General features: G+C 44.7%; 4 protein-coding genes across 17 annotated transcripts in view; 3 read left to right on the plus strand and 1 right to left on the minus strand.

Annotated features, from left to right (window-relative positions):
• The first annotated feature begins 3,242 nt into the window (after positions 1-3,242).
• On the plus strand, positions 3,243-46,489 carry PDE9A (phosphodiesterase 9A). Of its 9 annotated transcripts, XM_035315881.1 has the most exons (19): positions 3,427-3,499; positions 6,473-6,553; positions 14,393-14,463; positions 15,932-16,009; positions 17,551-17,594; positions 23,350-23,404; positions 24,196-24,266; positions 27,944-28,028; positions 31,355-31,436; positions 33,624-33,698; positions 36,368-36,454; positions 39,038-39,142; positions 39,740-39,822; positions 40,688-40,844; positions 42,027-42,140; positions 42,677-42,781; positions 43,693-43,821; positions 44,008-44,103; positions 45,650-46,489. In XM_035315881.1, exons 3-19 carry the CDS (start codon positions 14,429-14,431, stop codon positions 45,698-45,700), a joined length of 1,452 nt encoding a protein of 483 aa, XP_035171772.1. In that variant the 5' UTR covers positions 3,427-3,499; positions 6,473-6,553; positions 14,393-14,428; the 3' UTR covers positions 45,701-46,489. The 9 variants fall into 9 exon arrangements, with proteins under 9 accessions (XP_035171769.1, XP_035171778.1, XP_035171772.1 ...); XM_035315878.1 differs by lacking the exon at positions 6,473-6,553 and having other exon boundaries at positions 3,243-3,499; XM_035315887.1 differs by lacking the exons at positions 6,473-6,553; positions 14,393-14,463; positions 15,932-16,009; positions 23,350-23,404 and having other exon boundaries at positions 3,252-3,499.
• Positions 46,490-61,141: 14,652 nt separating this feature from the next.
• On the minus strand, positions 61,142-83,206 carry WDR4 (WD repeat domain 4). Its single transcript, XM_035315890.1, has 11 exons — positions 83,052-83,206; positions 82,104-82,166; positions 79,518-79,664; positions 77,473-77,629; positions 76,632-76,744; positions 74,193-74,253; positions 72,763-72,861; positions 66,786-66,850; positions 65,207-65,390; positions 64,250-64,319; positions 61,142-62,252 (listed from the first exon to the last, which is right to left on the minus strand). The coding sequence occupies exons 1-11, from the start codon at positions 83,189-83,191 to the stop codon at positions 62,074-62,076; spliced, it is 1,278 nt and encodes a 425-aa protein (XP_035171781.1). The 5' UTR covers positions 83,192-83,206; the 3' UTR covers positions 61,142-62,073.
• Positions 83,155-91,197, plus strand: NDUFV3 (NADH:ubiquinone oxidoreductase subunit V3). 2 transcript variants are annotated; one of them, XM_035315888.1, is made up of 4 exons: positions 83,155-83,306; positions 83,427-83,520; positions 86,621-87,583; positions 90,927-91,197. In XM_035315888.1, the coding sequence occupies exons 1-4, from the start codon at positions 83,190-83,192 to the stop codon at positions 91,091-91,093; spliced, it is 1,341 nt and encodes a 446-aa protein (XP_035171779.1). In that variant the 5' UTR covers positions 83,155-83,189; the 3' UTR covers positions 91,094-91,197. The 2 variants fall into 2 exon arrangements, with proteins under 2 accessions (XP_035171779.1, XP_035171780.1); XM_035315889.1 differs by lacking the exon at positions 86,621-87,583 and having other exon boundaries at positions 83,156-83,306.
• A 16,971-nt stretch (positions 91,198-108,168) lies between these two features.
• The window catches only part of PKNOX1 (PBX/knotted 1 homeobox 1), a 40,398-nt gene continuing 6,082 nt past the window's right edge, over positions 108,169-142,484 (plus strand). The window contains exons 1-8 of one of the 5 annotated variants that reach the window (XM_035315903.1): positions 108,169-108,315; positions 117,381-117,468; positions 121,967-122,068; positions 125,229-125,356; positions 126,514-126,685; positions 138,673-138,843; positions 140,336-140,435; positions 140,910-141,007. In XM_035315903.1, coding sequence (XP_035171794.1) covers positions 122,018-122,068; positions 125,229-125,356; positions 126,514-126,685; positions 138,673-138,843; positions 140,336-140,435; positions 140,910-141,007 — 720 coding nt within the window. In that variant the 5' untranslated portion in view covers positions 108,169-108,315; positions 117,381-117,468; positions 121,967-122,017. Of the gene's footprint in view, positions 108,316-117,380; positions 117,469-121,966; positions 122,069-124,337; positions 124,480-125,228; positions 125,357-126,513; positions 126,686-137,682; positions 137,861-138,672; positions 138,844-140,335; positions 140,436-140,909; positions 141,008-142,484 lie in introns of those variants that run through there. The other 4 variants (XM_035315906.1, XM_035315907.1, XM_035315909.1 and 1 more) reach the window with 4 other exon arrangements.

Genomic DNA, 142,484 nt, shown 5'->3' on the forward strand with positions numbered 1-142,484 from the left:
TAAGCCACTCTTCATAAGACTTGTTCTCCAGACCCCTCACCAGCTTCGTAGCCCTTCTCTGGACTCGCTCGAGCACCTCGATGTCCTTCTTGTAACGAGGGGCCCAAAACTGAACACAGTACTCGAGGTGCGGCCTCACCAGAGCCGAGTACAGGGGGACAATCACTTCCCTGGACGTGCTGGCCACGCTGTTTCTTATGCAAGCCAGGATGCTGCTGGCCTTCTTGGCCGCCTGAGCACACTGCTGGCTCATATTCAGCCAACTGTCAACCACTACTCCCAGGTCCTTCTCTGCCAGGCAGCTCTCCAACCACTCATCTCCCAGCCTGTAGCACTGTTTGGGGTTGTTGTGCCCCAGGTGCAGGACCCAGCACTTGGCCTTGTTGAACTTCATACCGTTGGCCTCGGCCCATCAGTCCAGCCTCTCCAGATCCTCCTGCAGAGCCTTCCTACCCTCGAGCAGATCGACACACGCACCTAACTTGGTGTCGTCTGCAAACTTACTGAGGGTGCACTCGATTCCCTCATCCAGGTTATTGATAAAGATATTAAAGAGAACTGGCCCCGGTACTGAGCCCTGGGGGACTCCACCAGTGACTGGCCTCCAACTGGATTTGACTCCACTCACCATGACTCTTTGGGCCTGGCTACCTAGCCAGTTTCTAACCCAATGAAGCGTGCGCCAGTCCAAGCCAAGAGCAGCCAGTTTCTTGAGGAGAATGCTGTGGGACACAGTGTCAAAAACCTTACCGAAGTCAAGGTAGACCACATCCACAGCCTTTCCCTCGTCCACCAAGCACATCACTTTGTCATAGAAGGAGAACAGATTCATCAAACAGGACCTGCCTTTCATAAAGCCATGCTGACTGGGCCTGATCGCCTGGTTGCCGTTCAAGTGCCGCGTGATGACTCTCAAGGTAATCTGCTCCATGAGCTTCCCTGGCACTGAGGTCAAACTAACAGGCCTATAGTTTCCCAGGTCAACCTTCTGGCTCTTCTTGTAGATGGGCATCACATTTGCTAGCCGCCAGTTGACTGGGAGTCCCCCTGGCCCAGCCATGCCAGGAGATGCTGCAGATCCCCTTTAGCCCATGTTCAAGTGGTCTTGCCATGAAAACTGGGACACCTGTGTGATTATGGCTGTACAACTTGGTTTGGGGATGGGCTGAGGTGACTGAGAAATAAGGCTGGAGCCAAGAGCAAGGTGGGGAGCTAAGCTGCTGCAAGGTGAAGGCTCGAATACAGGTGTTTGAGGCCCAGATAGCTAGATCATAGAAAGTTCCTAGTATTAGCCATCAGTCATTATCTGATTAGCATTAAATATGATCATTTCCAGGCCAGGTCCTGTGGAAACCTGGTAGTGTATAAAAAAAATGTGCAAAGAAGCAAGCGAAAATTTCCATATACAGAAAGTCCTGTGCTTTCCATAGACGTATGAAAAGGAGTTAAAGCTGGAGTGCAAAAGTCAGACGTGTTTTGCCATGGACGTGATGGAGGAGCTTACGCTGGCATAACCATCAGTTTAGCCATTAGCAGCCTAACTGCCACGAAAAACTAATTCCTATATTGACTTGACCCTGACTCATATTTGTGGTGGAGAAAAGCCCGTCAGGAGTGGCAAAACTCCTTTCAGTAGGTTTGAGGGGAGAAAGGTGGAGAGACCAAGCAGTAAGACAAGGCTCTGTGGAGTGTGGAGCAAGGCAGACACATGCAAGAGACCTGCGGGTGAAGGACAGCACCAGCAAGAAAAGGTTATTGAGCCAAAAAGGCAGCTGAGATGCTTAGGTACTGATTAGGTAAAGGATATATATATATATATATATAATTTTCATCCTCTGCTTCTTTTTCTTAGTTCAAAATACATGACCTTCCTGAAAAGAGTTGAGTCATGCTCCAGCCACCCATCACCACCATGATGTCAAGCCACACATTCTCCATCCCAGTGGTTCAGGAAGCATTTCCAAACACAACTTTACGCCCCCATCACTCCCCTCCAAGGGCATCTGTGCTTTGTGCAAAACCCAAGGTTTTTCCTCCTTGTCCTTGCCCAAAGGCACTTCTCGCAACCATTCATGCAGGGCAGGATCTGGCCCAACTGATGAGTAGGGTTTGATATGGTAGGATAGTTCTTCTAAGGTACTTTCACCCACATGGCAATGTGTAATAAAATAGGGACACCTGCGGGGGCTGGACCTGTTAAAGGCAGGCAGTGATCTCCTAGAGCTGCACAGCCACCTTGACAAATGTCATCTTTTGTCGCCTTTCAGGCTGGGCCTTATATTTTTCGCAGGCTCTTACCATAATTTCTGAGAGCTCACCTTCTCTGGATTCACCTCTACATGAAATGTTCTTGAAAAGTGCAATGGTTAAACAAGGGACACCCGGACATCTTGCAGCTCTTCCATCGGCAGCCTCAGAAAACACCAGCAACAGTGCCAGAACGAGCTGGTCCCGGCTGCTCTGTATGCTCCCAGCCAGGCACACAGCCTGTGCCGTGCGAGGGCGGAGGAGCGGCTGTCTCCAAACCCTCTCCCCTCCATGACCCAGCCTCACCCGCCGCTGCTCTTTCAGCTCCTGGCAGGCGCGGGCACTGCAGAGCAGTGCAATCACGCAGCAGATGGCACCTGGCATCCGCTCAGAGAGTCAGCCATCGGGTGCTTTCCTCCCTCCTCGTTTTTTAGCTACACCTTCAAACGGGGGACACGCTTGCCAGGATGCTTCACTTTCCCTTCAGCAGCACATGCCTTCGCTCCCGGGGTGGCACGGGGTGAGAGCGTGGGCTTTGCGTGTCCTTTGTGCTTCTGGCGCTCGTGGCTTTACGGCTGCTGCTTTTTCTTCCCAGCTTACGATAAGAGGAGGGATGTGGAAATCAAGCTGCTGGGTTTGGGCAGAAACAGCCCCAGCCCCTGGCTGCAGTGGGTGTCTAAGGGCATCTCCAGCGCACGGCACGGCTGGGAGCCTGCTGGCAGCCTGCGGGAAGCTCACCAAAAGGGTCGGCACCAATTTAGCAATCCCGCTCCCGTTTCAGTGTAAAAACGATGGAGGAGGTTTCCCCCCCATCAGTGAGTGCTGCTCGGCTTTCTGTGTGTGCCTGCGAGCCCGCAGCTCCCAGCCCGAGAGCAGAAGGGGGCTGTTGCCATGGGAATGGAGAGGGCACTTACGGAGAGCATCTGGAGCCGCATCCCTGCCTGCCCAAGGCAGCTGGATTCGGAGGGGAGCACAACTAAAAGGAGGTGGCAGAGAGACAGAGACACAGCAAAATGCGTGCACGTTAGAGGAGGGACCTCCCCAGAATGAGAGTGCAGTGGGACACAGAGGAGCAGGGACACCAAACTGCCAGGCAGCGGTGGCTCGGCTTGGTGGGATAAGCCTTGTTCTCCGCTCTTTTTGACGCTGGGAAAAGGCCCAGCAAAAGCCCGGCTGTAGCAAGATGGGATCTGCCTCCTCCACTTACCGGCCCAAGTGTATTTATTTGGATATTGATGGAAGAATTCAAAAGGTACTTGTGCTGTTTTTTCGCAAAGTGGCGTCTCCGGCCGCAGCGGCGGCTGCAGGCTGTGCTTGCTGGGTGTCCTCTGTAAGGCGAGTGAGACGCGTGCCTGCATTCAGCACCGCTGCGGGCTTCAAGCCCCTTTTGAAAGGGAGGGGGGTCTCCAGCAGCTTCTGCTTTTGTACACAGACTTTAATTTAAAGGGGAAGGGGCTGCTGGCAGCCTGCGAGCGCCCGGTGCCGCCGGCGCTCGCTGCCTGCGCGGGAGTTTCTCAGCGTTGCAGGACTTGCAGGACCCCTCTCCGAGAGCAGCCTCCTGACGTGTTTGCAAAGTTTTGCCGGCGGAGAGGTGTTCCCCGGGCTTTCAGCCCGGCCACCGCAGCTGGAGAGCACGGAGCTGTTTCGGGATTGCCTACCAGAGGGCTTGTAGGACGGGTGCTTTCCTAGCGGGACGTTACAGGGCGGGCAGGTGCCGGGTGCTGCTGTGCGGCTGCGGTGCCGCGGGGCCCCGCCGCCCTTGTGGAGCCGGTTGTAAATGTCGATGGACGTTAATCAAATCTCGAACTCCTGTTAGTCTGCCTTGTTTGCTTAGCCACGGCTCACAGCACAGGGGAAACTGCAGGGGAAAATGTGTTCTGGCTGAAGGGGAGAGCTCACGCCGTAGAGCAGAGAGCCCACTGCTTTTAAACAGAGAAACGCCTCCGTGTTTTTGTAAGTCAGTCCTCTTTTTCTTCTTTCTGACGGCAGTTCCTTGGCCACAGACCGAGTGCCTTTTATGAAACAGAGCGAAAGCCACCGAGAGGCTCACAAGTAAGCTCTGACTTGCAAAATTCAAATATCCGTCCTTGGTGCTCCAGCTCTAAGTTGTCGTTTCACCCAGCCGCGCCTTGTCTTTCTCCTTTAAAAAGAAACCAGTGGAGATGCCCTTCCCCTTCCCTTATCTCCCATGTATGAATGACCACAGGAACAGGGCAAAGGCAGAGCTCAGCCGTGCCCTGCCCCGCGTGCCTCCACTGCCCACGGTCCCCTCTGTCACTGCCCGGCAGACCCCCTGCCACCAGCAGCCTTGCCGCGCACCACCGTGGAGCCAGCTGTCAGAAACAGGACCCTGGGGAGTTCTGTTCTTCTGAGAGCGTACGGAGCATTTCTGTAGGTGTTAGTAAATCACATCATTTGTCATGTCCACTGGGTTTTGGCTGTTTTTTTTTTGTTTGTCTGTTTTTTTTCTTTATTGTTTTTTAAAAGAGCATTTTCACAAAGCCAGTCCCTGGAGAGTACTTTTGTCACTGAAAGCACAGGAGAGGCACAGTCGCATGAGCAAGCAAATGCAAACTCGGGCGGCACTAAGCATTTTTTTGCTCGATAAATGTTATCTGTTTCTTTTGTCAGATGTGAAATTCCATCTGTGCAATGTTTGGAAGGATTCCTGCTATAAAAATACTGAGTAAATGGGGTTCACCCAGGGGTAAGCAGGGCATATCTCAGATCCTCATGCCTCCTCAGTAACAACATCCCTTGGAGAGAAAAAAAGCAGCCCTTAATCTTCTGAGGAATGCAATATTTGAGGCTTCTAAAGGGAACTCATTAAATCAATGCTGAGCCGGTAATGAGGTATGAGCTTCGTTACAGCAGATCTTGCTGAGTTTGAAAGGGCTCAGCTCCAACTTGCAACTGCTTGCTGGACATGGCAGGGCTGTGTGATGGCCAGGACCGGCCACGCCACAAGGACGTTTAGTCACGGTGGCAATTACTAATAGTCAGCTCTGTGTTTCCACTGCACCTTAAACCAGTGTGACCTCGGGGTGTGCTGCTGATTTTGGAAGATGCGATTTCCCCTCTGCGCTGGAGTGAATGAAGGGACAACCCGGGCCCAGCGGGCTGCATGCCACCACTCCTGGGAGCCCGAGCGTTGCAGACGAGCACTTGAAAATGCTCTGCAGCAAGAGCTGAACTAAGCTAAGTAGGTTTGTGTGTCATCGCGTCCAGAGAGGCACAAGTGGGGAGGGCAAAGGGATGCGGCTCACTGTTTTACAGCAATGGTTGGAGTTGGAGGAGAGTTTGCTGGTCTTGAATGGACACATGGAAGGGAATGACTCCAGCAGGAACGTCGCTGTGGGTGCTCACAACCAAAAGTCTGGCTTCTGTGTCCACCAGGAGAAGGCTTTGGCCTGCTGATAGCTGTGTCCTGGCCAAGGAACGGAGGACCAGGGTACCTGTAGGGTGGCCACCTGCTGACCTGGTGGAGGCAGAGCCACAACTGAAGCATGAGGTGGAGGGGAGAGCCCTGCCGAGGCTGCTGGAGAGGGAAGATCAAAGGCTTCGCAGCACTACAGCTGCGTGCTGAACCAGTGCCCTGCGCAGACCCGCTTCAAAGAGGCCATTTGTTCTTGGGGCCGATTGAAAAATGGGGTTTTGGCATAACGCCCCTCCTAATCAGTGCCCACATGATGTGGATGCACATCTGGGGAAATCAGCACCGCTGGATTTACTTATTTCTAAAGGATGCTCTTGCCCAGAGACGTTCAGAAGGTCATAAGCCACTTGCCTGGTCACCCAACTGCCTCTGCACTTTGCATGCATGTCCACAGCTTCACACACCTGAGAAACACGTCTGTGTCCCACTTACACACAGCCAGGATTGCTGCCAGCTGAAGGAGAAGATGGTGGATTGGGGAACGGTGCCCTCATTTCACAGAAGATAAGGAGACCTCACAGCACCACAGCGGGCAGGGATTTCTCCTCAGTCCTGGAGTGCCACTAGATGGGGTCAAGGACCCAAGCCCCCCAGCCTGCCAGTGGAGAAGTGAGGTTTGACTTGAAAAACTTGAGCAAGCCACCAACAGCATCTCTGCGGTATTATTTTCCTTCATAATGTCATTAACCCTTTGGCTGCTTTTTTAAGAAAAAATCCTCTTGAGTCTGTTTTGAATTAAAAGTCCACCAGCACAGAGCTCACACTCGTTTTTATTTTTTTTCCACACAGAAACTACTGGGGAACATTTGGTTTTGACCTTTGAGATTAAAGTGGTGAGAAAGCAGAACCAGCCAGTGGCCACATTCCCAGGTGGGTGGCTTCATGGCTCTTGTTTTCAAATGTCACAGGGTGGTGGCTTTGTTCACACAGTTGTAAGGAGTTCTTCTGAGAAAATGCTTGTCTTGAGAGGATTTCTGTTTCCAGTGTCTTAATCAACATCATATTTATAACAAGGATGGAAAGTCAGAAGCCTACAGAGCCTGAATGAACTAGAAAAATGAGGACTGCTGCTTTTGTCAGAGATTCAAGGAGATCACTCCGGGTGATATTTCTTCCCCTTCAGAAAGCAAATCAAGAATTTTTGGAGTCATTTTGCTGCTTTACTGAGTCATTCTGGATGCTGAGCAGAGAAATTCGCTTTCTTTTCCTCTGAGAAACATATTGACTCCAACCTTTCTCAGCGTCTACTGTGCTGGCCCATCAAGCAGGACAACAAGATTCCCACAGCTCTTGCTCCCCTTGGCCTGAGGTCCACGAAGAGCAGAACAAAGCGAAGATTGGGTTTTGGTGCTGCGGTTATTGCACTGAAATGTTAGGGCATAGGAATAGTTTCTGTCATGTGAGCTTTTCTTTTTAATTAGAGCAACAGCCACTGTGGTATAAATGCCTAGACTCCAGCAAACCCAACAGATTTTTCCAAAGCTCGCCGTGCTATTTTTAACACGCCGAACTGGATTCAGATTAAAAACAAAACACAGCAGAAAAATAGTGGTATGATGATCAGTTCAAGGCCATTAAAAGTCTTCGTACCCCTAATTGCTGCAAGACAGTCCCCGTGACTCTCTTGGCACAGGGGACAAACATGCTCTGCACTGCCCACGTCTTCGTCCTGTGTCTGTTTAGATGAAGGATTTAGCACAATACACGTTGGTTTTTAGGGTGATACACCAGGGTGTGCAGAGGAGGAGGTCATGGGCAGTTGGGACATGGACACCTCTTGGGGCTGCTCTGCCTGGCCGCTGTTCGCAGGTTCCTCCAATGCCCAAATCCTCTTTAGCCTCCTTAGTGAGGCATAAATATGTTTTTTGTGGGACCAAGGCCATTTTCTTGTTACTGGCAGCTGTCTGTGGGTGATGCAGGGTGCAAGGTAGCGCAGCTGGAGTCTGGCCAACCCCAGCTCTGCGACTGTAGTTAGCCACGGTGAGCTCAAGGTGGCTGCTGGATGTCCTCATTGTAAACCAGCAAAAAATAAAGAGTGGGTTCTGTCAGACTCCATCATGTCACAGCACCTAAAGAGTATGTAAACATCTGAGAGAGTAATAACGGCTTCAAAACAGAGAAAAACTGAGAGAAAATGTTGGACTTGAGGCCTCTCTCTCCCCTTTCCTGCCATCTTTCCTCCCCAGCGAGCATCCGTTGAGCACATAGGAGGCCAAACCACAATCCCAGCACAGCTCCGTAATTCCAGCACAGCTCCATCATCCTTCTACGCCCATCCACCAGGAAGTCTTCTTTACCCGTGCGGATCTTTCTGTGGCCACATGTAGTCTACTGTACCTGTTGCAGTCCATGCTCACTTTAGCCAAGACAAAGTGTAAGTTTAACACCTTCCTGCTGGTGTTACCGAAGGATTTGGACAAGCAAACTGTTGAAGCTTATGTTATTTATATGGGACTCTTTTGGTATAGTACAAACAAGACAAAGCCATTTTGTTTCTAGCACCTTTCTGGTTAACTTCTACAGCTGCAAACTGGCCTTTCACTTCTCGTTGCTTTTCCTTACTCTGTTGACTAACATCATGCTTCTACCACCCCTACATTATCAAGCATGTTGGAACATCAGGCATCATTATTTTTGTTAGTATTTTTGAAACAAGCAGCCTAGCTTAGCTCACATTTAGTGAGGACATTTGGTCCTAAAGCATCTTTACCACTCAGTTTATGAAACATTTCAAGCCTAATGCATTAATGTGCTACAGGGTTAATTGCATTTAGTACTCCATTAGAAGCAATTCTGTGCCCTTTCTGTGTTAATAGAAGCTAGAATATAAACATTTTAGTTAATTGTCAAAGGTTGAAATATTTCTGTATCTGCTGTAGAAGCTAAGAAACTTTCAGCTCAGCATCACAAAATCTGCCTTGCTGGTTCCTGGTTGTATTCTGCCACTAGTCATAATTGCTGAAAGACTGGATACTGTCAATGTGTCCCTTAGTGTAGCGAGTAGGGTGCACATGGTTCTCTTAAATGTAACCTCTTTCCTCCACAACCCCAACAGCTCTATAAAGTGATGAGATCCTTCTTTATAGTGTCAGAGACCACCTCTGCCGTACTGTCCCTCTCAATGGATGTCCAAGATTGCCCTAGGGGAGTCACACATATCATTGCATCACGGACATTTTCCTAAGAAGAGAAAAATCTCCTTTCTTATAGCTTTCTGTTCAGGAAAGTTATAAAGGATGGGAGTTGCAGCTTGCCATATAGCCACACGCCTCAGGATCCTGATGCATCATCTCTGTCTGGCTCCTGTTTCTCTTTTCAGGGTAATGTATATAATTAGGGAACTAGCGGGATTCACCCCACTTAAACATAAACCACAGTCATCTAAAAGTCAGCGGTGACTGCTCCAAGCTAGTCATGTAGGTTCCCCCACAGGCACTGGGGAGGCAGGCGGTATCTCCAAAGGATGATTCATCCCATCCTAGCCTGGATTTTGGAGACGCGTGGGCTGATTTTCCCTTTGGAAGTGGTCCTCTTCCAGCAATAGCAGGTGCCTAGCTGAGCAATGTGGATGAGACATCTAGCATGTAGACGTTTTGAGCTGTGTCAGACGAATCCCACTGGTATGTTTCATGTAGGTGCTGTGTTGAAACGAGTGTTGCCCAGCCGCACCAGGGCTTGAAGGTAGGTGTGAACCAGCAGGGCTGCAGCGCTCTGGCCATTGAAAGTAAAAAATCTGCCCTGTTCCTCACTGCCTAACACAGGCAGGGTCTGGAGAGCTCAGGCAGTTTTAATTTCTGTTAGGATTGTTCAGCGAGGTCTCTTGTTTTTTCTTTCCCACGCAGGCCTGTGCACACACACACATTTATTTTCCTTTCCCCTCTTAGCGAAGCTCCTACTGCATCAAACAGATGGCAAAGCTGGCAAACTATTTTTAATACCGTTTTACATTTGAAGCTCAGAAAACTGGTGTGGTTTTCCAAATATCTGCTGTTAAATAGTGCGAGAAATAAAGAAAGGACAGTTTGGATATAGCTGGGCTCATGCTATAATACTTGTATCTGAATTCAATGAATGAGAAGCCTGGGAGATGTTTAGATGTGGGGTGTTAGGTAAAGCTTCTGTTGAATATCAGGAGCCACGCCTGATAAGGAAGGTACTCGTCACTGTTATTTGAGGAAGATCTATTTGCTTACTTGCCTAGAAAAAATGAGTTCCTTCCAGTGATTTCTACAGAGAGTTATCTAAGAGCTCTGGATCCTGCTTCATTTTGACATGGACAACAGAGACTGCTGTAGAGAAAGGGAAAATCACAATGAAAAATTCACATCAGCCATCTGCCTCATTCAGAAATCCTCCATGTGAAAACTACTATTACAAAAGCAGTAACAGCTTCCCTGGTCCATGAGAGATACATAACTGAGTTTTACCAGATTCTTTTCTGACACACTATCCTTCAGTCTTGTTAGTCAAAGATTATCATTTTAGATTGCTTTACCTCCACACTTTAAGGCCTGACTCCGAGCATTGCTCACTGAGCTGAATGCAAAACGCCAGCAAGTGTTAAAAGTCTTGAATACAGCAGGCAAAAGGAAGTAGGACTGCAAACTGAGCATAGGCTGGCTTTGAAAATATTCCTGCATTATTCATCTATGAGTTTCACTAGGGTTAAAAAAAAAAAATGCTAGTTAAATACTTGGAAGGGAACCCAATTACCAACAATAGATCAGGAGAGGATAACATTATGGACAGGGATTGCAGCGTACAGAGAAGATTAGTTGTTCTGAGGATCAAATATAGAACATAAATTGGATTTGTAGGCTGTGTTTTTACCCATCCTATCTCAAAGCAAAATATAATGTAATTAATTGTAAACTGGTAGGTCACAGAGTATGCGCACTGTGGTCCCTTGGTAACATCTCCATCATGGTCCTTAATGCTAAACTGCTCCTCTAAGTGAGAACGCCAGCCAGGCACCAGGACTCTCAATCCCTGCTCTTTCTGAGAAGGGCTTTAAAATCCTTGTCCCATACCAGAAGTGGATTAAGGAAGAATGACCCTTTATTTCAGAGGAAGACCAAATATATATATATATATATATATATATATATATTCCAAAAAATGCAGAAAGGACTGCAGGAGAGAAAGCAGCCCGCAGTTTCAGCCCCACAGAAGTGAGCTCTGGGCCAGGAACCAGGCATCCGACTTGAGTCACGCTGTCCTACTTCACAGTCACTGCATGCTTCATCAACATCTTATTTCCACTCCAAAAAGCCTCAGTTATTATTCATTCTGCTTTCCCCCCTTTTGCTTTGCATTACTCTCCAAAGCAGGAAGACAGAGTTCCCTGCTTAAATCAAATGACTACTTCTTGATCTTGATGGAGTGTTATTAAAATGACCCGACTAAGCATTCGGGGAAGACTAGTTTTCCAGTAATTTTTCTGCACACGGTAGAAGTTATTCTAACAGGAAAAAAAAAAAAAAAGGGCAGAAATCTGAAATAATATTAACTCTCTAACAGGAGAAACTAATTGTTCGCAGATGTTGCATCATTGTGGAGGAACACGTTCTTTCCCTCCTGGCACAAATCCAAGGGAGATGCGATTAACAGGGTTTACACGGGGCTGATTTTCTCAGTAGCATTTAAGTCATCAATCTGCAAGCTGAAGCAGAGGCCTCATTTTTCCTTCCCCATGCAGTGTATCACTTCAGTGAGACTACTTGCATGATTTTAGCTCTGCCTTTTCTTCAGAAGGGACTCTGAAGGGACAACTGAGTGTCTCTTGCTGTGCATGCAAGACCTCAGCCTGCTACCACAGCTCTAGAAACTGCTGCAGTCTCCTGCCTTTGGCCTCTGTTTGCTCCATAGCAAGGTCTCATTCCTGTCCAAAGTAGTGCTACCAGCACCAGGTGTTAGTGCACGGAGTGAGGTGCTGGGACACGTCGTGTCAGTGTTTGGCTTGCCACCCAAGATAAGAACAGGGATCAAGCAAGACGATGACTGGGTCATAGACCACTGAGACATTTGAGGTTTGAAGGGCAGTGAAATCCCTTGGTGCTGATGTGGGTCTGGATCAGACCTACAAGCAGTGCTGGAAAAGTATCATCATGGAGACCTGAGCCAAACACTGATGGGTTCAGGACATCTGCCCAGCCAACAGCATCTTCACAGGAGCGTGGAAGGTGCTCATTTCTCCGCACAGTGACAACAGGGCTGGCTATCGTCCAAGCTGCAGGTCAGCCACCTGCCCTGGTCATGGGAGAAGCCATATGTCCCATGGCCCACTGGCTGAAGTATGGCCACAAGCCAAACGTCACTGTATCAGCTTGATGGTGCTAATGTCCCTGCAATGAACATGGACTTGAGGCAAATAGGATTCCTTTACTGGGCTGGAGCCATCGGTAGTACACAGCCCTGTCCTCCTGTCTCTCCAAAATGCATTCCAGTTGTATTCCATCAGCACAACTGACATTGGCTTTATTGGGAACATAAACCTGCAGGCAATAACAGGAACAATTACATAGTCCTGGGAAACGTTGGAGGCTGTCTGCTTTGTTTTAAAAGAGAAGGAAGTTGGTTAGAAAAGCTCAGCAGGTTGCAAAAGCCAAGAACTTTAGTAGCATATGCTCTTTGATTAAGAAAAAAAAAAAAAAAAAGAGAGAGAGAAAAAAAAAAAAAAACACAAGAGCTGGGAACAACCATTTACATCCTGAGATGAGTATCAAAGTACAGTGGGTGATTCACAAATCCACTTTTAGTAAACCTAAATAAAAATGCCAAGTATGGAAAGATAAATAACATGTATGGAGATAGATCATAAGCTAGAAAATAATACCTACAGTCTTTGTTTTTCTTCCCACTCTTTCACTACTGCGTGGAGTGATGGAATTATTAACATTCATCCTCAATGAACTGAAAGCTCCTGCTGCTTTCAGTGAGTCAGGCAGCTTTCTTACCTTTAATGTTTTTTAAATATATATCTTTTTAGTCTTTTCTTCTCTTATCTGTCCCAGTCAATAATAATTGATTTCCAGAAAAAGAAGTCTCAATACCTGAAATAGCACTCCCAGAACAACACAAGCCTTTACCCTGCGCTCAGCTGCAATTAACATCATCTGCTCAGCTGCGGCATATACGAGTTGTTGGTACAGGAGCAGCTTCCCAGTACTCTGTCAGCCAATTTTAGTAGCTATCACTCCAACAGGATGCTGTGTTCTGCTTAGAGCAGGGTTTCCATGCTATCTGAACCTAATTAGCTATGTTTTATTGCTTTGATTGCTACTGTATTTTAATAAACAAGGGTCAATCACCGAGGAAGTTAGCAAAACAGCCTTTTAGAACACACCTGGGCATTAGTCCCACCCATTTCCTCAGTAACACGTGTTAACTACCCCAGCAATTAATTGCCTTGAGTTTTGGTAACGTAAATATATTACCTAGTATAAGTCCACCTGGGCTGGAAAACAGGGAAGGTGAGTGTATATTTATGTATCAGTCACAGGCATCTCTTGAGGACGCTGATGTCATTCAACTAATGATGCTTAGCTGAAAAACAAGGGTGCTTTTAACCACCCATGCAAAGTGAGACCTGAAGCATTGCTCCAGCATCAGGTTTTGGTGTATAGTATTGCATGCACAACAAGACTGAGTCATGGTGGCCAGACCTTTTGTTTTTGTCCTGATTCCTCCATTATTTCAGGAGGAAGGACAGTGAGATAGGTTTCTTTAAATCACCAGCTCTAAAAAATCATGTTTATATCAATCTTAGCCTAGACCCCAGCAGAGCTAGGTGGGCACAGAGATGGAGCCTGAGGGCAGGCTGGCCATGCCGGTACAAGAGAGTAAGGAGAATTGAGGGGTGGATGAGAAAAGAGGCCAGAAAAAGACAGTAGTGTGGAGTTGGGCATGGGCAGGGGGAAGTGCCAGAGGCAGTGTTCACTGTAGCACAGCCTCTCCAGGGCTTGGCACTGCCTCCAGAACTCCCAGGGCTTGCATCATTAGCAGATGCCTGCCATCCTTGCTGACAGAGCATCCCACAGCTTCATCAGCATGGGCAGCAGAGGTCTGGGTTGGGCATCGTGCAATGTCCCCATGCTACCAGGAATATGGGATTGTGTTATTGAGGGCTGTATGGCAACGGTGTCAAACAAATGCTGCATTCCCAACACCGCTGCTAGCCCTTCAAGGTCCAAGCCCTGATCTAGCAGCAGGAACAACTGCAGCCTAGTAGGCTGCGGGGAATTGCACACAACTGGAGGAGAAAAATGCTCTCTTTGGCTTACAGTGCGCTTAAATTGGAGTAATCCAAATAGCAGTGCATTTTTATTACCACACAAGGAGCTCCCTAAATCTGGGTTTTCCTTCCTAAATCCAGGCTGTTGCTTCATTAGATTTGCGGTTGTTGCCATCCTGCAACCCTACTGCCTTGTGTGATACCTTCTGCTGTCAGTTCTCATACATTACTGCTCTACTTCTGAATAGTGCAATTAGGTCTCTGGAGATTTCTTTTTTTATTGAAAAATAGCAAATGTATTAAAGCGGGAGCATATAATATCCCAGCTCACAAGTCAAATCAGATAATTGGAATGGTAGGCTGAGCCTTAAAATTGGCCCAGTTCAAGCCTGAATAGAGTTCATCTCCCACTGGGAGCTAACTGTCCTTTCTCTCTTCTGTCTTCATTTTCTCCCTGCTGCTGTTTGGTTTGGAAGGTGATCTTCAGTAAATACTGCAACTCCAGAGATATTATGGACCTCTTCTGCATCGCAACAGGGTTACCAAGGTAGGCCTCTCATTTACAACATTCGTTTCTCTTTTGCTCCATTAGTTCTAGCGACATTTTAAAGCCAGGGCCCAAACGATCTGGTTACCTGCTCTCCGGGCTTCTCTCTCGTTCCAGTCTTCTGGAAGAAGAAACTGGGGCAACACAGACAGCCCCAGCTGGAAAAGTGCACGAAGCCCTGGCGGGTGTTTAGCCGTCTTGAACAGAACAGAGCTACTCTACAAAAATAACACCAAGTGCAGAATCCCTGCCCAGAATACATATGGGCTCTGCGTGCCTCACTATTACACCATTTTATTCCCCATATTGAGTGAAAGGAAACAGTATTTTTAAAACCTGCATTTTAATGGAAAAACTTGGAGAAGCATTGCCACTAGGTGCTAAACTTTATATTTAGATGCACTACAGGCTAATCCCAGTTATGGGACAGTCAAAAGAAGTAACTCAAGAGAACCATTTTATAGAATAAAGGGAGGGCAGCCCCTCAGCCGTTCCACAAACCCACCCCTACCAGAGGGTATCTGCTGTCTGCAGGTGGGCCTCCACCAGCACCAGGCAGCAGATGCACAGCAGCATGCAATAAGCCATGGTGCTTACCTGTGTATGTACAGGTATGTACAGGAAAAATAAGTCAGTCCTTTAATCAATATTTTGTTGTATGACTCCAGATCTAGGGACTGAAAGATGAAATAGTCTATATTGACACAGAATTTGCATAGGTTGGTACATAGAATGAATGGCCTTTGCTGCTTATCCATGTTGTTCCCTCCCATTTGACATTAAAGACATGAATAACTCTCATTTGCCTGTGATGGTGTGCTTCCACCCCATCAAGCAGGAAACTTGGTTTAGCACTCAGTCATTCATGAGTAGGGCGTTTATGGCATATTTGTCTTTTTATTTTTAGCAAAGGACTTCTGCAGTTCTATTCATTCTAATCAGGCTCCTGGAGCCAGTGCAGACCTTCAAGGCCTACATTTGAACCTATGATATCACACCTAGCACAGGATGAAAATAAAGGCTCCGTATTCAGCAAGGCATTTGTTTTGTTTGTTTTGGTAAGGGAGTTAGTAGATAATTTAAAGACTGGTAGTCATTTGTATATTGTGAGTCAGTATATAGCAGCCTAGTCAATGTATCACAAAACATAGCTTTTCAACAGAAATTATTAGTTAGTGAGTCAACAGTATACAAGAGTTACCAAGGAGCAAAGTTCGCTCTGAGATCAAAGATGATCACGCTTAACGTTTTCCCAGTAACATCTCTGGAAACTGAAATGGGAAAAACACCAGGCCTACCCTGCCCTGTGCTTTGACCCTTTCTGCACCAAGTTAAAATGGGTCTGGGGCAGCATCAGCCACACCAGGAGGGCTGCACAAGGGAAAACGGCCGCACACTGTGCGTGGCAGCACAGGATCTCGGCCAGCACTTCTCACTCAAATAAACCTCTCTGGAACATACTTTTCAGAAACACAACCATCTCCCTCTTGACAGCAGACAATTGCATGGTATCCATTGACCCGACGATGCCAGCAAACTCGGAGAGGTAAGCCTTGCTGCAACATGCTCCTCAAGAAGGGGGTCGTGCCCGAGGGAGAGTGGGTGTTGGGCTGCAATGCCTCTTGCAGGCAACATGAGGTGAGCTGCTTGCCAGGGGCAGGGAGGGGACAGCACGAACTGCCTGCTGGCTTATAACACTGATGCCGGCTGGTTTTGAAGATTTTTTTGCTTGTTATTAAAGTAGAAGTGATTGTCTGAGGAAAAAATACTGCTTTTAAGTATTTAATGTAGAACAGCTGTTCCCATCCCACTCTGTTTGCTGTCAAGGCTCCCAGCTCCTTTTTTCCCTGGCTCCTTTACTGCTCTGTTAGGACCAAACCGTGACATCAGCCGCAAGCAAAGTCAAAGTCTTTGATGAGGTTAAGCCTCTTCCACGCTGGCGTTGGCCCTTCCTGTCTCCACATCCCTTTCTCTTTTTCTCCTTGGCTCCCTGTTGCTTGTTCAGCCTTGCACTTTTATTTTTACTGTGACTGCTCACAGTTGCTACTTCTGCTGTTACTTATTCCATTGCAAATTTCATCATGACTTGTCACTGGTGCTACCTACACTGGTGCCACGTGTCAGAGCCCCAGCAGCCATGATGCTACAATGCTACAACCTCTTGCTCTGGGTGCCATGAGCATGGTCCCCACCACAGGAGCTTCCTTCCAGCCTAGCAGAGCTCCTCACCATCTCAGTCTGCAAGCTGTTGAGACTTGCCAAAGAGGAGGCATATTTACCACGTCTGTTTCACAAGAAAGATCTCCTTGTATCTTGTTCAGCAGTAAAATGAGGGTTAGTTTTACATAAAAAGTGTCCCCTCTATATTTAAAATGACAGATTTTGAGCGGGCTTAGAATATGTTGAGATATTCTGTGATTGTAACAAGTGATTGTCCTGCTCTGCTCTGCACTGGTGCAGCCTGTCTCAAGTGCTGTGTGCGGTTTAAGGCACCACAGTATAAGGACATAAATTATTAAAGAGTGTCCAAAGGTGGGCTACGAAGAGGGTGAAGGGTCTGGAGGGCAAGATGTATGAGGAGCGGCTGAGGTCCCTGGGTTTGTCCAGCCCCGAGCAGAGCAGGCTGAGGGGAGGCCTCATGGCGGCCTGCAGCTCCCTCACGAGGGGAGCGGAGGGGCAGGCGCTGAGCTCTGCTCTTTGGGGACAGCGACAGGACCCGAGGGAACGGCATGGAGCTGGGACAGGGGAGGGTCAGGCTGGGGGTTAGGGAAAGATTCTGCACCCAGAGGGTGGTCGGGCACTAGGACAGACTCCCCAGGGCAGTGGTCACGGCCCCAAGCCTGTTCCAAGTGGCCATGGCTCCAAGCCTTGAGTTCAAGAAGCGTTTGGACAATGCTCTCAGACATAGGGGCTGATTTTTGGGTGGTCCTGTGTGGAGCCAGTAGTGGGACCTGATGATCCTTGTTGTCCCTTCCAATTCGGGATATTCTGTGATTCTGTGATACTTTTCCTCCTCAGGGAATGCAGATGTGAAATACAAGCTGCTTTCTCAGCACTGCTAACATCAACCCTCTCCGACTCTTCCAGGTCTCCCTACAAAGTGATACCTGTTGCCACTGGGCAGCTTTCAGGTAAAACAACCCTTTTGAACTGAATTTGCTAAAACTGAGGTTGCAGTAATTTCCATTCAGAAATTATGTGGCTGTGATGAAAGAAAGAAAGATGATTCTGTTGTGGTTGAAGCTATGGCAGAATGAAAAGTATTCTGGAAGAAAGTCTTTGGGGAAGATTTTTTTTTTTTTTTTTTTAAAAAAAATGTCCCCAAATTTCAAAGTCTTTGAAGATGAGGTGGAATGGCTGGGGTCCAGGGGACTTCCGAAGTGCTCAGCCTGGGCCTGACTCAGCGCAGGGCAGCGGTTCTGCGAAGGCATTGCTGACCACGTTTGAAAGCCTGTCCTGCAGTGCTTTGTTCATCCCTCAGCAAACCTCTGCTGAAAGCCATGCACTGCGTTTGAACCCTGTGTTATTTCCAAATGGCTGAGGAGGGAGCATAATTTCTGTTGTGGCCATAGTAGCTCAGAGTGTAATAAATATTTAAATACACCTGACAAGATTAAAGGAGGCCTGGATGAAAGACGACATCTGGAATACGTTCCCCAGCGCACAGCAGTGTTGTCCTCCACAGGCAGGACTGAAGTGGCATTTTTACTGTTTTTCTTTGCGTGCCAGTGTTGGGCTCAGGCCAGCAGCTCTTGGGCACTGGAGCAGAGCATTTGCTTGGGGCAATTCCCGTAGATCGTATGACTCGCAGCAGCCCTCATCCGTGAAACTGCAGTATCTCCTGCCACTTGCTCCCAGGCAGCCTGAGCAGGACCCTGGGTTGTACCTGGTGGAACTGCCCTGTGGAGGGAAGGGAACATCACCTGGGGACACAGTCTGGAGGAGTAAAATGGGAAGATATCAGAGACAGGGGCAAGAGGTTAAGATCATCTTGGGAATGGAGAACACATGGGAAGAACAGGAGGAAGCCAGGAAGTCTATGTTGGAACAAAAATGGTTTACAGAGATGGGTGAGCCTCCTGGGACAGGGGCAAGGCAGTTTGGCTGTTTTCCTCCTAGTTGCTTTTTCTTTCTTAGGCTCCTGTGTTATGCGAGAAAACACAGTGTCTCACAGCATTGTCTTTTATAGATGGGGAGGTGCAGGGAACTGAAGCCACTCTCTGAGGTGCCCAGGGTCCCCTAAGCAGAGATGCTTACAGGAAAGGGCACAGCTAAGCAATGAAGGAGGATGCCCGGGTTGATATGGAGAGGCAACAGCTGGGCCCTTGTGCAGTCAGAGAGCAAAGGAGAGAGGAGAGCAGACAGCTAACAGGGAAGAACTTTATCACAGAGAAATTTGTTGCAAGCCATAAACTGGCCCTGTGTCACCAGCCAAAGCCAGGGGACACACGTGACCACTAAGGGGAAGGAAGCTGTTTGTTAAACTATTTCCTTATTGTAACAAACTCAGCAGGGGCAGCATCACGCTGCTAGTCCAGGAGTACATGCATGCATTATCAGGTCAGACAAGGTGGGGTCTTGGCTGGAGCGCCTTTATCTGCATATACCACCCTGTATGTGTAACCAATATCCACATACCCTGAGATAGAGAAAGGTGAGTGCTGGTGGGGCTGTGCCTGGGAATGCCACCATTGTATACCAACCAGCAGAGAAGCCAGTTGAAGGGCTTTCTAAAAAAAATGCCTTTTTTTTTTTTTTTCTCCACATGAAGCTAGCCGTATATTTCTATAAGACCATATATGACTTCTCACACTTTCCCAGGGCCCTCATTTTTCAGCCCAGCTGACAGCACATGGCTCTGCTTTGTGCTGAATGAAGCTCACTGTGTCAGCAAGGTCTCTGCTCCCTCCCTGCGTTTTATAAAACAAAGATTTCCAAAGATCTGAGCTGAAAAGGGCAAGAAAAATTCTGGTGGTAGGTTGCCAAAGCATAAGACAGAATCTGCTGTGGAAAGAGGCAGAAAGTTGAACTGTGTGTGATGGAATGAGCGTTCCTTGGTGTCTGTTTCTCTTTCACATGGGTTGTCATTAATCATAAGCATTCCTGACATTTTGCTGAGAGTAGGAAGAATGAGCAGAGTGGGAAATTGTTCTTCTTCATTAAAGAAAAAAAAATATAGAAAAGCTCTGTTCTAGCCGCCACTTCTGAAACAACTCTGCCTGCGTGATTCTGCCTCCCAAAGCAACTTCTTCAAAAGAGTGCCAAAAGAGGGTCACCCCGATTTCCACAGTGCTGGGAGCTGATGCACCCCTTTCCAGCAGTCTCCCGAGCAGCTGGAAGAGAGTGGTGCATGCTTCAGCAGAACAAAGGCTGTAAAAGGTGGGACTGGAAAATACAATCCTTCAGGAGGAAAATACAAGCAGTGGCTTCCATCCAGCGGAGGAGATATCCACCAGAGTCCTGCTAAGAAACTGTTCTTCATTTCCTGGCTGTAGCCAGGGGAGGGGGTTGGGATTACAGAGGTTATCACCCAGTGGCTGTTGAAGGCAGCGGTGGTCACTGCATCACTGTGGGGCCAGTTGTCTGCAGGACCAAGCCTGTGGGGCCGCTGCATTGCCTGCTGTCTTTTCTGCTTGTCACTTCTTCAGAGTGGTTAAACTCCCAGGCAGACACCATGCTCAGCTGGCCTGCAAAACCCCCCTGAGATGGCATCTTGTCCTTCTTGATGCCAGAGAGGCTCTGGTCTGCGTTCTCGAGTTGGAACAGGCTCAAAGCTCACAAACCGATGGCTGTTCTTGGAGTTCAGGCACTCTGCAAAACTGCTGAAAATGCCAATTAAGGGAACAAGTCCTGCTGGCAGCACACTCTTGAGAAATACAACTAAAGTTTACTTTTCTTCTGAGAGCATGGAGGAAGGCGTTATTGTGGTGCTCAATGGGCTTGACCCACAGTGGTCAGACCTAGGGGAAGCATGGGCTGAGGCTTTCCTACTGCTACAAGGTTGAGTGGGTCTGTGAAGACCTCACGAGGGACAAAACCCAAAAGTACATGCGATGTGCTGAGCTTGGTCACCACTCTCCCCACACCACTGTCAACTGCTCTTTCTGGTGGGGCCTCCAATGTGAGCAGCCCCTGGAAGGCAGGTGAGAAGGTCCAGAGGGAGCAGCTCCCTCACTGCTGTCCTGAGGGGCATGGAGGCACCACGCAGGGAGGGAAGCCCTCCTTTTGTCCCCAGGGGTATTGCTTGACGTGGGAGAGCTGTCTTGACAGGTGCGGGTGTCTGCTACAAGACCCATGCCTGGGGCAAGGCCAGCCCACCGGCCAGCTGGGCAGCTTCAGCAAGGAAGGACTTGGGTTTCCTGGATGATTCGATGCACAGGCTCTTGTGCAGGTACCTATTTGTTGCAGGTAAAGCAACAGAAGCTCATTACTGTGTCTAAATCTTCGTATTCTGGGATCTCTTCCTTTTGGAGGCGCGTTCACACCCACGGCTCAGGCATGAGAGAAGAGGCAGAGGCAGAAGTCCCCCCCGCTGCCCCCATCGCTGCCTGCCGTGCAGCCCGGACGCTTGCGTGGGGCGCGGGGCAGCTGCGTTGGGATTACTCACCTAGCGAGGGCTGGCACGCGGCAGCCCAAACTAACCCGAGCTGCCAAGCGAATTTGGCACTCGGTGTGATGCGGCTCACGGACGTGGGCTCCCAACACGCGCCTTCCCGGGGCGCGTGTCCACCTGCCTGTTTGCTTGCTAAATTCCTCTGACTGCCCAGATCCACACAAACCACAGGAAGGGAAACACAGGCAGGTGCCCGAGCCAAAGGCGCAGGCACACGTGAGAACAGGACGGTGCGGCAGGAGAAGGGCAGACGCCTACAGCCTCGCAGCATCTCTTGGCTGTGGCAGAAAAGACAGGGGAACCAAAAAAGACGTGGGCAGGGTGGATGTCCCCCATCTGCACGCACACCCCCAGCCTCCCCGGTGTGCTGGCCCTGCATGTCAGCTAAAAACCCCTCTGACTTGCTGGGCACCCACATTTGCAAGCACTGCTGCCAGTATTTGGGCTGCTGCAGGGGGCGGCTGCAACCCGGGGCAGGGTGCAGAGAGCGCGGCTGCCCCCCTGCATGCAGGGGCATTTCCTTTTTCTGGGGAAAACTGTGGTGAAGCAATAAAGCAGCTGAGGTAAAAGGGAGCTGGGGAGACCTGGGATGTCAGCCCTGCTGGGATGTGTGAGCAAAGCAGTCAGACACTAACAAAGAGAGTAAAAGGACACCTGGCTTCCCTGTTTGCAGAGGAGGGGACGAGCAAGACTAAGTGACATTGGTGGGCTTGTTCATTTTCTTCTTAAGAGGGGGCTACCCCTCTGAATGGAGCAGGGCAAAGAAAAGGCTCGTTGTCCCTTTAAGATGAGACGAGCTGCCACTCTTAGTCATATATCTGTACTGCACCCTAGGGTTATAAAAACATACATCTTCGTTTTGAAAGTCTTTTATTACATCCATAAACATCAGATTGCAGCTGACTGTTCCTGGGATGAGAATGTCCTAGTACTCCAAGTGAGTTTTGACAGGGGGAGGGAGTGAAAGTAAGATTGGTTGTTTTTTTACCCGGCCGGTGTTTATAGGGGACTTGTCAGCTTCCCGCACGCTCCAGCCGCTGTCAGCGCGGAGCAGCAGTGCAGGGAGAGGGCACGGGTGGCTCTGCTAATCCCCGCCGCCGGACTCGCCTGTCGTCCCAGGTGCTGCCTACGGTAAGCTGCCCTCCCGTCTTATCTAGGACGCGGTGCTTGCTCGGTTGGGTTTTCAGTGGCAGGCTTGTTTTTGTGCGTGCGTGAGAGCGAGGAAACTGGAAAATGGGTCTGTGAGATAGGAACTGATCTCGTTTGCGCTGCCGGCCGCTCCGCTGGGAGTCGGGTCGCAGCAGAAACGAGGGGGTTAGATGGGAGCCCTCCCGCTCACAGAGCGCTTGCTCCGGTTCGGAGAGCCGGGGGTAGCAGCCAAACTGCTTTGTGCCGAAAGCTGAACGCTCTCGACAAGTATTTCTGGCGTCTCCGATGTCTGAGTGAGTGCAAATCCTTTCAACAGGTACGGGAGCTGTTATTTAGGAGCCTGGTGCGAGTGCTGGGCTGCATTTCTCTTTGATGCACTCTTGTGCAGGTGATTGCACTCGTGAGGGGCGCTGTGAAAAGCACAAGAAAGAGCTCCCGAAATGCCCCCGGGGTGCTTCTGTGCATGGGATAAGCAGGCGCTTGGTGATCTGTGTAAGAAAAGCATGCAAACATTTCCGCTCCTGGAGCACGAGACACCGGAGGGACGCGCACACCACAGGCAGCACGGCGTGGGTTACACCAGCGGGGCTTCCCCAGGCTGGCTCTCCTGGCCCCATGGCCCTGCTCAGCCACCCCGGCAGCCGTGGGGTCCCCAGCACAGCCCCTTCCCCAGGGCACTGCCCCACAGCTCTGCGGGGAAGTGGGGCTGGAAGCTGGTGCCATACGAGGGCACCCTACAGTCCGGGATGGGCACAACTCAGCCTGCACGGGTGCAACAACATCCCGTGGCCACCTGGGGTGTGCAGGTAGCCGAGGGAGTCCTCGGGAGCTGGTGGACCCACACGTCCCACCCAGGAGATGCCAAAGGGGTCTCCTTCAAACAAGATGCCTCTCAGAGGTCCAGCACCCCCAGAAAACTTCTGGGAGGGCTTGCCTGTGCTCTGCAAGGCAGAGGATGGCAGGCGAAAGGTGGACTCAGCTGCGTGCCTAAAGGCTGACACCGTTCAGGGGACCAAGAATGACTTTTTGGCCGAGTGCCTGATCGTCAAAGCCCTCCTTGCAGGGATGCTGAGTGTGTATCCTCTCTGTTCATTTTGTCTTTTGTCTCCCTTGTGTTGTTTTAGATAAAGAAGAATTGTTCCAGAATTTATTGGGACAGATTGCTGAGCAGTTCTCAAGGTAGGCTGCTGAACATCATTATTTATTTAAAGTTTTGTTTCTTTTGTCAGCCAGAAGTGAAATTTTCACAGGAGGTAGAGAGGCATTTAAAATCTCTTTCAAATCCCTCTCTTCCTGCCAAATTTAGGCCAGGTACACACACACCTCCTGCTGAGAGCAATGCGGTGGCTTATACCACGAGCAATTCTAGCTTATATTTGATCTAAAATTAAATGTTCTTACCGTGCTTCTGCCCTCATAGGAAGCAAAATGAAATGCTCCTTTGTAGAACACAAAACCCAACTGATTTGTTCCACTTTTCCCTTTATCACATGCATACGTCTCTCCTCAATGAGGATTTCTGAGCATCAGTAGGGGCTGCTAATTTCCTCCCAGCTAGTTTTGGCAGGACAGATCAACTCCACCACGGCTCAGCACATCACCAGGTTAATTCGGAGACCTGCAGCGTGTGCCAGCACTGTCAGGCAGAGCATTATCAGCTTCACATTACTTCCCAAGGGCGGGGGGCACAGCAAACACCAAGTCACTGCGGAGAGGGGGGTGCCAGAGCGTTGCAGAGCCGCAGCAGATTCACAGAGCCACAACAAAATCCTTTGGCTTTAATTTATTATTATTTTTTTTTTCTGAAAATGAAGCGTGTGGATTTTCTGCCCCAAAGTTTGACATTGCCATGGAAAATCTTTTCCTTACGGCAGCCCTGATCGATCCTCTGAGAAGTTTCTGGCGGTCTGTAGCTAGGGTCGACACGGCGCTAACTGTATGACATTAATACATGAGGGTTTTCTTTCCAGGGTTTTTAAAATCAATGAACTGAAAACGGAAGTAGCTAATCACTTGGCAATGCTGGAGAAAAAGGTTGAATGTGAGTGTCCCTGTGCTCGCGTCGCAGAAACCCTTGCTCTCCCACCCCGGAGCACCCCTTCCCCTCCCGCTTCCCCTGCCCTCCCCGGCCCCGGCCCCACATCACCCCCCTGCACCCAGCAGCCCCACGCACCTCTGCGGGGGTCTCCCCCCCCAGCATCGCTCTGCTAACACACCTGCAGCCCGAGCTCTCCCTGCTACGCCCTTAGCTATCTGCAGGAAGGTATCGCAGCTGCCTTCTGCTTTGGGTCAGCGCGCTGGGTGTTGGCACGGGTCGTACATTTTGCCTCTGGGTGAGCCTCTCGCCTTGGGGGAGCACTGCCTATTAATCAGGCTGTCGTCAGGCTTGTTCTTGCTGACGACAAAAGCCTGGCGTTGGCGCTAAGACCTGAATATATTTCTGCTAACTGTATGTCGCACACCTCCCTCTGCTTCTTTCCCGCTGGGAACGGGCCTGAAATGGGGTTAGGCTTTTCCCTGCAGCACGATCACATCAGCAAGCCTGCACGCCGCGCGCGAGGCACAAACGAAGTGTGACCTCGGAAGTGTCAGTGAATGCCCAGCAGAGCACACTCTGAAACCCACCTGGGGGGTACTTCTCGTTGTCCTGTGATTTCTGAGCCATGAGCACAGGGGGCTGCACCTCCTCGGCCCTGGCCATCCTCTGGCATGTACAAGGCGGCAGCAGCATCGTTTCGAGCTCGCCTTGCTTGTTTAGTGTGTTGACGGTGACACAGTTTTTTTAGTTACTGTGCAACAGCAAAGTCAAGTTCAGCTGGTCGAAGAGCCCCTTTTCTGCCTTTTTTTTTTTTTTCCAGGCAGCATCCAACTTGTTGTTTTTCAGAATATTGTGCATAGAACAGACCCGGGAAAGGCAGGGTAGGGGGATGAATAAGGCGCCGTCACACGGCGCAGTTTTGACACCAAAGGCCACATCCTCATTGATATGCAGCATTTAAACTTCCCCGGCGCTACAGCTGCAGAAAGCACTTTTCTCACTGGGGCTGCCTGGGAAAAAAAAAAATAAAAATAGTTTCTGGTTCATGGAAAAAGTTGTTTTCCTGCAATTCCGGCCCCCCCCCCCCCCAACCAGAAGGTACCTTGACCCTGCAGCTGCTCAGCGAAAGTGATGCCTTTGTCAGCAGGAAAGGGGAAAAAAAAAAAAAAGAAAGCAGTCCCGTTCAAGGAGCAGCTGCAGGGGAGCCCTCCCAGGGCCCCCCCTTGCGAGGAGCCCGGCCAGCCACCACGGGCTGGCCAAGGCAAATGCAAGACACAGCGACCTGCTGCTGTCCTGCTAAATGCTGCTCCCCATGGCACCTCCGGCAGCCCCCGCCTGGGGGAAGGAGCTCCCTGGGTTGCCTCTCGGCGAGGGCACCCAGCTGCTCGAGGTGGGACCTCCCGAGTTCACCACGGAGCCACATCTGCAGCTCCCAGGCTTGCACGTTTGCAAAGCAAAGCGGAGGGGGAGGGAGAGCCCAGCCTCCTCTCTCAAGCAGGGATCCCAGAGGTTGCTCTAAGAGCCCTGTTCCAGGGCTGGATGCAGCCCAAGGATTTCTTTAGACAGCACAGGGTCTTTTCAGGAGGTATTTCTTGCTGCAGAATAATATAATGGGCCCTTCATCAGCGCACATGACAAGGCCATTTATCATTTGCAAGCAGAATGGGAAAAGAATTGTGCTTTTGTTTTGCCTGCTCTCCCGCCTCCTTCGGAGATCCCTTTCCCACCACTCTCACGTGCGATCTCCAGGACTTCTTCCCGTCATGTGTGCAGGGATAAGTGCCCACAGCAGCACTACATCTGTACCTCACATGGCACGTTTGCAGCTTCCTTCCCATTGCTGTCCAGAGATGTGTTTCAAGGAGCCAAAACTTTTCAAGTGATTTTTGAGATCCAGCCTAAAGCTCGCAACTTCCTCAGACAAGGCCTCCACACAGAGAAGGCGCTGGGAATGCTTTGTGCAGCAGCCTACACGTGGGTGAGGGAGCTGGCAAAACCCTTTACAATTTGTAAGCGTCTCACATCTACCTTAAGAAAATAATTATGTAAATTCCCTGCTCCCCTGGAGAGGGTTTGGAAGCAAGCTGAAGAGACGCAACAGGAAAAAATGCTCAGGGCTGCCATTTTGCTCCGTATCTCCTCTCCCCTCCGCGGCTGCCTGCCCTAACACCCTGTGGGTCTGGTGACCCTGCTCTGCTCCCGCTGCTTCGCACGGGCACCAGCCACCACTTCAGCAGCCCCCAAGCTTCCCCCAGATGGATACCCTTGAATATACAGCAGCGCAGGAACTGGGAATCCAAAAAAGCACAAGGTGATCCCCAGAATGCAGATATTGGCTAAGCAGGACAGCATCTTGCTTCTATTTTCACTTTGTGATCACTCAGAGAAATTGCTTTCAACGGTGCTAGACAAAAAGACGTGTTCATCTGGAAGTGGGGTTTTTAAGTGGAGGGCATCCCTATGATCAAGCATAAACCAAACTCCTTTTCCTTCCCTCTCCTGGTGGATGACATTTTTGGCTTCGTTCAAAATCATCTTTTTTTTTTTTTTTTTTTTTTTCCCTTTCCTGGTTCTTCATCCAAAAGCAATCTTTGTTGTTACCAGCACAAAGAAATGAGGTCTCTGCCTATCTGCAGAGCTGTGCCCTTCCAAGACAGTGTTTCATCACATTCATGTTCCCCTCCAGATCAGTACGATTTCGAGGCTCATCTTCTAAGAAAGTGACTGAACGCTGATCGGCCCATTGCACCTCCCCGCCAGCTCCTTGAACCACAGCTTGGCCGTGCAAGCAGTGAGTTCAGCAAACAAATGAGCTGTGAAATGACTACATGTGGATGACACGTTCCTAATAAGCGGTGCCACGCTACGTCCTTGAGCGTGCGGGTAGTCCACAAGAGGGGAAGGGAAAATATTCCCGCACTCGCCCTGCGCGGGGCTGTCCCAGCCACGTGGACCGAAATGCATTGCAGCACGAACAGGCGATCAAACTTTCTGCCTTGTGGCTCTCCTAATTACACAGAGAGGGGGGATATAGGATTTTCTGTGCCGCATGCAGAAATAACCTTTGATTGCACAATTGATTGGCAAAAGCATGTGACAGATCTTCAATACCTGTAAGGATGAAATCCGTGGTTGCGGTCAGAATTTTTCAGTGTTCCTCTCTCGCTCCCGCAGTCTCACTTTGGCTTCTCTGCACCCAGCGATGCCTCTCAGCGCTCCGCGTGAACTTTCAGATTGAAACCTTTTATCTTAATGGGAATTCGGATCCTCCTGGGACATGTTTGTCTAGCTGCGCTTATCGCCCCATCGCGGGAGGGTTTTTTTTTTTTTTTTTTTTTTGCTCAGGATTTCCTTTGATTCGTGCTGTACAGCAGAGAAGTCAAGGCATCAGAACAAGCCGGCTGCTGCTAACAATCGTGGAAAAGCCGAGACGTAGTAGCCGGTCTGTGAATTAAAATACTCGAGCTATTATCTGAAATTGGCAGCCAAGAATGCCTATGGGTTTTCAAGACATATCGCTTTGGCAGCACCTGCGTGTGCGAGAGCCGGGGCGGGCTGTAGGGGCTCTCTCCCTCTGGACAGCCCCCCTGTTAAAGCCCTTTGAAATTTTGCACAGTTGTGAAACCAGAGCCTTTGGGTTTCTCCATGGTAACACCCCTGGTGTTTTCCTTTGTTGACAGTGGAAGGCCTGAAAGTGGTGGAGATTGAGAAATGCAAGAGCGACATTAAAAAGATGAGGGAGGAAATGGCAGCGAGAAGCAGCAGGTAAGTTCTGCGCCAGACCTACCCAGGGAAATAAGCGGCTGCTTTCAAACCCTCCTGCAACACTTCTGCAGGATCGAGTTGCCCGCTGGGCTTAGAAGCAACGGAGCAAGGAAAGAAACAACAAATTAATATAGCATTTGAGGATCCAGTGCCACTCATCAGTTAAAGTAGCTGGGGCCACATGAATGGAGAAGCAGGTCTTGCTGCGGAGGGTGATTTCTCCTCTGCTTCACTGTGCTGAATGGCAATGCTACGTCCAGAAGTACGGGGAGAGAGGGAATGGGAAAAGACCTTTTGCAAAATGCAGTGCTTGCCTGGGGTCTGGCTAGAGCTCCAATTAGCTCCAGTAAGATTCAAACCTCGTTCTGGGAAATAGCAAATATGTGTGTTAACTGCTCTTCTAATTACGATCTCGTGCTATTTATAAAACGTCCGTTCCAATTTTGACAAGAATTTGGGAATTTACAATTCGAGGGCTCACCACAATTGTCAAGCTTGGTTTTGCAGTAATTAAAACAACAGCAGGGGGAAAAAAAAAATGCATTTTGTAGGGTATGCGGTCTCAGCTGGTGGGTCTGCCCCCGTGTCACCGAAGTGTCCCGTCAGGACAAGCACATCAGCATCGCAGGATGGTCGATGGGGAAGGTTACCGAGCGGGAGGCACCTTGCTCTGAGCGGGGGCAAGGGGGGTTCTCAGCAAGTGTAACCGTGCTGTGCTGACAGCCGCACGCTTCTTCTTCACTTGGGGTCAGACTTGGTGACCTTTAATCAAAACTATTTCCTATAGGGGGCAATGGGGGATTTGCTAGAAGAATTAGGCTTTATAATCGCTTGGCTTTATAAATTTTACTATCCAGATATTGCAGAAGGCAGGGAATTAACACAGCCCTGTTCAGTCTAAGGCCAATTTCACCTGTCGTACTGGCATAAACGCAGAGTAATGTTATTAACCTTGGGAGACCTGCTCCAGATTCACACCAGTATGAGAGATTGCAGGTTGCTTCGTGTCTCTTTCAGATGTGTGAGGAAATCTCCTTAGAAAAGGCATTGCTCAGATGAGCAGCAAATGCAAATGCACATATGCTGACCTGTGACCAGCGTGATGCAAGTAACATACGTGTATTTTTTTTTCCTCTGCTGCTGTGGGGAGCTGGGAGAACTGCATGCAGGAGTACAGCGATGCACGAGCAGATGGCTAAAGCCAAAAAAAGCAGTTATTGCAGGTTCCCTTTCGCAGGGTGGCTGCCAGGTGCTTCAGGAAGTACGAGGCTGCCCCAGCAGCAGCCGTGACTCATTCCCGTTGCGGGCTGTCCTTTTACAATCTGCATTCTGTAGCACAAACAGCGATCTGCTAACAGAGCAGCGGGAGCGTGGGGTGCTGTGTCTGCCCCGTGCAGTTGGCCCCGGGCCAGGCTGGCTGTCCCTGGTGTCACTTGTACCTCTGTGGTGGCCAAGAGGGCTCTCGGTGGCCTGGCCGCTAAGAGGCTCTGCTGAGGATGAGCCCTGGCTCCCCCTTCCCAGGTGGCCACGGCTGCAAAGGGGCCATGCCGCTACTGCCTGGTGTCCCCGTGGTGTAAGTTAATATATACAAAGGTGTGAGTGCATACATCCCTTCAGCAATATCACAACGTACATAGCTATACTCGTGCATGGCTGCAGATCCTTACGCTTGCTGTGACCTAACAGCAGAGTAAGGAGGAACAGCTAGGTTTGTAAGAGTCATCGCACATGTGAAATGTGCATCTCTACCCTGCAGAAGAGCAAAGCAATTCCACTTGTGCCCACTCAAATTGCCTTTTTTGTTTCTTTTTGCCAGTCTGCTTTCTGTGCTCAAGCTAGCAGATGCTAATAACATTATAGTACCATTTAAAAACACGATCATTTGCAGATACAGTTTCACATTTGTAAAGGTCTGATGCATCCCAGCTCTGGTTTGTTCCCCAGCTCGGCAGGAGGAAGGCTTCAAAGTTTTACTGCAGCTGGGAAATAGGGGCAGTCGGCTGGCCCCCAGCTAACCCTGGCAGTCAGCTCCAGTTAGGGCAAGGAATGCCCCAATCTCACTATTTTTATCCCACTAACACCCCTCACTGTGGAGTTTTGAGGAAGAGGATTTAGAGGCGATGGAGACAGCTTTTCACCAGCTGAGAATCCCCTTGCACAGGGCAGGGGGAGGCAGCTGGCTGAAGCTGGCTGAGCACCATGAGCTAAAAGATGACATAACTTTGCAGAGGATTGAGACAAAACCATGAGAAATGATAGCAGAGGTCAACATCGAGAAGAGAAAAGTCAAGAGGCCGGGGCCAATTCCCAATAGGGAAGAAAGAAGAGAGGAGAGAGAAGAGAAGCAATATCAGATCTGTGAATCCTGAAAAAAAGTGACAAAACATGTTAATGGACTACTTCGGTTCGCTTCACTTGGCGGGGGGGTTGAAAAATGAGAAGGGATGATCCAAATGTTAGGACTGCGGGGATAAATGCAAAATGCAAGGTCGTCATCACAGGACAGTTATCAAAGCCCATGTGATCAGCCACCAGGGAACCACCTGCTGAGCTGAAGCATTATCTGATTGCTGGGGGTGACACCACGGAGTGGTCGGTGTTATTGTGCCCCTGTGGCTGTGGGGACACTTCTGCGGCTGACTGCGAGTTTCTTGCCCTCACGCTGTGGTGCAGAAACATGGATGTCCTGCAAAGGCCGAAGCATCTCCCAGCATCGCGGCCCTCTGCTCAGATTGGACAGCATCAGCTTGGCTCTTTTGCACTCAGAGGAAGAGTAGATAGCTGGCAGCTGGTGGTAGTAACCAGGAAAGCGTTAATTACTTGTAATTGCTGGCAGTGGCCTCCATCCTCCAGGACCGGGGAGCCAAGCAGACTGTATCTGCTAAGCCTTGGTGCCTCCGTGCTGTTGTCCCAGCTGAAGGACAGCAGGCATGATGGTCATGCCTCAGAACAGACCCTCACCCACCCCGATGCAGCCTTGGAGTCTGCAAATGTCTCCAGCATGGCGTGTGCAGACACAAGATGCTCGCTGAAAGAAAAGTTACTCGGTTTAAGTATCTTATGGATAGATATCTATGGATACCTGTCTGAAGAAAGATGCTCCTAGGCTGAATTCAAATACACAGAGAAGGGGCAGGGGAATGTTGCACAAGGGGAGAAAATCCTCAGGAAGATCACACTTTTAAAGCTTTTGAGCAGCACCACATTAGAAAGGGAGAGGTTGGGAGGCTGCATGGTTCTCCAAGTGATGCCTACTGAGAGACCAGAGCACTTCTGGCACTTCTCAAGGCACTGTGGTTTTTCATTCCGTGAATATTTCATTTCAGGACTACCTGTCCCTGCAAGTACAGCTTTTTGGATGAAAACAAGAGGCTGACTCCCCGGCGGGATGTACCATCCTACCCAAAGGTACGGTGCGATGCTTGATCTTACCACATGCTTGCTGCCCTGACAAGTGCTGGTTTACAATGCCTGCCTCCTCGCTGCCTACCCCCCAGCTCTTCTAAACCCAGGGCCTGATCCAAAATCCCTGGAAGCTAATGGAAAAGCTTCCCTAATGTCATTGCCTGCGGTGAGCTTAAAGTTGGTTCCTCAGTAGTCTTTAATACTTGAAAGCTCATTAGCGTTTGAAATGTTAATGAACATTTTGCATTTGTCAACATTTAACGCTCTTTTGTCTAGCTATATTTGTTTATTCTGCATGCTCGTAGTAAACAACCAACAAGGCCTATAAAGCTCTACTGTAATTGAAAATAGTTCTGCTGCCTGGTTTCTCCTAATGGATTATTTTTTAATTTAAAAAGTAATTTATGGGGATGCTTCACCTAGGGAAACAGAGAGAAAATGCGACATTGGATTCTCTCCAGGATGATTCATTGTCCCTGAGAAAAGAAGTTAGTGTATTGGCTAGACAACAAAACACAGTAACGCTTGAAGAAAAATGTCTGCTGGGTACATACAAGCAGAAACCCGCAGTGATAAATGGGGCTGGTACCATGAAGCACACTGGATCTTTGCTCTTTGCACTGGCCACAGTTTTTCAAAACTACCAGGTGTGCCCTGCCCAGTGCCCGGCTCACGCCTTCACAAAACACCAGCTCACACGCATGCAAATCAGACTTTAACAGCAGGCATTTGCTTGCACACATCAAAGCTGGCTCGGTCACTCTCGAGTGCACGTGGTCACCTGAGATGCGGGTGTATGATGTGGACGTGCATCCTTGCAAATTTGTCTTCAGAGCTTTAGAGAGCAGCAAATTGTAAGTCCTACCGTGTTAGCAGAAGGAAGCTGCTTATTCTGTTCTGCATAGCAAAAGCGACGTCTAGGTCTCTGAAGATGCCTTACATTTCTTTTCATTAACTTTTGCTCAGCAGGACTGTGTTCCTGACATCAAGACACATTTCCGTAAAGCATGAGTTCTAAAATTGATTTTTTTTCCCTTGATAACTTCCTTTGATAATAAAGTAGATTTAAAGTCAAATCAACTTTAGATCTACTGCTATGATATTACAACAAGAGTTGTACTGAGTGACCGCAGGGTAAACCAGTAGTCTGTATTCCTCAGACACCAAAGCTCATAGGCCTTTTGGTTTCAGAAGAAGTTTGGCTTCTGTTTGATAGATTTGTAGAATTTGTTATCAGTTGTCAGGTGCTGGGTTTGTCCAATGTCAAGAGAGGCTAGGAAGTGATGAATCCACTGAATGAAGATGTTAACAAACCAGCACTGGCAATTCACAGACTTCTTGCAGAACATCATTATTAAATGTACATTATATATTCAAAAGTGTCATTGCCTTCTCAAGAAGAAAAAATTGTCTTCAGTGTTATCCCTCCTTGAGTATCAACAATTTGAGACTCGGGTAATTTCATTCACCTGCTCAGTACAGTAAGCCCAAACTAATTAGAGACAGCCATAGTAAAAGTGCTAATTAAAGCTACAAGGCTTTTGCGTCCCAGAATGACTCTGATCAACAGAGTCTCGAAAATGTGATTCAGGAGACTGCAGATCTTGCCTGTGTTTTTAACCCTCCGCGTTCCCTTTTTTTTTTTCATTTTGTAAACAAATTGTAACTGGCCGACGAGCTCAATTCTGTTTTGCGCCTCTGAGCGTAACAATAAAAAATCACTCAAATCGTGCAGGCTGACAACCACTTTGAAAATGTAGGCGTTCTTGAAAAAAATGCACAAAGTGGGAGCATAAATCACCTGAAAGATGATACATCACACCCGGCAGCTAATTTAGTGCTACAAGCACAGACGCTCCACGGCATCCCGCCAGGACTGGCTGCACCGCGTGCCGTGATGCTCAGCCAGCAGAGGAGTTAGTGCAGTCGGGGACAGATCCACACCCATGCCCTTTACATCCCCTTGCTGGATTTACCTGCAAGCCCACTCCTCACACCTCCATCCTCCCCTATCTCCTCCCAAACCTCTTCCTCCCTGCTCTGCGAGGACCCCCGCCGATCAGAAGCCCACTGCTAGGCAGGCAGAGGGAGAGATGTGTTGCTTTTTCCTTGGGAAATCCAGCTAAACCCCGTGTGGAGGGAACCGGTGGCAGGGAACTTTGCTAATGCTGGCTGCTTTTCTGTCTGCAGTACATGCTGTCCCAGGAGACCATCGAAGCACTTCGGAAACCAACGTTTGACGTCTGGCTGTGGGAGCCCAACGAGGTACCAATGCCATGCTAGCTGGGTTTGCACTTTTTCTGAGACCAGAAAGGCCAGAAGAGACCTTTCAGATAGTGCAGATCAGTTTTTCCCCTTCTCTGCACCTTACCCAATGTACTTTTTTCATCTTCATATCACAGTACTTTTCCCTGCCAGATGCCATGGAGATAATGCTGATGATGATATTCTGACTCCTCTTTTTTTTTTCCCTTTAATCTGTTCCTAATGTCCCACAACGACCAGTGCACTATCATTGCTGCCACAGGAGTTCTCCTGTGCCATTTCATCTGAAAAAAATCAATCCCTAGCAAAGCACATGCTTAAGGGCATCGGCAATAATCAATGAAGCTGAGTGCTGCTATATGAAGGCAGGCAGAGGTGCATGCCTGGATTCACACACTGTTAGGAAAGGTTCTTTCTGCAGTGCGTTGTGAAGAGGTTGCAAACCTGTCTGTATTTTCTTACTGCTTTTTCTTTTTTCCTATCGCAGCTGCAATTTTTTATTGCTGTTAGTGTTATTCTTTGCCACCTGTACTGCAGAAGCTCCTAGAAAGCCCACATGTAAACCTCAGTAGAAACATGAAGGAGAAGGATGCCTCTGTAATGGTCAGCTTATAATATAATCTAAAGCAAGGTCCAGTAAATAAGAGCAAATGCCACCTAGGAAAAATGTAAGTGGAGAGCAGGCCTAAACCAGGGGTTTAATGCTGGGCTTTTCTCAAGGGAAGGAGTGGGATGTTCTAGCAGCACCTCCAGCAGCAATTACCTTAATTACTGTCTCAATAAGACGAGAACAAGAGTCATTCTGGCTCAGCACCTCTAGAGCAACATGACATGGAAAAATACCCCACACCCTCCCACAGGAACAGCATGTTTCCTGTCGGATATTGCATCTGGCTGGTAGAAGAACAGAAGGACTCTCCGGTGGCTTTGGGTCAGTCTCCCACTGGCAGAGGCTGGCAGCACCTCCCGTGGTCCGTGCCAAGCTGGGGCTGGTGCTCAGCAGTTACAGCTCCCTCCCCCAGCCCTTTTTCCCTGTATCACAGCCATACGACTGCCCAGGCAAAATGGCTCGCCCCCAGCTTTTCAGCACTTGTCAGGTCTAACACACAAGAGAATTACGACCTGCCAGGTGGACCACAACACTGCTGGCTCGTTGCTCTGCCTGTTAAGAAAGAATAGGGACAAAACAGAGACAAAAACCATTATCCACGGATTCTTGTGTGCTGAGGCACGGCGTTTTAGCACAGTAACTCGTTCAGAGTGCTAGGAAACACTATATGGTGGCGTGAAGGAGGCTAACAAGAGGGTGTGGAGATTAGGCATGCCCTGCAAGGAGGCGTGCTGCTCAGCAATAAGATACTGTGCAAGCTCTGGTGAGCAGAGCACCATATGGGTTTGTCTCACCCTTTCAGCTCTGGTTTATGTTTACAGAGAATATTTCGATTCTGTCAGTGCTTGTTTAGCAATGAGCATTTGTCTGCATGCCCCACGTGGAGCAGGCAGATTACAAACCTTAGCTTCTCTGCTTTAGATGGGCTCGGGACAGGACATGGTGGTCTACAGCAAAACGCTGGCCCCGTGATGTGAGCACTGATCAGCTTGTGGCATTGTCCCTCGAGTCCTGTAGGAAAGACTTTTTCTTCCTGTTTGAATGACTCAAAATCAGCCCCCTTGTTACTGCATGAACGATGTTTATTCCCTGGATACATATAAAAATTCGTCAGATGAAGTCATTTTTCGGGAGTGTTTGTACGAGCCTACAGAACAGAAACCTAACTAATTAAAAATATCTCCAAGGCCATATTTGTGACATTGCACTCATCGCATTATAACTCCCGGATCGGTCTAGAGCGAGGACTGCAGCGGCTGGTATCGTGGCTGCACTTTACCCCCTGCAGATTTTGCCCTCAGAAACGGGAATGCAGATACGCAGCCTCCTGAACTCCCGGAAATCTGTTCATGTCTGGCGGGTGGCAGCTGCTATGTGCCCAGACACATCCGACTATCGATACCTTTCGTCTGCAATATGTTTTCGAACCCAGAAGACGAGCGGGGAGCGGCAGGGCTGAACTGCCTGCATCCCCTTCCTGCCGCAGAGCAGATGCTGCCTCGGAGGAGCAGCCCACCCTCGCCTTTCAGCTGCTGGGAGTCACAGCGAGAGTTCAAGGGAGTGGATGGATGTTCCCAAACCTGCTGCAGTGTTGTAGAGTTAGAACCAGAGCACACATTTCTTGAGGGATATCTTTCTGCTGACATTCTCTGTACAGCTAGGACCTCAGCCGTTTCCATCCCTGATTTCATTGAGAACTAGAACAAGCCGATATCCCACCTGAATTAGAAAAATGGCTATACTTTTTTGCAAGAAGAAATTGCTGTGATATGTACAAATCGCTGTTACTAAAGGGAGCTGGTGTGATTCAAAGCCCAGCACAAAACCTATGAAGTCCACAGCGATCTGTCTACTTCAAAAAGCTCTCAGAACCTCTCTGCCTCCCCTCTTGCACTGTCTTTAATCATGCAATCTTTGAACATCTTTCTTTCATCTTAGCAAGAGGGCCCTGAAATTATTCAATGCTTGCAATGCTTGCAAGGAGAAAATTCACTTTGCGACAAATTGTAAGCTCAGCTGGTATTTACCAAGCCAATAACCTGTCTTTTCCTGGCTACAGATGCTGAGTTGTTTGGAACACATGTACCATGATCTTGGGCTGGTGAAAGACTTCAACATCAATCCTATCACGTTAAAGAGGTGGTTGGTAAGTATTTCAAATTACAATTTCAAATTACAAATTCAATTTCAAATATTTGCCATTTTTCAAATTTAAAATCAATAAATGAAACAAGCAAGGACATAATTTGGCCTACACAAGTAATACCATTGAAATCAGGCAATCTATACACATTCTCAGAGTTTAAGTCCTACAGCAGGTGTTTGCGTTCTTGTGGTCACAGATGACCATGTTCTTAATGACAATTTTTTAACTGCCTTGCATTTGTTTGCTGAGCTTTCTAATACAGAGAGCAGTTAATTTCCAGTGAACGCTCTTGGTAACAAACGTTAATGGAAACAAGATGAGTGGCTTCAAAAAAATAGTCTTTGCAATAATCATTCAGTGTGTTTAATCACAGGGAGTAAAAGAGCAAGGCAGGAAGGAAAAGGAAATTCTGAGAAGCTAAGTAACTTTTTTTTTTTTTTTGCTTTGGTCTTTAACGTTGAGAATTTGGCAGAGATGCAAATCATGAAAGGCAAGATCACACCTAAACTAAGATGTCTATAGAAGAGATGCTGGAGCATTACAAAATCAATGTTATCAGGTCCAAGAAAGACTGCAAGACAAAATTTGTCAAAGAGTCAAAGCATTGACTTTCTCAGGGAAAAAAAAAAAAAAGTTGGCTTTCTCAGAAAAACCTATCATATTCCTAGAGGATATGGAACAGTAAATGCTCTGCTGATTGTTTAAGAAGGATTTAGGGATACTCTGAAGAATTACAGTTAGTTGAACTTGCTCATCCACCTGGAAAATTGATCAAAACGAGAATTAAAACCATCAAGTTCAGTATGTGGATGTCTCATACAATTTCTGTAGAGAAGAATTATGTCTTGCCAGTCTCCTCCTGAAGACTATGCACAGAATAGAGGGGTCTGTTTTACATGACTGATGTATACCCCCAAGAAGGACTGAACAAATTCCACAGTATCAGAAGGTGGCTAGAAAACACAAAGCATCATTTCAACAAGAGCAGAAGCACCTGGGCACCAGCACGCACAGGGCAGAGATTGTCACTGCTTGGGGTGCTGCTGCAGGCTGGAGGCTATAGGGTTATTAGAGACTGGAAGAAGGGATAAAATGGACCAAAGTTACTACGTCCCTAGATAAGGCATAAAACTTAGCTGGAGCTTATGTGTAGGATCGGTTAAGCCGTTTTAGAAAAATACTATGACTGTATTAAAAGGGAGAGGAAAAAGGATCAAGAATGGGGAAATCTCTCCCCGAAGAAGGCAGGTGAAAAGCTTGGTGCTGCTGACCTTAGAAAGCAGCTGAACAGAAGGGGTAGGATGAAACCCAATACAATCAGGGCTAGCACAGAGCAGATGAAACAGAAATCTTCCTCCTCCTGTCTCACAGCCTGAAAACACGGGCAACAAGGTGATACGTCAACACACACCAACATGCCACCCACAAGCACTAGGGCAGGCAGCTTCCCGTTAGCTTGCATCTCCACATAGTTTGTCACCACTAGCATTTGAGAACAGTGAGGGGAAGTGTTTTGTTTGTTGTTTTTTTTTTTATTGTATTTTCCATTCTCAAACACCAGCTTCACAGAAAGATGATTAAAAAAGATCCCGGAGGACTTTGCTTCCACCTGTGCTACCTCCCCAGGCACAGCGTGGGCACCGGTTTGAACTGAAGTGGGTGAGGAAAAGCCGCCTCTCGCGCACGCTTGCCTTCCTGCTCCCACATCCACGGGCTGCAGAAACGTTCCAGAAAGCAGAGGAAAGGATGACTAATGCAGCCCAGTCACTCCAGCCCTCCAGTGCTCTGAGTCAGGACTCCCCTGGGATGCTTGGGGCTCCGCTGCTGGATGTATACGTTACAGCCCCGCGGTGCTGCACGGTGCCTGGGCACGACCGCGGTGCCGGAGCGGTGGCTGCGAGATGCCGCCCACCAGCCCAGCTGTCAGCTATAGCAGGGCATTAATTATTTGTCATGAAATGGTATGACATTTCTGAAGTCCCTGCTGCAGAAAATCTGAACAGCTTTTGCAATGAAGCCCCCAAATATTTAATAAGCATTGAAACCCCACAGCTCTCTTGACTTCATCCACAGCCTCGTGGCTTGCTAGAAGTCAGGTCCCTGGTTGAAAGGCTGGATCCTGGTGGGGCTTGAGGACTCCTGCAGTAAATTTACCCTTTATACAGGTGATTAGAAGATTGCAAGAGAGGACACTGGCAATGTACTTTGAGCTCTTTCCACGCCCCAGCGCTGCTGTTTACCCACCAGTTCAGGATGAGAGCACGGAGCCCTGTCGCCAGCCTGAGATGTACCTCCAGCTGTGCTGGGACATTTGCCAAGGGCCAGCTGGTCAGAGGGAGAAGCTGTTGCAGGCTTTACCTGCTGGCAGATTCTTGAAAGGCAGTGATCCCTCATCCTCCCCCCCAAAAGTCAGCGTCAGGTCCTTGTGCTGTCACCCTGTCCTAGCACAGAATGATGCTGGGCTCCACAGGACTGCTGGGGGAACACAGAGTGCCTCCGGGGACGGCACGAAGCACACATACACACATTTTTATCAAGAAAGAGCATTTCTATCTCTGACCATTCTACTCCCTCTCTTTGCAGCTGTGCATTCATGACAACTACAGAAACAACCCCTTCCACAATTTCCGGCACTGCTTCTGCGTGACCCAGATGATGTACAGCATGATCTCGCTCTGCAGCCTCCAGGTACGTGCATTTCTGTAGAAACCAGATTTGATCCAGTCAGAAATATCCTTTTTTTATCCATAGCTACACATCTCAGTTTCGGGCTTTTCTTGCCAGGAGTATGGAGAAAAACTTGTTTGAATGAACTTTTTGAAGTTCATCCTATTCAGAAGCTGTAGAGATACTGGGTTTTATTTTTTCCCACTCTTTCCATGGCTTTAGTTAATACAGAATATAATGGCAGCTGTCTTTCAGCCCTACCTTAACTAATCAGAATGCCCAAATGACCTGTAAGGGGCTGTGCTGCTATCTCCGTGCTTTTATATGATCTCTGAAGTAATAGCAAGTTTCAGGCAAATTGGCTCCTTTGAGCTGCTGCTATTTAATGCAACAAAGTCAAATCTGAGTCATTTTTGCTGGAAGGGAAGGCAGAATTCTCTCTCTTGACTGATGTAAATGAATGTATAGAAAAATTCTTCACTTTGCTCAGATTTGCCTCTCTCCAAAATGTAAATCTTTTTTTTGTTGTTGTTGTTGTTTTTTTTTTTACTTCTTTTCATTGCTGGGGACAGGGGAAGTAGAAATTGCAATGCTACATTAGTGTTTTGTATTTTGCAGGAAAAATTTTCCCAAATTGACATCTTGATTCTCATGACTGCAGCAGTATGCCACGACTTGGACCATCCGGGCTATAACAATACGTAAGTCTGCCTTGTGCTTGCCTTAGAGTCTATAGGGAAGGCAAGGCCAGCTGGCATTTTTGGTGGATCAGGTTTTCCTTCTCACAGCTTGAGCTGGCAACGACCTTCCCCCAAGGCCCTGCCATTCACTCATGCATGGGCTAAGGCAGAAAACTCAGGTCTGGACTGGGGCTGCCAGCTGGCCTTGGCTCTGTAAGGGAAAGGCTTTTGCAGATCTCTGCCTCAGCTATTCCCTCCACTCCTGAGAAAACAAAGTAAATGTTTCACAGCTGAGAGAGTGAAGGCATAGACGGGTATAGCTCCACTAACCAAGATGGAATAATTGTTCTAAAATGCCAAGGGTTATTTGACTTGCACATTACTTCGTAATTATAAATTATGAAATGTATGCTTTTCTATTTAATACCAAGCCAGGAAATTAGATTTGTTGACACATGGTCACTTTCGTGTGCATGTATGCGTGTGTGAAAAACAGAGGAAGATGATCTAATTTATTTGTAGCCACTCATTAAATAAGGGCAGAACTCAGTTCTGACTGAGATCTGTGAGAATCTGTCCATCAGCATCAGTGGGGGTTGGATGAAGCCCAGACAGCTCCTTCTGTGTTTATTTTATGTGACTTTAAGCTACAGAGACTTGGTGAAATAATAAATAAATAAATAAAACGCGGAGGAAGAGTGCCTGAGATGATGTTAAAGTCATATCTGTCTTCTCTAAAAATCTGATTTGGTATTAACAATCAAAAGCCAAACGGCAGCTCATTGAATAAGTATTCAGAAGAATGTAAATAAAAGGAAGCAGCATGACTTACAGCAGCTAGTGTGAGCCTGCAGGAGCTCTCATTTTTTTTTTTTCTGTACATTAGCTATCAGATAAATGCACGAACGGAGCTGGCAGTACGCTACAATGACATCTCCCCACTGGAGAACCATCACTGTGCTGTGGCTTTCCAGATCATTTCCCAGCCGGAATATAACATTTTCTCCAATGTCGACCAGGACCAATTCAAGCAGATAAGACAGGTAGGAATGCTGGTCCCATCTGTGCTATACAGACTGCTCCCGCAGATGCAGCATGCACATCCTCCCTGCTGTATGCTGCAAGTGAATCATTCCCCAGAAGGTAAGACTGAAAAAGCCCCTCGCACTGGGAGGATCCAAGAGGGATTCTTGGAAAATGTCCACAGGAGCACTTCCTGGAATGTCTTGCTGAGAAATAATGAGCACATCCTGACTAGTAAAGCCCATGACATTTTTTGTGTAGTTATTTATATTATTGAAGGAGCTGATTAGCTCTGTCTGGGAAAGGATCATGCTCTCATGGTAGAAGTTTATGCTTTAAGAGAAGATTGCATTAATTTTAAAACGGGGCTTCAAAATGGGAAAAGATTTGCAACAGCAGAGCACTTCTACTGTTGAAGAGGCTCTCTCTGGTGGCCTGAGAGTTGTCACAGTTATCCCTGAGAAAGGAAAATACATGAGATTTCCCACTAGAGCACTAAGAACCCAAATTTCTTCTTAGTTTCTACATTACAGCTTCCTTACACACCAGCTGAAATTGCAGACCAATGTGAGGGCTCACACGCTGGTCCATTTGGAGTCACTGATTCAGCTGGTGCAGGGGAAGCAGGCATGGGCCCAAAGTGGACTGATCTGCATGAGAACCTGCAGCTTTAAATTAACCACATATTTTCCCATCATAAGCCATGCCTAGCATGAGGATACAGAACTCCTAACACATTGGTTGTGGCTGGGTATTTCAAAGCCCTTCTTCCAAGGAGAATGAGCACAGAGGACATCCACATCTACTGGTCTTTCTCTGTTCTTTGTTGACTCCATTAAGAGTCAGAACCAAAGTGTGCATTGCTGTGCAAGGGACCAAAAGTGGATCTTGGCAAATAGAGAGTGGCTTTTAGCATCCTGTTGTAAAGTTTCTCTTTCCACACTTAGTCAATCAGAAAGGAAAAACCTTAGCACCTTTGGAATGTCACAGTAGTGTTACAGATCTAGCCAACCGAGATCCTCATATACCATGGACTTTCTATTATCCTTTTCCAGTTTGCTTGGTGGTTCCAAGTCAGATCAGTGTTAACAATGTAATAATACATGTGAGGTTTTTCTTGTGTGTAAGACCTTATTTTTCTCTGCCATAATAGATTTTGTAAAGAATGTCAAGTTGATACGTGTACCTGTTTTCTTTGCTAGGGGATAATTACATTGATCCTGGCTACAGACATGGCGAGACATGCAGAAATACTGGACTCTTTCAAGGAAAAAATGGAAAATTTTGATTACTCAAATGAAGAACACATGACCTGTGTAAGGAGATTTTGTGGATTATCATTTTTCTGTGCACAGTGTGAAAGCTTGTAGATGAATGTTCATTTATTTAAAAATCAAGATTCAAGATTCACTGTTAAAAAAGAATCCCCTGCCCCACCAAAATGTTTTTAAATTTGGAATTACTCTCTATAAAATAGACTATTCCGGCTTTAAAAGTCCTGGAGTCTTTAACATCCAAGGAAGCCTTTCCCCACAGCCTCTAATCCCTGCTTCACAATGAGCTTCATGGTCTTTTGGGACCAAACCTCTTCACACAGCAGGGAAGCACACATCCTGCTGGATCACATCCCAGTGTTGCAGGCAGGGCAAACAAGGCAGAGAGCGGATAAGTGGTTTACACTGGGTAACTGGGAGAGTGGAATAGAATCCATTCGAGACCCCTGATTTAATTCTAAAGCCGTCCTTTCTGTTTGAGAACATTCCCTCCCACTGCATTGTAAGGACACGGGTTCTGGCTCGGGGAAAAGGGGCTGGCATGAAGACTGGGGTATTAAAGGATTATCCTCTTTCAGCTGAAGATGATACTGATAAAATGCTGCGATATCTCCAATGAGGTCCGCCCGATGGAAGTTGCAGAGCCCTGGGTAGATTGCTTGCTAGAGGAATATTTTATGCAGGTAAGAATGAGGGAGCGACGCAGTCGCACAAGGGGCTGCTGTGGCTGGATCCCACCTCAGCTCTGGGTGCTCGGCTGCCTGACAGCCTGGGCTAGCTCCGGGACAGAAAGGCTTCTTTTATGGAAAGCCAGAGAAGCAGGTCAGCAAGACAAGCTGTTCAGAAAGCAAATGAATGCAATTGACTGTAATTCACAGGGGAAAGACAACACTCGTCTAGCTGACTGCATCTGCAGCTTTTTCCTCAAAATTACAATTTCTCTGTGCCTTATTGTTTTGGCCACCCAACAAAAGCACTCTGTGCCCACAGAGCCAGTAGGTGAAAGTCTGCAGTGGGATATCTTTTTTGCATGTGCAGTCTGTGACTCCCCTGCCCACGAACCCGCATAGAAACAGTAAGTTATGGGGTCAGGTAGGTAGCTTGGGAAACTCCTTTCAGTCAATGGAGCTATTGTCCCTTGTTCTAGCTAGCCAGAACTGGTTTGAAACATTGTTAAAGAAAAATAAGTAATTTCTGGAGGAATACCTGGAAAGAGTCGCTCTCTGGAGAATGAGGAAGCCAAAGATCTATTCCTTCTCTTTTGGAGTGGTGAGAGCCATTAACACCTTTCTGAATGCTCAGAAATACGTTACCCCACTATTCCTGTGGGTTTGCAAAGGGACCAGGTGGCCTCGTTGCCCTGTAAGCCTGGAGGTGAGGGCTTCCATGCCCATGCTGCATAGAGGTAGCTAACTGTAGTTCTCTTTGTTCAGAGGCTTGCTCTCAACAAGGCAGGATATGGTGGCCTGAGGGAAGCACATTGCTATTCCCTGTTGAAGGCTACTGCCCTTTAGCTAGTCGTCTGCTTGGTACATTGCTCTCCCTATGGGCTTGCAGCTGAGATTAACATCCCTTAACTCTGGATTTGTTACAGAGTGACCGAGAAAAATCGGAGGGGCTTCCCGTGGCGCCTTTCATGGACCGCGATAAAGTGACCAAGCCAACGGCGCAGATCGGCTTCCTGAAGTTCGTTCTCATCCCCATGTTCGAGACGGTAACAAAGGTGGGTCAGCCAAGGCCAGGGGCAGAACCAGGAGCGTGCAGAGCTTCACCACGGGCTCTGATGGGTGTTGAGTTAGCCAGGGAAATGAGGATGTTGGCTCCACACCCTGCCTTTTGTCCCCTTCTAGCATGTGCGGGTTAATGAATGAGAGAGGAGATGTCAGCTTTCTCTCTTGTTTTCATGCAGCTATTCCCAGAAGTGGAGGAGGTGATGCTCCAGCCCCTCTGGGAATCCAGGGACCGCTATGAGGAATTAAAACAGATAGATGATGCTATGAGAGAGGTGAGCCATAAGTATTTCCTTGATAAAGCAAACATTGTGATTTAATAAGTGAAACACTGTAATTTAATAGCCCTTTAATTCCAAAACAGTAGGAATGCTTATAGCATAGTCATAATCATGAGAAACACATTAATCACACTGAGCTGGAGGCAGGCACGTGCCACCAGCAGCCTGCATGCACACGAGCATCCCGCACCCACCCCAGCACGCCTGTGGGGATGGAGATGCCTGCAGGAGGGACACTTGGAGGCCAAGCCCAGGGAAACAGCCTGAAGGGAGAGCAACAGCAAACTCCTCTTCCGAGAGGGAGCTGCCTTCCCCTGGGAAGGAGCTGGCCTGGACTGGGTAGCAGATGTCCTGGGCTCGGGCAGTTCAAGGGGCTGCACCACCTAGGCACAGTTTTCTTTTATGGGAAGGAACCTCTGCTCACATGTCTGCCAACAAGGATGGGCTTGAATTTTATGAGGGGTTGCTCTCAGATACAGAGCATCTAGTGGGATTGAACAGAAAGCAAATGAAGCCGTTTCGTGGCTCAGGCTGATCGGGACCTCTGTTACAGAGTGCCTCTTTTTTTGACATGTAAGGCTTAGGGAAGGTTGGATATACATATAACAGCCTTCGCTGCCTCTGGCCTCATCTGCGTGGCCTCCAGGCTTCATCAGCCTGAGGCCAAAACCCAGGAGTGGTTTCCCCAACGTGCCCCAGGAGGCATGTATGCCTTCCTTGCACACCTTCCTTACGTGCCTCTTCCAGCACTTCATTTCTGTGCTGAGACAGACAATAAAACCTGCCCAAATGGCATCACACTCCAGGGTTTTCTCAGACATGAACAAATTTATCATGTAGACAGGTCACTGTCTGTCACTGTGTCATTAAATTGGGAAGTGCCCTGGAGCACTAGTTGTTCTGATATCCTTTGTTATGGGGAAATGAAGGTTCATTCACATGGACGTCCCAGGCTGGATGAGGAGGATGGTGGTGGCTTTCTGCTATAGTTCCCACTTCCTCCCAAGTGGTTTGGAGGAAAAGCCTCTCAGCAGCACAGATACTAAGGCTGGTTAATCAAAGACCACACATTTTGAGAGCACAGAGTTATTATAAATGAGAAGAAAGTCTTCAGCTCTCTTCAGTTTAGAGTGGAGCCTTTCTCAAAGGAGGGAAGAAGAACTCAAAGATGAGTGCAAGGCTTTCCAAGACCTCTTCATTTTTCAACCTGAGCTGAAATTTTACTTCTGCTTTACAGAAGCTGTCAAAACAGAAAGTTCACACGAACCGATGGAGCTTTAATTACGGTGTGTTGACACAAGAGGTCTTAGGAAAATATGAGCTGCCTGAAGTCAGAAATAACCTGAAACAAGAGGGGTTAGCGAATAGTCCTGGAGCCTAACAGGGCAGATGATAGGAACACCGAGTCCTGTTTCCTCCAAGCCTAGCCCCAGAGCTGTTTGGATGAAATGCTGCCTGTGATATAGTGGGGAGATGAGCGCTGGGTTTCTGGCAGCTGTGTGAACCCATGGCGCTAACACTGCTTTGCTCTTCCTTGCAGTTGCAGCAGAAGAAAAGCGACAGTCTGACCACCGGCAGTACCGAGAAATGAGAAGAGAAAGACTCTGAGCAAAACATAACCCCTAAGGTTATTTTCTTTCCGAGAAACACTGTATTTGCCAACCAGACGTGGCGGCTACATCAAAACCCAGCGGGGATCACTCAGGAGGAGAGGTGGCCAGGATGGATGCCCTGCCCGCCCGCCCAGGCGCTGCCACCCCTGCGGACGCCGTGCAGGTTGCAGCACAGCTCCCGTCTGCAGCGGGTTTGCGTTTTTGGCCACCGCTGGGAATAAGGCCCGCTGTCTTTAAGGGCAAAGTGGAGCTGAGAAAGGAGCTGTTTCTGGAAAAATGATCCACTGGCATCCAAAAACAAAAGAAAAAGTTGTTTTAGTCAACATACTGCATATATGTGTACAGTGGTATGCTAATTACAGCATAGCTTAACAGATGCTTGTATTCTGACAGGGGCCCTGGCAGATATTTTTGTTTGCCAAGTAGGCCCTAATGACACATTTCTCTGTATTATTCTCTGAATTTTATAGTGTTCACAGTACATTCAGAAGCCCAGCAATTTTGCTTTTCTATACTAGAAGTCAGAAAAAACCTTCATGGGTTTGCGGGTTCGCTTTGTGGCCCTGTACAGCTGTCGTCAGGGGGTCCTTCAGCACAAGCAAAGGGGGGGGAGCACCACGCTGACACCACTGTGCGAGCAGATTTTTATCCTCGTGAAAGCAAAAAGCAACACCACCGACAAGAAGAACCTTCAAAGATGTACAGATTTTTTTTTTTTTTTTTTACTTTTAAACTGATCTGCTAAATAATATATTCTTCTACAGAAATGGGTGTCGTGCTTGTTTTCTTTTGCATGTGTTCACAGAGTGAACACAAGTGAATACAAGGTGAGGGGCTGCTAATGAGAGGGGAGGGTCTGGTCTCCTTAAGATGGGAGGTTTCAGGAACACTTTTGGTGATACAATCATACCTTGAGAGCAACACGGAAGGAGCATCCCTTGCAGCGATGACCTGCAAAGGCTGGGAGCCTCACAGAGAGCAATATTATATCAATGCAGCCATCCCTACCTGACTCCTGCTTGCACATTTCCTGAGCTCCATGACAGAGCCACAGCCTGCTCTCTCTGCTGGTTCCTCTTCCTGCCCAGGCTGCCTGCTCCTTTAAACATCTGTTTGTGTGCATGCTTTGGGCTTTCTGCTGCAAGCTGGAGAAGGGTCAGGCCCCTGGATTTGCACAGTCTTGGGGGACCCCAAGGTAGAGGGGAAGATCTAAGTGTGGGGTCAGCTCCCAGCTCTGCAGACATCTTCATGAGCAAATGAACTAAGCCCTAGTTTTGATTAACCTCAAAACTTTTGGTCCTTGAAAGTTGGATTTGAATTGTGTGGTTTGGACCTTTTCTTCCGCACTAAATCTTATAATCCAAAGTACATTGTGACCCAGATTGTTTTGCTGCAGAATTCTTCACTTCTTTTTCACAAATAAATCACATTTACCATCTCCATTCAAGCAGATTTCCGTCACAAATCAGCTCCCGAAGCAGATGTGCTGTGCAGGAGCTATAAACAATTGCTTGGGACACGCCAAGTCCCGCATCGAGGTAGTTACACTAGATGAGAAAACCTGCTGTAGGAACTCGACTGCACCCTCCTCCCACTAAAATTGTTTAAGGGTAAGATCCTGATAGGAAGTTTTGTTTCAGTTGGAAGACTTTTCTCTAACCAGAAGCCCTGATCCAGCAAGTATTTATGCATTTGCTTGACTCCCACAGGCCTCATCAGGGACCCTGGCGCACAGTAGCTAATTGCAGAGTGCAGGCTCCTCAGCTCTCCCTAATTGAAGTGCACGGGAGTTTTGTAATGGATGGTTCTTGCTGCCTGCTTTGGCTCCATCATGTTTTCAGAGCAAACTGGAAAGCGTGCACAGCAGAGATGACCAGAGGATGCTGGTGCAAGCCAGCTGACCTTATCGGAGCTACATCAGACACGTGGAGAGCTCTACTCGGGGCTGCACTAGTGCATGCTGTGTTGCTGCGATGCTCTCCGTAGCTCACTGAAAGAGCAGGGAACATCCAGGCTGCTATTTATGGATAGTCATAAAGAAGACCACAATAATCATGACCTACTGGGGTATACAGGAGTGCCATGGTGTTCTTTAATCTCATTTTCCTTCATAATATTCGATTTCTGAAGAGACAATCCTCCCGACATACGCCTAACCAAGGGGATGGTAAGGCATTCTCTCATAATTCTAGTTTCTTGCACTTTTTTTCCAAAATATTTGATGCTGTGATTCATATGTAAATGAGCAGATCTGAGGATCTTGGCAACCAGCCCATTAAAATGTCACTCATTTTCAGGGTGACATTTTAAAAATACACTTAGCACGAAAACAAAGTTTTCGGAGACAGCCAGACAGATGTCTGAAGTGTGATTTAATCTCTTCTCTCCCTAATCCGATGACTAAGAGTTTGGTTTTTTTTTTTTTTTCTCATTGTTATTGTTTTACCTTACAGTAGGCGCCTTGCAAATAACTTTATGTGGCCTGTTGCATGTGTCTTTACGGCATCATGACAGTGATGCATACAACTCTACCCTGCTGCTCCTACACAGGTGGGGACAGCTGAACATGAAAGAATTTGTAACTATTCCACGCCATTCGGCTTGAAAAACTAATGACGAGCCCTGGGACTTCACTTCTTTTTATTTTTTATTTTTTAATGATGAGATCCCACAGCCCCATGCACACTTCATTCTTGAGCGTGGCTTTCATAATCGGGTCAAACCAAGACCATAGCGTAACTACACGTCTTGGGAAGGAAACAGCTTTTTTGAGAGCTGAGTGCCCCCACAGCAGCCAATTTGCAGTGAAAATTTAGTGCGTGTTAAACACACGGGTTATGTAACGCCAGAGAAATATCTGCACATGGAAACTGTGCGTCTCGGTGCAGCCTCTGAGCAGCAATAGCAACGGCATCTGCTCCATGCGGGAGAGAAGCAGAGCGCTGGTGCAGAGCGCGAGCCCACCAGGGGAAGCACTGTCAGGCAGTATTAAATTCTCCGGCTTCAACAGCGGGCTCCGGCTGCGAGCTGCTCCCTCACCCTGGAAACGTCCAAAGATAGAGCGAGGCTTACCTTTGTGCTTGGTTTGCGGCATTAAAAGCATGCACATGTCTTATTCTCCTATGTTATGGTTCTGGTTTGCTGTGAGGGCTTCTGCGAGGCAGGTCCTGCCCTCCTGGGCCATGCCCCTGCTTGCACAGCCCCCTGCCCCCTTGCCATTGAGGCTGTTCAGTGCCAAAAACATGAAGCAAAGTCTTTCTAATGTGTGTTTAAAATGGGTCGGGTGCTGCTTTTCTGGGCAATGCAACAGTGCAGGGGGGATTGCTTCTTTCTTTCAGCCCTCCAGGGGACTGCTTAGGTGGAGGTGAAGTGAAAAACTTGGGCATCAGACTCCTGGTCCATGTGTGGCTCCTACAATAATGCAGGGAATCAGCAAATGGTCTTAACAACGAACCTAGCTCTGCCACTGGCTTCAAATACCACCTGGAGCGAGTCGCCAGGCTGGGGCTTCCCTCTCTATTCAGGAGGAGGCCCGCCTCTGTACAGCACCTTGGCTGCCAAAAGCTCCTCAGAGCAAGAACCCAGAGTCACTATTTTCAGAAAATATGACTTCAGAGAAGCTTCTGGCCAAAAAAAAACAAAGTACTAAAACGAAAAAAAAAAAAATAGCTTATTAGATGTTCTCATAAGTGAAGAAGCTGCAACCAACAAGCCAAACATCTCGATCTTGTCTTCATCAGGCTGTGGTAGATCTGCACCCTTGCTAGATAGAAGTCACACTTCTCACCATCTCACACACACTGAAAGAAAGCTTCCTGACTTCTTTGGCACGTAGTCAAGAATTACAGGTGTGCTCAGGCACACGCACATGCACAGGATTGCTGTTTGTAGACATTTTTATAACACTGCTCTTGGCTCTGGTGCAAGACAAACGTAGAACCAGGAGGCCTTGGAAAGCGTAAACTACCCGCTCGCAGCCAACGCTGGCTACGATGCCTCTGAGGAAAAATCTCTGTTTTCCAAATTGTGTGGAAACATGCTTACTGCCCGGCTGAGGGGCCCGGCAGAGCCCTGTCCCCAAAGGCTCGGAGGCGGCAGGAGCCTGGAACAGCTCTGTTTCTTTCCAGAAGTACAGCCTCAGTGGTGTCCTGAGCTCAGGCTAGCTGGATGTGTTCCAGGCTGGAAAACACAACAAGAAAAGTGGCATAGAAATGTATAAATCCTCCTCAAACCTGTGTCCCTGAGCCATTTCCAGTTAACAGAAGGGTATTATGTAGACCGAGCATCCCCCTGTAGTTTTTCATTTTGTTTTCATCCCAATTCGGTGTCTGGGTGCCTGCGGCCTGCTCCTGGCACAGTGTCCCCATGAAGATGAGCATGGCTGGGACATGGTGAAGCTGACAGCTCTGCCCCTGTGCCCAGCCACAACCACCTTGGTGACGCTGTGATGTCTCTGATGTGGGTGCAGACACCTGGCAAGGTGAAGGTAATGCCAACAGGGCGGTTGCTCTGGGGCCCTTTTGCTCCTTTCAACCTCTTCTCCGGGGGCTGGTGGCGATGGCATTTCGAAGGGGAGCTTCATTTGTTTGTGCTGGATGGTGTGTGTGTTTTGTTTTGTTTTGTTTTTTAAAGCACTTTTCCATCTGGCCCTGCAGCGCTCAGTCTGCTTTCTAAATCGACATATTGCAGTGGCAGCACTTGTGCACTGCCGTGGCCAGTGCCTGGGGGCCAGACGGGCTTTCCCCGCACACCAGAGCCATCTTGCCAGATCTTTATATCTGGGGGCTTGGAAAGTAGCACCAGAGGTTGAAATCACCTCTTGTGGTTTGGTTGCAAACGTAGCTGGGCAGGTTCCTGCTGGGCAGTTCAGAGAGCCCAGCACATGGTGCACCTGGTGGGAATCCTACAGGAATAACAGATTTTCCCATTTGATGAGCAAGCTCTCTCCTTTCCCCCCTAAAAATTCTTCACTAGTGAGGGGTGGTGGTGGGGAGATGCTTTCCATGATGTTTCCTTGCCCTTCGTTAAAACAACCTGCATGATTCCACCCACAGAAGACCCCCAGCCCAGCTCCTATTCACCACCGGGGTCCCTCCTTCACCTCCTTCCATGCCAGCAGAGGAGCAAGAAGGCAAGACCCCAGGGAGGGAAGGGAGGAAGGGAGAGCCCAGAAGGCAAGAACCCCCTGGGGTGGGCACTGGCGAGCCCAAACTGCATGGTCAGGAGGACATGGGGCTGATTTTCCCCATTACCCCACCAGTACCGTGTCCGGGCCACGTGGTGCCTGCAGGGCTGGCCAGCAGGATTTGGGCACCAGCGAGCTCTCAGCTGCAGGGAGGCAGCCACGTATCTCCGGGAAGAGCTGGAGGAATCTGCTCCTAAAGGTTACAGGTTAACAAGTCTAAAACACCGTGTACCTCCGAAAGTTCACCAGGGCGATGTGCCTGTCATAAATGACAACTTTATTCCTTCCAGGCTGTGCTATTTTTTCCCTCCAAGACTTTGATCCTCCCAGTCGTTCTGGCTACTGTGTGCATTGCCAAGGGCAGATCTCCAGATGCAGTGGCTTGTCCTGGCTCCCTCGCTTGCAGAGGACACGCCACCCATTTTCAGGACGGTGACCCAAGGCTGTGCTGCCACTTCCCAGCCCCACACCATGCCAAGCACCCATGCCAGAGATGGGGCTGCAGCACGGTACTCAGCCTCACTCCCTGGAGCGTGTGCTTCAGGAGGAGGGAAAATGCATTCCCATGCCTACGGCTGATTTTAATTATGTATTTAATGTCTTAAGCTACTCCGACTAAGGGGAAAATTGTGGACGCTCGGGTAGGGGCACCCACAGTTTTGAACTGCGCTGAATTACAGGCGCAGCTTCGCTTCGGTGCTGTACGCAATCAAGGCTCATCATGTGTCTTTTGCAGGAGAGCACATAAAATTAAATCAAAAAGTTTATAAGCGGATTAATACAAAGTTGCCTAATCAGTATGGCAGAGCTCTTTTTTTTCAAACATCAACTCTGCAGGCTAGCTCAGGAGCCTTACTTATTTCAAAACTGAGATTAAATCTATTATTTCCAGTGTAATAATCTTATAACACCTCTGAATTTATCTCTAGGACAAAGGTCTTTTCTCATCCTGGCTGTTAAAATTTAACAACGGAGACAATAATCATCTTTAAAGACACACTGTACACAAAGAGGGACTTGGTGGCGTGACTTACAGGAGGAACTTGGAGTTTGCAGAGTAAGAATGGTGTTTGCAGGCTGTAAAAGAGAGTGACAGTCACAGGAACATTCTTTCAAAAGAGCGTGCACGCTGCACGGGATGACTTGCTCCCCATTCACCAGGGTCAAAATCAGAGCCCTTTTGCCTGTTTGGTTTTTTTTTTGTTGTTGTTGTTTTTTTTTTTTTGAGCCCTGCTGTGTTTAGAGCTCAGCAGAAAGTTTCACCACCGTATCTGAATTCCCCCTCTGAATGAGAGGACAGCAGAGCTGAGGGCCTGTGTGGTGCTGCCTTCCTGAGGCTGCGTGCAGGTGCCCCCAGCAAGTCACCTGAAAACCAGCTTTTTTGTGAACAAGCACGATAACCAAGGGCAGATAAAGTGCCTGGGTTAGCCCTGGGTATGTGTGAGCTGCCTCAGTGCAAAGCTGCCCTTATTCTACCATCCCAGCCTCTGGGACAGCATGGACATGACCTTGCTGCCACTGCCAACACATGGGGCAGCAGCAAGAGTGGCACCCCCAAAACCCAAATCTCGTGGTCCCCCCTTCACCCCCAGCCATCCTGGAGGGGAAGGGGTCCCAGCCTTGAGGCTGCACATGTTGCTGAGACCATCAAGGTGAAAACCAGACTTGGGTAGGGCAGGGGGATCTATGCTGAGGCTCCCCAACATGCACCTCCCTCCGTGGCACTGCAAAGCCAGAGGGAGATGGGACATTGCCCCCTGTCTGGGCTTTGTATTTGCAGAATAAAACCGAGGACTGTTCCCTAACCAAGGAACAAAGCGTTGGATACTGCCACCACCTAACCAAGCCAGCAAATAAGAAATCCTGAAAATACAAAACCGCGCGGATACAGAAGTGAAATGCCTTCAGGCTTTCGGCATGTTTTTGAAGTCACAACGCAGCATCTAACAAAGAAGGTTTAGCAGATAGATCTGCATACATATTTGCATACGGCCCTCATTAGACAAAATTCCAATTAAGCATTCAGTGCATGCAAAATTGGCAGATACACAAGCCTAACAGGTGGGCCACTTTATGCTATGTGATGGCACAATTAAACTCTTTTCTGCCCAAATAAGGATTCACTAGCATGCATCAGCTCCATCCATTTCCCAGTTTGCCCAAACCTGAGACCTTTTATCTTATCCCATTTCTCACTTTTTTTTCAGAATTACGTTACTACCTACTCCATTAAGAACCCTTTTTTATTTAGCCCATCTAAATGTATTCTCATCTATGTAAAAGCACCGTAATAATAAGGAAGCATATAGGAGCCTGACATTTCTTTTCATGCTGGTACTTACTGTTCAAAATGTCCTAGAAGAATATCAGTGATGTCTGCCTTTTCACAGGTGAAGGGGACTAATAATCCGAAAGGACTCCCTGTCTTTGCACCAAGCAGACCATTTCATTACCCTTCTGCAAAACACATTGAAAACCCTCTGATGACACCCACATTAGTCCCCTCACTCCCAAAAACACAACCATTGCATTGAAGAACTGACAAGGGAGGGTGATGGAAGAAAATTAGGTAAAATTTTTACATTTTCTGATTCTTCAGGAATTGGCAGGGGGGAAAGGATAATAGCTGCTGTTCTCAGGTGAGATGGTGCTAGCAATAAACATTTTTTGTAACTATCATATGCCTGCAAAAGCCCTTGAACACATCAAACCTTTCTGCCAGGAATACTTTTCCGTAAGCAACGTGCATCAGCCACCTGTAGGCTCCAGCTCTGTGTCCCCAGGCACAGCTCCCCAGAAGGACATGCAAACTACACGACCACAAGAGCTAGAGATGGAGCCAACGCTTACCCCCTCAAAACTGAGGCCACTGTGAATATTTCCTCCACATTTGCTTCCTCCAGATCAAGTTGAGATTGACCCATTGGCCATTTGACAGTAATCACTGATCACCACACGGGTCTTAGTTGCAAACCATCTCCAATGGGTTCAGCTCAGTTGCAACCCTGACCTCAGCTCCTGGTCCATACCTATCAAATCTAAGCACCGCTTCTTCGGTCTATATCCTGTAAGGACACTTGGACAGTGGTAATGCACAGGGATACATTAAAACAGGAACATTTAACTTGGAAGCCCCTCAGTTTAAAACTTATCCAGCCTTCTCTAGAGACAACCACTTTCCACCAGGAAAGGAATATCTGTAAGGATGAAACAGAAATGGCTGTCTCAGCTCCCAGTCTAAGGGAACTTAAAGCCCCAGGTGTCCTTAGTTCTCTCTTCATCTCTAATACCAAATATTACTTTCTGCTGGAAGAAGACTTCATGCTGTAGTAGCCTGCAAACACTGAGGAGCGTGGTTTATACCTCAGGAAGATGACAGCATAATCAGAAGTGGGGCATAAGTGACTTCAAATGGTAAGAGGAAGGAACAAAACACCCAGGGTGGGTGATGGCAGTGCTCTGATGATGCTGACTGCTCTCATTGCTCAGGTCCTGCTCATTTAACCCTTGTGCACACAGTACTGGTGCCACCTTTGGCCACCAGAAAATCTGGGAGAGAAAAGCAGAGAAAATCATAGGGATGAAGAACCCAACCATTAAACCACTCAAATACATTTCTCCAAAACGAAGTCGCTGCTGCAAACCCATTTGCATCTTTCAGGTGAATTTTCGTGCTTGGCTTACGGCAGAGATGCTGACAATGTGCTTCTTCTGCTAAGGTTCGGGAAAGATGTGCTGGCTGCACCCATCCAAGCCATGGCAGCATGTGCTGTGTGGCTGGTGCAGCTCCTTCACACCTGGACAGAAGCCTGCTAGATAACTTGGCACAGAGTCGATCTGGTTGCTGCTCTGCAGAGCTTGGCTGAACGCTCGGATCCAGAGACTCTCCCTCCCTCCCCTAGATCGTGCCAGGCCTAGTGTTAATCCTACATGTTCAGCTTATCTGTTGACTTTAAATAAGGATAATTTAGATATGTTTTCCTCCTAAATTACACAGATTTATTGTAAGCTGGGAACACCGTGCTCCGCTCATATAAGTGCAACGAGCCCATTAAACTCCGGGGAGGACGGAACAAATCACGCTAGGGCAAAAAGCAGCCCGCCTTCACCCCTCCCTGGGACGGCTCTTCCCGTAAGCGGGGACGCACCGCACCAACCACCGGCCTGTGAGCTGCAAATCCGTGACGTCCCGGCCTGGGGATCAGGGCAGAAATGTCAGCACAGGGCCGTGCTGGTGTGTTTCACCACCTCCCTTACAGCACGCCCCGCGTCCCCGCCTGGAGGAGCCGGCCGGGCTAAAGGCAAGGGGTCAGTGCTCGCTAGGCCTTGAGCCCCTGGTGAAGGTCAGGGACTGAGGGACCTCGCTCAGCCAGAGCTGAGGCCGTGCTGAGGGACGTGATGGCTGCAGGCAGAGGGAGATGGCCCTGATGGTGTGCTGCAAGTAAGATCAGCTGGGCTCGCAGTGACACTGCAGAGAGAGCCAAGGTGCACGCACGCTATGCAGGCCTGGCTATGCCCGCAGCTGAAAGAGGTGGCATCTCTCCTGTCCCGTCTGTCACCAACAGGTGAAGGATGGATGAGGGACGCAAACAGTACCCCCTGGAGAGCACTAACAGAGATGTATTGTGCCCGTGACACCAGTGGGGAGAGCCTGAATCCGGTCACTTGGTCAGTGTGACACCAGGCACCAGATGGAGCAGGAGCACCGGGTGCCATGCCAAAGCACAGGCGGTGTGCATGAAGAGGAATCGAGCAGAGAAGACATGAGGAAAGCTGGAGACAGGGCTCTGGTGACCCACGGGTCCTGCACTCCTCAGAAGGCAGGCACAGGGACTCAGCAGGCAAGGAAAAGCAGCTGCTGCTGCCCCAGGGTGGGATGTAGCAGGACAGGGTCCCCCAGCCTTGTCCCTGCTGCTCCAGCACAGGGATGGTGGTGGAGGTGGACGGGTGCCAGGGCAGGGTGGCACGGGACGGGCAAGGAGCAAGACAGGGCATCACCTGCGGGGTGCCGGGAAAGCCCCGCACAAGGCACGGGGCAATAAATGAACCATAAGCCTTCGAAGAATCACAGTCGTTTTTGATTCGTACATGGGTTTTCCCCACACTACCTAGATAACAAGGCACCGTGTTGGGCTTCCTAGAAAACATTAAAAAAGCACATAGGGTGGAAAAGGCTCTTTTATTTATTTATTTATTTGTTCAACGCATTCAGTCCACTACTGTGGATTTTATTATTGTTGTTGTTGTTCTTGCTAGAAGATGCCCCCCCCAAAAAAATAAAAATAAAAAAAAAGCGCTGCATTGTTTACAAAACAGAATTTCCTGTTAAAGTATTCCACAGAGTACATGCAAGTCTTAATACATTGATCAATAATCACAAGTAATACTTCCTTGAAGATAAGAAGCCTTCATTTTCCAAAGGCCGTTTTATTTGCTGAATACTGCTGGCCTTAGATATGATGAATTATTGTTTCAGGTAAATCCAAATGGTACATAGATACTTATACAAATTCTTGGACAGACCAGGAAATAGGAAAAATCAGATCCAAGTTGTTTTAATTTAAATAACTGGCGTGTCCCAGCCTACTTTTCTCATGCATAGGGAATATTGTGCAAAGGAAGCAGTCCAGTGTGAAATACTGTGATTGTAAATGGGAAAATTCAACAGAGTAATCTAAGACACCCAGCATTGCACAAAACTAACCTGAATTTGTATAGGATGCTGCCATATTGACAACATGCTGATGAGAAAACCTAGTAACATGGTTCTTGTTTAAAAGCACAAATCCCTGGTGGGCTGCAACACAGCTGTAAGGACAGTTAATCAAGCAACGCTCCTAAAAATCTGCACAGGTGGAATACTGTAACGGATGTTTTAATTGGCATTTTTCACACTGAATACTTTGTTCCATAACTGCCTTTCCCTGGTAACAGCTTCAGAAAGGACTAATAGCAACGGTGACTTTCTTACACTGAGGCATAGAAAACAATTGGATCACTCATGGCTAAGTCTGCTCAGCTCTTCCAACGCATTTCCCATATAATTTACCTCTGGAAAATCCTGATAGTACTAGCTCAGTATATGCTGAACTTAAGGGTAACGTACACTCAAGGACATTATTCTAAATATTAGTGGCAAAATACAAGAAAGAGAGAGCTGCTACCCTCTCCCAAGGAAGCATTTTAAATTTGCAATGTATGCCTCCGTGAGTTTAACCATCTTCATACTTAAAAGTCCCTGAATTACCCCATTTATTAAGACTCCCACGACTCAAACAACTTTCATGACAGTGTTGGATGGCAGAAGGGGCCCAATGCAGCAGTGAACACCATCAGATTCTTCATCCACCAGGCAGCATCAGAAGGGGCAGGCTCCACGAAAATGATGCTGTTGAACTGCGCCATCGCGCAGGGTTGAGGCTGTCCCCTTCTCCTCCCATCCTGGTCCAGAGGGGTGAGGGCCATGGGATGTTTAATGGATCTTGTTCTCTTCCCATATACAAGTGAAGTCAAAGCCAAAGGTTGACAACAAGCTACGATACAGCGTGAAGGTCTCCTTGCTTTGTGTTAGGAAGAACTTTGGGTCTCCTTACAATATATTATACATACATAAATAGTTCTGACAGAGTCAGAAGGTGAGGTTTCCATTCTAGATGAGGCTGTTAAATCTCCTTTGTATCCCTATGGACAACACTCAGAGGTACGATATGCTGCCTGTAGATCTAAACATGATAGATCTCAGGCAAGTGAACAAGCAAACAAAGCTTTAACTGCAGGGCTCTAGCCCACGACAGAAATAGAAGCACAGAGGCTCCATGACTGTGTTAATGTTACATTGGCTTCAACCGTAATTACTTCATGCTGATTCTCTGGAGTGAATACATCCACTTAGCTATCATGAACTGCTTGAATTAAAAACTGAATTAAACAAGCAAGAAAACCTAACTTCCACTTCCCATAAACACCAGGCCCACTGGCTTGAATAAAACCCTACTGAAAGCCATCAAGAGCCACGCCTGGACGTTCAGGTTTTGCATCCAGGAACATCTCCCTCATGCACGTGCAAATGCATCCATTAATCCTATTGACAGAAAATGGAGAAATAAGTAGTGTTAAAAGACACGTGTTGCTCGTGCCATGAACTTTCCTCAACACAAAGCATCATATCACACAGCCCATTCTTTATCCAAGTTAATGGTTGCTCACAGACGTGGTCCAGCCTCTGAGGCACCCCTAGGCAGGATAGCTCAATGTGGAGATAAACTCTGATGGATTTTAGCTGCTAATGCCTGCGGGATATAGTGGTGTTACAGCTCAGGCTTCCAATGTTAGGCATCGCATGAGATTTGCACAGCCACCTCTCATGGCAAGGTGCAAATGTCCGGCATGCCCAGTAGAGCTGCTCCACACATGGTGTCCCCATCCCTGGCCAAAGCCATGACACTGCTGCTCAGGGCCCTCAGCACTGAAATGGGGCTTGTGCGTGCAAACATGCCACCAGTCATGGCCCTTGATGGCTCGTCCCTGCCTTCTGCAGGGACATCTCATCTGCTTGCAGCTCTTGGGGTAGCCCTTGGCTGCTCCTTCGCCTTCCAGAAACCCAAGAGGTTTTTCCCACATAATTTCAACACTGACCTCAGCCTGACTGAGGGAAGGGGATGTGCAGGAGGTCACTGAATAAGAGAAGCACTTACGTGGGGTACCAAACAAGGACCCACTTTCAGGGTTGGAAGAGCCTTTACTTAAGCTCTTCAGCTCTTGCAGGACTTTACAGAACCTCAGTGTCCAGAGGTGCATGATAACCTGTACAAGAACACTGGAAACCAAGAGCTGTTGGCATCTAAACCCACTCAATTCCCTAGCCCTCTTTCTTTCCAATCTCTGCATCTACAGCTATCGACAAATTGTGTCCAGGCTGCTTTTTCTCATTTGCGAAGCACCAGGCTCCACTGAGTCATCCTGGCCTCATTCACACCACCTCACCAGGGCTGGTGGCAGCAGAGACAACCCCTACGCCCAGCCTGTAGGGCTTCTCCTTTTCAGGTCAAGGCACTTGGTACAAAATATTTTAGCAAACAGCAAAGACAACTGAAGCAGACTTTGGAGTGTATAAAAATCCACAGAAACTTTTTATTAGTCAATGTAAAGCAACTCTATGGAATTAGGTTTATTACATTTACATTTTTTTAAATAAATGAGTTTTTTACTTATAGCTGGTTTTGTTTGCAAAGTAAATATGCTTTTTGTTGTTGTTAAAAAAAAAAAAAAAAAAAGACCATTCTAAATGATGTTACTTGGCTGCATTCAATTAGGATCCCTTTGTGCTAGGGCACATCAAAGGTCACTCTCTTCAACGTGTTGCTAAAAGGGTTTCAATGACAATCCCAGCAACGGGGGAGGACACAAACGCTTCAGTTTAAAATGCTAAGGAAATAAAAATCTATTCTTTTTCCATACCTGTATTGTTAAAGACTCCTTGGACTGTAGCAGTGGCATTTGCTTTTTTTTATTATTATTTTTTAATATTTACAAGCATCTAACCACTTTCCATTTGAGGCGTAGGCACAATTCTGTGGCTTTAGACCTTCCAGCAACAACTCGCTTCCTCTAATCAATTTCCGTAGTCCCCTTCAAAGGAGTCCACAGACACTCACAGGCTCACAACTTAAGGTCAAGAACTGTTGCGTGCAGAAAAGGACACATTAAATGGAATAGGAACGGACAGGAATAACTCGGGGAAATAAAAGCTCTGAATCATCTGCCAGGTGTCTCATCTTGTGTTGCTTCCATACACCACAACCTGCCATAGTTCACGTTGGAAGAGATTTCAGGTTTCTTCTAGGACAGCAGGCAGGGTGGGGATCACAAGGGTATCCCACAGCCAGTGAAAACTGCTGAGCTCAACCCTGTGCTGGGAGAACAGCTAGGGAAAAATATCCCACAGACACGGGAACTGATAACATGGAAGTCTCTTACGCTTTAGAACTGTAACAATGTGGACACTGGTGCTGACTCCCCATCTAGGATCTGCAACCAACCCCCTGAAAGCAGTGGAGTGTCCTCCTCCAAGCATCTTCCTCTTCTACAAGTAAATAGTTTTGTTGATGCACGTGAACTCGTGATACTCAACATCAAAGGTGCTGAAGAGAAGGTAAGGTTGGGCAAAAACCTCTGTGGTGAATGGGATGTGTCACAAAGAGCACACAAGCTGCTATACTCATCCCTGCAGGACAGCACTGTATGCTCCCAGCCTCTGGCTTCTCTGTAACTCTCCTGTGCTCAGAACAAGCATAAACAGCAGTTCCTGGGACCAGCCCTCATCCCAGCAGACACAGCTAAAATACTGGTTGGGTGACACACAGGAGACCTGCCTTTGGCTCACACCACTACCCTAAAAACAGCATTGCCTCATGACATGCAGAAGTGATCCAATACAGACCGCTGCTGAAGACTCAAATTGGTTAGGAAGCGTTGCAGTTTGCTCCGCACACGCAGGTTTTGTGGTGGGTAAAGAATCCTTTCTTTACCAGCAGCCAGCAGAAAAGCTAGGAGGGGCTTTTTCCTCCTGTCCTGGTTAGTTTACAACCAGTGGGATTACTGGCCCATTTCTGGTAAGGTCGTACTGCTGAATCTGTGCGCTACCAGCCTCCTCAGCTGAGCAGCCACGGAGCTACACCCTGGGGCTCAGGCCCTGCGCTACTGTTCTCTCAGATGTCACACAGCACCTCAGGCAATCATTAGACAACCTTCTTAAATTGGACTATTAATTTTCCACAGAGCCATCCCAGACAGTGAGACAAACCATGTGCGTGCGCTAATTCTTCCCTTAAGCTGACTGGAGAAGGCCCTGCTTACGCAGAAAATCTCTCAAAAACTGCCTGACGAATGATCCCCCGCCCCGGAACGCAATCTGCGCTTCTCTGGTTCGTTTGGTCAGTCGGGACGCTCAGAGAGGATGCTTCAGGCCTGACCAACTGTTTCCCATTCTGGAGTTTCCTTAATTGCTTCCCCAGCAGCTCTCCCTGGAGCCCCCTCCTAAATGAGATCAATGCAAGAACTACAAAGTCTTAATTGCTGCCGTCATTATCCAGAAGCTGGTATTTTCAAATCAAGCTACATCTCACCAATGCCTTATAGGTTAATATAACTAGAATTTCACTGCAAAATTATTAAGGATCCAGACACTCCAGAAATCACAACCACATAAAGAGACCTAGAAAAACATTCACGATTCTTCGGCTAGTTCTGAATACTTTTAATGGATTGTACAGATTTCAACATCTGGTTTCACAGTCTCAGCTGAAATATACCCTATTCCATACAGACATGAAACACGTTCATCTAACAGATGGCATCTTTGGCCTTGCAAAGGAGCAACAAGTGACCCCACAAGGTTCCTACTGGTTAACTTTTTAAAAAGATGTGTTTCTTGGCTAATTGCAGTATGAAAGTACAGTTGAAAGAAGCAGAATGCACTCCAAAGTATTGCTCATGGGCCTCTCAAATAAGTTTCGCAGAGGCACTAGGATCATATTGCAACAGAAGGATCTCCCAATAGTACAAAGTTAACTGACTTTTTTTTTTTCACTTTCCAGCGTATAATATCTGTTTTTGCACTCCTTCCTGTATAAAGAAGCATTGGATAAGAAGCTAGGCAGAAGCTTTACCAGGTAAAACGAAGATAAGGGGTAAAAACAGAGATAGATAAGCTTCAGCTAACACCTTTCATATACAACAAGAATTTTGCAGTATTCCCTTCTCCATAGCCAGTTGCACTATGTTAGTTACATTAACTATCAGACCTTAAAAAAAAGTTTTTTAAAAAAGTCAATTTTAATCAGTGCACTTCCACCTGAAAATGCAAGCCTGAACACAGTAGGCAAAAAGAAAATCCCGTTTCAAGGAAAATAACCATCTCCAATATTCATACAGCACGCATTAGAGATTTCTAGGACTGAACTGCTGACATTCTTATGCTGTTAGAAGCGTACACATATAAAATATCTGCTGCAAGCAGGATATTGTCATATCAGGCTACCTGAAAACCTGAATCTGAATGTAAGTTTAAACTAATCTTCTATAAATCACTTGACATTTTAAAAAAAGTCTACAGCCAGATGAGTTCTTTTCATCAAGACAGAAGTTACAAGCTAACAACAGGCGGTGTTACAGCGATGATTCTTCTATTTTGATCTTCTTTGTTTGTCCATTAGAACCATGCTGCAGGTCCTCCCTTTTCTTTTTCTGCTGCTGCAACCTTTCCTCTTTCTTCTGTAGGTAGATGGCCGTGTTATCAAATGAAGCTTTGTAGAGACTGCTGTAGTGGCTCTCTGCACCAACAAATCCTGCAAGTGGGCAAAACAGGAACACAAGACAAGTGTTAATTTCCTTAATGGTCTCAGCAATTATTTCCTGTGCTGGAATTCTAGACAGTGGAATTTCAACTTATTTACTGTGGTCCTATCCCCTGTACTAAACATCAGCATTTACACTATGTAAGCCCTGTCTGACTTGGTAAGAATCCATCCTGAATTCACATTGCCAAGCGCAACCAAGCTAAAAAATGCCTACAGAGGCAGGCACATGACTGTCAAGCAAAGAGGGCACACAATTCTCTTGGACGCTTGAGGAACTTCGAGGCTCCTGTTTTTAAAACTACTGCTGTAGCAACTTATTGTTAAGACATCCTGTTGGCATTCTTCCCCAGTGCTTAAACACTGCAAAGGGCCTAAATTACATGCAACTGTCCTTAGCTGACTTCTTTCCTAGAGCACTAACTTAGAATAAGCCTGAAGCAGTAGACTTCAAACGGTGCTGTCTTACGGTACGTACGTAAGCACTTCTTAAGCATTCGCTCCTCGTGATTTTGCTATAGTTTTGTGAATCCAGCATAACATTGTTCACAGCATCTCCAGGACCATAAGCTTACAGGAGTTTAAATAGGTAACTATTATCCCTCCCCCCAAAAAAGAAAAAAAAAAAAAATCAAGTTGTTTCTGTAGATAATACTGCAAGAGATTAGCTGGCTAGGCCCACATTTCTAAGATTTGTTAGAGTATCTATCTGACAAAGCTAGTTACCCCTGGTTCCCCTTTGTGTTCTTACCTTTCCTCATTTCGAAAAAAATTTTGATCAGGAGAATGGAAATACAGAATTTACTATGGCTTGGTCCGGAAGCAAGTGTGCTACTCCACAGTAATGCACGTACAGCACCCCTTTGTTTCTTGGTACACAAACATACCGACCCTCCCTCACCGACACTTGGCAAAATGCACGGTTTTACTTTGAAGGGTCTTGCACTCACACAGTAACCACTTGACTGGCCTTTGGCCCTGGGACGAATTGCAGGCTGTCATTTTGGATATCCATTCAAATGGATATACTCTCTGCTTGATCAATCTGCACTAAATCTCGCTCTACCTTTTTCTGGGATCAGTTCCAACACAGCGTCAAATTGTTCAACATCTGCTTCCAGACCAACCTAGCTGCCTTACAACCTACACAGTTAGCAGTCAGATGAAACAGGCCTGTAGAAGGTGAAAAGAAGGCTATGGAGATATTAAGAAGTTTGGGTTTAAGCAATATAACGATCACCTCTTTTAAGAGAAGTAACTACCTTCTCAAGCACTAATTATGTACTGGAGTAAGTGGTTATCATGTGAGCCTCCCCTAACTAATTAACAATAATAGATACTGTCATTTGAGCAGTCCTCCTCTCCCAGCTGCAGCAGGCTATTGTGTATCACAGTAATTTGCTACACTGCCAAAATATGCTCAGAAACTCTCTCCCTGTCTGCTCTCACTAATTCTCTGTTGCTCATTTTCACTCAGCCCTTGTACTTTTAATAATCTGCTTTAACTATCAAGTCTGCAACACCTACATGCAAACACTCTCCCTTCCAAAAGGGTACTTGGCTTCCTTTGCGATTTCAAAGGCCACGCACAACCAACTTAATGGCAGCTATTATCTCACTGTCTCCACCATACTTCTAATAAGGTTTCAGGCTCAGGCAAGAGACAAGAAAACGACCAACACTTTTCAATATCACAGAATCAGACAGACTGCTGCAGCTCTGTAACGGGGTGTTTGTGTACTACCATAGGCTGAGGTGTCTGCGTAGAACAGTTTTAATGCTATAAATACCTACACCATTTTTGAGAACAGTAACCTGAACACCCTTCAATACCAACACTAATTTCCATACCAGCTGGAGGGATGGAGCTGAGGAAGGAAAACTGAAAGATTATGCAGCTTCAAGAGAACTGCCCTAAACTCTGATCTTGCTCCAAATACTTTAGACCTAAAATTGCAGTTCTTACACCTTCCAGCCAAATTTCTCACCTTCAAACGCTGTCCAGTTGTCACGCAGGTGTTTTATCATCCTCTGTAATCCTTCATCATCAGTTACAGGCTGGGAAAAGAAGGAACATTGCATGATATTCTGTGCATAATGAACAAGGAACCTGGTGTATCACAGCCAACTGAAAAATGCCTAGGATGAGCACAGTGAAAGGACAGCGAGTGGGAACGCCCCAGAATCTTAGGGCCTTTTTTGTTTGTTTTTGCAGGACCCCTACAGAAACCTGTCCTGAGTTCACCTGTAGCTTGAAAGAAACCGTATAGCTTGAAAGAAAAGAAAATGGACTCTCACTTACTAATCTGTGAGGATAAGGAATGCCAGGAGGAACACATTAGTGTCAAAGAACTTACCTAGAAGTGTAATTTAAGCCCACCTTACAACACACAGTTAGCTGGAGACTTAAAAAAATCAACACAGGAGCTTCCAGTTGTTTAACAGGCTATTACAGAGAACTTGTTAGCACATCCCTCAACTTTGACTCCCTGTTCTAAGGGGAAAAAAATAAATCCCAGGATGCCTTGTCCCCCAGAACATCTCTCAGAGGCAGGCACAGAGAAGGCCGTGCAGGAAGCATTACTGAGCAAATCACAAGGGGATTTTCTTGTTTTGTGTTTTTTTCTTTTTTTTTTTATCAAGTGTAGCACACAGACAGCACAGGCAATGGTTTAAAATACTGAATGCAAGGGCTGACAAGCACTCTGCTCCATCCTGCTATGCTGGATGTTAGCTTTACCAGAGAAGAGACTGATAACAAGCTCTCAATGACTTTGCATTATACAGAGGTGAGAGAGGTGAAATGAGAGGTATCTAAGACTTCTACTCAGTCTGAAATGCGGAATGTGTCATTCAGTTTTCATGGAACATAGTTCACTCTGCTTTTGTTACGAGGTCAAGGCTAAACAAAACATCCATGGTGTTAGGGTAACAAAAGGATCTACCTTCCACTGTCCATCACACGGTCTGTACAACTGAAGAGGGGCTTCGCTGTCTTCCTGCAAAATCCAGATATCTCCTGCTTCCTCAAACGCAATGTCCCAGCCTTTATGTTTCAAAGAGATTTGCTGTCTGTAAACTAGCTGCTGGGCAACGGCATCAAGCTGAAAGATGTAGACTGTGGGAATACTTTTGAGGGGAAAAAATTTAATTACCGTTATTAGCAAATCCACCTACTGCCATCACTTGTACAGCAAACTACAAACACCCACTCTAATTCCAAACCGAGCCAAAGTGAAGTCATTAGAAATTGCAAAAAATCCCATAACACTACAAATGCAGTTTGCTTACGCGGTCAGAGGCAGGAGATGTAGATATCTAACATGTCAAATGGATTTTCAAATGTCATATCAAAGAAAAAGCAGTCAATACTGCCTCTTATTTAAAAGAAAAGCTAGTAAAGGAAATTTTATCAGGATTTACATGAGGATTGTTTCATCACAGCACAACTGGCCTACAGGGCTTCACTTGAAGGAGAATGTAACTGAGCAACAGTATACAATAAAACAGGGGAGGAATTACATACCATGGGAAGGAGGAAGGAATGAGAGGGACACAAAACCTTGAAGTGGCTGAAAAGCAGTATTCTAGCACTACACTGGCAAAGCACCCATCTCCACCCCTCCTGACAGCACTCACTCCTCTAACAGCCACAGCCTCCTTGTACAGAGCTTCGTAATCTCCCCTGGACACGTCTACAGAGTGCCAGGCAAGACACCTCCATTCCCTCATGTGTTGCTTACAAGGTCTACCAGACAACAAACACTGCTTAGAAGTGCTGGGCTGTGGGGCTGGAAATAAAAACCTGATAGAGCATGGCATGGCCCCTGGGTGAAGTAGCACAGGCACAGCCCGTGCCTGACTCAGCTTCCACTTCCAGATCAGGTCTGGATGCCCACGCAGGGAGCCGTTTGGCCCGGCAGTGCACGTGATGGGGAGAAGCTGAGGCTTCTCACTCTGGCACAGACCGAGTTCACTGAGGGAACAGATGATTTCATTGTATGGGCAGTTTTGGCAATCTCCCTCTGTCCTGTTGGCAAGCTTTTGTCAGTGAGAGTAGTTTTCTTGGCAGGATTAAGATGCTGTGGAAAGAGAGGGAAAGGCTCTTTGTCCATCCCCGCAAGGTATTCCCCTGCCAGTGGGACTGTGAGGTTCCTCAGTGCTTGGCCCTTTGGCTCCTGAGTGCCTTCCTCATGCAAACACACACGTTTGAACATCCTGAGTGCCAGGCAGGGCTCTCACATCCTCGCCTCATGTTCCCTCCTGTTAGGGAAGGGCATCGCAAGTACTGCAAAACTTAACTATGCCAAGTAACCTTCGCACTCACCTCTGCATTCAAGCAGAGGACAAGCACTGAAAGGACTCTCAGTTTTCCTGTGAGGCCACAGGCATGCCTGTAACACTCAGAGATTAACAGTGCCACACACTTCAGTCTGGGGAAGTGTTAGTGTATCCAACAGGGAAAGCTGTTCCCTCCTTTACAGGAGTTGCGATGACTTCAGCAAGTGTTCCCTTTACTCTTACCAGTCACACAGAACAGCAACATAACCTCCTTGACAGCAGTAGGCTATTCTTGTCACGGTGTATTTCTAATAGGAAGAGAAAAAGAAACATCCTTATAAATTAAGACTGTTTTAAAGGCAGAAAATTCACGTTCAATTTCATGTCTTACCCTTTAAAATTTAGCACACATCTTAACTTACAGCAAGTTAAGCAACGTAATTACATTTAAACTGCAGTCAAATATATTTTTGTACCAGTGCTTGCTGTTTAATGAAGCTTCCCACATTCACAGCCATCGTAACAGAGACCAAACGTAAAGGTTTTACTGAGCTACTCTCAGACAAACCAAGAGAGGAGACAATGAAGGGAAGTATGTCACCCTTAAAAATTCTTCCCTGCAATGTTAATGGAAAAGAAAATAAATAAGGGCATTAAGTTTGCTTAGCCAGGATATTGCACTAGCAGCTTGGAGATTACGAACACATTACATTTGTTACATTTCTTAAAAAAGATGGTAGTGGTGCATTGCCAAAATCCTTGCTGGGTTGTCCCTGTTCTCAGCCGCATCTGGGTGAAGCCATACTGCCCAACATGAAACATGTTCTGCAGAGCAAGGCAAGACTGCCTCAGGCCACTTTCCTCATTAAAAGAAAAAGACCCACAAAGAAAAAACAAACACCCACACCCTAATTCAGAAGATAAATAGTTTTATCTGGGAGAGAACCAGGGCAGTATCTTTGCTGGATAAACCGTACCACTTGAAATATCTAACAACTGATTTGGGGCTCCTTGAGTGGGAACTAAGAACTCGAGATGAGCACAGAATCTGCAAGAAGATGCCCGAGGGTGCTTTTTTGAAAGTATCTACCATATAACATGAAAGACGAGACTGCACAGTCAAAAAGGCTGATTCTCAAGTATGTTTTTACACTGTAATAACACTAGCATTTCTGATTAATAAAGCCTTCTTACTGGAGTAGTAGAGACTTATTCTCTTTAGGGCAGGGAAAATGCATCGTCTTGTCCTCAACACCCCTTTTCCCTCCCACACAGCCTTCACGTGCTTCCCTAACATGACACCGGTTACTAGACAGAACCTCTAGTTTACCAGCTTAAGCTGAGTTTTACCCTTTGAGCTTCCAGCTGATGTACAGGAATGCTCAGGGGACTTACTTCAGAGTTTTGCAATCAACCCAGGAAAGCCAAACAAGCTCTGTAGCCTCCGAACACCCAACTCAGCAAATTTAACACAAGTACATGTCATGTACTCTTGACGAACCAACATCAGGATTGGTTCCTGATGAACCAACAGCAGGAAAGAAAGCTAATTAATGCCATAATTATAGCTGAAAACCAGAGTTACATGGAGCATCTCCAGCAAAGCAGAGAAAAAAATCCATTGTGTGATGCAATCTTTAGGGGGGAAGTGGGGGAAAGCAAGAACAACAGCACGCACAAAGCTAGCAGCACATAGTTCTCACTCACATACTTGACCATTTGTTTGGACAGAAGAGGACCACTTTCTAAAAGCCATTATCGAAAGGACGGTATGTTTCAAAGCTCTGGTAAATAGGTGGGACTAATTTCTTGCTCCACTGCAGAAATACAAAGTTGTTACTCTGTTTTTAGCGGTGAGACCCAGGACCGCCTGTGTAACAGAGATATAAAAAATGCTTGCAGTTTCAAATACCGAGTAGGACGAGGATGAGTGGGCTGAACCAGAAAGGTTCACTGTAGCTAACACATCTAAATGTAGTTTTTGCAGCATGGAGCCACTTACACCAGAGTTTTAAAGTGGAACTGACAACCCCTTTGTAAACCACCAGTGGGTTTTCTAGACACTTAAGGAAATAAGCCAAGATATTAAAAATAATAATAATAATAACACGCTATTTATTTCTGCTAACAATGCTTCTCTCTGCCTGTCTCATGACAACTCACACAGTAAGTGCAGCGATAGGAAGTGCCCACCTACACAGTTCGCGCTTTGTCAGAGAGATAAAAGGTTTTGTGAATGCAAAGTATGCAGAAGCTCTCCCCATCCCTCACTGGGGGAGGGAGGAGGAGACTTTGATTTGAACCAAATGTTACTCATAGCTGGACAGAGACACATCTTCTTAGTAAGCTCTTTCCTTTCCATGCTGCTTTAATGGTAAGCTAACAATCAGGGAACTGAACGCACGGCCCAGAAGAGCATCTTGTTCAAGGACAAGCCTATGAAATCAGTTAACTTAAACAAAAGCTCCAAGAACAGCCTGTGATAAACAGATGTACAATGATACCCTCTTAACTTATTCAGCATTTTTGTGCCAGTGTTATCAGCCTGCCAACACCTTAAAATTAACTTTTGATGTTGCCTGTGAGAAGAGGTAACCCTATGAAAACGTAATGTACTGGAGCACTGGGGTGGAGTTGTGCAATTCACATTCTGGACTTTAAACAAGCTTCTGCTGTCAGGAGGATCAAATGAGGTGAAAGCTCTGAATCAGGATAATATTTATACAGTACAATGGAATGAGAGAAGTACTCCCATTCTAGTGGGAAAATGAACTGGGAGTCTGCAACCTATCAGCTGAAACCAACACTGCGCTGCTCAAGAACACTCCTACATTCCCAAAACACACATATTCATCACCTGCCATCCAAAATAAGCCCCCATTTCTGCACTCATCCGACCCAGCGTTACTGGTGATTCCATTATCATTATGCTTGGTATTGTGCTTCAAGCTTCGGTGCATTCATAGTGGGTATCGATGGTAACAAAAATGAAGTGTGATGTGAAGGAAAGGAGAAAACAATTACACCCCCACCTAATCTTCAGTTGCCAGAGTCACTAGCAGACGGCGTGACAGCTACAACCTATAAAGTGCTGACTTAAGAGTCTGTTACCTTAAATTCGGACTATAAATAGCACACTAGGTTGTGATGAAGATCTTTGCCCTTTGATACAGCTGGATGCACAGCAGGACTAAATACCACTGCTGGACATCAATTTCTCTGGCATTTCTAGCACTAGAATGCCAGCAAAACACAACCTTCCTTTCTCCTTTGGTCTGGCTGGCCATCAAAACAGAAACAATCTCTACGAAAAAATATTAAGTGGACAATCTTTCGAAGAAGCCACCCTGCTGATTATTAGGTATTTCCTATGGTGCATTAAATAATGATCACCACGCAGGCTTAAAACAGTATAGTTGGTCTGACAGAAGTACATATGGAAAGGTGCAGCAACACAGCACGGAGGTGGCAACCCACAGCATGAAGGTGTAGATGTCGTTTATCCATCTGTAATCACCGAAAGACTGCCTCTTGCACCTACATGCAAACGGATTCAAGCCAACTGAGTCTTCTGCACCCGTAACTACATTTGTACCATGTTTACAGGGAGACAGATTTTTAAATGCCTCTAAGAACTGGTAGCAAGCAGAATTATTCAAGGCACAGGTCAGCCCAAGGCTTACAAGACCACAATTAGAAGACATATAATGCATGCGATGGGCAGAAGAACTGCAAAATACTGCAGGAATACAGTGATTGACTGTTTGATTAACTGATGTGTTATATTTATTAACCCATGGTTTGTGTGTATTCCCTTTTGGTCACTGTTTACTCACACTGGGATCAGTTAAACAGATGTCTCAGACAAAAAAAGGGCATCCCAACTTTCTACTAAGAGGCCGCATCAGCATATGAAGAGCATCCTGTAGAAGGGACTTTGCCAGGTGCACTACCGCCAAGGCAAGTATTACTGAACTATGTTCAGAAACCTTCAAAAAAAAAAAAAAAAAAAACAGTCGGAGCTTTTTTCTTTTAAATCCACCCTTGTGTGCAGTAACAAGTTCTTTCCTGTAACATTTGTTAGTTTGCATTACATTTGGATAAACTCATTTGTAAGCAACGGAGCTGGGATTCAGTGTCAGATCAGAGGTGGCACTAAGGGGCATGGTTTAGTGATGGGACTCGGTAGGTCAGGTCGACAGTTGGACGTGACCATCTTGAAGGTCTTTTCAAACATAAGTGCTTCGACGATCCTAAGCACGGATAATTTACATACAAGCTATCTTACTAAGTGCTAAGCCATTCTAAGCATCTAGTCGCATTAACAATAATAATAATGACTCCTTTCTTCTCAGCAAGTCGCTTACTAGTCCTTAATGATCCAATAACGCTGTAAGGCAAAGCATTAAAAAATAAATAAATAAATCTTACCCTGAAAAAAAAATGCCTTACAACATTACTGTGGGCATAGATTCAATGGCTACCAAATAATGCACTCGCATGAGCAATATTGACCACAAACGTTAGAATAATTTTGGCTTTGAAACTTTCTGAGACACTTCTAGAAGGCTATGCATGGCAAAGTAATTTTATAAGTCTTCTCAATCTTAATCTCCCCTACTACCTCAAATCCCCCTGCACCCAGACTTCACAAGGGTACCAGCTAGGTGGTCTTGCGACCTAATTTATTGCACCCACTTTTTGTGAAAAAAAGAAACGGCAGTAGCTACTTCAATAAAAAATTATTTCAAACACTACACTCAAGTTGAAATGTGCCAAAGACCCCATGCATATGGGCAGAAGTTGCTTTTAAGGATGTTTTTCAAGTTCAAGAGCAGGTTAAATTGTCCGTATAGGTATTACGAACTCCTGCTGAAAGGGACTTGAGGGCAAAAAACATGTGCTCCGGTATCTAAGCGCTGCATGCTGTGATGCAAGTGGCTGCCCTCAGGGCTTATGTACAAATAGAAATGAAAGTTGCATGTTATTATTCCAACACAAGAACAACCCTGCTGATGTCTTCTGCTCAGAGAAAAAGAAAAAAAAAAAAGCTTCAGTTGTTAGGTCTGTCGCGAGGATAGGAATGTGGTTCTTCCATGTGTCGTGCTCCCAGTTCGGTAACTGGGAACCCCACTGACAAGATCAGGCCAGACCTACAGATTTCTAGTTCCTGTCTGCTGGGAGAGGCACAGCACAAGACTTTGACTAACCAAAACAACAGCAAAATGCCAGGGAAGAAAGACACAACCGTTCAATGACATTTCAGCCTGGATATGAATTCTGCAGCGTTTTGGCCTCAACAGCCATACGTGGTGACAGACTTCCTATTCCCCTAACAACAAGGAGACAACCCTGGTCTTCAAAGAAAAAGATTGTTAGAGATTCACATTTAAAAAAAACAAACAACAAAACACCCAAAAGGATAGGTGGTAAAACAAACAACACTTAACTCCACAGATTAGGACCTGGCTTAATATAACGTATGTGTGAGGGACAAGAACAAGTGCATTTCTCTGCCAATTTGTCATGCTGTTGTTTCACATGACAAGAGGTAACAGAACTCGAGATCAAGCACTGCAGGAACCACTGCTCACATCGGATGCATGCCACATTAGCAGCCCGAGCAGGCTGCAGTAGAAGCATTGCTCCTGGGGTATTCAATTTTCACCTGTGACTCATACATTTTTGTTTTGGACACTGTCCAGCTTCAGAACAACCCACAACAACAATCCTAGCAGCTCGATCCCACCAGACAGGAACATTTCAGGTAACTGCTTGCATATTACAAAGGCTTCCTTTTGCTCAGAGAGAATGTAAACTGTTGCTCAAGTTGCAATTTAAGTATTTTAAAAACAGGTTAATTTTTTAGATTTTTCCAGTGTTACAGGGTATTTTCTGGCTAAGAGTTTAAGGCATTTGTGTTTTCTGAAAAATAATTAAGTGAAGGTTTATTTTGGTTTGCTGAACTTTTATTTTGCAAGAATTATGAACAGCTGCTTTTAGTCACTGCTTAGCTTTTTTAGAAATGCATGCAAGACAAGAACAAATGTCAGGGACTTTCTTCCTTCCCCCAAATCCCAGGCTATTATGACAGTTTCTAGGTCTTACATAACTTCCAAACCCACTGAGAGAAATGAAACGCGACAAACGCTTTTGGGAGTCACAAGGATCCAGAGAACAGCAAAAGCACTACCACACACAGCTTATCACACAGCCGTACCTGGTCTGTTTTGGTTGCATCAGGCCCACAGACACTGCTTAGATGACAGCAGTATACTTCTTCCCCGCTTTTATAGTGCCAAAGTCTCAGAGTACCATCCTGGACAGATTGAAGCGAACACAAGTTGATTACCAGCAATTCCTCAGGCAAAGAGTGGCCACTTGTGGCCTAGAGCTAAACCCTATTTCCCTGAAGAGCTTCTCGCAGGAGTTGCTAAATAGTCACTTAGTTAAGACCTCAAGCTGCAGATAAGGCATTTTAATTAACATAATTTTCCCCCTCAATTCTAAATTATTCAATCGTGCTAACTTTAATTTTCCCTTTGAAGTGGAAACTGTGTAGCTGCAAGAGTACATTGCAAGTCTGTCTCCTATAGCACAAATAGCACAGCAATATAGTCATCAACATTTTAGCAGCAATTCTTTCTGCTTGCCCTTCTCCACCCCAACTCTTGTTATCACCCAAATTCTCATTTGATTTAGTACCCTCCTGGAGAGAAGCTAAACACCTCTCTTCAATGACTCTGTTTTTTTCCAGAGAACTTGCTAAGAATGCAATAGAGACACGCAGCACTAATAGTACAGTTGCTTAGCGAAGGATGAGAGGGACAAGAGACAAGAGCCCTAGTGAATCAAGAGCTGAAACAAAATGCTAAGAATTACTACAGTCTTCACAGAAAACATTGCTTTCTTCCCACGCAGTTTTGGTAGTCTGGGATACAAAGACTATTGTTTCCCTTTTAGATCAACTCCATCTACTCTCTTCAGGTTGCTCAAACTTCTAAAGGTCTGGCATGACAGCAGGATCCCATCAATTTAAGAAAAGGATTAATGGGGGTGAAAACACTCACTCCTTCAATTGTCATCCAAACGTATAGTGCTGTGCTGCAATCTCTACACAACATGCACTAGACATACTATGAGGACATACTTCAGAACAAGTCTCAAAGGGGAAAGCAAGTGGGAGAGTGAAGAGGGAACAGTTTTCTCATCTCAAAACCTCTAAAAAAAAGAGCTTGGATTCTAAGGCCATTAATTCTTAAGAAGCTCATTATCATGGCAGGCTGGCATAACATTCGTTTGCTTCAAAGTTGTTTAAACAGTCCGATGATTAGGATTTGTCTGTGCTCCAAAGCAAAAGTTAATGAGGAAGAAATAGCGAGGACTTGGCAATTTCTCCATCCTGAAGATCCTAGTAAGAAGCTAGCTTCACTATAAACATTGTACATGGCTTTTATGCTCTAGCAATAGAATGACTAAACATGGAGAAGAAAGCTAAGAAAGGAAAGGAGGGGGAGAGATGGCAAGCTGGAAGCCATGAGAAATTATACTGAGTGTCCCAGGGGACCTGGGGGAAAACACGAGCAGACAATGGTTTTAAAGTCTACACTTCCAAGAAAAACACTTTTTGGAAGAAATTGCAATACGTACCCCAGAAGCAGACAACAGTAGATCAGGGTGGTTGGGTACTACTAATATTCTGCTAACAAACCTGAAGGGAAAGAAGTCAAATGGTGAGCTCTGTTGCATGACACTCTGTGGTCTTTAAACACATACAATGAGAAAAAATACTGATTTTAAAAAGAATCTTCTAATAAAAAACAGCTTCTGCATATGAGCCATTTAAGAGAAGGAAAAAGTATGTCTACAGTACCTAGTAACAGTATATTCACTATACAAACTACTGATCTACTTAACAAAAGAATTATTTTCCCCACCTGCACTCAGAGCATTCTACTGACTCGTTCCCAAATGAATACATTAGTATTTAGACAAAAAAAAAAATGCCAAGGCAGATAGATTTACTCAGATAGCATGGTTCCCCTTCCTCAGTTCATGATGTAGATTAAAACCGCAAATCAACAGATGCTTTTAAAACACTTCAACAGCGATGACTCAGCTTTCAGCTACCACATCTCTCCCATCACAGTTGGAGAACAATCAAAACCAATCTTTTACAAAATTTTTAAAACAAGCATGTGGCAATTTACCACCAGCGTCTACATTCAGACAGAAAGCTTGTTTTTCAGAAGTATGTGATATTGCTATGTCTACATTCACTTGTCTGTGTTGAGTAACAAGGACCTCAACTTCTGGAGTTTATTATTATCTTAGAGCTCAGCAACATAAAAGGCAGTGCCCTGAGCAGTGGGGCTGTCTTGCTTTTGAAAAAAGGAGTAATTTTCAGGCCATTAAAAACAGAAAGAAAAAAAACAAAACAAAAAAAAAAAAAAAACACACACACACAAGAAGAGATTTGGTCACTATAATGACAAACTTCCATGACAAAGCTGCAACAGCAGCACATGGAGGCATAACGGATCCAACAAGAATCACCGTGCACCCCACCACACTAAGAAAATCCAGAACTGTGAAACAAGACAGGAGCAACAGCTGATTTATGTAATCCTTTGCTTATTCACTCCTCGTTTAAAGATTGATTTTTTACACGTATATCAACCAATTTACTCTAAGCGCCTTTCCACTGTGTGGCCACTGATGAACACTGCATGGACACGATAGCCCCAGGATAAAAATGTCCTTCTGAATATTAAGACCTATTCATTATAAGTTACAACTGTGTATGTAGTAGGTGGAAAGATCAGACATGGCTGCACAAATATGCTATAGAAACCTACCTGATCAAAGACTACTTAGACCTTTAAGATGAGGCAGTCTGTTGCTTTTACACTATGACAGGTCTACACAGGTTAGACTACCAAATGATGTTATTAAAATCAGACTGATACCCCAAATTAGTTTGTACCCTATATGCGCTATTAAAAAACCTTGCTGGGTAAGTTAAGTCAGCAGCCAGACAAGGGGAGTTAAATGTGTTCTGTGCCCTATGCAGGGTCATGTCTTCTTTGCTGTCCCGTTGCTGTGGACTTCAAAATTTAGCAGTGGACAAGACAAAAAGAAAATGCACAACCCCTCAACAACAACAAACCCTCCACAAGTCCACAAAACTATATAGAGAAGGAAGGCAAACTCGAGAGACTTTGAAAATTGCACAACTGACAAGCATTTTAAGAAGTAAAATGTCGAGGGCTTTTTAAAGTCTATTTGCCATTTGAGTCTTCTTCATGGGAGAGGTACTGAGAAGAAAAGGGAAAGTACAGTCCCTCCTGTAGGCTAGTAATGACATACCAGCTAGAGGACATCCCCTATTGGTCTCCTAGCAGGTCAGAGCGCACCTGAATCATGTCAGCGTAGGTAGCAGGTTGCCTTTCCACCTTCCCCTGTTCAAATCACTGTAACCAGAGGGACCTTCACGTCAGGAGGAAGAAGAAAGGAAGGGAAGGGAAAGAGCAGCTTTTCTGACCTTTTTTTTTTTTTTGTACAGAGGGAACCCTGTATTTTATTAGGCACGTGGCAACGTGAAGTTTGACAGGAATATATCCTATGACATCTTCTATATCTCCTTCTATATGTAGAAATATTCTTGCCCACAGCAACAGAACAGTCTCAAGAAAAACACCACGCTCCTTTTCTCAGCTGCTAGAAAGGCTAGGAAAACTACGTTAAACAGTGTGATTCCTGGATTTTATTTTATGGGACCGTTTTATAGCCCCTAGCTCACTGTAGTCTAACGTCCAGACAGAAAGAGTACGGTTGTTATTTGTTTGGATTCTTTTACTAGAATTACCATAAAACCTCCAAATCTGATCTCTGCACTCTGCATCAAGTTGCCATTAGATTAGTGGCTGTTTGGACCACAAAGCTTCTCACTCACTCCCTATGACTAAGGCTGCCTTGAGCTAACAACCCCCAAGCTCTGGAGTCTTTGCAACCCAGACCTGACGTTTGATATGATTTGGGCACTTAATCTATTGAGGCACACTGACAAACTGCAGGCAGTGAACTTACTCTTTGTGTCCCAAGCAGTAGGATACAATGTTATAAGGAGCTTTAGTCAAACTCACTCTGATCTTCTCATCTCTATCCGCAGTTAAGATATAGCGGTCATCAGGGCTCAGTGCCTGTTGGTAAAAGGAGAGTTTTAGTACTCAGCAGTTTAATGTTTGTTTTAACACACTTTTTCCTAACCAGAAAAGGAGAGAAGCAGTAGATTATCTGTTTTTTTTGGCTCTGAATTCCAGGTGCAAGTGTTAAGCCATACATTTCCGCCTACAATGGAAGCATAAATCTTGATGACATCAAGAGAGCATGAGTCTAATGACAGCAACTTTCTTGTTCACTAAGACAAGCGGCACAGACCACTGAGTTCCGTGAAAGCCTCTGAGCTCCAGCACTACAGCAGAAGTCCCACTGTATCTTCAAAAGTTAGGAATTGATCACATTGAAGAGCTAAACTGACATGACAGTCTGGGTGAATTGCCATATGCACTCCGTCTCCAAGTCTTCTGTGGCTGTAACACCAAGAATTTCTGAACAGTCACGCTCCCAGAATAGACAACCCATATGCTTGCTTCCTTTCCAAAAAATTAGCATCCAGACACAAACTCAGCAGGAAGAAATCCAAACCATGTATGTCTTTTATACCTAAAGGAAGCAGAAACTCTTGAAGAAAAAAAAAAAAAAAAAAGTTGGGACAACGCAGCAATGAAAGCACTTGAATGCAAGTTTTGTCCCTGAAGTGCGCAGGTAGCTGGACTTGAAAATCTTTCTAAGTCCCTTCCAACTCAACTATTCTATTCTAACAAGGAATTAAGGTTTGTACAGCAACTACACGGAGGTACACGCTTACCACATCCAGTAGCATAGACAAGTGCCCCAGTTCCAGTTTGCCTTCTGCTTGTGGCTCTGTTATTGAGTAGGAATAGACGTCACCAGATTTGTCTGCAACCAGAATCTTATCCTCAGCAGCTGTAATAACGAGGGACGTGCATCTCCTATTCACAGACCTGAAAAAAAAGGCACGGTTTGAACAGCTCTGCACGGGAACTTCAGCAAGTCTGGATTCAGACCCAATTAAACCGACCGCCACGGACTAGACAAAAAGCTGTCAGGTGCCACATCCTTAAAACAGCACCAATGAGAATAATGTTACAGTAAGGTGTGCAGAGGCAAACAGCACTTTTGAGACCACTTTGATCAATAAACCGCATGATAGAAAATGCATGAAAGGTGGAAGAAAAAAGGTGAAGCATTAAAGCTGCTTGTTTGCATTTTGCTTGCTACTGTCTCAGTGGAGCATTTGACTAGGCAGCCTGCCAGTGCTTTAAAGAAAGCCTGGTAGACTTTCTTGTGTTCTCTTTAATAAAAATACAACCTAAACATGGGGAAAAGAGAAAGCAAGGTAGGAGGTCTCCTAGTACAACTATTTTGCAGCAACACATGTAAAAACTGCAGTGAGGCTATTTCTCCAGCTGCCACTTAGTACTGTAAAACAAAGTCCTCTGTGAGCCTTACAGACTCTTCCTCCTCACATGTACAGACAGAGAGATACAGTCTCAGGGTGTCTTCTCCAGGCAAAACCCTGAACTGGAACTTTGCTTTACCACATCATCATCCAGCAGTTTATTGTTCCAGTAGTAGTGTAGCAGGTCATGTTTTTCTAACAGCTTTTCAGATAAATTTAAGGACCACACAGGTCAGAATACAAGTGTTGTAACAGGTCTAATCACAATTACTCTCAACAAAGTTTCTGCAAATTAACAGCTGTTGTTATTACTACTATTCCTTTCATTTTCAAAACACCTCTTTTCCAAACCTCTCCATGTCCTGAAAGCATTGATATATGACTGCCAATTATGGGGATCATAGAGAATGGCCATTTCTATTCACCTACTCTGAAATTTAGTGACCTCTGGAGGCAAAAGAACAACATACTGCACTTCAGGACAGATACAAATTCTAGTATTTTTAGTGGCTGTGTAAAGGAGTACCTTAATAATGGGAAAACATATAGGACACAAATGCCTGCTAACACAATGCAGGCTCAGGCAGCACAGGGTCAAAACAGGAGACCTTGCTAACAAGAAGTCTCATTCAGAGTTTAGCTGTACTGCCTTTGACCTTACAGACAGATCCAAAAGTTCCACTTGTCTGAAACAAGATTAGGAGAGCTAGCACTGTGTGAAACCTTTAATACAGCTTGCCATTAAACTACCACAAGTTACCTAGCTCAACTTTGGCATTCTTTCCCTCTCCCCTCCCCCCAGAGAGACCCTTTTGCCTGTAAGTAAGTAAGCTGAGTAAGACCCCATTGTTTATTGCAACCAGGGCCTTGCCTTCATCAAGATCACCAGAAGCAGAGACCTCACATGCTGACTTACCTTCTCAGGAAGTCCTTCACAGAGGATCATTACAAGCAGCAATGAAAAACTTGTAACTGGAGGACCTCTGGTGGACAGCTACAGACAGTTTTCTCAAGAGAACTACACTACAGAAGGAAAGGTTAGCAGTAGCTCTAAAAATACGCTTTTAAGATTGAACTCACAAACTCCCTAAAACGTCTTCTCCTCCAAATCAACAGAACCAGACAGTGCATTCACTGAATTGCTCAGTATCACTCTTAAAGACCCAACCACAGTATTCACTAGGAGCAAGTAGAGTTTCAGTTCTTAAAGATGCAAACGCTGTCTTTTGGAATAAACAACAGATTATCCTTTTCCTGTCCAACAATACAAATTCCCAAGATCATTAAATATGCTTAAGTACAAGGGGGGATAAAAAAGAGGAAGCTTAGCAATAGCAAATGCACGCATCCCAAGTACTGCTATTTTATAATTCTCATTTAATCAGCCATAACCCCATTACGAAGAGACAAGCAACATCCTGCTTCCTTACCTGATGCTAACACATTCCCAGGAAGGCTTAGTATGAAACAGGATCAGACGTTTGTTGTCATCTGTCAAGACAAAATAATCTCCTGATAGGGAGAAGGCAAAAGCTAGGATGTCATTGCTTCCTTTATCTGTTGGTTGTCCATCCTGTCTAATAGAGAGAAGGGGAGAAAAAGAGTTCACAACCTGAAATGCAGTTACTGAAATCATGTAGAAAAGGTTGTTCTTACAGCACCAGCAAGAAGGAGTACGAAGAACAAAGCACAGTGCTTGAAGTTGTATTTCAGCTTAAAATGTTAAGCCAACTTGAACGTTAACGCAAAGGTATAGGGATTGTACTTGCACCTTAGAGGCCGCAGTAAGTTTGTTTTGTTCTGCTTTAAAAAAAGCTGTGCTTCACATAATCTTAGAATGGTTTGGGTTGGAAGGGACCTTAAAGATACCAGTTCCAACCCCCTGCCATGAGCAGGGATGCCAACCACCACATCAGTTTGACCAAGGCCACATCCAACCTGGCCTTAAACACCTCCAGGGACATGTTCCACCTCCGCTTCTGTTCCAATGCCAACGGATACACGACAGCCTAATTTACAGCATAGTGAAGGTAATAAGAAGAAAAAACAACTTTCGGAAGCCATAGCTAGGATTTTACAAGATGACTCACAGAGGCACAACTTCACACAAATAACAGAATAATTAGGTTCAAAAGAGATCTCCAGAGACCATCTAATCCAACTCTCTACTACCATTAGGTCAAATGGCAGGTTGCTCGGGTCCCATGCAGCCAAATCTCAAACATTTCTAAGAATGGAGACTCTACAACCTCTCTTCATCGTGTTAACACATTTAAGTACTCCTATGGTGAAAAATCTTTCCTCTTATGTCTTAGCCTGACCTTCTGCGTAGAGACAACCCTAACCTTTATATCCTCTGCTCCACTGCTATAGAAAGCAACAAGCTTTCCCCTTAGCATTTTCTTCTCCAGATTGAACAAGAAGCATTCTCTCAGTCTGTCCTCACACACCACATGCTTTAGGCCCCAGCCATCTCAGTGGCCCATTGTTGGACTAGCTCCAGCCCATCCATGCCTATCTTATTCCCCAGGGCCCAACACTGGACATGGAACACCAGGTCTCACAAATGACAGAGACAAGAAGAATGATTTCTATGGGCCTTACAAGGTGCACTGCTCCTAAAACAGCCTGGTGTGCAGTTGGCTCCCTTTGCTGCCACAGCATGCTGACAACTTATGTCCAACTTGGTGACCATCAAAACCCACAAATCCTCTTCTGCAAAGCTGCTTTCTGCCCCGTCAACCCTTACCTTGCCCCCCTGCCTGAGGTTAGTCCAGCCCAGGTATACAATTCTGCATTTGCCTTTGCTAAACCTCGTGAGGATCCTGACAGCCTGTTTCCCCAAGGTGCGGAGATCCCTCAGAAGAAGAGCCCTCCCTTAAGCACATCTGTCATTCCTCCGGGTTTGGTATCACACCACACAATATGAGCACCAGCTGAAGAAAGTTATGAGCGTGTGTTTTAAACAGTACAGCCTCACTATATGGTTTTGTAATGTAAATAAAAGCTGCTACAAGTAAGGTAAACCATTCTTCTAAGCTTAAGAGGATGGAATCTAAGCATCCAGGACTACGTTTATACCTAAATTCTTCCTAAGATGTCTCCACTTTGCAATACAGGTCACTGCTGCTGTCAGGTCCATGCACCGTCTTGGAACCAGTACCACCACATGAGTACCACCACCTGCCCTGCGCTCATACTAATTAGTACAGACAAGACACAGGACTTTGCTGCATCCAAATTAAGAGAGGAATCCTGCTTTCCAGATTGCTTATCTCTGGCCGGAGCACAGTCCACCACACCAGGTTCCATCAACCCATGAAAATTCTTCAGAACACAGAATTCAAGCAAAGTGTATGTTCACAGACAGTAACTTTTTAATAGTTCCAGCCTTCTTGAAATATTTAATGGCTTTTTGTAATCAGGATGCAAGTTTTAGGTTTCTTTCTTCTCCACCATGGGAAATGAAAAGGCCAGGAAGAAGGAAACTGATGCAAGCCTACATCATTCTCTGCTTTAAAAGTGCTAGGGTTTGTGCCACCAGATCTTGATACAAGCTTAGCAGAAAACAAGAACACTGGCTACAGGAGTAACAATGTCCAGCGGTTGGATTTAAACTAAAAAAAAGACCTCTTCGTTTTTTGAAACCTTATGACCTAGAGAACAGACTTGAAGGAAGATTGTGTACTTTTTTTTTTTTTCTGCCTTACATGGTCTAACAAAAGATGCAGCACTGTAAATATTGTCTGGACTAACAAAAGTCACACAAAATCATTGACTACTGATTTTTCTGTTAAAAAAAAAAAAAAATGAACACGTACACAGTCTCCCCTCTTGAATTAAACCATAAATATGTATATCTATGTATATCCATCAGGGATAGCAAAGACCACCTGGCCATCACCTGTCCAAGGAGTCATCCCATGGCTTTGTTTTATTATCTTTGCTGCCACATAACCTCAGGAAGAGATGCACCATCTAGGAAAACACCGGATAATTTACACTTATTTTCTCACCGTTTATTTTCTAAGGCCTTCTTTTCCACATCGGTGCAATCATACACAAAGAGATTATCATCCCTGCAAATAAAAAACAAGAGACTAAAACCACTGGAACTAAAACAAACCCGAGTTTAACCATTAAGAGTGTCAACTGTTTTGGAACCTTTTATTATTGTATAGTTATATGCCCAACTGACCCCTACCTCAAGGAACTAAGCGCATCAGATGTGCTTCCCAAGTGCTGAAAAAAAGTGGTGTAAGTTTAAAACTTTGCATTGGTCACAGATGGCAAAAAGAAACTATTGCCTCTTGGTGGAGTAACCATTTTCTTTCAGAGTTGCACGTACTTTGTGGAGTTATACATATTTGCCACTAGCATTTATCCAGCTGTTTATGTACAGGGGGGACACATCTGATTGCTGTCTAATCACGCTAAGAACAAACAAACAAAAACTTAAGGTGAAAAAGGTTAAAGATGATATTTCCTTAATTGAAAACGAACACGTGAAATGCCTGTAAGGGTGCAGGAATCCTTACAGGAACTGACCAGGAGGCACATTCAAACACAGACACTACACGTTTCTACCATCTCATCCCGGATGCCACCTGAATAGCCGCAGAACGAAGACCCTCACACTCACAAAAACAAAAAAAAAAGTCAGTACAGAATAATAGAGTGGTTTGTGCTGGAAGGGACCTTAAAGCCCACCTGGTTCCACCCCGCCATGGGCAGGGACACCTCCCCCCAGACCAGGCTGCCCACAGCCCCATCCAGCCTGGCCTTGAGCACCTCCAGGGATGGGGCACCCACAGCTTCACCGGGCAGCCTGTGCCAGCGCCTCACCGCCCTCACAGAGAAGAATTTCTCCCTAATTTTTAATCTGAGCCTACCCTCTTCGTTTACACCCGTGCTACCCCCGCACTCCCCACGCGAGCGCCCCACCGCCGCTGACGGGCACTGACCCGTGCTCCCGGTACCGCGCCGCCAGCAGCCGGCCGCCCCCCGCGGCGGCCATGAGCGGCCCGCGGAGTGCCACGGCCGGGCCGGGCCCGGTGCCGCCTCCCCGCCTTCCCCCGCCGCCATCTCGGTCGCCGCCCGCCATGGCCGCCACCCGCGGGCGGGCGCGGGGCGATGACGCCCTGCCGGGCGGGCAGAGGGCGCACCACAAGATGGCGGCTCCGTCGCTGCTGCGCTGCGGAAGGGCGGCCGCCCGCCAGGTGAGTGCCCGGGCGGCGGCGGAGCCCCCGGGGCCGGCCCGTTTTTCCCCGTCCCCCTCCTAACCCCCGGGGCTCTCCGCCGGCCCCGGGGTGAGCGCTGTGCGGGCTGATGTTTTGCAGGCGCTGCGGCTGGACCCCCCGACGCCCCGATGCGCGCCCTCCTCGGCGGCGCTGTGCACCCGGCCGGCGGGCTCCGGGACGCCGGCGGACAGCAGTAAGACACCACCCGCGGGCCCAGACCCTCGTCCCGGCTTTAAACCAGCCCTCCGCCGGCCCCCTGCGGGCCGAGGGGGATCTGCCTGCCCGCTGGGGCTTGCGCAGTTAGCTGCCTCTGGGGCTGTCCCCGCTGGAAGCGCAAGGACGTTGGGTTACGGATAAATAACCCGAAATAGGCAGCAAGAGCTTAGGAACTCCCCCAGCCCTTCCTGGTTACCTTCTCCTTAATGTGTTAGCTGCTGTTATGTCTGACCGGGCTTGAAGAGTTATTGTTATGTTTGACCTGACATAGACAGGCTTTGCAAAGTGCCAGACGCTTGATGGAAATGAGTGTAGCTGCATACTTTATTATTATTATTTATTTATTGAGGTGTGGTTTTGAACTTCAGACATTCCCCTTTGCCTTTTGAAACGCTTGGATTACGTGGTTCAAAAGGCAGCACGTTTTGCTGAAAGAGAGAAAAACTTGCGAGGCGTGAGTATCTGCTCCAGGCTGCAGAAAAGCGCCACGGCCCTGTTGTATTCGATCTAATTCCAGTGCTTCTTGCCCCATAGGTTTGCAAGCCCGGTACGACATAGACCTGGATTTGGATGCCGAAGTGCATTCAGTGTTCAGGAGTATTTGAACCGATTTTGTCCTGACCAAAGCCAACGTACAAATTCAGATTTCAAAGGAAGGATAGCATTCGAAATGCTGTTTGGAAGTACACAGAGGCTCATTGGTTCAATGAGTAGGCTTTTCATCCCGAACTAGAGATCTAGGCGCTTTAACAGCACAATTTCACGGGACCATATGTGGGAATAATCAGACTTGTTGACAGCTATTGAAAAGAGGACTGAAAAAGTAGCTAAATGCAGACTTCTGGCTTCTAATGTTTGCCTCTTAAATACCAAGGCAAATAAAAGCTTGGACTGAGAAAGCCTTTTCTGCATAGATTGATATAGGCCTGTCTGAATAACAAATTGCTTCTTAGTCTAACTTATTTCATGCATTACTTAAAGCGTATTTGCTCTGTGCTTATAGCAGCGGTTTCTAAATTCATTGTCCTGCAGCTCTGATTTCAGAAGGTGCCAGGAGACCTATTAGTCTACCTCTTTCAGCCAGCTGCTTTCCCTGCAAATGATTACGTTTAGTCAAGACGTATAGGATGCAGCTGCCTCTTCCAGATTCTATGTGGAGCAAGCTATACACGTTTTCTTTGCTTTGAGAAAATGGTTGTGTTTCCTAATGAAGTCAGTGATGAGGAGTTGACCTGTAAGTTCTGGATGCCACCTTTCTGAGTGTGAATGTGTTTTAAACATGTTCCAGTAACGATACTAATGATACAGCCCTGTTCCAAGTTTCATCTGGGAATAATGTTTGCGTTTTGTGTGCGTTCTTCTGACAGTGTCAGTTCAGCAATAGCCACATACAAGTCAGGTAACACAAAGTTTGAAACACCCTAATTAAAGTGTCAGTAGTGATTGTATTGCACTTGATGCTTATGAGTGGAAATGTCTTTTCAACATTTCCAAAGATTACCGTTTAAGTTATTTTTGCAGCAATGCTTCCTCTTAATGCTCAGTTTGAGTGCTGTCTGCCTCCTTGATTTCTTGGGATGTCATAGAATTAACATTTCTTCAGCTTTTGCACAGGTTTCGCTTGTCTGTCTTCCCTTTGGGCATTCTTCCTGTGCAGTTCTTTGAAGAACTTCTCAGCCTGGAGTGATGCTTTCTCAAGTATTAGTTTATACAAGCTGCTGTGTTTGGCTGCATCAGTTAGCAGGCAGGCAGGCTTCCCCCGAAGGTGACCACCCATTCTGCATTCTGAGTTCTGTGTTTCTTTATTAAATACTTTGCTTGTGTTTCTTTGTTAAATACTTTGCTTCTAATTCCACGTATTTGCCTCTTCTGTGATGTTTTCAGTGCGACATTGCTAAAGACTTGCTTCTATTCAGCGCTACTTGAGGTATCGCCTTAGGTCATACAAGGTATTACTGTAAAATACTGCTAAGGGGGAAAACTGCATCTAACTTACGGTCCTGCAAAGTAGGTCTGGACTTCCAAACTGTGCACAATAGAATGGAAATCTGCTGAATTACACTGCAGGTTGGAAATAGTGCAGTTCCTTACGGAATCAACTCTGCTGTAGCAAATTTCCATGGTGGTGTGGCTTCTTAATATGCTCTGACCTTTTGGTCCTCCTGTTGTTTCTAACAACAACGGTATATGTTGTTGATCAGCCTCTCGAGGACATCACTGGCATGGACTTCCAAGAGGTATTTGGTACCCTGTGTAAGGGCCTGAAAGTTGCTGCTTCCTCTTCAACTGTTTGCTCCTTGTCTGGAGAATGAAGCTTAATGAAGGTGTCTGTGAGGGAGAAGAAATAAAGACAGGCTACCGTGAAGTGCCAGGAAGTCTCCTAACACTTCTTTAGGAAGAGATTTCAGACTAAAAATAAGAAGTGGAGATAGTGAAGACTGGAGGAGATGGACTCTTGGGGAAATTGAGTTAAACTGTGTTAGATGCAATTGAGTTGGTAGGTCACGTGGACCCATCAGCAAGTAATACTTCCATGTATGGCCTCGGGTATCTCTTACTCTGGTACTAGTCCCTTGGGAGTCATCCCTCCCTACTGCTTAAAAGATAACTATTGCGAAAGGCTGGCTATTGCTGTGTCTGTTAACTGTGTCTTCTGCTCTGCTGGCCTCTTCATAGGCAAATATTATCTCTGTAACAACATATTGGAAGAGCTCAGCTAACAAGCTATCGTAATGCTCATCTGGGGTAAGGAGGTGTCTGTAAACCATTTCCACTGATGCAGAGTTGAAGCACAGAGAAAAACAGCTCTTGTAAGGAGTCTGACAAGGAGCAAAAGGTGTTATTTCATGAGTTCCAGCATCACAGCAGCAGAAACTGTTCAATGCTAACTAGAGCTCTGTTGTCTTTAAACTGTCTTAAAGCTTACTGCTTCATAATGCCTGTATTTAGTATAATAAGTTCTTTCAATTTGCTTTTTTACCACATCATGTCAGAAAGTTAAAATTATATGACTAAGATCGTTAATCAACAGGGATGTCAGGTGTAACGATGATAATCCTCTTTATGCCGTTTCCTAGATGTAATGACACCTCAGGGAAGCACCAAGCTGCTAGCTACGAAGGCAACAGTTGAATTTCCTAAAACGTTGTCTTCTAGCTCAGTATCTCCAAATGAAGGTGAGACAATATCTAGTACTAATCTCAAGGAAGCTTCAAAGCCTTCTGATGAAGATCTGAGAGCACTGATGTCAAGAAAAACTGTGGTTGCATTTCCTCAGCGCGTAATTGTTTCCTCCATTGAGGAGGAAAAACCCACTACAGCTGCAACAGGAGGAGGCATAAGGAAAGAATTAGCTGAAGAAGAAGAAAGCTCGTCTTCATCCAGCTCGGATTCAGATTCTAGCTCAGATTCTGAGGAAGAAAATGATGATGATGATTCAGAAGTTGCCATTAAAACCAGAGTGGAGTTTCCTAGACGAGATTCCAAACTTACTGAGAAAGTAACAATAGATGCATCAAAGCTACCAAAGGGTAACTTGTCCCAGAAACGCCACAAAGAATCTGTAGCTAAGAAGAAGCCGAGCAAATCAGAACCTGATGCATCTACCATCGAGCAGGTGACGTTTTCTAAAACACCAGTCGGTCATAAAACATCAAAATCCAAAGCAAGAAACCCTAACATAAAATCAGCTCCAGAAGAAACAGATCAGCAGAAGCTGGCCTTAGAACCACACTTGGATGAAAACCGAGCCCTGACAGACACCACTCTGAAATCCGATTATTTGAAGGAAAAGGCCACTGGAACCCAGATGGCAACTACTCAGCTGAAAGCTCCATCGGTGGCTCAGGAAGACAAAAAGCAAAGCCTGGTGTCCGGAGGGGAAGCAAAAAGGGTAAAGGAGGCACAGGAGTCAGAAGCAATAGAAGTAACTCCTGAACAGGAAGAGGAGACTTTTGAAAGCACGGTGTTGGTGATGGGTACAAAGGAGGAGACCGTTCAGGAAGCAGGTGACCAAGCTGGAGAAAGCAGCACGATAGAGGGTACACCTTTAAATTGTTTGAACTGTATTGATTCTTCTGGGCTAGGGTGTATTTTTTAAAAAAAAAAAAAATAGTTTCCAAATCTTCTCTGTTTGTGATTCATTGATCTCTATATTGAAGCTAATGGTGGAGCAGTGACTTTCTGGAAGAGAAATTCTTATGCATTACTAATTGTTATAAGAGAACCGTAACACTCAGTTTGCACTTATGTTGTGAAAGGAAGCAGTCTTCACTGTAATTACAGTTTGATAAGCCAGTTGTTATTTATAAAATGAAAAGATTATGAACAAAATCATGGGGTTTATATGATAAAGTTTGCTTTCCCTTTTCCTTTTTTTTTTTTTTCCTCAGGAGGATTTGGTAGCTGCTTTTTTCCTGAGCTAAATTTGGTACCATCTGATTTCTGTTTAAACCCTGCTCTCCCTCCCCCTCTCCTTCCTCCCTGTTCTTTCCCAAACTCTTGCAGTGCTTCAGATTTCAGGAGGCTTCAAGAAATCATAATGTAATGCCAGAAGCAGATGTTGATTCTGTCGGTAGCTTTTAAGAGAGTCATGCTGAAGTAGCATAGAGCTGATGCCATAACCCAGGTCTTGCTGTGAGTTAGAGAGGAAGCAGTGACTTGTTTCAGGAAAAAGCATTGTGCAATGTATAATGCTCTCCCTAGCTGCACCCCCCTAACTTACCCTTCCTAGTTGCCACCAGTCCTGTTGACTTCCCTGCTGATCTTGCCCTGTGTATTTCAGTAGTAAATGCCCCTCTGTCCCAATCTCTTATGACTTTCCACGTTTGACATCCAACTTAGGCAGCGTACCATTCTTAATACCACCCTTCTCGTTGCTTCTGTGAATTAACAAAAATGCCTGCTTGAAACAAAAGCAGCATCGCTGTAAAGCTGTGAGGATAACATCCTTCAAGCAATGTCCTTGCAGAAGAGGCCCTGGGGATCTTAGTGGACAGCAGGAGGAACCAGCAGTGTGCCCAGGCAGCAAAGAGGACCAGCGGTATCCTGGGCTGCATCAGGAGTGCCACCAGCAGGTGGGGAGAGGTGATCCTCCCTTCTGCTCAGCGCTGGTGCAACCACACCAGGACGCTGGGTCCAGTTCTGGGTTCCTCAGTACGAGAGACATGGAGAGACTTGAATAGGAGTAGGAGAAGGAGGACTTGGTCTTGAAATGTGCTATTGATTCAAGGTGAAGATTATGGCACTTCGTAGATGCATGAAACAGCCTCCCCTACTCTGATGCTGTAAATCCAGAGTAAGATTAAGCCCACGTGGCAAACTTGCCCTGCAGACCTATAAAATAACCACGTCTCAGATACGTAGCCACGCCAGCAGCAAAACCTTTTTGGTAGACCTGGTTATGCTGGAAGAAGCACTTGTGCTCGTGAGGTCCTCTTGCTCTGTGGAGATGGTAGGGCTGTACAGGTTGGTGCAGGTGGGTTCACGCTCCTTGACTGCTGGTGAAATACCTCTGGATGTCAGAGGATAGCAGAGCGTGAAACCTAGCTGTGCTGTTCAGCAGCATCACTGCTGTCTTCGGGGTATCTTGTTCTCCCTTTTGAGGCCTTCTTTGAAAACAGCTACTGCTTTCCCACGTTTAATGTTCGCAGTCAATGATACCTTCTGTGGTCTGTACTTCTGTGCTCTTTCACTCATCTGCAAACTCTGCAGCAAGCGTACCGAAGATGTAAAAGCAATTTTTCTCATTGCAGACCTAGGTGTTCAGGTGATGTCATCTGCTTTGTAGAGCAGGCATACCAAGCAGTCGGCAAAAACTGCTGACTTGAACTGCTAAAGAAGTAGCAAAATAGCAGCGCGGTAACTCAGAAATATATCTCTGATTCATTTTGGAAGAACATCCTGTGAAACCCTTGCTCTTTAAGAGAGCAAGCAGAGAAGAAGTCTGAAGTGCGGGGAGGATGATCTCAGGGATAAATTTTTCCTTTGAGAAGCCAAGTACAGTGTATTTGGGCAGGAAAAATGAGACTCCATCTGCTTTTCTTCCTGAGCATCTGTCTCGTAATTTGGAACAACTGTCTCTTGCAGGTTGAATGTACGCTTGCCTACGCCTGCTTCTTCTTGGGGCTATTTGCAGCCAAGACCGCATCATCTGGCTTTTATACGTGTAGCGGTGTCTCCTGTGGGCCGCCTCAGGAGGAGCGGAGCAGTAGGCTCGGGGTATTTCCTTTCATAGGTTGTGCGTTGTTTTGCTGAAACCGGGGCTCACTGTGTGCCAATTTATAAGCAAGCCTTGCTGAATTTTAAGCATATACGATCTTAAACTGATAGCATTTTACATTGCTATAATCATATCGTAATTAAGGGAAATTCTGGTGTTCAGTTGCCTGAGTTCTTGAGTTTTTATTGTAGGGTGTAGCATTACAAAAAGGAGCTTAATGCGATCTAACATAAGCCACTACATGCAAATTTAAACAAGGAAGCTTTTCACTAGGTTATGCTCATGTCTTTCCTATTGTTAAAACTCTGGGAGTATGAGAATAAATTAATATTGGGAACAAAGCTTTATTCCTTGCAATTTCCTTGGTTATAAAATTAGCCCATAACAGGAACCTTTTATGTAAATAGTACTGCCTCTATTTGCATAATATTCTAAAAGTGTAAGAATTAATGTTGGTTTTAATGCGAAGTAAGGAGTTCTGAATAGCTTTATTAGATTACTCTTTTAGGAGGAAGAGCTTATTACAAAGTTTAGAAGATTCTATTGCAATTAATTCTTTCTCCAAGAAAGAAAATGTACATCAAAGGCTCTTGATCTATTTGTTCAGTATAACCACACGTGAAATTAAACTATGAAGATCTTAATAACGCTGTCACTTTTCCCCATGGAAAAAAAAAATAATCAATCTGTAAAGTAGTTCTAAGATGTATCTCATGGTCTTACGTGATATATCATCTGTGCTGCTTCTTTGCCTCTTCTGGCTTGCTAAGAATGTCACCTACTGTTCTGGCCGAAGTGAAAACCAAGGCTACTGTGAAAGAGCCAGGAAATGCAGACATATGTCTTCAAAATGTAAATGAGCGTTCTGCCCAGTCCTCCCCCAGCATTAGGTGGTGGTTTGGATTTGAAAACCTGTGCTGTATTAGATGACTTGTACCGTTTCCCATTCCCCTGCTGCATACTACTGTGCTACTTTACTGAGCTCTGCTGGCACCTTGTATGATCCTAAACTTATCCTTTTGTTATTGTTGCTGACTTTTTTTTTTTTTTTAATATTGCCTGGATGTGGGATCTGAAAATATATGAAGGCTGGCTCAGCAGTTAAGGATACTGCCCTCTGTAGTAGCATCTTTATAGTCACCAGTTACTATTTGTTTTCACAGAGCCTGCAGCAGCTGCTCAGCCTGATCCAGAAGAATTTGATAATTCTACCTACAAGAACCTCCAGCATCATGAGTATAATATATACACCTTCGTTGATTCTGTTGTGGTTCTCTCAAAATTCAGGCAGCCGCAGCCATCTTCTGGAAGACCATCACCAAGGCACTGAAAGATCCACATTTAAAACGAATGTGCAGATTATATGATAAAAATTCTTCTATTTAGCTCTGATGTATAATCTATTATAAATCAATAAAGGTATGATAACTTATGTTTGTGCTTTTGAACAATTCTTCTTGGCTCTTGGAGTCCCTCACTGCTTGATTTTTACGATCAAGCAACAGATCAATGAATCATCAGTGAATAAAAATAGCTTTTTTACCCCTCAGTGTGTACGTAAATATTCGTGCATACATATATGTTTATACAAAAAAGAGTAAAACTGTCCTGAGTTTTCAGTGCCTCCAAATTTTTGATATTGACCATTCTTTCAGCACTGTGTCGAGGAAAGCAATGGCTTTTCTGGATGTGTCTGTTCAGTATGTGCCATGATTTTAGCAGGTATTATTGTCACCGTAATGCGGTGAGCTGTTCTCCTTGCACATAAATGTATACCCAGCTTTAAAGAGGTTATATTTACTCTGGATTTGAATTTTAAATCCTTTGCTCAGAACAGGGTAAGTAGCATTCGTCTCTTGTGCCAACAGTGTATGTGTGTTAGTAGATGAATGTAAATTTATGTAATGTGGCTGAGACATCTCAAAACCTGTGTTAGTGTAAAGGGAGAACACAGTCTTCTTCTGCTAAGGGTTGTGGCATCCAGGTTCTGCAGTAATTAAAGCTATATAAAATACACGAGAATCTCACGAGGCCGTCACTAATGATTGATACTACACTGATTACACTTTGAGAAATAATTTATTTCTATGTGTAGAATCGCTTGAATGTTATTTAAACGTGGGGGAAAACAGCATAATGGTAAAAATCAGCTCCTTGTGCTAATTGTTCAGTGGGACTCTTTCTGTTCCCACTTATTTTTTCCACAATTAAAATTAACGTGGCTGCCCAGCTTCACTCTCGCTCTGCAGAAAATGTGAGAAATAAGGGACTTCTCAATATATGTTATCAGCAGTTGCAGTTGGTCTCAGTAAATTTTGTATTTCCATCCTATTAGTAACAGTCTTCTGCCCTCTGGGAAAGCTGCCTTGATGACCACCAGCTGTTGTGGGTTTGGTTCCATTTTGGCTTTTTGTTCATTTTGTGTTTTTTTTTTTTTGGTGTTAATTGGTCTTTGAGCAGTTGTACTTGCAATAGCTCCAGCATTTTCCATCACCTGTCTGTATTCTTTCAAGCAGCAGAATATGCGAGATCAAAGGGAACGTGGAGTCAGCCTTAGCAGTCTATCTGGCTATTGGGCACAAATCCCTGGGTGCAATTACTAGAACAGCTATTTTATACTCAGACTTGGCAAAAATATGGTAAGAAGGATCAAGAGGCCTACATCAATCTGCTGTTTAGAGTTTTGAGTCAGAAACCTCTGGCGAGCGATTTTATTGTCCTGTAAAAACTAAAAAGCGTATTACTGACTCCAACTATGAAATTTAAAATCGGCAAATGTATAAATTCGCGTGCTGAGGAATAAAGAGCAGAGAGTCACTTGGAGCCACGAGTGGTACCGCATACGCCGTGCTTGTAAAAGGGAAAGAAATCTGCCTTTAACATTAAAAAGATGAAAGAATAAGGAAATGGCTCTTCAAAATGAGCTCTCTGACACTTCCCTTATTAAGGGCCCACTGGAGGGCCGCCCTCAAGCTGCTGCGCTGTCGTTAACCGAGGCTCAGCGCAGTAACGTGAACCCTGTCGTTCAGATCTGTGCCGGTGCCGAAATGTATTCCTAGTCGTTTGTTCCGTGGTGACAGGAGGAGGCTGCGAGCTGTCAGAGGGAATCTAAACAGTGAAAGTATAAATTAGATGCTGCCCGTTAATACGCTTACGTGTTTGCTAAGTCTGCTCGCGGTAGCTGTGATCGCTAGCTGTTCCGAGTCGCCTAGTGTGCTTTTTTATTTCTAAGGAGGGCTGGTGTGATAAACACTGAGTTAATCAGCTAAGGAGTGGGTTGGAACTGAAGTGTCTTGTTTTCACCCGTTTCCTACGCTCTCCTGAGCTGGATTTGTAGCAGGATTTGAACCCTTATCGAGACGAGGCCTTTTGCTAGCCCTGTTTCATAGCTATAGGAAAAAAAGAAAAGGTGAATGCCCTTTGTATCTGTGTAACCCAATCTGAGTGTCTTGCAGAGGTCTTTGCCGCGCCTCTAAAATCGAGCTGGAATGCAAGGTCAAGGAACTTCGTAACTCTGCTGGTACATGCGGTGCGTGTCTTGCATGCGTTTTGTTCAGTGAACCAGCCCGGCTGCTCTGGCACGGGGGGATAATGTAAGGAAGGGCACAGCACAGACTTTTTCCCACTGTTGTGTTTTCCTGGACTTCAAGGAAAAAGGCTTCATTTTTTGGTACTTGACTCCTATCAGATGGCATTGTGTTTGAGTCATGTGCTAACATTTAAATTTCAGGCAGGATGTGATACAATATGCTCGTATTCTGTGATGTTACGATAATGAGTAACTTTGTCTTGCTGTGCTGGGCACTTGTCAGATGCAGTCAGGAACCTTGTTTTAAAGAATGTGTAATCCAGGATATTCACATAATTCCTGGAAACCCTCAAATGTGAAAGAAAGAAATCAAGTCACGGCATAGGCTTTGTGAAAACCGGCTCTATAGAACCGGCATAACTTCACAAGTGGGGTTTTCAATGTAGATGGTGTGTTATTGTGGGAGTACATGAAAATCCAGAAAGGGAATTCACTAACTTCTCGTTAAAAAGATGAAACTCCTGCTTCTCTTGTTGAAGGGAGTGATTTTCAGACTTCAAGTCCTTTGAATCTTTTCTAGTGTAGCAAACAACTCTCCTGCTAATAAAATTGCTTTCAATAATTTCCTTGCACATAGATCCTTCAAAACTTATTTATGAACTCAACAGCAGTTGAAAGCCCAAAATCTGAGGTCTAAAAGTAGTAATGAAAGCAGAGTTTGTGCTGATCACTTCACGTATTGCAAGGTCAAGGGTTTTTTTGGCTGTCCTTGTGCCTCCTTTGGCATCCAGTCATGGTAACCAGTGCAATCTACAAGGCCATCTGCAAGATTTATTTTAAAATTGGGAAATTAGCCTTTTAGCTGGGTCAGCTTAGAGATCTTCTAAAGCGTGTCCCCAGCTTTCAACAAAACGCGTTCAGTGCATCTTGCTCTGATTGCCTGTAAACTCATAGGCCGTAAAATATCTGCCTTTAGCCTTCTCTCCCACCACATGAGGCACTACTGGCAAAGCTACTTGTACATTGTCTACGCTTACATGTGAAGAATAAACAGTGAGAAGTTTGAAGGTTATCTGAAGATAGTTCTTCCTTTAGCTGCTCATGGTGATGGCAACACAAGAAGAGTCTTCAGGCCGTCCAAGTCTGCTGAAGCAGACTACTGTAGCAGAGTAGGACTCTTCAGCTTTATGCTGATCAGAATCCTGCAGCTCACAAAAGCTCTCTGGTGGGAATTTCTGATCCTTGTGGCTTGGGATGCTTGTGAGAGCAGCCGTTTGTCTGAACCAGAGGATGTTAATTGCTGGTGGGCCCAGTCAGTGACTACTCCTGTCCTGTGAGGAAGGTAGTAGAAAACATGCTCATGCTATCCTGTAGGATCGTAACCTTAGAAACATGGAAATTGAGGTTGGATTTGACCTCTTGAGATGATCGGTCCTCTGCTCTGCCGCAGGTGCAATTAGATCAGGTTGTCCTGGGCACTGGCCGAGTTTCGAATATCTCCAAGGTTGGAGCTCCCATAGTCTCTCTGGTTACCTCCAGCATTCCAACATCATCCCAGTTTAAAGCAACAAGACACAGCTAACAAAAAAATCCCAAACCTTTACCTGCTATCTAACTAGACTATTTGGGTTTGTTGCTCTCGTACTTACTCCTCCTTTCCTACTACTTTAACTTTGTCACAGAAGGCAGTCAGCCTTGTCAGGCACAGTTTACTACTGTGGGTGAATCCATGCTGACTATTCCCAGTCATCTTCTCGTCCTTCATAAACATGGACATAGGTCCTAGGAGTCTTTGTTCTACAATCTTCCAAGGGACTGAGATGAGGATGGCTAAGCCATCTCATCGTGAGAGTTAGACAACAGGAGATAACGCGGTGAGTGCAATGTGAGCACCGTAGCACAGGTGCTTTGAACGTTCGACTGATGGACTTTACAAGTGTGGCGTTCATGTAACGTGGCTTTGTCTGTTTCAATTTTATCCTTTGAGAGATTCACTTCCACGCTCCAGATTATTTTAATTAAGCTCTTAGGACACTAAACAAAGTATCTTGTCAAGTGTCCAGACCATCCGTCTCCTCTCGTGGTTCCATTTCATGAAATTATAAATACGCATTTGTCTTGGGGCTGGCATGTTATCCTCAGTGTTCACCTGAGGATGGTACCACTCCCGATACAATCTGCTCGACATTTTTGAGCTCCCCTATTGTGATATTTTTTTTGCCTACGCACATTTCATTGCATTTGGAAATTCATCCCCACCTCTGCAAGCCTTGTGACATTTGACAAGCTTGGGATAGAAAAGAATGTGTTGATATCTAGTTAGGGACCCACATAGGTTTAGATGTGTGTTTACAATAACAAAGTATCCCACAAACCTGGGGTCAATGTACAGGGTCAGTAGATCAGCTCTCAACAAATTGTTAACTGCAAAATAGAGTAACAGGGACCTGTCTCTGTAAATCTGTAGCCCCACAGAATACAGCCTCTGGCTGTGTGTTAACTCCTTCCTACTGCTCACAGAGCCCCTGCCAGGTATCTGAGTTAAAATTAGTGCCTAAAATTCTTAGCAGCAGTCTCGGATTCTCCAGTCTGACATGCTCTTCAAATGGCAGTACCCCTTTCCAAATCTGAGTGTTTTGTCAAGTCCGGAGAGTTCCTAAAGCAGTTAATAACCAGTTGGTTAAAGATGACTTAATTAAGATTATTTACGCTTTCTGGTTTTGTTGGTTGGGTCTTTGACATGTTTTCTCTTTCTGTCTTATCTCTCCCCATCATTACGAGGTGCTTATGGTATTACATTTTGCTGTTTGCAGAGTGGAGACGGATACACGCGGTTTCCAAAATCTATGACAGCATGTTTCCAGCCCTGGAGAGGGAACACGCAAGCCAAGACACCTTGTACTAGGCAAATGCCAATGCCCTCTATCAAAGAAGGGGGCAACAGTTACTTTTCCCTGGGGGTTTGGAAAAGGACTTGAAAGAGCCACCCTTTCAAGCTTTCATTTCTAATTTTCATGCGTTCTTTCGTCCTAGAAGCATCTCCTATGCTTAATTTAGTTTAAAATCATGCCAGACCAGACCTTTCTAAACTGTACTGACGCTTCCCAAACTCCCCTGGGGTGTCCTTAAAAATGGCCTATATTCTGTTATATTAGGACGGGGATAATTGTGAGGAAAGAAATTCAGACTATAGAAAACAGAAGGCTAACGTAGCAGCTGGGAGCAAGGATGGCCCTTATGGCTCAGGTGTGGGGCTGGCTCTGGGTTCGTTTGTGAGACCCCTGGCTGTCTGTGCAACCTTTGGCAAGTCGCATCAGCTCTTGGGTCCTCAGCATCGTTTTATAGATGAGGAGTTAGTGGTCCCAGCTTTCTCTTTGTTCCTCACGTCTAGTTACAGAGCAACTCAGACTAAAAACTAGTAAGAAAATAAAAAAGATATTTTTTTTCCTACATCTTCTGGGTCAAGCACACACATTGTTTAGAGGCTCTGAGCTAATTCAGGTTCTCCCAGGAGATGCGGTGCTTGTTAACACGTTGACAAAAATACGCTACAGATAGCCTACGCAGAAATGCCAGCAATTCTGAAATTGCATTCAGGCAATGGCCGTTTAGATACAAAAAAAAAAAAAAAAAAAAAAAGCTTTATGACTGTTCCAAATACAACTTCCAAATAGTGGAAGACTGTTAACAGACGGGAAAAATTGGGGAGGTATCCAAAACCAGCAATCCACCCTGGTGAGAAATCCAGCTGCTGGGAAGTGGAATGGTGCTGGAATTCATACCAGGTTGTTGTCTCTGGACACCAGTCAATGGCCTCCATCTTTTATATTGCCCTCCCATTAGCACTAAGGATCCAGTGGTTTTAAACTCTTTTTCTCTCGGTGGCTGGGCAACAGAAGGAGCTTTTTCTCTCGGGTCCTGAGGAACCTTTCCAAAGCTGTTGTCCAGGGGACAAATACCACGGCTCTGCCCCGCTCCTGAAGATGGCTGTGGGGCAGAGACAAACCCACCAGCCTGCCCTTCCTCCAGCTGGCTGCTCACTGCTGGGCCCTCCGCTGCTCACCTTCACAGCCTCCCTCTGCTCTGAGCATCCTTAGGACTTACCCCGAGGGTGCTTTCTTTGGCACAACGCTGGGGAGGCAGCCTGTTTGAAAACCTCAAGAAAGACACCCCGTCCTCCACTGCAAATTTGAGGCGACTATAAAAAAGAAAAAAAAAAAAAGAGAGAGAGAGAAGTAAAGAAAAAAAATAATTGGGCGCTCTTTGCCTTGATGTTAGTAGTACATTTACGATTGTGGGGTGGTTGTTGGTTTTTTTTGATTGTTTTTTTTTTTTTTTTTTGAGATTTTCCACATAGCCTTGAGGAACGAGGAAGCACTTTTTCTGGATGTTAAGACTTCAGGTAACAACTGCACGGCTCCAGCTGCTCGGGCCTGGGGCTTTCTGATATTTCCCGGTGTACGCGTGCGAACGTTCAGAGACCTGGCAGCACTTCAAGCGACCGAGTGCAAGCACCGTGCTCGCTCCGAGCGTCCCCCTTGCCCTTTGGCTCCGTGGCGGCCGTGCCGCTGACCCCTCTGCTCCTCTTCCCTCTGCCACGGCACGGGACGGGCCCCAGCAGCAGTGAGGAGGCAGCCGGCCGGAGGCTGACTTAGAAAGGCATCATTGCGTCGCGTCACGTCACGCTGGGTAAGTGATCTTTGCCTGCCGAAGGGCCAGGATTTTCCTTTTTTTTTTTTTTTTTTTTTTCCTATTTTCTTGGACGGGGATGTAGGTGCCGTGCAAACTGCCCACAGAGATTCTGCTGTATCAGCAAGCAAATCTTCCCCTTCATCGGTGGCGAGGTAGTTTTTCAGCCCTGAAATGTAATGCACACTAAAAAAGATCTCTGCTGGACGCCTTTCAAATCCCCTTTAAATGAACTGTTTGTAACCTTGTTAGGATTTTTTTATTTTCATTTCTAAAGTTTATATCATTCAAATGGAAATATTAAAACCAGCACAAGCAATAAAGACGGTTGCCAGCAAAATAAACAGTTTGGCCTCTGACTGCACGGAGGAAGCAGACCAACTCAGGAAAACATTTTCTAAAAGTCACTTTTCCAACCATGAGGCTACCCGAATATAGCTATTTCTTATTTAAAACCTGCAGTACTTTGTAGCTTACTAACCCACATATTTAACTTAACGTGGAAGGGCACGTTAATTGACACTCCGCTTCCGCAGCGACACGGGGGATGGACACTAGACTGATATATGAGCTACAAAGTATAAGTGAATAGGAAGCAACAGAGAGGTATTGCTGAGGCTCCAAAAAGAATTTGCAAGCAATAAATAACAAACTAACATGAAATAATAGTTACATGTATATGGGATGCTGGTAAAATTCTGGCTCTGGATGAATCACATGGAAAAATTAGGGTAGGCTTCTCTAATGCCAGACTTTTGCCTTGTCTCTTTAAAACTCTTTCGGTGAAACTCACAGGGAGGTATGTCTTGCCCAGTTTGCATTTACTGTTGTAAAAGTATACGTATGTAGAAGACTCACTGGTAGGGGATCACATATGGGACTCTATCCTTGAAGTCACTAAGCCGGTGAGTGTATTTTACGCCTATTTATGTTGAGCGTGCTCAGCAACTTGCATGAGGAATGCAATGTCCTGACAGGCTGGCTTCATAATCTGTGGCAGTGTATGTATTTCCTTCACGAACCCACACTTGTGTTTCTTTATTATCATTATTATTTTAAAGGTTTCAAAACTCCTCACAACTCCCATTCCTTTTTCCGTAAGCCCCGCTACCCCTTCTTCGACATTCTGACTTTCTAGATTTCAGATCTTGGCTATGGTGTTGAGGATCAGGTTGCCGGCTGGGGACATCTGGATAGGTTTGAGATCCGTGCATATCATAATCGAATCTCTTAGCTATACATTTTGAGTCCATGTTTTCATTCCTCCTCTGTATTTCTCGTTGTCCTGTATCTCCTGTGTTTGTACGAGTGTATCCAGTCTCACGCTATTATTACAGAAATGCTTTCCTCATGCATGGTATGATTTTTTATCGTTTAAAATTTGTTTTCTTTCTTTCTTTCCATCATATTTAAATAGGTAGAATAAGTTAGGTAATGCATACACAGGGACTGCTCCACCATGGAACGGAGCTTTAAGTATCTCTGTTAACACATGCTGCAGCCAAAGAAGTTTACAGCATGCAGAGGGAAAAGGTTATTGTTAGTGTAACTGAATAAGTATTAGGGTTAATATATAATGTATAGGTCTATGTAATGGATAGTTTTTATTCATCATAAAATGTTCAAATGACTTGCAGATGTATGACTGCTGCAGCTGTTGCAGACCTTGTAATGGCATTAGGCTGTGACTCAGAGCGCAGCCCGTTTGCCAAGAGATTCTGGCAGCGGCCGCAGTTGTGATATTCCCATTGAAAAAAGTATTGTCAGCTGTGGAGATGGTGATACAAAGCCGAACTGGTGTACGAGAAAGGGGCAAGGCTGGGTCTAGGTGCGACGGGAAAACGAGGACTCTGAACATTTCCGTTGTTTTGGCGTTTTATTGTACCAGCAGCGTCCCGCTGCTACGTGGGGAGCAGCTGGAATTTATAGTCACTACAGGTTGTGGCTACATGCAGCTTCTGTTACACTAATTGGGGGAAAACATAGAAAATACCAAACCTTTGATAATATGAAATGTTGTTCCTGGGTTTTGAAAAGAAAGCTTCTGTTCCTAGGAGTAGGTAGGATTGCATCTCACTGCGCGAATGCAGTCTGTTGCACCAACTTTGCAGGACGAAAGCTAGGCTCCTTTCTGCCTTTGGAGACTGTACGGTCAGGGACTACACTTACTTAGGTGTCAAAAGAATGCCATCGCCCTGTGGATGCATGCAGTACTGTGAAATAGTACTGAGAAAGAAAAAAAAAATGCATGTTTTGTGTTTGTGTTTGTAGGTCTGATTGAAATAAGGAAAATAAGGAAGACTAACGTCTGAAATAGGCACACATTTTATACGTGGGATGTCACACTGAAATAAATATACTGGCCTGATCCAGCTTTTTGATTCCTGCACAACTGGAAAAGCAGAAGCACGATCACTTTTAGACGGCAGTGCAAAGCGAAAGCAGAGTTTTGCCAGGGTGCAGTGACAATACCCCAAAAGTAGGAACGAGAGAAGCAAGCCCTAGGGACAAAGCTGAATTCTAAGTCTCTGAAATGGTGAGGGAGCATAACCTGTCCGTTCAGAGCATGTTTATTGCTGCCTTTTCTGATGCTTTAAACTACAGACAGAGCATGTTGGTTAGATATGGAATGGACTGCAGTGCTGACTCCTGCTTTCCACCGACAGGTACGAAGTCGTAAGCAGTAGTGTTTCTGGCACTTTCTGAAAGGCCTCTGCAGTGTCGTATCTTTGAAGCTAAAGCCACCAAAATATGCAGAATATTATAAAAGTGATGGAACGTGTATGAACTTCACTTACTACATTTCACAAAAGAAAATCCATCCCCTATGCCTTGTACATTAGTAAAAGAGAATGAGTTGCTAATACTTCTCCAGGGCCTGAAATTCCCTGGATAAGACAGAAAAAACTAGGCAGCATGACTGTGTAGGCTACTGGTTGGGGCTAGGAGCTGAGAACTAGCTCTCCCCTATCCAGAGTAAATCATTTGGTCCTCAACAAGGTCTTCTGTGGAGTACCTTGCTGGGGTCTGGTCATCGGGAAGCTGTGCATGGCAACAGCAGGCTGTTGGGCATGCCAGAAAAATTAATTCTGCCTTAGGGGCTGGGGACCGTAACAGCAAACCTCACCTGGTTCCTAAGGGAATGATGTGAAGCGTGGGGCTTTCTGGTGGGTGCAGGGTGTGATTGGGCTTGGGTGTGGGGCAGGAGAGCAATCCAGGGCATGGTACAGGCAAATTTTATTTCTGGTCTGGTGCTGGATCAGACCTGCTTAAATAATCCTACAGAACATTGCTTCATCATCACCTGCGCTGTTTAGTAAATATTCTCTGCAGTGAGGAAGAATCTCAGAACAGATGGGTACAAGTACAGACCCTATAGCCAAGGTATGGGGCATGTGGTCTGCAGATCTGTGGGACATCGTGCACCACCTTCTACGGGCTACAGGTGGGACGTTTTAAGTCTCTCACTGCGAATCTGCACCCGCTCTGGGAGATAAAAGTCGCTGCCCTGCAGCCTCCAGGTGAGATCCTGCATGGATCACGGAGGTGTGCCAGCATCCTGGGGCAGCGCAGAGCTTTGGGAGCCGGCCTCTAGGGATGTGCCCGTGTGGCACAAAGCCGTTCGGCGCTGTAGATGCCCAGCCCAGGTCTGAACGGGCCAGTATTTCTCAAAGGAAGGAGAAATAGCGTAGCGCTCGGTCTCCCGCTGACTTGCCTTGCCGCTCAGCCCACCAGCTGACCCGGGCACAGCATGGGGCTGGTATTACTGCTGCTGCTTCCAGAGCCAAAGCTATGCCATGCAGAGCTGGGGTAGGGATCTCTGTTCCTTATTGCTCCGCAAGCTGTTGATTTGTCCCTTCTTTCCTGGAATGCCTTCTCGCTAATAAACCTTGGTAAAAATGTCCAGGAAGTCTCCCGTACCTCCTCTTCCTTGTGAGGAGGGGCAGGCTTAGGGGCCTAACTCCTGGCTGGCAAAAGGACATGATAGAAACGCAGTCTGTAAGGGGGGTCAAAAAAGGGAAGGGAGGAGGTAATGCTGGAGAAGACTGTCAGTAGCTATTGAATGTGATGGCCTGATTGCAACTTAGGTTTCAGAAAGGGGATGAACCGTTGATCCCCAAGAGCAACGAAGAGACACAAGGGGAAGGCTGATCCCGTTGTTTCCATGTTTCTTACACTCTTTCACCAAGTGCTTACTGTTGGGACTCAAGGCATTTTGGCCCACACGGTTGTTATGATGTGAAGTTAGCAGGAAGCACTGCCCTGCAGCTGAGAATCAGTTGCCAACGAGGTCCACCTGGTTGGTCACACGCCCACGTGTCAGCCTTGTACCCTGGTGACAACAGCCCTCTGTGTGGAGGAGGAGCCCGAAAGCTCTCCGCTAGTGGGAATGCTGCCCCAAACATCGACGGCCGGCTGATCCAGAGCCTGGTTCAGGTGTGTGACCGCTCCAGAGGGAGGGTTTTGGCTCCGTGTGGTGGTAGGACCGCGTGTCACACCTGGACTGACGGTGCGGGCCTGCAGGAGCTGGTGGTGTAAGTCCTGCAGCGGGGACCATGGCAGCTGGGCTCGTCTGCTTTCAGCCCAGGGGTGGGTGTGTGTGGCAGCTTCCCCTAACCCAGGCTAGGCAAGGAGGAAGGGGAGCGTTTGTGGATCGCTTCTGCCCTTGGCATTTCCTGTTTGCCTTTAGCTCAGTGCAGACGCGTGTGTGGAGCTCAGCTTTTCTTTCGCTTTGTGCTAGGAGCTCAGGTATCTGGCTAGACGGTTGCATTAGGCAGCGAGGCACCTAATCCTCACTGAAGGCCACCTAATCCTCTCAGCTTAATGGCCTTCTACTCCTGCACATACTACTGTCTATTTTTTTTTCTCTGTTTGCTCAGCAATTGGTTTCTTTCCTCTTCCACTTGCAAAAGAGTGTTGGGAGCAGGCTGGCCGGCCGGCCATTCTCCCTCCCCGCTACCAACGCCTCACAGTTCTTCTGGCCTCCAAAATGTAGAAACCCATAAAAGCAGCTGGAAGTAAATGAGTAATGGAGAGGAAAGCCGGGTCTCTATGGACGGGGGAAAGTGCTCTGTAGACCACTGTTTGAGAACCTCTCATTAATGCTTCCTGGTTATTTTTTCTGCGTTTCGCTTTGCCGAATCCAAATCCTGCTCAAGCCAGTGGGAATTGTTCCACTGACTTCTGCGAGAGTTGGATCTAGCCCCTGGTCTGGAAGGTAAAACTAGTCTCACTGGTTTTCTTTTATTTCATTTGGTTTCACTCTCTCCTTCTCAACTCCCAGAATAATGTGAATGCATTCATAGTCCTCCATGGTGGGATTCATGTAATGTGTCCTTTTAACATTTTTCTTAAAAATAAAACAAACAAGATGCATATCAGCAATTCCACCTCGTTCCACCTCTGTCCTTCTGCTTTTCTGCTCCTCAGTCCATTTTTTTTGCCCTACCCCTACCCGTTCCACAGTGACGTAAATGAAAATATATCTTCTTAAGTATAACATATTTTGGAAGAAACTTTGCAGTCCAACGACAAGATGCTCTCAACTTTTGGCATCATTAAAAGCAGACGGTTTGCCCTCAGAAGGTAATCTGTTCGTAGTATCTCAGTTGGAAAAAAAGGCACGTTGAGTTGTGAAAGATGTTTGTTCCATCACCATGGAACCCCCGGTGCAATTCCCAGGGCAAGGCATCGCATGAGGGGAGGCAATAGCATTTTTCTATATCACAGTTCAGTCTTCAGCTTTTAAGCATACGCTGTGCTTCAGTGATAAGCTTTTTTTTCCCCTTAAAATAGAAGTTTGTTCAAATTAACATCTCTGGTAGCCAAAAGTGAGCGGTGAAGAGCGTGGCACTACAGATCGTACAGAAGGGAGCTTTATCTTAGAGAGCTTTGGGGTTTTATCCTCCAGATCTCCTAAAATTCTTTCCAAGCAACGTGTTAGATATTGGTAATGCAGTGACTCAACCATATAAACAGATGGAGTGAGTAGTATGCAGCCAGTGATTCAGCTAATGTACAGCTCTGGCAATTGCAATTTGGTTTAACGAGAAGAGAAATGTTGAATAAGATATAGGATTTATCATTTTTCCTTTTCTGAAGGAGGCTCTCAGTAGTTTGCCTTTTCTCCTGAACAAAGAAGAAGGGGGAAAACAATAATAATAATAACTCATCAGAAAGGATGGCATCTTGATCCTGATGCAGAAACTCCTCGGTGTAGTACTGCACTGCAGTGCCAGCTCTTGGTCCAAGCCCAAATCCTGCTGTGGGACATGAGCTCTTAATTTCTCCAGAGGGAGCGTTCCCAGCTGAGTTACAGAGATCTCCATGATCTAGCTGAAGCAAAGCTTGACATTTATTTAGACTGAGTTAACTCGTTAATTTCAGCTTTAAAATCTTAAAAGCCATATCCATCATAAAATAAGTCACACATTTTTCCCAGGCTCCTCCTATACCACGTAAAGTTGCGGCCGCGGATGTGAACGTGCTGTGCATGCAAACCCGGCACACAAAGGTTGCTTTTTGGAATGCTCTCCATGCAGCCAGAGGACTACATCTAAGTAGCTGACACATCTGGTTGCAAACTTTCTCCCTAAGAGTGATGAAAGAAGAAACTGGTTTGCCGTAGAGGCCTCCCACTGTTACGAGATTGTCACTTAAAAACTCACCTGATTTGTATGGAAATCTGGGGAAAACCCTGCTCTGCTTAGATTATTCCAATCTCCTTGCTGCAATTACAGTCTTTATTCAATAAATTAGGAGGGCAGATTACTGCCACCCGCATAGGAGCCCATCCCTTCTCTTCTACATAAAGGTTTCCTTTGAAAGCTTAATTACAAGAGTTGCAAAGTGCACCATCAAGAGTAATACTATGTATCTAAAATGAGAAATCTCCTCTTTCTGAATAGGTTTAACGCATATCAGTGTTGTATTATGCACACAGTTGTAACATTTAGAACTTGGAAATTACTAAAAGGTGCCACAGTAATCCTAACCCCAATAGCGACTGTACGTAGGATCCAGTTTTGCCCTCTGATATGTTTATGCAGTCCTGCTATCAGTAAACTGCAACTGAAAGGGTGTTTCAGGGAAGGGATCTGGGAGCGTGCATTTCTCATTTGGTGAGACGGGACCTTAACAGCTTCGTGTTTGCAAATATTTGGTCCAAGTGTGGGGAATGCTCTTATCTATCTGGGACAGTTCTCAGTAACCAGCTAAGGCCCTGACTCTACAAACATAGCTGTGCTTGCTTTAAGGAATGAGCTGTACTTAATGAGCGTATTTAATATGCACAATGCGTAGAAGTAACAGCAGTTCGAGAATCTGAGTGTTCTGTTATTTGCAGTTGCCAGCCTAAATATTACTGAACCTAATTTTACGTGCTTGTAATTTGCAAATACAAAGGATTAAAATGGCATTTTATTCAGCCTTCTGGGTAGCTTGTGCGTTTTCAGAAAAAAAGCAGTCTCACCATCGAACTGAAGTGAGTACACCTAGGCCAGTGGAAGTTGAGAGCACAAAACTACATCAGTTATGCAATAATCTTCGCAAAATGTGTAGTATATAGAATTCCCTCCTGATAGCTGTCTTCGGTCTTGTGTATTGGACCCTCGTCCTTCTGCAAAACTGATGAGGAATGACACAGTATGTTTGGATGTTCAGAAATAAATAAAGAAAAGGATACCTATCCTTTCCGCTGGTCCGTTTTTTTCTCTCTCTCTCATTTGTTGTTGTTGTTTGCTTGTTTCTGTCTGTCTTTGAATTACTCTTCTCAATTACTTCTTCATTCCTTTCCCCTGCTCCCCTCCTTCCAGTTCTTTCTGTTTTCCAAATGTTGCACGCTTCCCTCAAAAGCCTTGCCATTTGTAGTGCCCTTCTTAAATCTGCATCTTCTGGAGTCATTTCAGCTGGTGTGTTTTATAAAAGTAAGCTTCTTAGCTTTCAAACCTGCAGAGGCGGTATCAGAGAGACTGGAAGATAAAATGAAAAACAGGGAACCTCTCGCCGGTGGCTGTGGACAGTGCATTCAGGGGGCTTAGAGATGGGCGGTGGGAAGGTGCAAATTAGATCAAGGGTCATTTTTGGGTTACTTGCCTGTGGGAATGAGGTTTATGTGGTTCATGTGGGTACAGGTGTATTTGAGGATGTACCCATGCCATTTAATTATATTCGGACATCTAAACCTAGCAATTTACTTAAGCACTGTAGGAGATAGGATGAAAGCTGTGAGAATAATGTAGCTCCTGTAGCTTTAACAAAAATGAGTTATCGAGGAGAGATGAATAGGAACCATCATCCAGAATACTTGCGGGATGATGGGAAGTCTGCAGCGGGAGCTTTTATGCAACAGAGTGCACGACGGAAAGAGACCTTATGCACACCACAGCATCAGACGAGATTTTGGTCAAAGCTTGCATCTGCTTAGACCCTAAAGTTACCCAGTCGTGAAGCACACAGGTAGGGACCTAGGCTTTCTTCGTGCCGGCGCTTGGGAAATCACGTGAGTTAGGATCGAGGGAGTTAGAATGTGTATTTGTACTACAGAAAGTGCAGGGGACTGAGAAGAAACAAACGTGGAATAAACTTAATTACAAAGGAGACCACAAAATGGGATTACTGGGGTGAGGGTAAGGGAGCAGCGAGGAATTTCTACACCTGTTGTGTGTGAGGGGGGAGCTGGGGAAGAGAAAGTGGCAGGCAGGAAAAGAAGGACAAGGGAAGGGAAGCAGGAGAAAGGAAAATTAAAGTTGGGAAAGGCATCAAGAAAGGCTTTGAAGATACCTGGGAGAAGGGATTAAACAGAAACTAAATTAGTCTGAATTTAATCTGTTCTTTCTTAGAAGAAATCAGTGAACTCCTGACCAAAGCACGGGCAAGGCAGATGGAGAACAAAGGGTTTGCAGGGTGAATCAAATTTGAGGAGAAGGCAGGTCCGGGCATGGGAACCAGTTAATGTGAAGCACTGTTTAGTGAATGTGTCACTAATGAATGTGTCAGGGATGGCGAGGGAGGAAAGTTGCGGTAGAAGAAGTCAGCTTGGCCACAGGAATCCTATTAGAGATGTTGCACGGCGCAAGACCAGGAATAGAGAACGAGGCTCTTGTGAGTAAGAGAAACTGAGGTGGCTTTTGTTTTTTTATAATCTTGTTTCTTTAAATGATTCATGTGAACCTTAGAGCACCTTGGATTAGCCTGGTTCATTTTCCTTCCCACTTTCTCTGCGTGACGTACAAGGTTCCTTCAGCGTTCACCAGCCTAACGCTGCATGGTTCGGGCTGTACCAGAAGAAAAATATCTCCGAGCGAATGCCTGTGAGGGCTCCGGGCGGCCCAGGGAGGGGGCGAAGCACCCGTCATGTCAGCGGACAAATGGTGGCAGCGTGCGCAGCGATGGCATTCCTCAAGACCCAGGGCAACTGTGTCAGCCCGGCAGGGTCTTGACACAGTCAGAGAGGACTGAAGGCAGGGCGGGCTCGCAGGAGCATTGAAATAGGTATTTCTACTGCCAGACTATTAGCCAGAAAGCCTGCTGTTAGCCAGGCAGCCTGTAACCCAGACCTCCTCCAAGCACGTTGGACCAGCATGAGGAGGGGTGCGGGCTTTGAAAGCCATGGGGCAATCCCGGTTTGAAGGGGAATAGGTTTGAAGGGGAATAGGGGAAGGGGAATAGGGGAAGGGGATTAGGGGAAGTGGGTAGCTGCTGTGGCAGTCCCAGCTTGAAGGGGAGTAAGCGGATAGCTGCTGTGCTGCAGGGGGGCCACGAAGCCTGGCACTGAGCCTGTTTCGGTGTGGAGCAGTGTTTCCTAAAGTGAGATCTCCTCCTTGCCCTGACCACTTGTGCCTTAAAAGCGGGGCTTAGACACCCCGGGGACCATTCTCCAGGCAGAGCCGCGAGCCCCCTCAGCGCTCCTGCCCGAGGGCCCGCGAGGCGAGCACCCCACGCGGTCCCGCAGGGCTCCCCCCTCACGGACCCCCCCCCAGTCCCATCTTCCCCCCGGCTCGGGGCGATCCCCCCCAGCGCGCGGCCCCTTGGTATCTCCCTGCCCCCCCCATCCCCCGAGGAGGTGGTTTCGCCTCCCCCACAGCGGAGGGAGGAGGAGCGGGCGTGGTCTCTCCCCCACGCCCCGCCCCTCCTCATGCATATTCACGAGGCCGGGCGCAGCCCCCGCCCCCCGGGCGGTGAATATTGATGAGGCGTGCCGCGCGGCGCGCTGGCGTGCGGCTCGGCGCGGGCGGCCATTGGCCCGGCGCGGGTGTGCGCGGTGACGCGCGGCGCGGCGGTGCGGGTCCCGATTGCTGCAGCCGCTTGTCAGTGTGACGAAGATTGGCACCCAGGTAAGCGCTGTCACTCAAACCCGCTCCCAGCCAGCCACACGCACGGCACCGCGCCGCCGCCCGCCCGCCCGCCCCGGCCGCCGCTCCGCTCCGGCTCCGCTCCGCTTCAACGGCACCGGGGGGGGGGGGGGGGGGGGGGGGGGAGCCTTAAAGGGCCCCGCCTCGGGGGCTGAGGCGGTGAGGGCACGGGTCGGCCCCCGGGGTGCGGCGCCGAGAGCCTGCGTGTGTTTGCGGAGCTCGCCACCGGCGTGTCGGCCCGTAAGCGCGCTGAACGCGTCTTGACGGAGGGATCTGCGAAATAAAAACACAGAATTTCCCTTCTCTGAGGCCGTCTGTGGCCACCCGCGGTCGTTGCGTTTAAATTTTCAAAAAGGACGAACGGTAATTCCGTTCGGCCCGAAGAGCCAGGTTCACACTTATTAGGATGTCGCTGGCCTTAATTTATCCAAAAGAAGCAATTCTGATTCTTTTCACATCTAAAATGAGCCGTTCTGAATTTCCTCGTATCATAAAACCAGTAATCCCGAATTTCCTCATGTCCAAACCGGGCATTTCTGAGTTTCTTCACATGCGGTCCGTCAGTTTGTTACCAATCAAATATGTACGTATTTCTGCCGCGGACTGGTTACGTGTTTTCTCATCATTTTATGATTAAAGTGCCCCCTCCAAAAACTTCAGCGTCGGCTTTACCGTGCGTTCTTCAGGTGAGCTTGGGTTGGCTAAATGGCAGGAGGTGTAGCTCCGTTTTCTGCGTTGGCAAGGCAGAAATAGGCTCGCACAGAGGATGTTGGCTGCACCTGGACTCAAACCCTCTGGTGCTCGTTCTCGCCGATCCGCATGATTCTGGGGCGTGCGTTTTTAGTCTACACCCGTATATTCCCATCTACACAAATGGAGCACTTAATGCCTGTCTCTCAGCTGAAGCGTGTCTCTCATCTTGTTACCGCGTAGTTAAACCGCTTTGCTGGACTGGAGTTTATCTCGTTACCGTTTCCTGTGTGCTAATAGGAAAAGAAAACCCTGCGAGTTTTTTGCGTGCTGCTGTTACAGCATGGAAATAACACGTATTTCAAAATGTGTATATTTGGAAGTTTCATTTTGGCATGTAAAACATGTCTACGTGCCTTTAATATTAAATAAGTAACGGCTTTAGTTGCATGATTCCTCAATCTAGGTAAAATGGTAAATATTTAGTTTGCCTCTTGAAGTATTCCTGTATAGAACTAATGTTTTAAAACTAAGTCCTTGCAGTCTTCCATGAGTGCAACTAAAAAGAGCTTAGTTGAGTGAACGAAGTGTAGGTGGTCATTCTAAATTCTTGAGTCTTACAAAGTGGATGTGCCTCCTGGAAGCTGTACTTTCTTTTTCAGAGTTCTGCTTTTGGGCTGTATTGTTCTCACACCTTTGCCCGTCCTGTAAATGCAGTGCTGTAAGAAAGTCATGGCAATTCCGATTGCTACTACAGCAAATTTAGAAGCGTTTTAAGAAGCAGACGGGTTTCCCAGAATAGAGCGACTCTTTCTTTCGCTGTTACTAAGCCTTGCTCTGACAGCCAGGAGCGAACAGCCTGCAAACCCTCTCCTGTGGTAGTTCCCATCCCGCAAGGAGAGAGGTGTAGGCCAGCTTGGCTGTCAGAATATTGTTCTGCGGTCCGGGAGCCTAATGCTGCCTCTGCAAAACCAGCACACGTGAAAGTTCAAACCAAAGCAGATTAATATTTCAATTTTGGAGTAAGTGAGGTTGGATCATCTGTGTATGCGTGCGACATTTAAAATTCCGCAAATGTTACTTCTTCCTTGCAGCAGCAGCTGGTCGCTTCGGTCTCGCTTGTTAAGAGTTTGGAGGTTTACAAATTATAAGTCTCTCGGGGGGTTGTTTTACCACAGCTCGATGCTGTACAAAATGTAAAACAACTTAGTGCTCTTCTAGGCAGAGGGTTCCGAGAGCAAGGAAAAAAGCTGCTGATAGAGTGCTTTCCTTTGCTTGCTCGCTGCCAGATGTTGCCAAAGGATTTTACCCAGCCCATTACAGCTCTGCCTGAGATAATTGAATGCTAAAATATTCACGTTGGTTAGCGGATTCTTCACTTCGTTCAATAAGGCTGTTTCATGTCATAACTGTGTGATGTTGGTAGCACAAGCGCAGCTAGAAGCAGGGCAGAAAATAAAGACACCAAAAATCTGGAAATACCAATCTTTTTTGTTGCTGGAGCATTGCCGTGCTTTTAGGAAGTTGGCAATGCCCAGCAACTTGGGTTCTGTGCCAGCAGCATGGGGATACTGGGTCGTGTACATTACCGAAGGATAAAAAGGAAGTCAGTGTTAGAAATGGAAGTAAAATTTGGGGCTGCTTGGCTTCACCTACTCGCTTATCATCCTTCGCACGAGCACACTTGCTTGTTTTTAATATGGCAGCTATTACAGGCCATGATCTCTCTCCTTGTTTTTTCCTCCCCCACATGTATGTGTAAAAGAGCTCTTTACTGTTAAACAGGAAAGCCATTTAAATGCTTAAAAGAGTCAAATGGAGATTTTTGAAAATGGGAGGTAAATGACTGTGATGATCCCGTACTGCCCCTGAGCTTGGTATTCAGACCAATAGGGAGAATATGGTAGCTTTCTGCTGAACGGGGAAATTTTACTTATTTATTACCACTAAACTTCAATTTATATTTTGCTTGTGAGCTTTTAAAATTCTCTGCTTTTTCTTGAGTACAGAGGGAAAATCTGTTTTTAAAAATAAATCGGAAATCTGGCTATGGTTCACATCCTGCTTAGCTTTTTTCAAACTGCATAGCAAACAAAACAATGGGAAAAAGGGTATTATAACACTTATTGCTGAAAAAAATAAATTCCAAGTCTTTCATGTTCAAAAGAAACAGAGGTTTGTAAGACAGAAATTTGAGCTTTGTAAATATTTGTCATGCCTCGAGAATAGGGGAATGAAAACGTGTGCGTTGTGTTGTATGTTTAATAACTAAAAATCTTCCAGGTCTGTCTGTGCTCATGTAATTCACATCTTCTAGTGCCACCTGTAAGTGTTGTGGGCCGTGACAACTTGGGCTTTTTATTGTTTTTAAAGATGTTTTCAGTAGCTTACTTCTTAGTCATACTGAAATTTGCCATGATGTATATATTTGAGCAGGGTTATTCCGGAAAGTTTAGGCTAAAATGACTCAGCATTTTTGAAAAAGACATTAGGAGAAAGTAAATATGTTGACTGAAAGAGGAAGAAAAAGTGTTTGGCTCATTTAAGAGCATCTCAGCACTCGGGCTCTGGAATTGGGCGCTGCAGGGGAGAGGGGAAGGAGTGTGAGCATCAACAGGGCACATGTAGCTGCTCCTAGGTAAACTTCAACAAGGTATAAGCTCTCAATAAATGGTTCAAGTATATTGCTTGGCAAATACTTATTAAATTGTCTGAATATTCCGTGTAACGTGAGTGTCGTCCTGTCTGTTGCACATCACCAGAGTGTGCAGTCATCGTCTGGACCAAGTACTGAGCACGATGCTTTCCGCAGCGGTAGGTGCTGGGTAAGTGCAATCCTGGATGGTCTTTCTTGAGCTGCACTTCTGCCCCAGGGTGCTTAAGCAGCAGTGGCACTGATGGAGGGATGAAGATCGGTGTTCACAGGGAGATGAGGACAGAGATGGAAGCTTGGTGGAAAAGCAGTAAGCCCAGGAGCATGGAAAACACGGTGCTAGCAAAGCTACAAATGGTGGGAGTGGAGGGAATGAGGGGGCAAGAGGTGAGAAGGGGAGACCTGATGTGGAAGGAAGAAGGGGCAGGGTGGTACGAGGCTGGGGAGCGCAACAAGGTGGGTGGGAGAGGCAGGGAGCGTGAAGGGCACTGGCAGCAGCCTCCAGCAGGAGAGGCTGGAGCGGGGAGCATCTGCCTTGCAGAAAGTAGTCAAACTGATCGCTTCTGGTTCGCTGTGCTCGGCTGTTTACTGAGGAGCAGGAAAGGGAGAATTGTTTAAATAAATGCCACTTTGAAAAGAAAACAGCAGTTTGCTCCGGGGCTTAGAGTTAATAGTGAAATGGGGTTGTTCAGCCAAACATTGGAGTTGAAAAGGGAAAGGTGCTGGAAAACTTGCTGAGCAATTGGAACCAGATCTGGCAGCTGCCGGGCTGGGATTTTGTCGCTTCAGTTTATCAACTAGTCCAAGTTCATGCTTGGTTCATTGACAGGCTCACAAGTCCCTTGAAAACTATTGGTTTTGAAATTGTCAGGGACATAAAAATAAAATCATTGACAATGGAGCATCTCGATGAAGTGTTTAAATGCCAAAAATGTATAGAGGAGGGTGTGTTGCGTTTTCAACATCTTATGCCCATTTTAAAAGCAGTTACCAGCCCAATGGAACTCATCATCTGCCTTTAGTTGTACTTCAGTATCATTAGGGATTACTCTGCTATAGAAAGAATCATTAGAAACTGTATTAGTTTTGTAAATAAGAATGTTGGAAAACTTACAGATGCTTATGAAGTGGCATCCTCTATAAAAATCCTGCTAATGTTGTAAAGAGTAATTAATAGCAATAAAGGCATAGTGAGATCGGTTCTTATTCAGTGTCTTCTTTATGAAAATAACTATAAACACAAAACACAATTTCAGTCATAGCTTATTGGGTGCTGATAACAAATCTTGATTAAAATCGGACTCTCGGTTCTTTGTTTTAGTTCATTTAGTTTAATTCATATGGTTAAGTAGGAAAGTTGTAGCAGAAGCAGTTCCAGCTGCATAATTGCCAGTATGTGTCCTCTGGTCTTCAAGGGTTTCGTGGTTGTCTTTCTAATGCGGTCCTCCTGTCTCTACAGCAGCAAGGCAGGCACTATGCTCTTTTTGATGTGAGGTCTAAAATGTCACAATGACAGCGTCTTGGGTAAATCTTGAGGGGAAAAATAATACTTCTCTGCCCTGTAATAAATGGATAGGTATGCAGCATCATGATGTGCGTGCTGGGATTCACAAGCAAGGACCATAAAGTCCTTCATTGTGCAGTGTTAATGCAGGGGGGAAAACCAGCTAAAGGAAACATCTTTTACTGTGTGGATAGTGGGAATGAATGACGGAGTGATGGGAAATACTTGTGCTCCCTCCTAATATTAATCCCTCAGGAGTCTTGGAGCAATTAGAGAAGGAAGGTTTCCTTTCCCCCACATTTGGCTTTCCTTTTAACAAAATTTCCTTCTAGTCCCCTTAATTCCTTACTACTACTTCATGGAGCTAATAAAGCAGCATTGAATTACAGTGTGAAATGGGTGGGAGAAACTGAGATGCCGCAGGAAGTTTCTTGAATTTGAGTCTTTTAATACTTGGAAGAATTAAGTTTTCATGACCATGAGGATTACCTTCTGCAATACCAAGAGCTACCTGGAGCCAGGATGCCCAGGACACTGAGAGTAAAGTCTTTTACAACTAGATTGGAAGAGGATTTCTCATCGTCCTTGTTGTGAAGAAGCACTATGGTAAACTGGTGGTTACATGAACCATGATTATGTGCACTTCGCCAAAAATGAGTTGGCGCAGACCCAAAGGACATACATAGAATTAAGGAGCTGAAGACCTAGGTGCCCTGAATTCTGCTTCCATTGCTGTGCCTTGAGAAATTTATGTTCTCGTACGCATCCTTAATACCTACTTTATCAGTTACTGCATATGCAGCTATAGCTTGTACTACCAAAAAAAAAAAAAACTTCTATGTTTTCATACAGTACTGTTTTGTGTTTGGTACCTACAAATGGGGGAATTTCCAGAACCCCTTTAAAATGCAGAGAGCAGAGTTTTCTCAATGTGTGTGAATTGCTACAGGGACACAAATCTTCTCATGAGGTGGTTTGTCGTTTATCATGCTGCGTGACAGTGCGTGGTGATGCTTGGAAGATAAAGCCTTTGATGCAAATTCTTTGTATGCCTTGTTAAATTATCACATGGGATGACAGGAAAAAAGGAATGCTATAGAGAATTAACGGCTCAAGAGGACAGTACATACAGTAGTGGAGTAGTCTTGCTGAAGAAAGTATTACATAGTATATACATTCAAAATCCTACATGCAAAGAGAGGTTAATGGTAGGTCACAGCCTGTATTTCTGAAGAAATTCACCTTTAGCCGTGAATTTTAATTTATTTTTAATTTTCGGTTTCTTAAAGTGTAAGGTGCGTTCTTTTTAATTTAATTTCATCTTTGTTCAGATTAATATATAAATAACTTTATTGCATCACCAAACAATAAAGGGGAAAAAAGTGACACAAAGTAAATCTCATTTTACTGCAGCAGAAAATTGGTTTGGGGGCTTTTTTAGGGCTCGTCTCCCAGGGAAATTGACAGAGTAGCTGTTGTGTAATAACTGTTTAGCTGTATCCGTGTAGTGTAACTCCCTGAGGCTGGTATTATATTCCTGAACAGGAGCATCGTCTTCCTGAAAGTGTAATATTTCTAAATAATGACTCTACTTCGAAACTACAAAAGACAGAGGAAATGAAAGCCACCTAGCTACTGAATACAGCCTACGTTCTCGTCAAGTGCAGTTTTAATAAACTTGCATGCATCAATTTCATGTTGGTTTGGTTGTCTTAATTTTACTAACTCTCACTTTGTAGGCAGGTTGATGGAGATAAAGAACCATTGCAGCAGGGGTAGAATGAATTTCTGCTGGCAAGTTGTCACATATACTCTATGTTTTGCTCCATTATTATTATTTGAATCCATAAACATATAAATGTATCTCACCCTTAATGTATGCTCATATTTGTCTATATGAATATGTGCACCGGTCTTTGTTTCTTACTGACATGCAAAGTGAGCATGGTTGAACAGAGGCTTCATTTGTGCTTGAATGAACAAGGCCGTATTTTACTTTGGAACAAAAAACTTTAGCTGTGATACAGTTTTAAGTGACAAAGCAAGCAGCCGTCTCTTTTGGTGTTGTAGTTAACTATCTTCTCTAAGTTGATAATGTGACTTCAAAGCTCGTCTGCAAGAGGAAAAGGAGGAGGAAAACACGTTGGCAGTATTAATTCCAAGCTTAGACCCCACAGTGCCTTGGCATTGTCTCCATCGTTTAACAGCCATGTCTGCTCCCTGTTCTTGCCTCCTCTGAGACAGATGAGAGGACAAAACAAGCAAGCTTGGATCTCGATCATTTTCTCCTCTGATACGTTTTAGGGTAGACGGTAGTCTCGATCACTGTCTGGTGTCTTTTGGAAGAAAGCCGTAAGACTGCAATGTCCTCTGGCTCTTCAGTCAAACCTCTTCCGCTGTAGCATCTTCCACCTGGGCCTGTGTTTCTTCACAACTTCCTTCCTTCTGCCCTCAATCACCCGTATGCACGGTCTGGAAGCTTGCCTGTTTTCAGATTACCAGCTGAAGGCTTTGCAAGGAAGGCCACCTTTCTTCTTCATATGTGAACTATTTTTGAGTGATCCAATCTGGCAGCAGTGGCACGCATGGTTCTTTGCTGCGGTACTTTCTGAATGGAGGGAACAGGCTCTTCAGACTGACTATGTGAAGTACTCCTTTACGTCTGAGCAGACACAAGGTGTGGATGATACCCATTTACCTGGCAGTGACCTGCATTCAGAAGGTTCTGTGGATAGTGAGAGGTCCTGTATTTGAAAGTAGCCCCATAAGTTGAGGTAGGTGAAAATGAGTACCAAAGTGACAGAACGTGGGTAGTGTGTGAAGAAGGGAATAAGAGGTGTGGTGTCTTCTCATGGCAGAGTTGAGAAGTTCCAAAAATGAGAGAAGGCCGTTCCTGGGGGACCACAGGTCTTTGACAGCTTTAGAGAAAGTTGTGAGAACTAACACCTCATCTGCCCTTCAAGGCTTTGTGAGTGGGTACACAAGCGTGGACCGAGACTCCTAGCTCAGTATTTCATCTCTAACCAGTGACTAAATCACAGACTGCCTTACAGCTCCCCAGAGTATCTTCCCAGCTCTTCCAGAGCTAGGTTTCATGTACTAGAGATGGCATCTGTATTGGCTGGCCTTCAGCATTTTGTTTTTCTGTGAACTCGCCTGAAAAACCATTACTTGTACACTACACACGGGTAAATTTTGGTTCTCAAATGTAAATACTAACTTCATTTCGCTTTCAAAAATGACGTTATTTTTGTTACAGTTTTTATGCAGATGGAAAACTGGGAACGTGAGAACTTTTTGTGAGAAAGGGAGATAGTCCAGTTCAAGACCTCAGCTGTGTGTTTGAGCCATTATATTGTTTCGGTTGGCCTTTGTACAATGTTAGTGCCAGGAACCTCCCCTGAGATAGTTTTGCAGGCTTCTTTAGTGCTTCTCAGTAGTTGTGTTTTCTAAATTCTTTCACTATCCTTGCTGCTTTGCTTGCACAATCGTTACTAGTCATTAAAGTAGCTTTGTCAAGTAGTGTGAAATAAATAATTTTAAGTGATAATTTTTGAATGCTTTTTAAGATTATTGAATAATTCTGTAGCAGACCCTGCCTTCTCTGAACATACGGTACTAATGATGGCTCATGCTCCTTCGTATGCTGTTACTTGTTACCTCGTAGTAGATTACTTGATTGTAGCCATCATTAGAATACATTCCACAGTCAAATCAAAGCATGATTATGAAGGAGATTTACATTGGGGAAAAAAAAGTCTTTGACCTTTCTTGGCTTCATGCTGAATCTTTACACAGAACTTCCTTTAAAACACTGATGAGTTATTCCTATTTGCATTTTGTAGTTTTATTTTGGGATGTGTCTTGTCTAGTCTAAGCAGACAGACAGTGAACCAGAGAGTAAAGAATTCAAGTAAAGATTCAAGAGCAAGCAAGTCAGCAGTCCAAAGGTAGCTTTCTGTTACAGGCATCAGCAAAGACGAAGAAAAAATGTAATAACATCAGGGACTACTATCCCCGATACTGTGGGACAGTAGGGGGGATTGCAGGTTATTAAAAATGCAGAAAAAAATTAAAGTTTACTTCTTCCTTGGGTGGAAGAAAAAAATAAACCCAAGTATTTCCTTTCATCATAATCAGTCTCAGAAAGAATATTTTATGTCATTGTTTCCTCCTGAACCTTTCTCTGTTGGTTCCTAGGTTCCTGTCCTGCACCTGGTACGTCAGTGGGATTCACTCTGCCGGGATGAGATAATGGCGTCTTCAACCCACTGAAGGAAGGAGAGGGGTGAGCAGCTTTCTCCCAGCCGACTTTTGAGCTCTTTTAGAAAGCAGTGTGCCATGGGAGCAAACATCATGGTGTATTTTGATGCCAAGCAAAGCCAGTTCTAGATGCTTTTTGTGCGTCAAGCAGGCTTGCGGTTTTGACTCTGTTTAACTTTGCTGAATTGACTATAAGGGTGCGTTACACAGCCAGGACTAAAGAATGAACGAACAAATAGCCATACTGATTCTGCCCATTTCTCTCTGAAGTACTTCAAAAGAACGTATATAGGGGAAAATTAAAAGGAACAATTACGTGTTAACAAGTCACTTGGGTAGTTTCTTCACAACCTTAAGACAGTGGTTGGTTTATACCCTGAAGCATAACTATTTATATCTCTTACAAACATCTGTTGTAGCTTGTATATGTTAAAAATGATATTACTGAACTCCAACAGCTTACTTGCACCTCTGTTAACATTACTGGGTGGTCCCTGTGCTCTTAATTATGAAGGAGTAAGTAGAGCAAGTGAGGAGTGATGGACATGAAGTAATCACTTTGAGTATGTGTTTCAGCTCACCTTTAATCTTTTTACTTAGATGCTCTTTAACTTGCAGTCTGCGCATTTCTAATTATGATCACCCCTCTCAGTTCAGCTTCCTTTCTACTCTACATTTTACCCCCACACTTGTTTTTATTTAAAGGCTTGAATTGTTTTCCTTTCACTTTGTTTTGCAAAACCCAATGCTTTCATGAATTCCCTTTCGCCACAGATGTCAGTGGTGTTTCTGGTTGCAGTTCATATGTCAGCTTCCAGTTTACATGAAACATTTCCTTGCGTATTGTTTTCAAAATAAATAAACTGAGGTTAATTCTGTTCTGCGTGAAGCAGACTGGCAGACCCTCTCAGCCGCCGGTTATTTTGTTGTTTGTGACTCTTTGAATGTTACACAACTGCACTGTTTTCCTTCTACTCTCGATTTCTTTCACAAAGAATAATTGGAATTTTTAAAGCTGAGTTGGCCAGGAGTCGTTTGTGCTTAGGCCCGCTTCAGATACCTTAGGCTATATAGCATTAGGCATAGCCGTGCTGGTTAAAGATGGTCCTGCTGTGAGTTGATAATCACCACACATGAACCAGAAATTACCACACTCATAGGTCAGCCCAGAGCAGGGGTTGTGTGAGTGCACGGCAATGTGCTTGAGACAAAGTCAGCTGGTTTGCATCATAGCCACCTTTAACAGTGGGTTGAACTAGCCTGGCTGACTTTATGTAGAAGGGATCAGACGTCGTTCACGTGCTCGGTGAGCTCAGGGGTAGGGCTGTGGAAGTAATTAGCTCTGGCAGGGTGGCAGTGATAAACATCTGGGAGTGATACCAGCTTCATCTAGCATCGCTGCTTGCAGAATGAGCATCTGCTTAGGCTGTGTATCTGCTAACTAGAACTGGATCCTAAAAGGGTTATAAAAGCCAAATGTGTAAATACCTTTTCAGTTCTTTTTCTTGAAAGTCTAACACAGTTTGTTTCTAACCACTACTGGATAATGAGGAGATGTTTCTCTTTAGTGAACTAAAGTAATTCCTTAGTTAATTGCCTCAATTTAAGTGTGTCATTAGCTCAATTTGTTCTTCTTGATTTGCAGTAGTTGTCTTCACTAAATCTCATCAGTTGCTATCATGCCTAATAGCTTAATCTTCCTCTACTGTAATTATAAGTCAGAGGGGAAGCTCTTATGGGAAATGAAGAATATACCCACGTAGAATCCTTTGCAGCCATTCCACTGGGGGAGGATGAGGCTTTTTGGAGAAATTGTCTGTGCATCTAGCTCAGAGCTGAACACCTTTCTTCCTTCTGTCACATAGAGTGAGGGATTTCCAAACACAGAACGTCTCTTCCTTCTGGAAATCTAGAAGGAGGGGTCAGTCCAGAAATTCTTGCCATAGTCTTCACCGCTTCAGCTGTGTTATCTTTGTTGTTTCCCTCTTTGTGTTGTTCTTTGTGTTGTTAATATTAGCTTTCATCTTCGCTGAATCTAAGACATTCTAAACGTACACTTCTTCAACTGTTTTACCTCTTCTTATTTCCTCATATCTAAGAACTTATCTTTCTCCCACAGTCAGACAATTTCTTTAACAACATTTTGTGAGTGAAACCACTTCTAAAATAATCACCAAATTGTGTTTACTATTTCTGTGTTGACTGATGAGTATGCCCTGCTCAAATGTTCTGGTTTGATTTTGAGGGTAGTCTGGTGTGTGCTTCTGATATCTCAGTCAGAAATGAAATGTGTGCCTTTTGGGGAAGAAAAACAGGATTTTGTATGTGCCTCCTTACTTTGTCAATACAGTCAGTCGTTAGCACCCTGGTTGTAAGCTATCATTTCTGAAAAAAATAAACACTTAAACATAATGTAATTGTTTACAGGGCTGATGTTTTAGCCCTTATGATATGTTCCCTTAAAGTCCTCTTGGAAGGATACCTACACCTAGATATCTGATTTAACTTTAACATGGAGTGATTCATAGCTATTAAAAAAAAAGTCTAAGAAGAAAGTGTGGTTTTGTAACACTTGTGTGAAAACTTAAAAGGTATTCTTCATGTTAGTGTCAGCGTGAGATTAGGGATTATGGGGATTGAGGATTTTGTTCTGTTGATGGCTTTTGTCTTTATTAATAAACATAAGCTGAGTGTCGTGAGGCACAGACAGACCAGTAAAGCCATGTGACAGAAAAGATTTTGGATCCTTCCCCAGGGCTGTTAGTATAAAGAAATAGAATATTAACGTTTTGGCTAGAGTTAGTTCACTTCATGTGTGAATACTGTGTATTTGGTGTATGTTACAATCACACACAAATGCTGTGTGAGGCTTTTGGCTCGACGTGGCACGACTTCTGGCAGGATGTTTTGGGATTCCACTGCTCGAACCAAAACACTTCAGAGAACTTGGCTCTTAGGGTGCTGGTTGCCACCAAACCACAACCAGACAACACTTGCCTTAAAGCTATTAGAACCCTGCATGCAGTCTTTATTCTATTCTTTTGTCAATTGTATTCGGAAGAAAAACATACTCTAGCATAGGAGTTCCCAAACCCCCCCACACCTTTTAGCTAGAAGGCCGTAAGCTGCTTCAGGCAATACGTGCATGTTGTCTGCAGACAAACTTGTTCAGCCATGCAGTGACCCTGTGCCAGAACCGAGCTTGAAGAAGGATATCTTGAAATTTGTCCTGTGTTTCCTAAACAAAACCTTTTACATGTGACTGATATTATCTGCCGGAGATACAGCTTTCCAGAACTGTAAAAATTACTCTTCAAAATGGTCATATACAGTACTAGTATGCAATGGTTAAGGAATGATTTGAAAACAGCTTAAGCATTTGTAGTGATTGAACACATTACAAAGAAAATAGTCTTCATTTCAGATCTTAAGCTGGTCAAAATTCTAATACCTCATTCTTCAATGCTGATAGAAGCAGAAGAGAGCAAAAAACCTGAAATGAATACCTGGATGTAATCGTTTTAAAGCATGAGCTCTTTTTTTTTTTTTTTTTTTAATATGATTATTTTTATTGTAGCTTAACATTAGGACTCCTACATGTCAAGAAAAATTGAGTTCTATGGTAATATTTAATGGTAACAGCTTAATGGATTGTGCAATTTGTATTGTAGCGCCTGCTAATCTGACAAGAAAATGGAAAGTAAAATAATAGTTTTGATGAACTTCTTTTTTAAGCTCATCTAGTCACCAGACTCCAACTAATTCTTAGAGGGAATGACAGACAGACATTTATTTGTTTCATAAATGTCATTGAAATTAATATTTCCCAAAGTATTAAATGTCTATGAAAATAAGACTTGTGAATTCCTAAGTTGTTTTTCAAAGTATGTAACTTCACAGGCCCAATTGTTCAAAAATCCTTAGATATTGTTCCATCCTTTGCTGAGCCTTACATGACTTGGATAGTAGATTCCTTATTTTAGAAGTGACTTGAGTCTTAGTTTTCCAAAAGTAATTTGGGGCCCTAATTTTGGAATATGGGATTCATGCTCATGAGAAAATGGGCATTCCTTAACACTTCCTACATCTGCTTCATCACTGTTGGTCTCGATACTTTTTTCAGTTACGGGTCAGCGTGGTGTTTGTTAGCCTTTGCAGAACAAAGAACCAAGTCTTTGCTCCTTTCTATATTTTGTATGTTACTTAGAATAAGTTAGCGTTTATTTTTGCAGTGCTTGACCAAAGTTTGCCTGAAATTTATGAATGTAGCAGGACCTCATCCTCTGATTAAAAACCTGATGTTAAAATATGAAATCACAGAATGAATGTTTTAGTGATGAAGCCTGTTGTGATTTCCTATGTGGCATTTAATTGAGAAGATAATGAAACTTGCATTGTCAATAAACTCACTGTTTTTTTTTTTTGGTGTTATAACTCTTAATCTATTTTATATCTTTTGCATCTGGATTCAATGGTCACTTTTGTAACTGACTTTTTTCTTTTTTTTTTTTCCTTTTTTAAAGAATAGCTGATCATACTTATGATGATTTGACATAATTAACATATTCTTAACCATGATGGCAACACAGACATTAAGTATAGACAACTATCAAGATGGACAACAGGTAAGTGTGTTTTTCTTTCTCCATGAACTAATATAGTTAGCAAGAGAATGACGTAGTGACTTTAATGCCTGCTTTGGCATTATTTCAGTACCTGTTGTTGTTTGTAAAAAGAAGATCTCTAAAGTGATGAGCTAATATTCTTTAATATTAAAAGCTTTCAATTAAAAGTTGATCTTTGCGTGACTTTGCTTAACTTCTGGAAGAATGGGTAGATAAGGAGTTTTCTTCTGATTCTGCTCTAGATTGTGTGCTGTAATGTTCTTATTTTTAGGAAAGTCAGGTGTGTATCCTTAATATTTTGAGTACACGGTTCTTTGGTGTTCTATGTGTCTGCAATTACAATAGTCAGATGACATTTAGGCAGCCATAGGATCTTGGTCCTGAGCAATGAAGAATAAATTTAGTTACCTAGAACTATCTATAAATTCAGTTATCTAGCATATCTATTATATGCTAGTTTGAATTGTTGTGATTATAATGCACACTGAAAACTGATAAAATACTTCAATTACGATAAGAAGCTTATGGATAAGAATTGCTCTTCCAGTCTATTATTTCTGTTAACAAACAGCTAGAATTTCTTTTTGTACAACAGGCTGTGCACTGTAACAATTTGAATTGCTAAATTAAAATGCTGTTAATTGGAGGCAAGTCATGCCAGTGGCCTGTACTCTGAAGACCCATTTTTACGTTACTGTGTGTCAGCCCTAAGCAGTAAATACCAGTACTTCTGTCAGCAGATGGCAACAGTGGTGAACAATCAGAAGAAAAACGACAACTTTTTCCATCTCTTATAAAAGAAAAATGTTTATCCAAATGCAATCTGAGATTGTTTTGTTGTTCTCTGCTGCTTTTATTGCAATTCTAATTTCTTTCTCTTCTTACCTGCCGTACATCTTTTACTTTATTCCCTCAGCAAATACATGCCACTCTGTGTCACTTCAGTGAAAGTAGGATGTGGTTTTTTATAGAACAGATTAGGAGAGATCATTTTCTTTCCATTTGTTTTGTGCTTTCAACTCTGTGACCAATATAGGCAGGTAATTTTAGTGCCTGCTTCTTTTGTAATGTAGAAATGGCCCACAGAAAATAGCTCGCAGTTTGATGTGAGTTCTTACCTCCTCCTAGCAAGGTAGAGCCCTAACTAAACACATTCTCCACCTTCAAAGTCTGCAGATATGTGGCTCAACATTTATAATCACTTGTAGGAGTCACCCCCTCTTATTTTGCTCCTCCTTCTTGTCATTAGCCAAGAAATTACTTCATTAAGTTGCATCATTTTTGCATGCATTCTGGGTTAAAAATCATCTCTGCTTGCTGAGGAAGCTTTTTATGAGGTAGGATGCTGTATTGGGTTGGATACCCGTGTACTGTGTCGTCTGCTCAGGTTCCTATTTTGCATGAACACGTCCCTGACAGGTAATAAAGCACACACCTTTCAGTTCTCTCAAGCCCTCGTTGGGGCAGTGTAAATGTCTTTTTCTTACCTTGTGTGGAAATAGATGAAGTTGTGTCAGAGTTGTATCATTCTCTGATAGTTCCTGGGGGGCAGCTCCCCTTTCTCTCAGAGGGTTCCTGTGACGTACATCAAAAGGGGAAAGAGGGCAGAGGACTGCAGTCTTAAGTTCGTTACTAAAGGTGTCAGTTCTGACTGCGTGGTGATAGCTAGAGTAGCATCTGTCTCTGCTCCAGACAAAACTTGTTAGGGTTAAAGTAGAAAAGATCACAGCGACTTCTTGTTTTGTCCAGAAGCTGCCAGTGTTCATAAAGGAGAAAACCAAGGCATTGGGTTATGGCAGGGATGAGTATGTCTCCCCTTTAGGATGCCACTTATTCTGAAAGATACTTAACTGGTGGTGATGGGGAAAAACACTTCCAACACCTGTAAAGAGCCTCCAAGGCATTGCCACCCACCCAGTGCAATGCAGGATGGGCTGAGTAGAAGCTGTGGCTGTATGTTGTTTTTCCAGTGGTGGCAGATTGTGGTGCTGTGCTCCGAAATACACCTGGTGAGGCAATCGGGGCTTTGCAAACAAAGAGTTGAACGTGTGGATGCTAACATACGGGGAGGGTGGAGGCAATGGGCAGGAAAAAACCATAGGGAAGCAGAAAAGCTGTCCCCTGGAAGACAGGTGTTCAACTGCAGCCACGCCGCTAATGGAACAGCAGTGTGGAATCCAGCAGTTGTTGACCCCACAGGTGGGATCAATAATGGTAATATGAGGAGGTATTTCACACGGTCAGGGGGACTGTGGAGTTGTTCAGTCTTTTAAGTAGTTCCATATTCTTTCTATTTTTTCTACCTTTTTGCAGTTTTTTCTTGCTCCTCTCACTTGCTGACTGTCAATCCAGACAGACTTCTTTCCCTCTCATGGAAATTTATTGTTTTAGACTGACAGCTTTTACAAGAGGTGACTAAATTTGTTGTGTATGAATATGTGAATTGTGTTTAGAAAAACTGGCAGATATATCTTTAAAAATACTTCTGAATGGCAGGTACTTACACTTCACCTCCCTCCCCCATCAAAATTTGTCAAAATGTATTTGTTAATTGGAATTGTAGAAGGAGTTATTACTGTTTTTTTCCAGGAGCTTGATATTCCTAAAATAACTTGTTATCTCAACCTGTAAATTGGAGTGGTGAGAGTTATGCTCCTGATAACTGAGAGATTGGTAGGACGATATTTTAGTTTTGTAAGAAAATGTGCATTTTAATTGGTAATAAAAACTTCAGGATCTCTTTTCTCTGGTATCTTGATATAATGTACAGTAAGAAATAAGAACACTCAGTAGAAGCTTTCCTTTTCTGTTGCTTCCATCCTAAAAGCTTTTTATGTGGACAGATCTTTGGAGCGATGGTGTCTAGCCTGCTTCAAAACTCACCACTTTGAAGACAAAATGCTTTAACAATTTACTAATATCTGTATTTCCAATTTAGAGCTGAGTGCTGAAACTTGAAATGACCTTTATACCACCCATCAAAAAGTCTCAAGGATTAAAAGGGTTTTTTTGTTACTGCTATGGCTTTTTGTGTAACTGCCAAGTCATACCAACCTTCTGGCAATTTAGTAGCCCTTTGCATTGCTATTTCCTTAGAAGACAGTACACTTATTTTGTGTCAAGCATACAGATCTACAAATAACTTATCCTTTTGTTACAGATGCAAGTAGTAACAGAGTTAAAAACTGAACAAGATCCCAACTGCTCTGAAACTGATGCAGAAGGGGTGAGTCCTGCCCCTGTAGAATCTCAAACGCCAATGGATGCAGACAAGCAGGCCATTTACAGGTAGTAATGGACTCATGCTCTGTCTTTTGAAGGGTAAAGAGAGGTTTGGTTTTTCGTTGTTTTGTGTGTTGTGTTTTTTTTAATAGTATAGGCAGCTTAAAATGAAATGATACCTTGGCTATCTGTCTCAGTAGTAGTATCCAGCGAAAGGAGATCAAATTAACTTCACTGTTATTATTTATCAAAAAAAAAAAACCCTTCCCTTTATTGTGGGATTCTTTCTATTTCAGCAGTTTTAAGGATATTCTAAAGCTGGCTGCTTTTGAAGAGCAAGTGCAATATAGCGAGCTACTCAGACCGTTGAGTTTGTTATACTGTGGTTTTTATTTTTAATGTGGGATTTTATTGTAATTAGGTCAATCTTTACTCCCTTTTCTTTAGGGATTACAATCTGTTGTCCAGAAATTAACTCAAACTGAATTAAATGTTGATGTGTAAACACAATAATTTGAGATTTTTCCAGTGTTAAGTACAGTGCTGAGCAGTACATTTCAGTTTTGATGAATTTCAATGTTCTTTCATTTTCCTTCCATTTTAAATGCTTTATAAACACACAATTATTACCAGTTTGCAGGTTAAAAAAGTAGAAAGACATACCCACTCATTTGCAGACTTATGCTGACAAAAGTATCTTCTGCTCTGAACCATCCTAACCTATTTTATAGGAGGCCTCTAAGTGCGGTATGCATACTGTAGCCAGTGCTGTAAAGTTATTTGTGATGTAGAAATAAGGCCTACATTGAAGAATAAATGATTTATTTATTCATTTTGGACTTTAAGTAAGTTTAAATCTCTATTCATCCTATTTGTAAGTCTTAACCCCCATTTCTAATGTGCTGTATTTCATGTATCTCTCGCCACTCAATTACAGTAAATGAAATAGCGTGGCACAGCTCTTTAGATTGTGATTGTTCTGTTCGTTTAAATAGACTTATTTTACCGCTTTGCTTGCCTCTAGGTTGCGTGGTAAATCAAAACGGAAAAACAAACTTTCATCATGTTCTGCTGTAGCCAGTAATGTTGTGTGTATTCTCCTCCTCCAAGCCTTGTCTCTGTTTCTTGTGAGAGTGACTGTTACCTTATGCGAGCTAGATAGCTCTCTTTAGCAGTGTACATAAGCGAAAATACTTATTCATATATTTTAACTTTCATTCTAGGCACCCACTATTTCCCTTGTTAGCACTATTATTTGAAAAATGTGAACAATCTACACAAGGCTCAGAAGGCACAACTTCTGCAAGTTTTGATGTAGATATTGAAAATTTTGTAAGGAAGCAGGAGAAAGAAGGAAAACCCTTTTTCTGTGAAGATCCAGAAACTGATAATCTGGTAAGTGTAAACTGTTCATTTGAGTTCTGAAAGAATCATCATGTTTGTCTCTTTTTCATAAGTTCAAGTTGCAACTGTTGCTTATAGTTTCCCCTCAGCGGTTTCTTCCTATAAAGGATATTTTTTTATTATGTTAAAGCTGCGAAACAATCCCTTCTTTTTTCTCCTTTATCTGTAAACTTATATTAGATCCTTCACAGTTGTTTCCCATATGGGTTTCTAAACTGGCTGATCAACGTATTAGGGATGAGCAGAAACATCTGCTTTCCGTAGCCAGGTTGACTCCGCAAATCAGTTTTAAGTTGTTGAGCATATGACATGTTTATCGAAAACATACCATGGGTGTAAGTTTCCTCAACTTCTTCTTAATCAGGATTCATATAGTTAATGTGGGAGAAGAGCTGTTAGTAAGATGAGCTTAAAAACTCTTTGGCATGTAGGAAAAATGTCTGTATGTTGTCTTCATTAAGATTTCTGAAACTGCTTCCTGTGCTGAAGTAATTTCCTTGGTCCCTTAGTCTCCCTCTTGAATCATATTCTCTAGAGAACACCTCTCTTGGCTTGCTGGTTTCTAAACTATTTGCCTTCTTTGCTTTAGAGTCATGTTGCAAATGAATTTTTTTTTATGTTCAAGAGTGCTAAAATTATAGGGGTCAAGTGTTTATCTACAGGGCTTTGTTTTGTTTTGGCAAACCTGTTCCTTTAAGGCAACTGTGTAATAAAACAAGTCTTCATCTTTGAGTCTACTTCACAGGAGAGAAGGCTACTTAAATTGTTGAAGTTCACAAACAAATCTAAATTGACAGTAATTGTAAACAACAATTGGAAAGAGTTATGTTTTGAAGCTGTTCTTTAGAAAGACTTAGGAGCACAATTAATGTCCCGTGTGGGAGGCTAAGATAACATACCTGGAGAAAACCTCTCAACCAAGGCTTAGGAGATGCTGTTTAGAAGTGGGCAGTAGAGCTACAGTGAACAGCAGCAGGTAAGGAGGGGTGCATAGGGCTGCAAGATAGGGTTGATCTTTGGCTGTTTTTGCAGGCAGACTAGATAGTCGCTTTTGTATAACCTTTGTAAATTTTGTTCCAAGCACTTTATGACTTATAGACTGATATTCAGTGCAGTTAATTTCTGGGAAGATAATATTTAAATATCATCACTGAAAGTAAAGCTGCAAGAGTCTCTAGGTATGTTTAGAGCAATGTGAGAGAAAAGAAAGTAGAAGGCAGCAGGTTGCAGAAGGAGGCAAGCTTTTACAACAAGCTAAAAAGGTATAGGAAGTTATCTTTCTCAGCTGTTTGTTACATCCTTTTCACTGTAAGTTTTACAGTGCCTGGGATGTAAATAGCCTAATGCGTCATGTTAATGATCTTAAACTATGTAAATATAAAGTCACCTTCATTTAAATATTCTTAAAGGATGCATGAATTTAACAAAACTCACTTTGAACTAGTCCACCTTCAAGAGTGCTTTTACTAAGCTCTCTTACAGCTTGGGTTGTGGAACTGTTTGTTTTACAGAGGCTTTTATTTTCAGTTTGGAAATATTCTGAGGCTCACTGAAGTTCAAATATGCACTTCAGATGGGAAAGCAGGTAAAGGAGGGTGCATAACATGATACATACCGATACTCTCAGTATTAGTGTAAAGATTTTCAGATTATAAATGAAGAATTGAAGAACAGGCATTGGCCACTTCAACCAAAGTTACAACTAGAACAGAATTGAAACCCCGAAATCTCAGTTTCGTGGCTTAATCATTAGAGCTTTGAAGTCAATTTTTGATGCAGCTCACTTGAGAAATATTTACTGATAAAGACAGTGATTTAGTTACTTAGTGAGAAGGAATTATTGACTATGCACATACTAAAACAGTTTCATGGATAAACCCAGTTGCAGAATGACTGTTGCGTCTGTAGGAAATAAAAATAGAATTTGAAAGAAGAAAAATTAAGGCAAAGGGAAAAAATTATTCTCTCTTTTAGTTACTGCTCTGTTGTGAGAAGTGGTGGTATGGGGTGCTTTTTTTTTTTTTTTTTTAAATAATTCGAAATCTCAGTGGTGTGATATTATGTTTATGAAATACTGGTAGCACGATATGATTGTCTTACAAGTAAGCAGAAAACAGGTACTTCAGAATGGTTATAATGAGACTGTCCGTGAAGAGTATGGCTCTTCCGTTGTGGTGGAGAAATCTTAGGCAGCAATGGGGCACTGGTACCATCATTTCAGATCCCTTTTGAACAGGAAAGCATTCATACAAATTAATAATAATGAAGTGTGTTATTGATGAATAAATACTTCAGAGGGCCATTACTTTCTGAGGAGGACTAAATCCAAGGTAAAAACTGCAATTCATAACAGATACTATTTTGCCCATGTACAATATCCTGTGGGACTGTTAGTTGTTAAAGAATCAATTGCACATTAAATTCTCTAAATAATGTGCCAGTTTTAGCATCCTGTTAATTGACCCTGGTATATGAAAAGCTGACTACCAGGAATGTGTATAATTTTAGAATTGCTTCTTTATCTCGTTTACTCTGTAGTATGTTCATTGTTTTTCGTCGCTGCTATCAGTGGCACCTCCTGCATGCTGTGCATTGGCTGTGAATTTAAAAACACCAATACAAGTTTCCATGGCTTTTTCTCCAAAAACTTTTGTGAGTATATTTGCCTCCACTACTTCCCTCAAAATGAAAATGAGAATTAGTTCTGTTTTGCATTAAGTGGGTCTGCTAACTTGCTAAGCCTCATTTTTTTTGTTTTTATAACTCAGAGTTCAACACACATGTTGTTTTCCCTTAACCCTCTAATCCCAATTTATTTCGAGAATGATAGAGTCACAGAACAGTTTGGGTTGGAAGGGACCTTAATGATCATCTAATTCCAACCCCCCCCCCTTGCCATGGGTAGGGACACCTCCCACCAGATCAGGCTGCCCAAAGCCCCATCCAGCCTGGCCTCAAACACCTCCAGGGATGGGGCATCCACAGCCTCTCTGGGCAGCCTGTTCAGTGCCTCACCACACTCACAGTGAAGAAATTCTCTCATATCTAATCTAAACCTACCTTCTTTTAGTTTCAAGCCATTACTCCTTGTGCTATCACTATGCTCCCTAACAGAGTCCCTCCCCAGCTTTCCTGCAGCCCCCGTTTAGGTACTGGAAGGCTGCTGTAAGGTCTCCCCTGAACCTTCGGGCTGAACTCCAGCTCCCTCAGCCTTTCATAGGAAAGGTGCTCCAGCCCTCTGAGCATCTTTGTGGCCCTCCTCTGGACTTGTTCTAATACTTCCACGTCCTTCTTGTGCTGAGGGCCCCAGAGTTGAACACAGTGCTCCAGGTTGGTTCTCAAGAGAGCAGAGCAGAGGGGCAGAATCCCCCCTTGACCAGCTGGCCACACTGCTTTTGATGCAGCCCAGGATGCAGTTGGCTTTCTGGGCTGCAAGCATATGTTGGTGGCTCATGTCAAGCTTCTTGTCAACTAACACCCCCAGGGCCTTCTCCTCAGGGCTCCCTTCAATCCATTGCTCTGGGATTGCCTCGGCCCAGCAGTAGGACCTTGCACTTGGCCTTGTTGAGCTTCATGAGGTTTGCACAGGCCCACCTCTCAAGCCTGCCCAGGTCCTTCTTCATGGCATCCCTTTCCCTCCAGCGTGTCGACTGCACCACTCAGCTTGGTGTCATTGGCAGACTTGCTAAGGATGCACTCAATCCCACTCTCTGTGTGGCCTACAAAGATCTTAAGCAGCACCAGTCCCAATACTGACCCCTGAGGAAAGCCACTCGTTGTCACTCATGTTGACCACAACTCTTTGAGTGTGACCGTCCAGCCAATTCCTCATCCACCAAGTGGTCAGTCTGTCAAATCTATGTCTCTGCAATTTAGAGACAAGGCTGTCATGGGATGGTGTCAAATGCTTTGCACAAGTCCAGGTAGATGGTGTCAGTTGCTCTTCCCCTATCCGCCAATGCTGTAACCCCATCGCAGAAGGCCACCAGATTTGTCAGGCAGGCAAGTCCGAGAAGAATATCTGAAATCTAATATTTGGAATCTAGTGGGTATAGCTTAGTGGATGAAGAGAGAGCAATGCTTGTGGCTGTGGTTTATTTTGACCTTAGTTAAGACTTGATGTGATAGCCTGTAAAGTTCTCATAGGCAAGCTGAAAAATGTGGACTAGATAACTGGACAGTGAGCTGGAGTGAAAGCTGGGTGAACTGCTGGGCTCAAAGGATTGCAATCAGCAGCATGAAGTCCTTCAGGCTAGTCATTAGTGGCGTACTCTAGGTGTTGATACCAGGACCAACACTGTTTAACATCTTTGTTAGTGGCCAAGATGATGGGACAGATTGTACCCCCAGCAAGCTGGCAGGTCACAGGATCATACAGAACTTGAAGGAGTGGCTGGGGCACCAGAGTGGCTGGGGCACCATTCACTTTTACAGTTTGAAGAAATAGGCCAACAGGAATCTGATGAAGAGTTCAACAGAGGAAAATGCCAAGTGCTGCACTGGGGAAGAACAACCTCATGTGCAAGTACATACTGTGGGCCAATGAGGTGGAAAGCAGCTTTGCTGGGAAAAAGACATGATTGTCCTGGTAGACACCAGATTGAACAGGAGCTAGTAATGCATCATTGCAGCAAAGAAATTCAACATACCTGGGCTGATTTAGGAAGAATGTTAATGGCAGGTCAAGGGAGGTGATTCTTTCCCTCTATTCAGCCCTGGTGAGACACATTTGGAGTGATGGGTACCATTCTGGGCTCCTCACTACTAGTCATAGAGCTACTGGGGTGAGTCAAGCGAAGGACCATGATGGTAATTGAAGGACTAGAACATCTTTCATAGAAGAGAGGCTGAGAGAGCTGGGATTGTTCAGTCTGGAACAGAGAAATCTCAGAGGGGATCAGGGGGAGTAAAGAAAACAGGCTGACTCTTTTCCGTAGCGCCCAATGAAAGAGCAAGAGGAAGTGGATTTGAATTGAAATGTGGGAAATTCCATTAAGGCATAAGGAGAAAAAAAATACCGTAAGGGAGGTTGTATACTAGAGCAGGTTGCCCTGAGAGGATGTAGAGTCTTCATCCTTGGAGACAGTCAAAACCTAACTGGACATGGACTACGGTGTTCAAATACTCCTTCCTCCTGATTGACCTGTTTATGATTTTAGTGGTCAAAAGTCTCTCGGTTTACGTAGTATTTGCTGTTGTTGATGGGCTGCATGAATCTGGTTGACTTTGTTTGAAATGGATGAGGAAGTATTTGTTTGTGCCTGTGTTCTGTGGCCACTGAGGCCATTACTGTCTGAAACTGGAACCGTGTTGCAAAATGAATTTACCTTAGGCATTGAATTCCTGATGTGTAGTGATATTGTTAGCTATGACTTGCTGTTACTAGATACCCAACGAAATCTGAGTGTGACTTCCTCTCTGCCTGTCCTGAGGGCCAGGGGCTCTGCGCAGCTGGCCTTCTGTCAGGCCATTTGCTTTGTCAGGGGCAGCAGGCAGAAGAGTTTCTGTCAAGTTGTGAAATATCTGGTACGTTCTTCAAACTCTTCTTCAGCTTGAAATACTGGTGATTGCACAGAGAAGACTGTAGCTGGGTTTAGAGACAGCTTTTTTCTCCCGTGTCACATAAATTTATGCATTTTAATATGTAGTAGAGGGGGATTCTAATATGGTGCACCTTTGTTATGTCTTCTGGTTTTGCTGTCCTTTTTACCTCCAATGTTAAATAACCCATTCACTTGAAAGAATGATCTAGCAGAGACTGATAATTGGAAGAAGCCAGAAGGGTGGAACAGGGAGGCCAGATGACTACTGGTTTTCCACCTGTGCTCTTATCTGACTACAACAGAGTCAAACAAATAAGGTATAAATGCTTGCTCGGAAGCAAACATTCAACTTGGAGCCAGAGCTGAACTGAGATGAATTGACCATTACCGTGCTATAAAGACTCACGCTCAAGTCCTATTAGAACAAGAGTCACAGGCCTGACTCGAGTAAGAAAATTGGACAATTATTCAGCCAGTTCAGTTTTTTTTCCTCTTGCTGTTTTTAGGCAATGGCATGCAGAGTTAAACTGATCCACATAGTTTTTTTGTGACAGAGGTTTAAACCAACAGCTCCAGAGCAGCAGAATGTCATTTCAGTGTCTCTGCCAGCCTTAAGTGGCCCCATTGCTGGCTGTATACCTGATACCTGAAGTTTTGAAGTGTCACATACAATAATTGTGGGGGCTCTTATGATCCTTGCAATGCTTCATGTCGCACGCACACTTGAAATACCTTGAATATTCCAAAGGTAAAGCTTGGTTTTCATCCAGAGGACTGCAGAATGTTAATCTGGAAGGCATGGGTATTAGATCAATTTGACCAGAAAGCAACTTCATTAAGAGCAGCGTTAGGTTGTTCTACCTTCAGTAGCTCTTAGTAAGCTAAGGTCTAGATTACTTCCCGTTAGTTTGGCATTCTGGTTTCCATTCTCCATTAATTAGCGGTTTCCAGCATTTGCGGTAGCACAAAGGATCAGCACTGAGAAACACGGGTAACATCCACACACATTTTAATTTTAAGGATTTTCTTGTCCCATATATTGCTAGGTCTGGCCTCTAAACCATATTTCATTCTTTCTGATTCACAAAGTGAAGGGCTTCTGTTCTTCATATTAATGCTCTAACTTGTGGTTAGCACTGATGTGGTCAGGCAGTCAGACTAGATGATCTTTGAAGGTCCCTTCCAGCTGAAGGGACTATTCTTTCTAGTTAACCACTCCAAGACCTTTAGTTGGTGATCCTGGAGCAGCATGGCAAAGGGTTATAGTTAACACAGAAGTAGTAATAAGCTTGGAAACACTAGGCCTTTTATTGTTGCAGTGTCATGCGCAAGTTTTTGTCAGACGCGTTGTCAAAATAGAGAGCTGGCAGTGAAATGATGGCAGCATTTCCATTAATATTGATGGCTCCTGGATTGGGTCAGACCTTGTGCAGATGCCTAACGCCAATTTAAAAGAGCAAGAATTTCTCAGAGAAGAATTTGGGAAGAGGGAGGGAAATGGCACTTTCTCATGGAATGTTTTTTCATTAAATGAACTTCTAAGGTACTCTGTGAAATGGACTGGATTAAGCTTTTTTTTTTTTTTGTATTTGACTTTGTATGGTTATTGCTATGTTCCTATTCTTTTTCTGTATGTGCATTTATGTGATAGAACCAGACATGATCTGTGTTCAAAAAATGCAATACTTTAAAAAAAAAAAAAAAAAATAGTTATGGCTCCCCTGAAGTGTGAAGTGCCAGTCCTCTCTTCCTTTGTCCAAGAGGTGTATGAGATGCTTCTCCTCCTTCCAAGGAAGAGTGCATCCCAGGACAATGCGAAGTTCAGTTCTAAGATCTATTGAAAGAAACCCAAGAATCTGTCAGCTCCTGGACAGATTCTATCAGCTTGCCCTTGGATCTAGGAAGTCTTGACGTTCTAGCTATGTCTTTACCTTTAACACAGGTTCATCTTCCAGTCAGAAGAGGTAGTTGTCTTTGGACTGACACTCTCCCAGGAGTTCCAGTCCATCCCTTTTGAAAACGTAAGGAAAGTGGCTTTTCTTTGGTGGTTTGCGTGTTTGCTCTCCAAGAAATATTGGCCCCAAGTAGAACTTTGAAACTTTTCACTTCCAGTTTCATTGGCTCTACACAGGTCAGACTACTCAGGGAGGTAACAGAGTGAAGTAAAAGGTTACGGTTTCGTGCAATAAATATTTAGCTCTTCTATCCATGTATGGCACATGATATTGTTGAAGCCAGAATTGTTGAAACCAGAATTATCCTCTATCTGAAAATGTCTTTTAGACAGATTTTAGGTTCTCAACAGTTCTGTTTTTCTTTCTGATTCTTGGTCACTGATTCTGACCCCTTCTTTAGCAGTCTTCTCTGAACTTAAGTGCCAATTATCTGCATGAAGTGCTGCAGACCTCCCCTTTTCAAATGCTAGTCCCAGCAGGAAAGAAGCAGAAGCTGATAGTCATGTTTGTATCTAATTTGGAATCCCGCACTTTTTATCAGAGCTCTAACTTCCTCCTCATCTTTGGACTGTTACACTCTTAGTCCTCAGGTCAAGTGTCAGCATCAGAAGAGATGTTTGCTATTAAGAACCACAGATCTTGATGGTTTGTGTTTCTAGACAGACATTCTCAAATGCACCTGCTTCGCTCTGAAAGGTATCTCAAAGGTATCTTCGCTCTGAAAGGTGCTCAAAGGTATCCTCATTCTGGAGTGTCATCTATTGAAGCTCCTGACACTTGGCATCTCCATCTCATTTTGACAGATACAAAAGATCTTTGATTTGCCAACAGGACAATAAACCATCCTTCCTTTGTTCTCCTTTAACCCCCTTTGTTTTTGCAATGAACATAGTTGGATTCCTCCATAGCTAAGAAGTTGTTCAGCATGAATATTTGTAGATAATTTTTAGAGCTTTTTACAGTTATAAGACATTCAGAACTTAACACTTTTGTTGCTTGCTGTTAACCCAGCCATTGCAGAAACATCACGTTGCTTCAGGAGGGTTCCTATCTCTTGAATAGCTTCCATTCAGGGTAGACTCTTCCCATATATGGGTGTTATTTTTGTTGGTGGTGTTTGGTTTATTTTTTGTTCAATTTCACCACATTTGTAGGACCATAGATTGATTTGTGATGGATTAGGAGCTCAAGAACTCAGGAGGTCTGTAGTCCGACTTCTTGTACAAAACAGGGTCAGCTATGAGGTCAGAACAGGTTGCATAGAGCTTTATTAAGCCTAGAAATAATGCATGTTGTGTTACATATGTTCTCACTTTTGTATTTGAACAGGACACTGCCCTTTTTGAAGACCCCTGAGTTTTTTGTTTCATTTGTGGTAAGGATTTTTGGTTCAGTAGCCTGTTCTGAAAGACTATGCTATTGTATTTTCAGTTGTGTCAGAAAAAGTTGTAGTGGTGATGAAACCAATGGATGTAATTTTGATATTCTCTCTGAGGGTACAAGCCATGTTTTTGAGTTCCTTTATCAAACATTACTTTGGTAAGGCTTCACAGACCCCTGGCCACATAGTTGGAGGCTCAAAACGGACAAGAGAGGTTATCAAAACAAAACAAATGAAAACCAAATGCCACCTGTCCCAGACTTTGTGTTCTTCCCCTGAAGACCTAAATCCCCATATAAGGATTTGCTTGGGAAGCCAGATGAACAAGGAATGGGCATATGGACATACTCTAATTGCTTTTGAAATGAGAACAGTTATTGAATGAGAAGGTTGTCAGTATACACAGGATCTTTCAGATAATCTAAACCATTTTAGAACTAAAGATGTTTCCAGGTAGGTTATATTTATATGTGAATATGCTCTTGATAGCAGTTTTACCAAGAACTGTAAATTTTTCAGTACTTTTTTCTTTCTCTGCTTAATATTTAACATTACCTTTATTTACAACAATATTGACAATATCCATGTATCTCATGTTTACTCATATATTTCTGCATTTCTTCTGCGTTTCACAGTTGAAAAGGCTGAATCAAGTGGCTTTTACAATTTCTTAGTACTGTAACAGATTCCACTCGGTAGCACTACACAGCAAAAGCATGTTTTTTGTAGAATTTGAAGCTATGCATTCTTCTTAGAAAATGAGAATGAAATATTGCTGCTGCTGTGATCTGTCTGGAGGCATTCCTTTGTTAGCTTTGTTCAGTGTGGGTGGTTCTATCAGAAGTTTTCAGTGGTTCTTTTTTCGTTTCAAGGAAAATGTGAACTTCAGGCAGCAAATGTGAATTTGCTCCACTTGTGCTGCAAGAGACAATGAGCCGTATGGCCACAGTTAGTGTAGTTGTAAATAAGTCCTGGTGACAGGCACAGTGTGTTTACAAATTTCTGTTTGCCTTTCTAACCACAGTAGCACAGCTTCCTCTAAGAGTGGTGTGGTTCTGCCTGAGTCTGCAGAAACCTGGCTATTGTTGCTTAATCCTCAGTTTATGGTTAGGTTTGACTTGAATTCAGTTTTCACATCAGATATCAACCGTCTGTTTGGAACTCTATTTAAGTTCTAAACTTTTTTTTTTTCCCCTGCAAACAAGTCCCGATACCTAACTAATACAGATACAGGTAATGATTTAAGAAAGGAGAAAAAATCTTACTAAGCAGAAGTATTTCATCACTAATACTCTCAAATATCACATGCCCAAAGTCATATTTTTGTTACCTCAGTTTCAGCCCAGCAAAGGGAAGATGAGATAGGCTAAAATAAAATCTGTTTCTGGCTAACGTGTGTTCTCCGTGTTATTCTGCCATGTGTAAATAATTTTATAATTCAAGATCTCTGAAACTATTTGGCTGTTGGAGCATTACAGGAAAATCATTAGCAATGCTAAAAGAAGCAGAATATATTTAAACATACATGACCTCTGTTTTGGGTTAAAATCTAGGAATTTGGATAGTTTAACATGATTGTGCTTAAAGGTGCTTAAACACAGGTTTAAAGGCAACCACTGAGGGCTTCTCTAGAAGGCTGCTGTTCCATATACTTCAGCACTGGGCCACCGCATGCAGGATTTCAAAGGGTTTTGGTGTCAAAGGTCGTAAGGGTTACTGGATTTTAATTGCAAGGGTTACTGGATTTTAATTTGAATTAACTGCCTCAAGTCGGCAGTTCATTTTTTTTCCTGCAGCTGGGCTTTTAAAGTTATATTTATTTATAGCCCTTAGAAGGGATAAGATTTCCTGTTTTGTTATCATTTCAGTTTTTTTCTCTAGTTTATTTTAACATACCATTTTCTTAATTGGGTGACCATCACACAGCTGGAATACCTTCTAGTGAAAAAACAGGGAAAAGGTCTGTCATAATAAAAGCTAAAGCCCTCGTGGGGGAAGGGGGGGGGAGCATACCCGAAAGTTTGCCTGCCTTGATCTCCTTCAGGTTCTTTGATTAAAGGCTACTTCAGCTCCCAGTTGGCTTCTTTAGTTAGGAATAAGTGGATGACTTAATAAGCTATCATTTCTGGTCATTGCATTCAGTGCTCTGGCCAGGTAAATGACCCTTTACATATGGCAGATTTTTCCAAATAATGCTAAAATCAAGCTCTGCACTATGTTTCAAAATTATAGTCTATTCAGATCCATAAAACTGAAGGATATTTTTCTTGGAGATCTAGCGTAGCAAGTAAATGTTGGAGATGGCACATTGCATTAAAAAAAAGGCAATTATTTTGCTGATATGTAATGTGTGTATTTGAATGTCCTGTATTTCCTACTGCATCATCAAAATTTAGACCATCTGGATTTGGCTTTAGCTTTTGATCTTCTGCCATGACCCTTACAATCACCTAAGCTATTTTTATGCAGGATGAAATACCATTAGCTGTCCAAGCTTACATGTCTTTTTCTCGCAGTAAGCATAAGTATTCCTGTCACGTATGTACCTCCTCTACTTTGGTTTCTGTTGAAACATGGATTTGTTCATTGGTTTTAGTGCTCTTTCATACATTTCAGAAACAGTCTCTTCACTTGAAAGTTCTCAAGAGATTCTACCCCAGAGTTGTCATTCATGTTTGACATGCAATCCCAAAGGAACTTCAGAGCTCTAGGATTGAAAAACTATTTTATTACTTAAAGCTTTGCTGAACAAGATGACAAATGTTTAGATCTCTTAATTGGGCTCTGTCTTTCTAATCTGACACATGTGACAGAGGCAAAGATTATACCGTAGTTATGTGTTGTATCTCCTGTATCAGGGTTTACTTAAGCAATGTAATGATACGAGTTTTGCATGCAAACACATTCCTTTCACCTTTCAGGAGCATAATGGTCAGAGCTTGACAACTCTAGTCAGCACTCAGTAATTAGTAGCTCTGCTTTAATCCGATGTTCTTTGTTACTGGAAAGTACTGTTTGCTTAAATTTCACATTGAAATAGTTTTGAAATTAAGTTATTTTCATTTTGCTTCTAACTTTTTTTCCCAATTCGCTTCCTAGATGGTAAAAGCAATCCAAGTTCTACGTATCCATCTGCTTGAGCTAGAAAAGGTTAATGAACTCTGCAAGGATTTCTGTAGTCGCTACATTGCCTGCCTGAAGACAAAAATGAACAGTGAAACTCTATTAAGTGGAGAACCTGGAAGTCCTTATTCACCTGTGCAATCTCAGGTATGTTTCAAATACTATTAAGTATATTTTTTTGCTTAGGTTTCCTTAGGAAGTTATGAATATATTAGTATTAGTTTGCAAACAAGTTCTGCAGTTTCACTTTTTAAAAATCTGTTAAGATTAGAAGAAGTTGGGTTTTTTTGTGTGCACCTGTGTGCCGCTGCCTGATGAACAAATGTGTTAAAATATACCAGAAATTAGCCACTCTTTTGTTTAAGTCAGTCTTCCATTTATGATTTGCCCTCACTACAGCAAGATGAGATATTCAGAATAGCCTGGATTTGCAGTTTTGTTGGGAAGAGATGCAAGGAAACAGAATGGACAGAGAGTGGAAAAAAACACCTTAGGAAGGTGGAAAAAAACTCCTAGGGAAGGACTCCCTAGTCTTGTCTGCTTTGCTAAAATATTGAGATGGCTGATACTTCTATAAACAGTCTGTATTCTGAAATGAATAGATAAACACAAAGCTAATCTACCAGGTATTCAGATGAATGTCTTTGCGTATCACCTGTGATAACGTTATGAACAGTACCCATATGTGTACTTGTGAATATCAGTTTATATGCCACAGACATACCAAAACACAATAACCCATTGTATTTTGTAGTACATTGAGAAACAACAGTTGTTAGGTTATGGTTAATGTTTCTGCTCTTATGTGCTGGAAAATGTGAGCCCTGCCATCCCCCTGTGTACTAGACATAGAGTCACAAGGGATGGTCCTTCTCAGATTTATGAATGACTTTGGTGCTATGTATTCTGATAAGTCTTGATGACTCTTACACTTCATTGTCTGGGCTCCTTATTTAGGTTCTTATACCTGGAAGTGTGGAAAGGAGAGCCTGGAATCAGACAAGAATCTTTTAAAAGATGGTTTTTATATGGCTGTTACAGCCTTACTTCTGTAGAGCCAGGAGGGACTGAATTTTGCATTTGGGAACAATGGAGATTTTTCATACATGTTAAGGAATGTGCAAGAGTTTGTATGGTCAGGGTTGAGAAAGAACTATCCTGAGCAGGATAAAACATATTGGGTACCTTGAATGCGTAATACGTTATTTTGGAATTGGAAGGAATTAAGGTAATAATTAAAAAGCTAAATTCTAAAGCTTTGATGCTTGTAATAAGAGCATCAAAGGTCCATTTCATCTGTCCTTTATCCCTCATGCCTTTGGAAACTTTTTCTCTTAGTATTTATATACCTCAGGATCATTTCTCTCCTAAAATTTCTCCAGATAGTTTAATGTCTTTTCTAACCGTTGCTTTCATGAGGGTTTTCAAAGATAATGATTGGTGATAATGAGAAAGTTAATGTAGGTAATGATGAACCTCTAATGAAGTCTCTTTCTCTTTGAAGCTAATCCTGTGTTTAAGCTCCAAATGTATTTTTTAGAGCCAAAATTACACAAGCATGCTTTATCTCCTTTTTTTTTAAAAAAAAAAAAAAGAAAGAAAGAAAAAGATCAACCAACTAATTGTTTTATTTTTCTAGCAAATTCCAAGTGCCATTGCAGGCACACTCAGTCCCCAAGGGATTATGGTGCCAGCATCAGCATTGCAGCAGGGAAATGTAACTATGGCAACAGTGGCAGGTATGGCACAGTAAAGAAAAACTGGCACCTTGCTCTTCATTTTGTTTTCTTTTATAGTAGTTACAAAAAATTACACAAATACTTCATAAAATGTGTTTGAATTCTAATACCTGAAAAGTTGTTGTTTTAACACAACTGAGTGCCTTAACAGTTTTTGAGTGTTGGTTTAATTTCTGTGTATGCCAGGTATGTACATGCGAGCGGAGGCTGCAGTTTAAGTACCATGTTAAGAGATTTTCTGTACAACACTACTTTAGTTAAATAATTTCAGAGACTGGCGTGTTTTACTCTCTCGTTTTGTTTTGTGGATAGAAAAAATGAGATGTGTTCTCTGCTACACTAACATAACTGCTAGAATAGAATAACTGATATGTTGTCAGACCTGTGGTATTGTCTACAGTGATGATGTGTTTCTGTGTTGAAAGAATATTTGAAGAGATTTTACTTACCTGTATATTTTTATTTTTTTTTAAGGGGGGACAGTGTATCAACCAGTCACTGTGGTCACTCCACAAGGTCAAGTAGTGACACAAGCACTGTCGCCTGGGACTATTCGGATTCAAAATTCTCAGGTGTGTTTCACAGGCTTCAGAGAATAGTTTCATGGGTCCACATACATCTCATTGTTTTCAAGAGCTTTGGTTTAAATTTGGTGCATTGTCAGTGTTATCTATGAACGCATACATAGTAACTAATGTAAAATTAACAGAAGCACTGCTATAGGATGTACAAGTTTTCTAATATGGTATAAGGTCCCAGACAGATCTCCTTTGCAACATCAAGTCATCATAGTTATTGCATGTTAAATATTTTTCTTTTTTTAACTGATGGAAGAAAATCACTTGTACATGGATTAAACAAAACCAACCACCAAAAAAAAAAAACAAACTTCTGAATTAAATAGTAGACAATTTTCCCATGATTAAAGCTTTTCTAACTGTTGAACTAGGTTTTTGGCAGGATAGATTTAAATACTGCTTTATAATGTTATGCTATTGCTTTCTTCAGAAATTTGACTTTTTAACAAGATGGCAACCACCAGTACTGTGAAACTATGTATTTCAGAATTTATGTATGTTGAGAAGCGTTTTGCCATAAAACTTTCAAAATACTGAGTTCAGGCTACAGGGCACCACCACGTTAGGCACGTTATATTACACCCTGAAAGATAAGGGCCAGCACTCCTTTATTTTTTTAGGGAGACTCTTAAGAGTTGCGTCAGGAGAGCTCAAAGAAATAACCGAGGAAAAGGAAACTTGAAAACTAGACCCTTTTGAGTTAAGGAAAACCTTGCTAGCTTTCTCTTGGAGCAGAAGGTGTTAAATCAGAGCTTCCAGGCATGTGGAGATGATTAAAAACGTGAATGAGGAGCTATCCTCTCCACAGCAAGAAGTCTGTTGGTAATCACAGACTTACTGTTGTCTTTTCTTCCTTCTTCTCAAAAAATATGCTTAAAATACTCCCTATCTTGTTCTTATTGGTAGTAACAAGTATATATTTACCCATTTTTTTTGCCCTAGAATACATGCAGTTCTGTCCTCAGATACCTTTCAGAAATGTGTTTGAAATTACTTTCCTAGTAAACACTGAAGTGTTTGTGAAGAAAAATGCCTCTTTATTTCCAACTCAGCTTCTTTTTTTTCTCCTGGAGGTTTAAAAAAAAAAAAAAGTGCACAAATAATAAAAACAAACACAGCATAGGTTTGCACTTCTATGTGGATCTGTGGCTTCTCTCTCTCTGTGTTAGCTAGAATCTCCAAACCCACCCATATGTAACTTTGGGCTTGTATGCCTTCTCGCCCACAGGAAATACTTCCTGAAATTCTTCTTCACTTTTCCACAGTGCTGTGCATGTAGACAAGAAATAACAGGAGGGCCTTATTGAAAGTTCATTATAAAGCCTCCATATGCAGACAGATTATTTAGAAAGTAAAGCATTACTTTGCAAATAAAAGTATGTTCCAAATATGCATTTGTTGTAATTGGATAACTTAAGTTTTAAATGTCATTTCCGAGCTAGGTTTGTTTCATACAGGATGTAGACATAAT

Source organism: Oxyura jamaicensis, chromosome 1 (assembly GCF_011077185.1).
Source record: "Oxyura jamaicensis isolate SHBP4307 breed ruddy duck chromosome 1, BPBGC_Ojam_1.0, whole genome shotgun sequence".
Classification (NCBI taxonomy): domain Eukaryota; kingdom Metazoa; phylum Chordata; class Aves; order Anseriformes; family Anatidae; genus Oxyura; species Oxyura jamaicensis.

Bases quoted from the DNA above. Each gene is read 5' to 3' on its own strand.
- PDE9A (XM_035315878.1), top strand. From the start codon at position 3,431: ATGGGATCTGCCTCCTCCACTTACCGGCCCAAGTGTATTTATTTGGAT. The intron at 39,823-40,687 runs GTAAGTCTGCCT...TCTGTACATTAG, and splicing joins CATCCGGGCTATAACAATAC to CTATCAGATAAATGCACGAA. The intron at 42,782-43,692 runs GTAAGAATGAGG...GATTTGTTACAG, and splicing joins TAGAGGAATATTTTATGCAG to AGTGACCGAGAAAAATCGGA.
- NDUFV3 (XM_035315888.1), top strand. From the start codon at position 83,190: ATGGCCGCCACCCGCGGGCGGGCGCGGGGCGATGACGCCCTGCCGGGC. The intron at 83,307-83,426 runs GTGAGTGCCCGG...GATGTTTTGCAG, and splicing joins GAAGGGCGGCCGCCCGCCAG to GCGCTGCGGCTGGACCCCCC. The intron at 83,521-86,620 runs GTAAGACACCAC...GCCGTTTCCTAG, and splicing joins CGGGACGCCGGCGGACAGCA to ATGTAATGACACCTCAGGGA.
- WDR4 (XM_035315890.1), bottom strand. From the start codon at position 83,191: ATGGCGGGCGGCGACCGAGATGGCGGCGGGGGAAGGCGGGGAGGCGGC. The intron at 77,630-79,517 runs GTAAGGAAGCAG...CTTTTTTTTCAG, and splicing joins TGGGAATGTGTTAGCATCAG to GTCTGTGAATAGGAGATGCA. The intron at 62,253-64,249 runs GTGAGAAATTTG...GCCCACTTGCAG, and splicing joins CAACTGGACAGCGTTTGAAG to GATTTGTTGGTGCAGAGAGC.